This window comes from Erpetoichthys calabaricus, chromosome 5 (assembly GCF_900747795.2).
Source record: "Erpetoichthys calabaricus chromosome 5, fErpCal1.3, whole genome shotgun sequence".
NCBI classification, from domain to species: domain Eukaryota; kingdom Metazoa; phylum Chordata; class Cladistia; order Polypteriformes; family Polypteridae; genus Erpetoichthys; species Erpetoichthys calabaricus.
In genome coordinates, this window is record NC_041398.2 from 19,809,134 (window position 1) to 19,953,312 (window position 144,179).

A 144,179-nucleotide genomic window follows, 5' to 3' on the forward strand; every position below is an offset into this window, starting at 1 on the left:
TTCCTGGTCAAGAAATATAAGACCAGTCCGAAAACCAAACAGCTTTGCAGCAGCTAAAATGTCCCGAATTAAGAAAATGTTATTAAAAATGGACCTGCCAGCCACGCAGTAATTCTGATCAGGATGCACCAGTCTCCCTAAAACTTGGACCATCCTGTTGGCCAAGGCTTTAGAGAGAATTTTATAGTCTGCGCATAAGAGAGACACTGGCCGCCAGTTCTTAATGAGACACAAGTCTCCCTTCTTCGGCAGCAGCGTGATCACAGCTCTACGGCAGCTTTGAGGTAACAAACCAGTTTTGAAACTCCACCGAAACACTTCTAACAAGTCCAGACCAATGACATCCCAGAACTCTTTGTAAAATTCCACTGGAATGCCATCGATTCCCGGGACCTTCCCTGTGTTCAGCTGTCCCAGGGCTTTGGTGAGTTCTGCGAAGGTCACCTCACTATTTAAATCTGCCACGTCTGCATTGGGAAGTTGCGGTAAGTCCTGCAAAAAGGCCTGTTGATCTTCATTGCCACCGTCTCCATCTGCCGCAAACAAAAGTTCATAAAATGCACGGACCACCTGCCTTATCTCACTGGGCTCTTGTGTCTCTCTGCCATCAGGTGTTCTTATACAATGTAAGAGTTTACTCTGTGAGTTTTTTTTTCTCTAAACCAAAAAAGTACTGCGTTGGTGCATCCATCTCAGTCAACCGCTGAAAGCGGGCCCTCTCTAAAGCCCCCTGAGCCCTGGTCTCAAGCAGGTGGGCCAACCCCAGTTTAGCAGTAGTCAGGCTCGCCTGCAGCTGCTCATTAGGACCCTTCTCTATTTGTTGTTGAAACTCAGCTATTTGATTTTCCACAGCTGCCATTTCTGACCGCAATACTTGGGTGACATTTCTGGTATACTCCTGACACAAAGCCCTGATGTGACTCTTCCCAACCTCCCACCACTGTTGTAAGCTGGTGAACTCCTTCTTCATAGCCTTCCAACCTCCCCAGAAATGAACAAACAACTCTTTAAAATTCTGATCTTTAAGGAGGAGTGTGTTAAAATGCCAGTACGGACTACGGGGTTTGTACACATTAAAAAGAAGTGAACAACACACCAGACTGTGATCGGAGAAGCCAGTAGGCACAATAGAGCACACCTTAAATAACCCTAACAGGTGCTTAAAACTGTAAAAATGATCGAGTCTCGCCATTGAGATCGTGTTTCCACTCGTCCTCCCCCACGTGTATTGCCGACAAGTCTCATTTTTAGACCTCCATATATCTTCCAGCCCAAAGTCCTTAATTATTTTTCCCAGAGCTCGCGCTGAGCGAGGGTGCGGTTCCAGTCCATTGTTTCTATCCATCCTTGAGTCAAGTGTACAATTAAAATCCCCTCCTAACACCACCACTTCCTCAGGGTCACACTTAGATAAAAGATCTCTTAACTTGGTAAAGAAGTGGAGCCTCTCCTCACCCTCATTCGGGGTGTACACATTAATAAAAGTGACGACACTGCCTTGAAGTTTTACTGACACTTTCAAGAGTCTCCCTTTCACCAGCTCATCAGTCCTGCAGACTTCTACTTGCAGCCCACCAAGAAATAAAATGGCCACTCCAGCGCTAACATTTGTCCCATTGCTAAAGAAAATGTCCCCTTTCCAATCCCTGCTCCACTCCCACTGATTTTGCTCATCAATGTGGGTTTCTTGTAGAAAGGTGACATTCAAACCTTTTTGTCTTATAAAATCAAAAAGTGCGACCCTCTTATCTGCACTTCTCCCCCCATTAATATTTAGGGTTCCTATTTGTACACTTGTCATGATATCTGAATATAAAGATGAACACACAATGAAACACAGGGACCACCACAAATACTGTGGAGTGGATTTAACAGGGGGCTTAGCCATTAGGAGGTGTTTAAGTTGGACTGTTTCCTCAGTTTACTGGTTAAATTCTTGAGCCTCACGAGCTCTTTAACGTCAAACATCGCGGAGGCTGCTTTGTCCCGCCGCAACCCACGGACAGACGATATAAAGAGCTCAATGTCTGGGAAAAACTCAGCCACGTCCACCCCCTTTTTACCGGCGGTGTTCACCAAAAAATCTTTTACACTCTGAGCGCTGTAACCCCCCCTGGCTTTTAACTCTGGGGGCTCCGAGGCAGCAGACCCATCAGAGATATTACTGTCATCGGTCTCTTCCCCGACATTCCCTGCAATTGAACCGTCATCGGCCGTCTCCGAGAAGACGGGAACATCCTCCTGACAAGGACCATAGGCGGGATCCTCTCCAATGACCCCCGAGCCCTGACTTAAAACAAGTTTCTTACGTGCCCGCTCTTCTCTTTCACCTTGCCTCTTTTGAGCAGGACGTTTAAATTCACCTTTTTCTTCAGGCTGATTGCTGCCTCCCTCGTCCATGTCTATGTCACCCCACACACTTTCTGCTGCTGCTGCTGTCTGACCTACCGTCTCACTACCGCCTTCATTCAGCTCATCCCTGGGAGGCACCTGATCCTCTAGCCTCTCAGATCTTGAGGCATTTCCATTCTTAACACCCCGCGCCTCTACAAGCGCCTCTGCGCCATCAGCCACTACAGGACGATCTTTCACTTCCTGCCCTTCTGTTTCTGTAACTGCATGGTCAGTTTTTTTGTGCCCGTGTTGTCTCTCAGGACACTGTTTGATTAAATGGGCTTCACTCCCACACCCAAAACATTTCATTTCATTCGAAGTGACAAAAATTACATAATCAAACCCGTCCACTCTGAACTTCATTGCCACGTTTAAATCATCGTCCATTCTATTTAAAACCATATAAACTTGTCTCCTAAAAGATAAGACATGTTTTAAATCCGGCGATTTACAGCCTAAAGGGATATAACGAATTTTAGACACCAAATGTCCATGCCGCTCCAACTCTTTTGCTATGGTTTCATTCTTGAGAAAAGGCGGCGCATTCGAAATCGTCACTCTACGGGACGGGACGGCTAAAGGGGAAACCTGTACAAAGGAGCCATTTATAACAACCCCTTTCTCAACCACTATGGGAACTAAATCCTCAGAGCTCAGGAAAGCAACGATAGACCCGCTCATTCGTGAAGCCGACTTGATATTCTCACAGCCTACCACTTCACCTACCGCCAAAACCCCCGCCTCTAAAGGAACAAACTCCTCCGATAAAAGTTTAATCCCATGGCGGCGGCTCAGACGCTCAAGATTCGCAGCCATTGCGGCTGCCGTGGCCTAAGCCACTCAGTACAAAACAAGTTTTAGCTGTTTACACCAAAGAAACAAAGAAATAAGAAAGTAGAATATCAGAAGAAAAAAGAAAACCCAAACTCACCGCACCGCGTCCACCAAGAGGCACACTCGCACACACTCGAAACAACCATCCAGCATGCACAGCGACAGCGAAACAGGAAGGAGATAGATAGATAGATCTGTAAGGCTCTATATGATAGATAGATAGATAGATAGATAGATAGATAGATAGATAGATAGATAGATAGATAGATAGATAGATAGATAGATAGATAGATAGATAGATAGATAGATAGATAGATCTGTAAGGCACTATATGATAGATAGATAGATAGATAGATAGATAGATAGATAGATAGATAGATAGATCTGTAAGGCACTATATGATAGATAGATAGATAGATAGATAGATAGATAGATAGATAGATAGATAGATAGATAGATAGATAGATAGATAGATAGATAGATAGATAGATAGATAGATAGATAGATCTGTAAAACACAATAAGATAGATAGATAGATAGATAGATAGATAGATAGATAGATAGATAGATAGATAGATAGATAGATAGATAGATCTGTAAAACACAATAAGATAGATAGATAGATAGATAGATAGATAGATAGATAGATAGATAGATAGATAGATAGATAGATAGATCTGTAAAACACGATAAGATAGATAGATAGATAGATAGATAGATAGATAGATAGATAGATAGATAGATAGATCTGTAAGGCACTATATGATAGATAGATAGATAGATAGATAGATAGATAGATAGATAGATAGATAGATAGATAGATAGATAGATAGATAGATAGATCTGTAAGGCTCTATATGATAGATAGATAGATAGATAGATAGATAGATAGATAGATAGATAGATAGATAGATAGATAGATAGATAGATAGATAGATAGATAGATCTGTAAGGCTCTATATGATAGATAGATAGATAGATAGATAGATAGATAGATAGATAGATAGATAGATAGATAGATAGATAGATAGATAGATAGATAGATAGATAGATAGATCTGTAAGGCTCTATATGATAGATAGATAGATAGATAGATAGATAGATAGATAGATAGATAGATAGATAGATAGATAGATAGATAGATAGATAGATAGATAGATCTGTAAGGCACTATATGATAGATAGATAGATAGATAGATAGATAGATAGATAGATAGATAGATAGATAGATAGATAGATAGATAGATAGATAGATAGATAGATCTGTAAGGCACTATATGATAGATAGATAGATAGATAGATAGATAGATAGATAGATAGATAGATAGATAGATAGATAGATAGATAGATAGATAGATAGATAGATAGATAGATAGATAGATCTGTAAGGCTCTATATGATATAGATAGATAGATAGATAGATAGATAGATAGATAGATAGATAGATAGATAGATAGATAGATAGATAGATAGATAGATAGATAGATCTGTAAGGCTCTATATGATAGATAGATAGATAGATAGATAGATAGATAGATAGATAGATAGATAGATAGATAGATAGATAGATAGATAGATAGATAGATAGATCTGTAAAACACGATAAGATAGATAGATAGATAGATAGATAGATAGATAGATAGATAGATAGATAGATAGATCTGTAAAACACAATAAGATAGATAGATAGATAGATAGATAGATAGATAGATAGATAGATAGATAGATAGATAGATAGATAGATAGATAGATCTGTAAAACACGATAAGATAGATAGATAGATAGATAGATAGATAGATAGATAGATAGATAGATAGATAGATAGATAGATAGATAGATAGATAGATAGATCTGTAAGGCACTATATGATAGATAGATAGATAGATAGATAGATAGATAGATAGATAGATAGATAGATAGATAGATAGATAGATAGATAGATAGATCTGTAAGGCTCTATATGATAGATAGATAGATAGATAGATAGATAGATAGATAGATAGATAGATAGATAGATAGATCTGTAAGGCACTATATGATAGATAGATAGATAGATAGATAGATAGATAGATAGATAGATAGATAGATAGATAGATAGATAGATAGATAGATAGATAGATAGATAGATCTGTAAGGCTCTATATGATAGATAGATAGATAGATAGATAGATAGATAGATAGATAGATAGATAGATAGATAGATAGATAGATAGATAGATAGATAGATAGATAGATAGATCTGTAAGGCACTATATGATAGATAGATAGATAGATAGATAGATAGATAGATAGATAGATAGATAGATAGATAGATAGATAGATAGATAGATAGATAGATCTGTAAGGCACTATATGATAGATAGATAGATAGATAGATAGATAGATAGATAGATAGATAGATAGATAGATAGATAGATAGATAGATAGATCTGTAAGGCACTATATGATAGATAGATAGATAGATAGATAGATAGATAGATAGATAGATAGATAGATAGATAGATAGATAGATAGATAGATAGATAGATCTGTAAGGCACTATATGATAGATAGATAGATAGATAGATAGATAGATAGATAGATAGATAGATAGATAGATAGATAGATAGATAGATAGATAGATCTGTAAAACACGATAAGATAGATAGATAGATAGATAGATAGATAGATAGATAGATAGATAGATAGATAGATAGATAGATAGATCTGTAAGGCTCTATATGATAGATAGATAGATAGATAGATAGATAGATAGATAGATAGATAGATAGATAGATAGATAGATAGATAGATAGATAGATAGATCTGTAAGGCACTATATGATAGATAGATAGATAGATAGATAGATAGATAGATAGATAGATAGATAGATAGATAGATAGATAGATTGATAGATCTGTAAGGCTCTATATGATATAGATAGATAGATAGATAGATAGATAGATAGATAGATAGATAGATAGATAGATAGATAGATAGATAGATCTGTAAGGCTCTATATGATAGATAGATAGATAGATAGATAGATAGATAGATAGATAGATAGATAGATAGATAGATAGATAGATAGATAGATCTGTAAAACACGATAAGATAGATAGATAGATAGATAGATAGATAGATAGATAGATAGATAGATAGATAGATAGATAGATCTGTAAGGCTCTATATGATAGATAGATAGATAGATAGATAGATAGATAGATAGATAGATATATAGATAGATAGATAGATAGATCTGTAAGGCACTATATGATAGATAGATAGATAGATAGATAGATAGATAGATAGATAGATAGATAGATAGATAGATAGATAGATAGATAGATAGATAGATCTGTAAGGCTCTATATGATATAGATAGATAGATAGATAGATAGATAGATAGATAGATAGATAGATAGATAGATAGATAGATAGATAGATAGATAGATAGATAGATAGATAGATCTGTAAAACACGATAAGATAGATAGATAGATAGATAGATAGATAGATAGATAGATAGATAGATAGATAGATAGATAGATAGATAGATAGATAGATCTGTAAGGCTCTATATTATAGATAGATAGATAGATAGATAGATAGATAGATAGATAGATAGATAGATAGATAGATAGATCTGTAAGGCACTATATGATAGATAGATAGATAGATAGATAGATAGATAGATAGATAGATAGATAGATAGATAGATAGATAGATAGATCTGTAAGGCACTATATGATAGATAGATAGATAGATAGATAGATAGATAGATAGATAGATAGATAGATAGATAGATAGATAGATAGATAGATAGAACTTATTTTGCAAGCAGCAGACAGTGGGCAATGCAACGTCCCATCTAAAAAAGAATCCCGACTCCAAAATTGGGGGATAGTGTAATTTGTATAGTGGAGAAGAGGGTTCTAACAATTCTGCCTATAATCTTATTAAAGAAATTTCATTTGCAGGCAGCAGACAGAGCCACACTACCACAGCACAGGCTCGGTGGTGGAAATGAGTAACCCCTTCACTGTGAGTGGGCACTGACTGCCCTCACAATACGTAATCCACCGGCTAAAGCCGATTGCGGACTTCACGACGCGGTGACTGAGCGAAGAGCAGAGCGAGCGGCTGCGCGTGCCCGACGTGCACTTAAAAGAAGAGGACAGCAGCAATGACGGCTAAATGCCTGCGCTAATCACATGGATCTTAGCACGAAACTGTGTCGGAAAAGTCAAACAGCGACTGGAAGTGAGCAGTAATTGGCAGAAAACTCATGAAGCTGCGACCGCCTGCCTTCATCAGGTGCCAAAGTGCACCTCCTAATATCTGGGAGCCTCTCAGCGTGTCGTCCTGTCCTGATTCCTATCCGTAATCGGAAAGAAGTGTGAACACGCGTGTTCAGATGGAGCAGGAGAATAGCGTGCAAAGAAAGGGAAATGTCTGTGCAGTACGAAACTCGTGCGGTGAAGAAACAAAGATAAACAAATATACGTCATCATCATGCGACGAGGACTCCTGACTCCGCCTGCTCACCCGCAGAGGCGTCGTATTTGTCAGTAGCGACAGCGTTAGGAGTTCCCGCTATCGGAGTCAGACGACTTCGACTGCCATGCTAGGCAAGTGACTGTAAGAAGGTGAGAAATAAAGAACGAAGAGGAGGAGTGAGACGAATGTCGGTGAGTAACAGGAGAATCGGCCCGCATGAGATTACGAGAGATAAGTAATGGACAATGAACCATGGCGGGGTCTAGAATATCGATGAGATGGAAAGGTAACGGTCGCTTGAATCTGTAGGGAGGGTGGATAAAGAGTTGCGGCATTGTGCTGAAGTCCATCAGTTTTAGTGGTAAGCAGCACATCGTTTCACTTTTTCGTTTACTTTCTTGCCGGCCAAGGTCTCCAGGCTGCCGTGTGACGCCGCTCGTCCACCCAGTCCTCTGATTGTCATTTAGCCCGGGTTTAATGTGCGTAGGAATTCACTAAAATCGGAAACTCTAGGGTAGAAGTCTCACAAGAGTTTTCTCCTAAGTGGCATCCCAGTAGAAGACTGGAGGAAATCCAGTGCAGATACGAGCAGTGTTCTGAAGGACCGCAGTCCAGCCTCGTGGTATTGAATAGAATCTCGTGAAAACAACTCTGGACAAAGTGCCAGTCCATCACAGGACACACCCACACGTGCCACAGTCATGTCTGATTGAACCTCCAAAAGAGAAGTCGAACTACACAGACATCCCACCAGACTTTGGTGAAGGTGCCAGGGAAGAGAAGACGCGTGAGGAGTTCGTCTTCGAACCTGGCAGAAAAAATACGGAGGAGGTCAGTTGGTGGACAGAGTATCTATCTATCTATCTATCTATCTATCTATCTATCTATCTATCTATCTATCTATCTATCTATCTATCTATCTAATTCATAATTAAACTCGAGTAAAAGAAGAAGTACTCGATGGAATCGTTAGGTTAATTGTTATTTACTTATTGATTGGCTACATTATTTGTTCAGTGAGTCGGTACCTTTGCTTTTTGTGTTTCTGCTGCTCTATGCATCTGAACTTCCCCCAGGGATTAATTAAGTTCATCTAACCAAATGTTTGCTTTCATTGAAGCGGCAAATATTTTGAAAGTACCAAAAGTAAAAGTTCATTTTATAATAATGAGAAGGTGCAGGGCTTCGACGTCTAGAGCAGCGTGTCTCAATCCGTGGACGTCTAAGATTTAAGATTTAAGATTTAAGTCAGCTTAAATTAAAATAAATAAATCAGTCACCACTTTAATGTTTTAGGGGGCTACATATTGCAGATTTCATTTTTGCACTCAGTCAAAGGGACATTTTGCTCCTGAGTTGAAATGACTCGCGTAAGTCCAGTTCCAAGCAGGTGACCACCAGTTAAACACTTCATGCTTCATTGAGAAAGCCAATGGACATGGACGGGATTCTCAAATACCCCATAGAATTGTCGTCTCTAAGCTCCAAATTTGCATCAGTTTCACAAGATTAATTCCAAAAGCCTGAACCAAACAGGAATGTATATATAAATATATTTATATATATATATATATATATATATATATATATACTAGTCATTTAGCCCGTTACAATAACGGGTGTTAGAACAGTAGTGCATAAACATTAGTAGGAACAGTCTATATTAAATGGCAAGGGACCTTGACCTCATTCTTTTTGTTGGTTGTATTTTTCTTTGTCTTTCAGTCTTTCTTTTGTTGATATTTACTTGCTGAGCTGACTGTTCTTCGTGGGCTGCCGCCATATATTGTGTGTCTTTAATTTTCTGTGACAGTAATACTGTCTTGTACGTCCGCTGGCTTGTACGTCCATAATATACCCTTAATTTTCTCTGGCGGTAATACAGGCGTGCGCGTCGGTAATATGCCTTTAATTTTCTCTGACAGTAATGCTGGCTTGTATGTGGCTGTAATATGCGTCACTGTATTGTGTACCTTTAATTTCCTCTCGCAGTAATACTGGTTTGTATTTCCGTAAAATGCCTGTAACTTTCTCTGACAGTAATATCACGCATCGCACCGCGCATGCACACTTCACCAGAAGACACACACACACGGACACCTGGACGCACATAGGGATTTTATTAAAGAGGATATATACATACAGGGTGGTCTAGATCTAATTATGCAATTTTCATTATGCTATAACTTATTAAGTTTATTACATAGAGAATTCACAAAAAAATATTTTTGTTGCCGATAGATGGCAGCATCTGCCCTGCATTCGTTTATTGCAAGATATTTCGAACAATTCTTTTGTCTTGCATTGTTTTCCTGCATTGCATTAAAAGTTGCATAGTTAGATCTGGACCAATATATATGCACAACCCGGATTTTCTGAGGAATTAATTTATTTTACTGTGAAGGGTGGTGGGTAACCGCCATTGTGCGCTATCTGTGATGTGAAAGTTAAAGCGCATCTTTATATATAATACGCTACCGTGGCTTTCCGCTTGTCTGTCCAGGATTTTAAATCACGTGTAGCTCGCAAACCGTTTGAACTATTGACCTGAAATTTGCATCACATATGCTACGTGATGTCTACTATCCACTTTCAGGGTGATGATTGACTTCCAAGGTTATCCCTCTTTTTATTTTTATTTTATTTTATTTTAGAATCAACTATCGGCAGCGGGCCGTGTGCCACATGTGTAAGGGCGCCGTTCTCATTTCCTCCCACCTTCGCCGTCACTTCCCCTACCTCTTCATATCTTAAATCATTCTTGAGGCAGATTGAACACTTGATTGCCAGCTTAAGTGAAAAATTAAGAAAAACGAATTAAGTAATTGAAACATAAAAACGGACTTAATCAATTTTAACGTGAAAAGATGCAGATGAAAGAAGAATAGAGGCGGGCGCTCGGGTGGAGAAAAGAAGAGAAGCTCAGGAAGCAGTAAGCGCATCAACCTCTGAGCAAACGAATGCTAAACGTACAGAGAAAGAGCTCGAGTCAAGTGGATTCACTGCACGTTATCATGCACCGTGCACATCTAAGCCGGCTTGTCGGCTTAAATTAAAATAAATAAATCGGTCATCAGTTTAATGTTTTAGAGCAGTGGTTCCCACACTCGGTCCTGGGGACTCCCCATAGTTGCAGGTTTTTGTTCCAACCAGATTCACAATCGGTGATAATAATTGATCTCATTTAGTTAGCTGTTTTATTTTTTTTTATCTTTTCTTATTCTGTGTTCAGAAAAGCACAGCAGTATGATTTTTACATTATCCATCCATCTATTTTCCAACCCGCTGAATCCGAACACAGGGTCACGGGGGTCTGCTGGAGCCAATCCCAGCCAACACAGGGCACAAGGCAGGAACCAATCCTGGACAGGGTGCCAACCCACCGCAGTTTTTACATTATAAGACATTTATAAATATTTCTATTTTTTGCTGTTTTCCTGTTATTTTTCTTTTATTTTCCAATCCTGCTCCTTTCATTGTAACGTAATAGTGACAATTAAGAACATGCAAAGCAGACACCCGGGGAAACCACGCTTAATGATGAAAGGCTGCAACTGCTTCTAATTACTCAATAATGGAACGGTAGAATGGAAATCAGGATAAACCTAAATAAAAAGTAAAAAAAAATAAAATAAAATAATAACATTATCCACATTTAACTGCTTAATTTTTATCTCTTTTAGGGCGGATGTCGACTTTTGTCGACAGGAGGGGTTGAAGGCTAATGTTGACAAAAGTCGACATCCAGGGATAGGGGGCGACAATCAGCTGTTAATGGCGACAAATCTCACTGTCACGTCACAGGCATTCCCTCTGTGCTTGGAGGAATGCTAGACTCATTGACTCGGCAAATAAACCTTGCGTGTGCGTGAGTTGCAAAATGTAAACAAAAGCAAGATGGCACCGACATGTGAAAAGGGAGCGAAGCAAGTGCAGAAAAGAAAACACTCGGCAGACGATGTTTTGCGCATTATCGCGGAGTCGGACTCTTGATTTTTCAGAATCGGATTTTATTGGCAGTGATCAGGAGATCGAGCAAGAGAGTGAGAAGCCAGCATCAGCTGATCAGACACCAGCCAATGCCGCGCCAGCGGATCTGCTGCCAGTTGAGTGCCTTCGCGCAGCCAATGCATCTACGGCAAGGTTCGCATGGGATAAATACACAGACATTGATCCGTTGAGAGCCGATCTGGCTACCGGAGTTTACAAGACAGCATGGCTTGCTGTTGGACACGACAGATCACCAGCTGCTGTACTTCAGGCTGCTCTCTCCTGATGCTGCTTTTCAGCTACTGTCAGACGAGACAAACAGGTAGGCAAAGATTTTTTTTGAATCGCGGGCTGCGTTTGCATCGCATTCTCGTTTTTCAAAGTGGAAACCCACAACGAAAGACGAGATGAAGCGCGCTGTGGCATTACAAATAGAGATGGGACAGAACTGGTGATATAACTTCAGGGAGCATTGGTCCAAATGTGTTTTGTCCCCTGGTGGCTTAGGTACATGCTGCTGCAAAGTTTTATTAACTTCTGTAATAAACAGAAGCAAATCCCATGGGGTGAGCCAGGCTATAATGACGTACATAAAGTTTCAGAAGAGGAAAAGAGGTGACAATACGGTTTTCATTCAGGCAGAAAACTTGGTGGCAGTGGCATGGCACGATGGCAAATGGGTGACTTGTCTCTCTACAGTACACACTAACAATATATGTTAGAAAGTGCAGCAACAGACAATTGAAAAATAGGCACCAAAGCAACACGTAGTGTAAGGAGTGCAATGTGGCAATGACTGAAATTGGCTGCTTTGAGCGAGATCAGACTTTGCTGTGTAAAATGTATGTGATATGTATGTGAAATCATAGAGTATGCAGGCTCATACAACATGCAAGACAGTAACATTTGTCAAAAGGAAATATTTTTTGTTGATTTGATATGTTAAACAATTGCTTTGTGTTCTTTTTTAAAAAATGTTAGTTTTTGGAAAAATATTCAGCCCTGGGAGAAAAGAAACAAACAAAAAAATAGCCCTAAAAGAGTTAAAATGTAGTAACAGACTTACTTTTGGAATTTCTTTATTGAGCCATTGTTTTGCACTAGGAGGTGCTAGCTCCCTGGAAATACGTTCGTTTTGCAATTGTGGCATCTCAAGTAACCTGAACCTAAATAGATATATTATAAAGATGAGATACCCCTCCCTTAGTGACACAGTGGTAAGAAATCACAAAAGAGAAAATAACTTTGCTTTCTTTAATGACGGTTTACGTGGCATAACAGACGGGAAGCCATAACAAGACCTTGTGTAGAGTCTGCCATTTTTCGTCACTGCATTGGAAGGATTTTCCGGATCGGATGATGTTATCTCCTATCCATCCGTCGGCTTCAAAAGTGTGCCGGGCAATGTTCCAAGGCTTTATGCTCTTTCTCCATGTGCAGGCCCCCTACTTAGGTGAATCATGCCATTCCAAACAAGGCACAGAGAGGATTCAATTTCATACTGGCTCTAACACAGAGAAATAGTACACGTTGCCCATTTGCAGTTGTTCTTAGCTTGAGTGATTTCCAGGAGATGGAGTGACCAAGAAGGTGGCCGGCTCGCAGTGTGAAGTCAGGGAGGCTTGGGAGGGAGAGCCCCATTGTGAGCGCCCTGGCCGTTGGGGAACCCAAGTCTCGAGTTAGCTGTATGGAGCCAGGGGATGGAAGGCAACCAGACCTTTGGAAGGTCAGCTGCACCTGCTGATAGGGTGACTCCCCTGTTGCAGGGGCCCGTATTCGAGAAGCAGGGAAGTTGCCAGTTCAAAGGGAGAAGGCACCTGTTTATTTATTTATTTAATTTTTTTAAAAGGACAACTTCCTGCCATGGAACCTCCATCTTTTTCATTTTCCTCTTATGGATTATTAATTTAACTTTGTGCGCTGCACTGCGGACACTGTTTTTGGTTTTGTTTGAGTATTTTCAATAAAAGCACTGAACTCCTTTTTCACCATCCCCTTGCTGAGTGTGATCTGTCCTCATTGCACAGCTCATCCAGTCAGGTTCAAGAGGCTCCCAAATGGAAAGAAGGAAGCATGGAGCAGGACCCGCACTGTCATAAGATCTGATGAGATCACCGTCAAGAGTGACTGAGCAGGAGCTCATTGTCTTGAGTTGCACTTTAGCGCCAATTTGCAGGAGTTCCGTTTTGTTGCACTTTAATGTTAAAGAGTTCTGCTCCATCCGGGTTTTAATTTCGTTGAGGCAAGTTGTGAGCTGAGAAAGCCCTGATGAAGTTTCATTTTTAGCATTGAAATAGAGTTGAGTATCGTCTGCATAAAAATGGCAACCCTGTCCAGAGCTACAAATCATATGGCCAAGGGGAAACATAGACACACAGAAGAGCAGAGGGCCGAGGACGGAGCCCCGAGGAGCCCCTTGAAGGGCAATCAAACCATCTGCATGCCAGGAAAATTAATTGAGTGAAGAGGTAAAGTGGAGTGTGGGGGGCAAAGGGCAGGATTGACAGGGAGAAAGAGGATTGAGAGGAGTGCTTCAGGTAGTGGGCAGGTGGACGAGGATGAACAGCCCTTCAGGCAGACTCACAGAGGCTGTAGGCTGGCCTGTTAGTATTTGTAATGTGACTCCTATGCGTCTTTGTCCTCAATGTGTTGTCCTCGCTGTTATGTTTACTGCAGTAGAGGTATGGTACATCAATAGGTCACCGTTTGATTCTCTTTGAAATGGTGGTCTTAGTTTAGGACAAATCTGGCCTTTGGATCTTTCAGCATTGCATGCAGACCAGTTTTGATAAGGCTTGTGCTGCTAGTATTCTGAGGTTCAAAGTGTTCTTGACTTTGTCTTAAGTTGGAAAATGCCAAAAAAATAAGTGGTGATTTTTAAATTTACATTGACTTTTATTTCATTGCAGATAGTCTGAACCCAAGATATTTCATGTTTTGTCTGGTCAGCTTCATTTCATTTGTTAATTTACGTCCATCCCTACGTCTCAAGCAGGTTTGCATTCCAAATCTACTGGCAGCTCCTTATCATGGATGATTAATGTATTGCAGATCTCACAGTTGGTAGTTTTCTGTGTTTGCTTAAATAGCTTGAAGTTAATCCTGAAATGCACTTTGGTGACTTTATGAGGTAATTAACTAACTTTTTTTTTTCTCTTCAAAGTAATCTTCCCAGTTTACCTGCTCATGCAGCGAGGTGTCTGATGGCCACCAGACCAGGGCTACCCATGTGAGAAGGGCGTCTTAGAAGAGAAGAGCAGACACTTGAGCGGGAGAGAAGAGTTTCACACGGAGCAATGGCTTCAGTCAACGAGCAAGTCGTGGATGAAAAACTGGCACCTGTTAAACAAGAGGACTGTGAGTGGGGCACACCAGCGAATGTGTGTATCAAACAGGAGGGCTGTGAAGAAAGAATTCTGGTTGTTAAAGAGGAGGATTCTGAGGACAGGATTTTTGAGATTAAAATTGAGGAATCTGAAGATACCTCAGTTAGTTCTGAACTGCTAAACCCTGAAATGGGGGATTTGTTCCAGGAAGGTATTTGTGAAAAATCTCATTCCAGTGTACAGCTCTGGTCCGCTGATATGGGACAACTGGCAACCAAGCAGGATTCTCTAGAATTGAAGTCTGAGTTTTCCGAGTTTGAAAAGAAAATCACAGAAGGAAATGGAAGAGAACAAGAGCAACAGGCATCTAGAAGTGCTGGAATAAGTAAGTAATGTGAGATTATATATAAAAGATGAGATGACAACAGGCTGATTGGTTTTTGAGCCAAATTGTGCAAGAGAAAGGTGCCCAGTTGAGGAACCCTCAAATACTTTAATTGTGCAATTAATTTTGAATTTTCTCATTAATTGCTATCGTGATCACCTATTTTATGACCAGAAAGATCAGAGATGTAAATAATTACTGAAATGTTATACAACAGTTCGGGTAACTTGGTTCCTTGGGTGCAAAGCCTACTGACGCTCGTCCAAATTTTTAGTATTTAAATAGAAATAAATTCAAATCAAGAATATGAGTACTATTAAATAAATCCAAGAAAAGAAGAGAAAACCCAAAATCACTTCCCTAATGGCCATTCCTGTAGGTCATTCGCCCACCCAGACCCTTCCTGTTATTCCATAATGCATTGCGTTGGAGGTGATAAAGTCAACAGTCTTGGAGGAATAAGACAAAACGTTGGGGCTGAGTCCATCACTAAAGATGACGGATCCACTACAGGGTTCTGTTAAAGATCAGGAGGCTCAGCTGGATAGAAATGAGAGGAACAACAAGAAAACAAGGATTTGTGAAATTAACAAAGAATGGGGAGACATTAGAGACCACTGGACATGGAGGGGCTTGAAATGAAATTTGACTGAATGGCTCCTTTTGTCAGATCCCATTCTGATCCACCCATCCATTTTATTTAACCTGGAGTTGTCGTCAGCTTTGAAGTAAGGCAGATACCAACCCAAGAATAAATGCCAATCCACTGCCGGGCGCACTGGCACACACATCCACACTCAGCTACACCAAATGATGAATAACATAGCAGACACATCTTTAGCAAATTGGAGGAAGATGGGGAAATAGAACAGATACCTGGAAAACGTGCAGACCAGGAATGGATGCTCAGTGGGAGGCAGCAACATCAACCACTTTACTGCCCATCTTTTTTTTATATATATAATTTCTTTGTTAATAACATTTAACTAAACTCTTTTTGTTTTTACAGATTTCCAGGAGAATGGCAGCTTCTCCCCATCATCGCTTCCTCAAGCCTCTTTTCAAGGCAGACTACAAGATAACCAGGAAAAGGAGAAGATGAAGAAATCCACAAGAGGATCAGAGAATTTGACCTCCGCCTCTTTGCAGTGTATCTCCCTTAATACTGCCGAACTAACTCAGAGAGAGGCCGTCAGCACTGATCAACAACAAATATATAATGCGGATGAAGACGCCTTGCAGGCCTACAGAAAATGCAGAAAAATGTTCAACAGCACTTCTGACTGTGAAGATTATGAATTGAATTATCCGAGACAGAAGTCATATGGCTGTTCTGAATGTGGCAAATACAACAGTGGTCTTAATGGACACATGAGAATTCACACTGGAGAGAAATCGTATTGTTCTTCCGAATGTGGGAAAGGATTCTCAGAAATAAGCAGTTTTCAGAGGCACACTGGAATTGACTCTGGAGGGAAGCCATATTGCTGTTCTAAAAGTGGAAAAAGATTCTTTGACAATAGTGCTCTTCACCATCACACTGAAATTCATACTGTAGAGAAGCCATTTTGTTGTTCTGAATGTAGCAAACGGTTCTCAATACTCAGCCGTCTCCAGAGGCATGCAAGAATCCACACTGGAGAGAAACCTTTTGGCTGTTCGGAATGTGGCAAACTCTTCTCTGAACGCAGCACTCTAGAGGCACACACACGGATTCATACTGGAGAGAAACCTTATTCCTGTCCTGAATGTGGTGTATTGTACTCCAACCGCAGCAGTCTTTATGAACACAAAAGAATTCACACTGGAGAAAAACCTCACATTTGTTCTGAATGTGGCAAACATTTCTGTAACAGCAGTGGTCTTAAGAGACACATGAGAATTCACACTGGAGAGAAACCCCACTGCTGTTCAGAATGTGGAAAACGTTTCTCTCAAGTAAGCCATCTTCAGACCCACAGACGGATCCACACTGGGGAGAAACCTTATTGCTGTTCTGAATGTGGGAAAGGATTCTCGCAATTAAGCAGTCTTCAGAGGCACAGTCGAATCCACAGTGGAGAGTAACCAAACTGCTGTTCTGAATGCGACAAGTGATTCTGTGAATGCAGCACTCTTAAGGCGCACACACAAATCCATACTGGAGGGAAGCCATTTTGTTGTATTGAACATGACAAGTAATTCACCCTTTACAGAAGAGTTTATAAAACTCAAAGAAATTCACATGTAAGGGAAAGCTTAGTGCTGCTCTGAATGTGGGAAACAATTCTCACTAAAATGCAGTCTTCAGAGGCAGACAAGGATCCACACGGCAGCAATGGCAAAACAGATGCATGTTGATTCTGCCAGACGGAGAAGGAAACGGTCACTCATGTGGTTGCCGGTTGTGAGGTAGTGGTGGCAGAAGGCTTACACGTGCAAAGACACATTTGCCAGATTAATGTCCTGAAATATATACAAAATGTACAGCTTGCCAGTAGCATGGTGCAGAACAAATAACTCAAAATAAGCAGGTGTAAGTCACTTGGGACAGACCAGTAGTAAGGGGCAGTAAAGCTGATGTCATAGCTGTCAAAGAAATACAGTCTAATAGAGCATGAAACATTGAGGGTTCAGTCCCAAGTGATTACTTTGAATAAAAAGACAGAAAACAACCAAATATCAAGCAATGCAATCTGAGAAGAGCCAGATGTGGAGTTAAACAACTGAGATTGATCCAGATGTGTTGAGCTCAACAGACCTTACCAAAAACATATCCAGGTTTATCTAGACTCCCTACCGATTACCATTACTCTATATGAATTCCAGAAGGAGGCACTATTAGAGACAATGGCAGCAAACCTAAGAGAATAAAAACAGTAGCAGTGCAAAAATCACTCTTGAGTCCTGAAGTGCGGTTGTATTTCTAGTGTGAGGTTCACTCCTGTCATAAAAGTAAGCAAACTAAACCATTGTTGAGAATTTAATCCAAATTAACATATCTTTTATGTTCTGAATGAGGTACATAGTTTTCTGACAATAGTCCCCTTTGGCCTCACACACAATTTCATATGGGAAATTAAGAAGGCCTGCAGGTGTAAGTTAGAGGGGTAAAGAAGAAGAAAAACTCAAAAAGTCCCGATGAGCATCGTCCCATGGTTGGCTCTGTTGTTTGAGATCCATACAAAATCTGCTCAAGGAGAAACTTCTTCCTTTGTGTGAAACGTTTCAAAAATCATAAACAGGCGCCCATTGTGTTCCTCCGCACTAAGTAGGTGATGGTGGTAATGATAGTGCCACATCTTCAGATGAAGAGAAGATGAACTCCATTGGATACTGAGACTGAAGAGGACACAAAACTGCATCTTGTGCAAGAAATTAAGAGGGTCACAGTCCAGTGGTCAGCTAAACACAAAGAGGTGAGGTCAAGTACTGCTATGTTTATACAACAAATTCAGATTTTCCAACTGAAGGATATGCCAGTAGGGCTTGCACAAAATTGGAATCTGAGAAGTTAATATTGATCCTCAAACTGGATTACGATGACGGAGGTTAACTTAAGATCTGTAATTAGAATTATTAAAGAAAGGAAGCAAATAAGCTAAGAGAAATTAGAATATTTCCAGCAAAAGAAGAAATAATACAGGAAAAATAGGCAAACTGAATGAGAAAAGACCTGGGATGAAGAGAAGAGGAAGACCTCATATGATGTGGCATGTATGACAACATGAAAGGATCAACAGGCAACGCGAGTTAAAAACAATGGAGAAACTGACAAATTTAAAAATGAATACCCAAGTATGAACAGACACATTCAGAAAATGATTATCACCAAAAAGTGGAAAATCCGCAGAAGTAACCGATTTTCAAACAATGATTTGGAAATACTAGGGAGAGGATTTTGGTGGGGGGGGGATAAAGAATGGGAGAGATGGAGGCACAGCAGACTGAAAGTGACAACACGAGCCAATCTGGTGCACAAAGGCCACAAGAAAAGTTGACTTCAAATGTTCATGAAGCAGGTCAACCAGAAGTAGAAGAACATGTAAGAACATTGACAGATACCAGCCTAATTTTTTTAAAAAGCAGCTACAAAAATACCATAAAACAAGCAAAAAAACACACCTCATCAATAGTGGGCAAGGAAATCCAGGAAGAGCTCCTAGACCTTCTTGATATGGACAAAACACACAGAAATATAGAGAAGTTATGAAGAATATCATTAAGCACCATACACGGCATTAAAGCCAAGGTCATCAAGGCCATAACTGAAACAAAGCAAAGCAGACACATCTGCTGTGGTTGAACAGCCCAGTGAGGAAATGACACTCAATTTGTTGGAGCAGAACATGAGGAGAGCTTTCAAGAATATGAGCACCAGAAGGCCATTCATGTTTTGAAGATCCGTGCTGATCAGCTAGCACCAGACAATAAAATTTAATCTCTCCTTAACCCCCGTCTGACTTTCCAACATGCTGTTAAAGATCCATCATTGTCCCTGTATCTAAGATACCTGAATGACTATCGTCCCGTCACACTGGCACCCATAATGATGAAGTGTTTGAAGAGGCTAGTCAAGAATTACATATTCTCTTCAAAGCCAAAAGAACTGGATCTATTACAGCTTGCAAATAGCTCCAGTAGATACACAGAGGATGGCGTCACCTTGATCCTTCATACAATCCCTTGGACCACCTAGATAATGTGCAAATGATATTTATAGGCTATAGTTCTGAATTTAACACAAAATACCCTCTAAGCCAGAGTTTCTCAACCTTTGAGTATTTGCGACCTGAGTTTCCATAACAGTTTTAATTGCGCACCCCTAATGTTTTTTTGAAAGGAGCCCACTAATACCAATTTGTTCTTTTTTAATTAATAATATATCATAGATGTTGTGAAAGGCACTATATAGCGCCCGACCCTGCACAGACTGAGGCAGAGGCACGTACTTAAATAAAACAATCTTTTATTTTTCTTCAGCCGTGGGGCACGCCTTCCCCGTGTCCCACAGGCCCAACACAGTCCCAAAACACTCACAAATAACCACAACACTCTTCTTTTCCTTTACCACCACTCCTCCTCAGGCTTAGTCCTCCTCCTCCTCCTCCCGACTCTGGCTCTCTCGAGTGGTGGTGGCTGGCCTTTTTTATACCCCACCCGGAAGCATTCCAGGTGCTTGATCACCTGGTCGTAATTGCATTTCCGAGTGGGGCTGAAGATTTGACCAGCCGGGCTGTAGACTCCATGCAGCTCCCCCTGGCGGCAATCCGAGCCCCCAACCAGGCTGTGGAGGACTCCATCTCCCATGGAGCCATGCGCCAGGTTGGGGAATCATCGTCCACCAGGGAGGCTGCCACCAAGCGTCCCAGGGGAGGTATTGAGCTGTCCATGGTAGCTCCCCCGGAACAGATGCAGTAGGGGCGTCCCTGCCAGGCATGGGACCCGACTGTCCTTCACAATGTATATTTTATTGTACCTACTTAACTTTTATCGACATTTATCGAATTCTATATTTATTTTTCTAGTATCAGAATGTAGTTTAAGTTAATTTGCTTTGGTTTTAATAGATGTATTTGTCATATTTTCGATTCTTGTTTTCTTTTTTTCACATCTTCGCGCCCCCCTTAGGGGTGCCCGCCCCACAGTTTGAGAACCACTGCATTAAAGTACAGTGGTGTGAAAAACTATTTGCCCCCTTCCTGATTTCTTATTCTTTTGCATGTTTGTCACACAAAATGTTTCTGATCATCAAACACATTTAACCATTAGTCAAATATAACACAAGCAAACACAAAATGCAGTTTGTAAATGGTGGTTTTTATTATTTAGGGAGAAAAAAAATCCAAACCTACATGGCCCTGTGTGAAAAAGTAATTGCCCCCTTGTTAAAAAATAACCTAACTGTGGTGTATCACACCTGAGTTCAATTTCCGTAGCCGCCCCCAGGCCTGATTACTGCCACACCTGTTTCAATCAAGAAACCACTTAAATAGGAGCTGCCTGACACAGAGAAGTAGACCAAAAGCACCTCAAAAGCTAGACATCATGCCAAGATCCAAAGAAATTGAGGAACAAATGAGAACAGAAGTAATTGAGATCTATCAGTCTGGTAAAGGTTATAAAGCCATTTCTAAAGCTTTGGGACTCCAGCGAACCACAGTGAGAGCCATTATCCACAAATGGCAAAAACATGGAACAGTGATGAACCTTCCCAGGAGTGGCCGGCCAACCAAAATTACCCCAAGAGCGCAGAGACGACTCATCCGAGAGGTCACAAAAGACCCCAGGACAACGTCTAAAGAACTGCAGGCCTCACTTGCCTCAATTAAGGTCAGTGTTCACGACTCCACCATAAGAAAGAGACTGGGCAAAAACGACCTGCATGGCAGATTTCCAAGACGCAAACCACTGTTAAGCAAAAAGAACATTAGGGCTTGTCTCAATTTTGCTAAGAAACATCTCAATGATTGCCAAGACTTTTGGGAAAATACCTTGTGGACTGATGAGTCAAAAGTTGAACTTTTTGGAAGGCAAATGTCCCGTTACATCTGGCGTAAAAGGAACACAGCATTTCAGAAAAAGAACATCATACCAACAGTAAAATATGGTGGTGGTAGTGTGATGGTCTGGGGTTGTTTTGCTGCTTCAGGACCTGGAAGGCTTGCTGTGATAGATGGAACCATGAATTCTACTGTCTACCAAAAAATCCTGAAGGAGAATGTCCGGCCATCTGTTCGTCAACTCAAGCTGAAGCGATCTTGGGTGCTGCAACAGGACAATGACCCAAAACACACCAGCAAATCCACCTCTGAATGGCTGAAGAAAAACAAAATGAAGACTTTGGAGTGGCCTAGTCAAAGTCCTGACCTGAATCCAATTGAGATGCTATGGCATGACCTTAAAAAGGCGGTTCATGCTAGAAAACCCTCAAATAAAGCTGAATTACAACAATTTTGCAAAGATGAGTGGGCCAAAATTCCTCCAGAGCGCTGTAAAAGACTCATTGCAAGTTATCGCAAACGCTTGATTGCAGTTATTGCTGCTAAGGGTGGCCCAACCAGTTATTAGGTTCAGGGGGCAATTACTTTTTCACACAGGGCCATGTAGGTTTGGATTTTTTTTTCTCCCTAAATAATAAAAACCACCATTTACAAACTGCATTTTGTGTTTACTTGTGTTATATTTGACTAATGGTTAAATGTGTTTGATGATCAGAAACATTTTGTGTGACAAACATGCAAAAGAATAAGAAATCAGGAAGGGGGCAAATAGTTTTTCACACCACTGTATGTATGTTACATTTTACAGATGAATCGTTAATTTCATTTAAATAATAAATACTGTTAATAATTACACACATGGGGTGACACGGTGGTGGAGCGGTAGCACTGCTGTCTTGTAGGGAGTCACCTCGCTGATATTCCCTGCCTGGAGTTTGCATGTTTTCCTGCTGGGTTTCCTCAGTTATGATATGCAGATTTGTTGACACTAAAATGACGCCAGTGTAGTGCTTGTATTCACCTTGCAATGAGCTGATGCCCATCCAGGGATTGTTTCATCCTCGTGCCAAATGCTAGCTGGAATGGACACATCACTGGATTGATGGATTTAATCATTAAACATCCTTTTCAGATGGAATTGCGGTAAGGTGTCATCAGAATTTAATGGCTGTTCCAGGCAATTCATAACACAGCGAAGCCGAACCAGTTCTCACCGTGATAATATCTCGCACTGCCACCTGGTGGAATCCTCCAGATTTCCGTAAAGTACACACGCAAGTATAAACAGTACAATGCTTGCGTAGTAGGACTGTCCGGAGCATGCGTCCCGTCGCGTGAAGTATAAACCTGGCCTAAAATGTACACAGACTTTTCTGACCTTTTCCTGGTGACATGAGACTGAGACAGTGAGTTCCGCTTCACTTGCGCTACAGAGAGCTTGCCTTGACCTCAGTTAACCACCAGATGTCACTGTTCATACTGGGGCTGAGGCTTCAAATCTTTTCGGCACAAATAGAAAGAAAGCCTCAAAGCTTCATGAGGCTTCATTTTCCCATCACTAGTGCACAGGTGAGGAATCGTCCATGTCCGTAAATGATGCTGGGAGCTGCTAATCGCCACACCTGTGGCACGTCCCCACATATAAAATAAGAAGTGTGAGTGAGAGGGAGGAGAAAAATGGAGATGGAAAGGAATGGGTGACTGAAGAGCAGTCTTGGGAGGACGATCCGGCCACATAGAGGTGAAAGGCAGCACAAACATGGGGCCCAGTGAAGGAGCATAGGTTGTGGCGCTCTAGGGGCTGGTTTGCCCCACTGATCATTGGTGTGGAGTGGAGCAAGCATAGCGGATGACCTCACCAAGGGATCTGAGGTACGACTGTGGATGCATGAAGGATGATAGGAGTAGTGCCCACCTCGGATGGTCTGGCTGCACTGTGAGGAGGCAGCCAAGTCGGGGGTCAGGTGGATGAAGTCTGTGGGTGCTGAGTCTCCGCCGGCTGCTGCGTGAGTGATGGGTGAGCTGGGGAGACGAAGAAGGTGGTGGGCTGGGATCTGAAGGAGCCAGGGACTGCATTTTTAACCCCTGCTTTCAATGGATTAATTTATTGTATTTTTATCCCTCACTATTCACTCATTTTTATGGATTATTTATGTATGGACATTTTAGAACCACTGCACTGTCGACACTGTTTTTGGTTTGATTCTTTTTAATAAAAGCATGGAACACTTTTTACACCATCCACTTGCTCCTTGTGTGATTTGTCCCCATTAGTTAGCTCATTCGGTCATAATTATCGATGGTGTGGGGTTCCAGAGGCTTCCTGATGTGAAGAAGGAGCATGGAGTGGACCAGTACCTTCTCAAACTGCCGTGTTAATCTAAGAAGGGGGCGCTAAAACAGGTAAATAAAAACTTTATTTCTCCAATATTTTTCCCCAATGTCTGTGACAAGCCAAGTGTCTCTCTCTATATTTGCTTTATTTCAACAGCCACTGAACTTGGCTTATTACACAGCCATATGGCTTCCCTCCAGTGTATGTTCTTATGTAATACAGAAGGCTTTCCTTATGTAAAAGTCTTTTGCCTTTAGGCTTTTCTCAGGGTTCATTTCTTTAAATTTCTTGGTGTGCTTACTAACAAGACAGGAGTAAACCTCACTCTTCAGTCACAAGGGTTCTCTTGCACTACTTCATTTATTACTCCCTTAAGTTTGCACCCTTTATGAATTCTTAGGTGACGCTGAAGACTGCTGCTTCTAGAGAATTGTTTGTCACATTCAGAACAGCCATATGGCTTCTCTCCAGTATGAATGACTTTGTGCTTCTGAAGACTGCTACTTACAGTGAACCTTTTACCACATTCAGCACAGCCATAGGGTTTTTCTCCTGTATGGATTCTTGTATGTCTTTGGAGACTGGAACTGTCAGAAAATCTTTTGCTACATTCAGAGCAGCAGAAGGGCCTTTCTCCAGTATGAATTCGTGTGTGTGCCTGAAGATGGCTACTGTCAGTAAAGCGTTTACCACATTCAGTACAGCCATACAGCTTTTCTCCAGTGTGCATTCTTTTATGCCTTTGGAGACTGTAAATGTCAGAAAGTCGTTTCCCACATTCAGAACAGCAATATGGTTTCTCACCAGTATGAATTCTCGTGTGACCCTGAAGAAGGCAACTTTCGATGAATCTTTTGCCACATTCAACACAGCCATTTGGTTCTTCGCCAGTGTGGAATCTTGTATGTCTTTGGAGACCACGACTGTCAGGAAAGCTTTTGTCACATTCACAGCAGCAATATGGCTTCTCCCCAGTATGAATTCTTGTGTGGCTCTGAAGAAGGCTAATGATGGTGAATCGTTTGCCACATTCAGAGCAGCAGTATGGCTTCTCTCCAGTATGAAGTATTTTGTGCCTCTGAAGGGTGCTACTCTCTGTGAATCTTTTACCACATTCAGAACATCCATATGGCTTTTCTCCAGTGTGAATTCTTGTGTGGCTCTGAAGATGGCATCTTTTGTTGAATCTTTTTCCACACTCTGTACAGCCGTATGGCTTTTCTCCAGTGTGGATTCTGTTCTGTCTTTGGAGAGCAAGACTGTCACAAAGTCGTTTGCCACTTTCAGAGCAGCAATGCATATTTTTTCCAGTATGGATTCTCATGTGCCTCTGAAGATTGCAACTGATAGTGAATTGTTTTCCACACTTAGTGCAGCAATATGGCTTTGGTCTTTTTTGATTCAACTTGAGATCTTTACAGTCAGATTTGTTTTTAAAGGTTTGTCCAAATGCTCCGGCAGTGTACAAGGCCTCTTGGTCTGTGCTATGCCATTGTTGTTCTTCAGTATCGATGGTTTCTCTTGCAGGAAGAGAACTACACCGGAAGGAAGCTGATGTTAAAGTTTCTGATCCTCTTGTTGAATTCTTCTTCATTTTCTCGTTTTCCTGTGTGTGTTGCAGTGTGCACTGAAGAGACATCTCAGCAGATGAAGACGGGAAGAAGTTGCCACATTCTTGAAAATCTGCAATGATACAGTTTTGTTAAATGTTTTCAAATAAATAAAACCTTAACATGATATTTAAACTGCACCTGTCGTTTTGCAACAGCACAGTGACATGGAGCATCACAAACAGCAATAGTACTGCCCAGCACTGACTACAACCCAGTCACCACAGTCATTTCCAATTACTACAAACACCAAAGCAAACACAAATCTGTAAATGTTATCATTTTCACTTTCTTTTATGCTTCATTGTATTACTTACTCATTTTCACATTCCTAGATGGTTGCTGCTTCTTTCCTTCTTCTCTCCCATTTCCTTCATTGATTTTCTCTTCAAGCTCAGAGAACTCCGATTTCAGTTTCAAAGAATTTTGTTGGGTAGCCAGCTGTCCCATATTAGTAACCCAATGCCGTAAACTTGAATGAGATTCTTCACAAAACTCTTGTTTGAAGCACTCCTCCTGTTTAAAAACCGAGATTCTTCCTTCAGAGTCCTCCACCTTCGCATACAATTCCTCTGCTGTACCCCACTCACAGTCCTCCTGTTTAATGTGTGCCAGTCGTTCACTCCCGCCGTCATCTTTGGCCGAGGCCATGCTCTGTGCAAAACTCTTTTGTTCCCTTCTAAGACTCCATTCTCACAGGGACGGTTTTGGCCTGGAGGCCATTAGACACCTCTCTGCATGCCTATGTGACATGGGACGGCGGCTCCTTCTTACCTGTCAAAATAAAAGTGTTGGAATCATCTCATAGATTAAGCAAAAATAACTTGAACACATTCCACTGTTAACTTCCAGTTTTTAACAAACTCAGAAAACTCACAGCTAGGTTTATATATGAGACTTGAAATGTTGCAAACCTTTCCTGTTAGCCTAAGTTGATTTGAAGTGAAAACCTGCTTGATACCAAGACAATGTCCAGCTGATTGAGACAAAGCAAACAACAGGAAAAGGGGAGAAAGCTGAAGGCTGTTTCATTTGGAATTATTTCATACTGGCAGCACAGGTCTACTCAAGTCTAATCAAAATATCTGGATTTGACCTAAACTAAGACCACCATTTCAAAGAGACTCAGCCCGTCATGTATTGATGTGCCACACCGTAATTACAGTGAAACCAACAGGAAGAGACTTTGAAGAGGACATGTTAAGCACAAACACCTATCAAGTCACGTTTGATAACCATTAAATGTATAAAGAAGCCCACTGACAGCTTCAGTGGACCCATCTGAATGGTTCTTAATTCCCTGCCAGTTGGGACTGCGCCCACCCACTGCAAAAAACCACTCCTCCTCTCACTCCTCTTCTTTTCTCTCTGCTACTCTTGCCTATTTATATTCAGGGCACAGATACAGCTCTAATGCCCCTCAGGTGTCACTTCTAGCCCAGCACCAAAATGGTGTCTCTGGATCAGAGGCAGCTTGACGTTTGCTCCACAGACGCCTGGATTGAGCGCTCACTGTCTGCACCTGATGGCCTCACTCACACCCTGGAGTATTCACTTAAAATACATTTGATGATAATACGAATGTATTACAAGTACTTTGCCACCAGTTTATCCCACACGCACTTGATTGTCCTTGTGTCTGTAGAAGAGCATTAGAACACTCTAGATGAGAACAGGCCATTCAGCCCAACAAAGCTCACCAGTCCCATCCACTTATTTCTTCCAAAAAAACATCAAGAGGAGTTTTGAAAGTCCCTAAAGTTTCATTTTTAATTCTGTGCTGGTTGCCAGAGTTTTGAAGTTTTTCATTTGCTCCTCCAATCTTCTTCCTACTTCCCAAACACCCGTGTAGCCAGTTCACTGGCACCTGTAAGCTGACTGGTGATGGCTAGATTTGTTCTGTTATGTACTCCTGTCACCTTCAAGATTGATTCCTGACTTGCACCCCATCCTAGGTTGCCTGTGCCCACTGTAACAGCTGTGTGTTTACCAAAGTCGTGTTTGACAAAAGCAAGTTGCTGAACAGACCTGCTTATATCAGCCGACTCATCTCACTGTAGTGCGGACTTTTCAATCCACCAGACTCATTCAGTCATCTGACCTTTAATGTCATGTGTCAGCTCATCGATGTGTCTTCCAGTTGTATCACACAAAAGAGGATCTTTATTTCAAGCTGACAATCAAGCCTATCATCATGCAGGAATCTCCTCGCTGGAACGGCCGCCAGACAAACGAGGCTCTTGACAATGGTGCGGTTCTTTCTGCAGGTGGCAACGTATTAACCTCCTTAGCATTAGACCCGAGTGTCACTCGGGCTGCTAAAAACAGTGCTAAAAGCATTAGTCACGAGTGTCACTTGGGCAATGGTATAGATGTGTCTCATGTAACACCCGAGGTTTACTTGGGCTGTAAAAAGTGGCCAACAGAGTTAGTGCCGAGCGTTACACAGGGCAACAGTATGGGCGTGTCTTACGTAATTACACATCAGGCCCAAGCGTTGGTCTTCACCAAGCCTCATAATGGTGTCTCGTAAGAAACGCTTCTCATCAGTAGTGAGCAGATTTACCACTTAATTTGTTACTTTACTTAAGGACGTTTTTAAGCTATTTGTATTTTAGTTAAGTAAATTTTATTCAGGGCTACTTTTACTGTGATTCTGCTACATTTTAAGTGAACTAACACACTTTTTACTTCAAGACTTTTTCTAGCAAGTCCTTTTAAAAATACATAAAAGAGATCTACCTGGTGTGTTGTCAGCTTACATTATATTTAACTGTGGCTCAGAAACAGCTAAAAAAATGCTGCATATCATTCCAAAATAAAAAAGTTGGGAGTGGTGTCCCCACAACTTTCTCATATACACAGATATGGGGATGGGTATTTGAGGAGTAAATCGCAAGACAATGATTATATTTTTTATATTATGCACATTAAAGAACCATCAACAAGAAATCAAATTAATAATAATATTGAACAATGATTATAAAAGTAAAGTTGAATAAATCAGACTCTGCAACTGCAGAATAAAAAAAGTACCACATCCGGTTAGCAGAAATAGCCCAAAAGTTAATAGAAATCTATGATTTCTACCTAATACTTGTATGCAAACTTTGGTTGGCCGAAGTGAAAGCGTACTCAAGTTATCATGTTTACACACACATATTTCCAAAAAATGGTATTTTTGGACTCAGGGAGGTCTAAAACATCGAGATTCATCAAAATCTCAAAGTCGAATTTTTGGACGATTGCAATACTTTCCCCCTATGAGAAAGTAAATTGGACTCGAGGAGGTCTAAAACATTGAGATACATCAAAATCTCGAGATCGAATTTTTGGACGATTATAATAGTTTCCCTACAAGAAAGTAACTTGGACTATAGAAGGTCAAAAATGTCGAGATTCATCAAAATCTTCAGGTCGAATTTTTGGACGATTACAATACTTTCCCTACGAGAAAGTACATTGGACTCAGGGAGGTCTAAAACATCGAGATTCATCAAAATCTAGAAATTGAATTTTTGGATGATTACAATACTTTCCCTATGAGAAAATAACTTGGTCTCAGGGAGGTCTAAAACATTGAGATTCATCAAAATCACATTTTTGGACGATTACAATACTTTCGTCTACGAGAAAGTAAATTGGACTCAAGGAGGTCTTAAACGTCAAGAATTCATCAATATCTTGAAATCAAATTTTTGGACGATTACAATACTTTCACTACGAGAAAGTAAATTGGACTCAGGGAGGTCTAAAACATTGAGATTCATCAAAATCACATTTTTGGACGATTACAATACTTTCCTCTATGAGAAAGTAAATTGGACTGAAGGAGGTCTAAAAGGTCGAGATTCATCGAAATCTCAAGGCCGAATTTCTGGACGATTACATTACTTTCCCTATGAGAAAGTAACTTGGACTCTGGGAGGTCAAAAACGTTGAGGATTCATCAAAATCTCAAAGTCGCAATTTTGGACGATTACAATACTTTCCCTATACTTCGTATACGAGAAAGTAAAAAAAACAAAAGTGTCATAGCACCCCTTCTCCTGCTCATTTGGCTGCTCACGTCATGATTATCAAAGGGAGGACATGGAAACTGAACAAGCATATTTTCCCCATGGTTGTATTTGACCACTGTATTTAAATTAGTAAAATACAAAGGTGATGTATAGATTAGGCACAGAAGACACTGCATTAAGGAATCTCTGCTGCAAGAATTTGCCTTCAAATTTGAAGTCATGTTGAGGTAAGCGTTTTTCCCTCTACTAAAGCTATCTTGATATAGAGCCCCTGAAGTACCAAAAAATGGTGTCACAGGCACAAGCACATATCTTGGGACCACAAGTTATATATTGTACAAACAATATCTGTATACTGTAAGCAAAAGATTTTGCTGCGGACCCTTGTGAGCCCAATTACTGAAGCATTACAGTGAGCCCCGCTGTAAAAGTTGACGGTTGACTGGAGAAGGCAGAGTCGGGGTTCAAAAAGAGATCGCGTCACCTGCGAGGGGGTAAGAGGAGCGCCCCTGTGCCTTGAGGGACAAACAAGAGGACATTAAAGCTTTGTTGTCCCTTGTTACCAGAGTGCTAATAAAAGTGACGTCCGCTTTTCCACAAACAGAGATCAGCCAGTATTTTGGTTGTTACCTTATGGAATTTGAGCTCAGGGAAAGCTAACAGACGTCTGGCCAGCCGACCAGGAATCGACTTTAGAGCCACAATGACGAAGCTAAGTGCAGATGACTTATGAAGTGAATATTCTAGCTTTGTACACAAGTGTGAACTCTAAGCAGCAAAATATTCGGTTGTGCTAACTTACTGGAGAACTGCTGGCCATCTGTTATTCTATCCTCCATTGAACTCTCTCTATCTCTGAGCTGTCCTCATTGTGCAGTTCAGGAAAGAGCATTTAAATTAACAGAATGGACCCGCGTCGACAGCACTGACTCTCAAGATTTGTAAATGCCATTTTATTATGTTGTATTGAAGTTGAATTATTGTGGTGAAATATTAATGAATCCCTGCGTGGAGTTTGCATGTTCTCCCCGTGTCTGCGTGGGTTTCCTCCCACAGTCCAAAGACATGCTGGTTAGGTGGATTGGCGATTCTAAATTGGCCCTAGTGTGTGCTTGGTGTGTGTCCTGTGGTGGGTTGGCACCCTGCCCAGGATTGGTTCCTGCCTTGTGCCCTGTGTTGGCTGGGATTGGCTCCAGCAGACCCCCGTGACCCTCAGTGGGTTGGAAAATGGATGGATGAATATTAATGAAAGTTGGTTTCATGCTTATACGAGGGGGGCCATAAAAATAATGAGAATTAAAAGATTTCTCAGAACATTTCCAAAATTGAATCACCCTCACAATGCTCTCCCCGAGACCCATTACATTCGTCCCATCACTTTTTCCATTGTTCAAAACTGTTCTGAAAATCTTGCAAAGTGACAGCCTTCAGTACCTCTCCTCTACATCCTGAAAACGCTTTCCTTTAAGGTCCCTCTTCATTCTTGGAAGTAAGAAAACAATCGCAGGGTGCAAGGTCCAGGGAGTGTGGTGGTGTTGGGAAACCACTGTCCTCCCGTTTATTTCGTGATCAACTGCCGCACACTCAATGCTGTGTTGTCGTGATGCAGGAGCCACTCACTCGCCCGATTGCCACAATTCGGTTCGTTTTTCTCCGCACCGCATCAGGCAATCGCTTCAGCACTTCTGGGATGCCGCTTGGCCAAACGATGCAGAGGGCAGTCTTGTACACGCACCTATTGGCAAACGGCGGAATTTAATGCCCCTCCAGACTCCAGAGAAAAAAATACTCGTTATTTTTGGGTTCCCACCTCATATGTGTGGAAATTTAAAATGCCTATTGGAGTGCATTGGAAATGGGAGTACGCATTATGAGACAACGGATATACTGTATATGTCGGAGAGTTAAAAATAAGCCTTGAGTTTAAATGTACTTAATTTCATCATTTATATGAATGCTCGAGATGGTACTTTAAGGATAAATTAAAGGAAAAGTAAATCGTAGCTTACTTAAGAGAGTTCCTGTTAAACATAAACGACGACTCTGAAATGGCTCCATTACCATTAAATGTAATAACCTGCCATTCTAAAATCTGTCTTTACTTCAGTGAAATATAATAAACTCAATCTGTGTTGATTTTCACTCATTGTTCATATTGTGTGTCTATTCAAGTGATAAGGATGAGAATTGTTTGCTTCTTTCTTTTTCTTTTTATATTTTATTTTCAATATTCTTCTCTCTGGAGTAGGGGTTGGAATGGAATCTGAACCCGTGGCTTTGTGGGGACTCAACACGGTATGAAGGTGCGATGAAATGGAGTTACAGCTGCACACTCTGTAGGCTTGGTTTGCTCAACCTTTACTCTCCTGGTTTATGAATTGCTTCAAAGTTTTTAAATATTTGCTTTTATGTAAGACTAGCTGTGTAAGCCCGGGCTCCAAGACACTATTGAAATCGTCAGAAAAAAAATTGAAATGCAGAGTCGGCGGTTTTGTTTTGTCGATTGTGCTCGCCTTGCTTGTACAGTGGGTACGGAAAGTATTCAGACCCCCTTCAATTTTTCACTCTTTGTCATATTGCAGCCATTTGCTAAAATCATTTAAATTAATTTTTTCCCTCATTAATGTACACACAGCACCCCATATTGACAGACAAAAAAAAGAATTTTTGAAATTGTTGCAGATTTATTAAAAAAGACAAACTGAAATATCACATGGTCCTAAGTATTCAGACCCTTTGCTCAGTATTTAGTAGAAGCCCCCTTTTGAGCTAATACAGCCAGGAGTCTTCTTGGGAAAGATGCAACAAGTTTTTCACGCCTGGATTTGGGGATCCTCTGCCATTCCTCCTTGCAGATCCTCTCCAGTTCTGTCAGGTTGGATGGTAAACGTTGGTGGACAGCCATTTTTAGGTCTCTCCAGAGATGCTCAATTGGGTTTAAGTCAGGGCTCTGGCTGGGCCATTCAAGAACAGTCACAGAGTTGTTGTGAAGCCACTCCTTCGTTATTTTAGCTGTGTGCTTAGGGTCATTGTCTTGTTGGAAGGTAAACCTTCGGCCCAGTCTGAGGTCCTTAGCACTCTGGAGAAGGTTTTTGTCCAGGATATCCCTGTACTTGGCTGCATTCATCTTTCCCTCAATTGCAACCAGTCGTCCTGTCCCTGCCGCTGAAAAACACCCCCACAGCATGATGCTGCCACCGCCATGCTTCACTGTGGGGACTGTATTGGACAAGTGATGAGCAGTGCCTGGTTGTCTCCACACATACCGCTTAGAATTAAGGCCAAAAAGTTCTATCTTGGTCTCATCAGACCAGAGAATCTTATTTCTCACCATCTCAGAGTCCTTCAGGTGTCTTTTAGCAAACTCCATGCGGGCTGTCATGTGTCTTGCACTGAGGAGAGGCTTCCGACAGGCCACTCTGCCATAAAGCCCTGACTGGTGGAGGGCTGCAGTGATGGTTGACTTTCTACAACGTTCTCCCATCTCCTGACTGCATCTCTGGAGCTCAGCCAAAGTGATCTTTGGGTTCTTCTTTACCTCTCTCACCAAGGCTCTTCTCCCCCGGTAGCTCAGCTTGGCCAGACGGCCAGCTTTAGGAAGGGTTCTGGTCATCCCAAACGTCTTCCATTTAAGGATTATGGAGGCCACTGTGCTCTTGGGAACCTTAAGTGCAGCAGAAATTTTTTTGTAACCTTGGCCAGATCTGTGCCTTGCCACAATTCTGTCTCTGAGCTCTTCAGGCAGTTCCTTGGACCTCATGATTCTCATTTGCTCTGACATGCATTGTGAGCTGTAAGGTCTTCTATAGACAGGTGTGTGGCTTTCCTAATCAAGTCCAATCAGTATCATCAAACACAGCTGGACTCAAATGAAGGAGATCTCAAGGATGATCAGAAGAAATGGAAAGCACCGGAGTTAAATATATGAGTGTCACAGCAAAGGGTCTGAATACTTAGGACCATGTAATATTTCAGTTTTTCTTTTTTAATAAATCTGCAACAATTTCAAAAATTCTTTTTTTTGTCTGTCAATATGGGGTGCTGTGTGTACATTAATGAGGGAAAAAATTAATTTAAATGATTTTAGCAAATGGCTGCAATATGACAAAGAGTGAAAAATTGAAGGGGGTCTGAATACTTTCCGTACCCACTGTATATTAGTGGCTAAGCGTGTTTGTCTTTCCTCGACGGTTTCATGCTGTAGCCTCGCACTTCCGAGCCGGAAAGACAGACACACTTCCACGCGTAGACGTTTATATATAAGACTAGCCGTGTAAGCCCCTGCTGTAAAAAGCCCGGGGTCCTGGAAACTATTGAAATTGTCAGAAAAGAAATTGAAATGCAAAGTCGGCCGTTTCGTTTTGTCGATTGTGCTCGCCTCGCTTGTGTATCAGCGGCTAAGCGAGTTTGTCTCTCTTTGGCGGTTTCACTTTGGCAACGGAGTTGGTTTTCTTTCAGCTTCATGCTGTAGCCTCATCCTTCCATCTTCTTACAACTTGTTAACTCGGGGCCAGCTCGTTGAGATTGATGCTGTAGCCTCGCACTTCTGGGCCGGACAGGCAAGACAGACGCACTTCCACGTGTAGACGTTTATATAAACTGCTCAAAAAAATATTAGAAAAACTTTTGCATGAGAGTATAGCATCAAGTCAATGAAACTTATAGGCTATTGATCTGCTCAGTTAAGTAGCAGAGGGGCTCGTTCATCAGTTTCAGCTGCTTTGGTGCACTAGAGGGGCAACAATGAGACGAACCCCAAAACAGGAATGAATGGTTTCACAGGTGGAGGGAGGCCACAGACATTTTTCCCTCCTCATCTGTCATTTTGCATTTGGTTCCAGTCAGTGTCACTACTGGTAGCATGAGGCCACCATACCCGGACCCTACAGAGTTTGGTGGCACAGGTAGTCCAACGTCTCCAGGATGGCAGGCACATCAATACATGCCTCCCATTGCCAGAAGGTTTGCTGCATCTCCCAGCACAGTCTCAAGGGCATGGAGGAGATTCCAGCAGACAAGTCAGTTACTCTAGGAGAGCTGGACAGGGCCCCTCATAGAAGGTCCTTAACCCATCAGCAGGACCCACCACTGTCTGCTCCTTTGGGCAAAGAGGAACAGGATGAGCACTGCTAGAGCCTACAAAATGACCTCCAGCAGGCAGGCAGGCAGAACACTGGTGTGAATGTCTCTGACCAAACTATCAGAAACAGACATCATGAGGGTGGCCTGAGGGCCCGATGTCCTCTAGTGGGCACCGTGCAGCTCGATTGGCATTTGCCATAGAATACCAGAACTGGCAGGTCCACCACTGGTGCCCTGTGCTATCACAGATGACAGAGCAGGTTCACCCTGAGCACATGTGACAGACGTGAAAGGGTCTGGAGTAGCCGTGGAGAACGTTATGCTGCCTGTGACATCATTCAGTATGACCCGTTTGGTGGTGGGTCAGCGATGGTATATCTGAGGAGGCATATCCATGGAGGGACACACAGACCTCTCCAGGCTAGACAACGACACACTGTAAAAAGCAATTCAAGGGACCTCTACCCATCACTTAATCAAATGCATGCTATTAGGTTAAAAATTCAAGTTCAATGATTTTATTAAACATTTTAATTTGAAAACATTATTTAATGTGTTGACGTGATGTCAACACATTAGTACCTACTTTAGCTTAGACTTGCAAGTAATCTAAACTCAAATTCCTTTTTTCATTTATTGAAAAACAAAATTTAAGTTCGTCTAACCTAATCTAACGCTATGGCTGCTTAATTTCTCTGCTTCATGAGGTGAAACTCCTCCAACTTAACATGCTGTGACAAGATCGTCACACCATATTGCAAGTGAAAAAAACAACTACGGTGAGCGATAGAACGGATATTTTAGTGATAGAGGAGCAATTTCAAGCTAATATTTACATTGCTCTAATATAATAAATATCCATCCATCCATCCATTTTCCAACCCGCTGAATCCAAACACAGGGTCACGGGGGGTCTGCTGGAGCCAATCCCAGCCAACACAGGGCACAAGGCAGGAACCAATCCCGGGCAGGGTGCCAACCCACTGGAGGACACACACAAACACACCCACTAGGGCCAATTTAGAATCACCAATCCACCTAACCTGCATGTCTTCGGGCGCTCCGGTTTCCTCCCACAGTCCAGAGGAAACCCACGCAGACATGGGGAGAACATGCAAACTCCACGCAGGGAGGACCCGGGAAGTGAACCCAGGTCCCCAGGTCTCCCAACTGCGTGGCAGCAGCGCTACCCACTGCGCCACCGTGCCGCCCATAGTAAATATCATTTACTTATTTTGCATAACAGGTTGAATAGCTCTAGTGAAAGTGAGTGCCATTCATCTTACCATATTTTCTCAACAGTACTTTTTTGTTCCAGCCGCTAATGATTTCTCACGTGCGTCTGTATGTTGCCTGATGGCGTATTGAGAAGATACTTCATTAATTGTAATAATCTTTCTTTGACTTTAATTACCCCTCCTCGAACCGCCACCTTACCATGGTGGAAGGGTTTGCGTGTCCCAATGATCCTAGGAGCTCTGTTGTCTGGGGCTTTATGCCCCTGGTAGGGCCACCCAAGGCAAACTGGTCCTAGGTGAGGGATGAGACAAAAGCGGTTATACAAACCTCCTATGACGAATAAAAAATTTGGACGGCGGAGGGGGTGCTAAAGGGCATACCTTCTGGGGACTCCCTCGTTCTGCTGGGAGACTTCAATGCTCACGTGGGCAATGACAGTGAGACCTGGAAGGGCGTGATTGGGAGGAATGGCCCCCCCGATCTGAACCCGAGCGGTGTTTTATTATTGGACTTCTGTGCTCGTCACGGATTGTCCATAACGAACACCATGTTCAAGCATAGGGGTGTTCATATGTGCACTTGGCACCAGGACACCCTAGGCCTCAGTTCGATGATCAACTTTGTGGTCGTGTCGTCGGACTTGCGGCCACATGTCTTGGACACTCGGGTGAAGAGAGGGGCGGAGCTCTCAACTGATCACCACCTGGTGGTGAGTTGGCTTCGATGGTGGGGGAGGATGCCGGTCAGGCGTGGTAGGCCCAAACGTGTTGTGAGGGTCTGCTGGGAACGTCTGGCAGAGCCCCCTGTAAGAAGTAGCTTCAACTCCCACCTCCGGCAGAACTTTGACCATGTCCCGAGGGAGGTGGGGGACATTGAGTCCGAATGGGCCACGTTCCGTGCCTCTATTGTTGAGGCGGCTGACCGGAGCTGTGGCCGTAAGGTGGTTGGTGCCTGTCGTGGCGGCAATCCCTGAACCAGCTGGTGGACACCGGCGGTGAGGGATGTCGTCAAGCTGAAGAAGGAGTCCTACCGGTCCTTTTTGTCCTGTGGGACTCTGGAGGCAGCTGATAGGTACCGGCAGGCCAAGCGGAATGCAGCTTCGGTGGTTGCTGAGGCAAAAACTCGGGCGTGGGAGGAGTTTGGGGAGGCCATGGAGAACGACTTTCGGACGGCTTCGAGGAGATTCTGGTCCACCATCCGGCATCTCAGGAGGGGGAAGCAGTGCAGTGTCAACACTGTATATGGTGCTGACCTCGACTCGGGACGTTGTGGGTCGGTGGGGGGAGTACTTTGAAGACCTCCTCAATCCCACTAACATGCCTTCCAATGAGGAAGCAGAGCCTGGGGACTCAGAGGTGGGCTCCCCCATTTCTGGGACTGAGGTCACCGAGATGGTCAAAACACTCCTTGGTGGCAGGGCCCCGGGGGTGGATGAGATACGCCCGGAGTTCCTCAAGGCTCTGGATGTTGTAGGACTGTCTTGGCTGACACGCCTCTGCAACATCGCATGGACATCAGGGACAGTGCCTCTGGATTGGCAGACCGGGGTGGTGGTCCCCCTCTTTAAGAAAGGGGATCGGAGGGTGTGTTCCAACTACAGAGGGATCACACTCCTCAGCCTCCCTGGAAAAGTCTATTCGGGGGTTCTGGAGAGGAGGGTCCGTCGGATAGTCGAGCCTCGGATTCAGGAGGAACAGTATGGTTTTCGTCCTGGTTGCGGAACAGTGGACCAGCTCTACATCCTTAGCAGGGTCCTGGAGGGTGCATGGGAGTTCGGCCAACCAGTCTACATGTGTTTTGTGGACTTGGAAAAGGCGTTCGGCCGTGTCCCTCAGGGAATCCTGTGGGGGGTACTCCGAGAGTATGGGGTACCGGACCCCCTGATAAGAGCTGTTCGGTCCCTGTACGATCGGTGCCAGAGCTTGGTGCGCATTGCCGGCAGTAAGTCGAACCCGTTTCCAGTGAGAGTTGGACTCCGCCAGGGCTGCCCATTGTCACCGATTCTGTTCATAACTTTTATGGACAGAATTTCTAGGCGCAGCCAAGGTGTTGAGGGGGTCCAGTTTGGTGGGCTCAGAATTGGGTCACTGCTTTTTGCAGATGATGTTGTCCTGTTTGCTTCATCAGGCCGTGATCTTCAGCTCTCTCTGGATCGGTTCGCAGCTGAGTGTGAAGCAGCTGGGATGGGAATCAGCACCTCCAAATCCGAGACCATGGTCCTCAGCCGGAAAAGGGTGGAGTGCCCTCTCAGGGTTGGGAGCGAGATCCTGCCTCAAGTGGAGGAGTTCAAGTATCTCAGGGTCTTGTTCATGAGTGAGGGAAGAATGGAGCGTGAGATCGACAGGCGGATCGGTGCGGCATCCGCAGTAATGCGGGCGCTGCATCGGTCTGTCGTGGTGAAAAAGGAGCTGAGCCATAAGGCAAAGCTCTCAATTTACCGGTCGATCTATGTTCCTACCCTCACCTATGGTCATGAGCTATGGGTAGTGACCAAAAGAATGAGATCGCGAATACAAGCGGCTGAAATGAGTTTCCTCCGCAGGGTGTCTGGGCTTTCCCTTAAAGATAGGAGGAGAAGCTCAGTCATCCAGGAGGGGCTCAGAGTAGAGCCGCTGCTCCTCCACATCGAGAGGAGTCAGATGAGGTGGCTCGGGCATCTGATCAGGATGCCTCCTGGACGCCTCCCTGGTGAGGTATTCCGGGCATGTCCAACTGGGAGGAGGCCCAGGGGAAGACCCAGGACACGCTGGAGGGACTATGTCTCTCGACTGGCCTGGGAACGCCTCGGGATTCTCCCGGAAGAGCTAGAAGAAGTGGCTGGGGAGAGGGAAGTCTGGGCATCTCTGCTCAAGCTGCTGCCCCGGTGACCCGACCTCGGATAAGCGGAAGAGGATGGATGGATGGATGGATGGATGGATGGATGGATGGATGACTTTAATTATTTTCCAGTTGTAAGGTTTAGAGTACACTCCGAAGCTGTAATATAAAATGTTTTTGCATCTTGCAATAGGTCAGGTTTGACACATTTGGCAATTGAATATTGCAGTACATTGAGGCCTATATTTCTGCTGCTGTAGTACGGCTATTTGTTAGACAAAGTTTTTGAAAGATGTTGAAAAATGTAAGCAAATTTTGCAACACTTTCATTCTTTAAGTGGCTGCAGTTTTAATAATTTAAATTATTATTCTAAGATTGATGACATCTTGCCTAAAGAAGGGGCCTGAGTTGCCTCGAAAGCTTGCATATTGTAATCTTTTTAGTTAGCCAATAAAAGGAGTCATTTTGCTTGGCTTTTCTCTACAGTCATAATGGCTAACACAGTACAACACCCTAGTACTAATAATTTAATAAGTAATTCCATCCATCCATTTTCCAACCCGCTGAATCCGAACACAGGGTCACGGGGGTCTGCTGGAGCCAATCCCAGCCAACACAGGGCACAAGGCAGGGAACCAATCCTGGGCAGGGTGCCAACCCACCGCAGTTAATAACTTGATAAAGCTTAAAATTATAGGCAGAAAACACTAATTACCCCAACTTCATTTTTTACATTATCACAGCTTTAAAATAGATTAATAATTAAGTATTTAGAACTTAAAAGTGTCTTTAAAAATGTAACAAATTAGTTGGGACAACTTAATTTTTATGTGCAGTGAATTTAAAAAGTTGTGTGTATCCTATATTTTTTTAAGTAGATGGTACTTAAAAGTAATTTAAAATCTGAAGGAAAAACCTTTTCCAGTTACTCAATGTTGTGGGTTGGTTCTACGTAATTTTAACCAGTAGTTGTAGTAACTCAAAAAGCTTGATGCAGAGCGTTGTGTTAATTTTTTTTTGTTGGCCCAAAACAATTGTTTTTAGAGTGCATCTTGACTGCCATTAGGTATCGGGATGAAATCCTTAGACCCCCTTGTCAGACCCGATGCTGGTGCAGTGGCTCCTGGGTTCCTCCTGGTGCACCACAATGCCCGGCCTCATGTGTTTGTGAGAGGGTGAAGGAATTGATCCCATTGACTGGCCACCCCACCCGCTCACTCGCCTGACCTCAATCCAATAGAACACCTCTGGGTGGGACAGTGATGGCCCTGGTCCAGATCTGGGAGGAGATCCCCCAGGACACCATCTGTCATCTCATTAGGAGCATGCCCTGACGTTGGGGGACCATACAAACTACTGGGTACAATTTGGAGTTGATGCAATGAAATTTTCCGTCGTCAGGCATGAATACAAGCACATGGGAGGGTACCACCGAGAACAATTTGGAGTCGCTGCAATGAAATTTCGACAAAATGGACTCGTTTTTTCCCTTTGATTTTCGGGGTGTCTTTGAATTCAGCCCTCCCTCTGTCAGTTCATCATTTTCATTTTCATCCTTTCATTCCTAACACATCACCATATCAGTCCATAGCAGTAGAGACAGCCAGCAGGATTTTTTTTCTTTCCCATTGAGATCTGATTTGTTTTCAAAGGGTTCCTTTAATTTTTCTGAGCAGTTTATAAGAATACTGTTGCAAATCTGCTTTGCTATAATGAATGTGCTTTTTTGTCCCTAAACTTTGATAGCAGTAAGTAAGGGACACTATAATAAAAGTATTCTGCAGCATTGTTAAAGTGGAAACAAGCAAGGCTTTGGAATTATGAGAAAAACCAGCAAGCCCCCGATTCTCGAAAGAATCGCAAATCCAAGAATGGCAAGAACTTTCAGTTCCATCTGATACCTGGAGGGATGACATATCATGGAGGGTGGGTGCGTCCTGGGACAGTTCATTCAATTAAATAAACATATTTGTACTAAAGCGGTTTCTTTTTGGAGCTGTGACTCAGTTGTAGGCGCCTTCGTTTATTGTTTTCAGCCATGCAGTCGCGCGTTTGTTTTTCTATGGCTGTGCCGTCAGCGAGAAGTCGTTTGCTGACGGCAGTGGTTCCGGGCATAGAGGGCTACATTACTAAACGAACGTGGTATATGCGGTGGTGTGAGCGGTCGCGCTCGGGCGGCTGTACACTCTGGCGTGCATGCTGTACCTCAGGTTTAGTGAACAGGTTGTAGCCATGGTTAAGGTTTCATTTAGTTAAATAGACATACAGTGGTGTGAAAAACTATTTGCCCCCTTCCTGATTTCTTATTCTTTTGCATGTTTGTCACACAAAATGTTTCTGATCATCAAACACATTTAACCATTAGTCAAATATAACACAAGTAAACACAAAATGCAGTTTGTAAATGGTGGTTTTTATTATTTAGGGAGAAAAAAAAATCCAAACCTACATGGCCCTGTGTGAAAAAGTAATTGCCCCCTGAACCTAATAACTGGTTGGGCCACCCTTAGCAGCAATAACTGCAATCAAGCGTTTGCGATAACTTGCAATGAGTCTTTTACAGCGCTCTGGAGGAATTTTGGCCCACTCATCTTTGCAAAATTGTTGTAATTCAGCTTTATTTGAGGGTTTTCTAGCATGAACCGCCTTTTTAAGGTCATGCCATAGCATCTCAATTGGATTCAGGTCAGGACTTTGACTCGGCCACTCCAAAGTCTTCATTTTGTTTTTCTTCAGCCATTCAGAGGTGGATTTGCTGGTGTGTTTTGGGTCATTGTCCTGTTGCAGCACCCAAGATCGCTTCAGCTTCAGTTGACGAACAGATGGCCGGACATTCTCCTTCAGGATTTTTTGGTAGACAGTAGAATTCATGGTTCCATCTATCACAGCAAGCCTTCCAGGTCCTGAAGCAGCAAAACAACCCCAGACCATCACACTACCACCACCATATTTTACTGTTGGTATGATGTTCTTTTTCTGAAATGCTGTGTTCCTTTTACGCCAGATGTAACGGGACATTTGCCTTCCAAAAAGTTCAACTTTTGACTCATCAGTCCACAAGGTATTTTCCCAAAAGTCTTGGCAATCATTGAGATGTTTCTTAGCAAAATTGAGACGAGCCCTAATGTTCTTTTTGCTTAACAGTGGTTTGCGTCTTGGAAATCTGCCATGCAGGCCGTTTTTGCCCAGTCTCTTTCTTATGGTGGAGTCGTGAACACTGACCTTAATTGAGGCAAGTGAGGCCTGCAGTTCTTTAGACGTTGTCCTGGGGTCTTTTGTGACCTCTCGGATGAGTCGTCTCTGCGCTCTTGGGGTAATTTTGTTCGGCCGGCCACTCCTGGGAAGGTTCACCACTGTTCCATGTTTTTGCCATTTGTGGATAATGGCTCTCACTGTGGTTCGCTGGAGTCCCAAAGCTTTAGAAATGGCTTTATAACCTTTACCAGACTGATAGATCTCAATTACTTCTGTTCTCATTTGTTCCTGAATTTCTTTGGATCTTGGCATGATGTCTAGCTTTTGAGGTGCTTTTGGTCTACTTCTCTGTGTCAGGCAGCTCCTATTTAAGTGATTTCTTGATTGAAACAGGTGTGGCAGTAATCAGGCCTGGGGGTGGCTACGGAAAGTGAACTCAGGTGTGATACACCACAGTTAGGTTATTTTTTAACAAGGGGGCAATTACTTTTTCACACAGGGCCATGTAGGTTTGGATTTTTTTTCTCCCTAAATAATAAACACCATCATTTACAAACTGCATTTTGTGTTTACTTGTGTTATATTTGACTAATGGTTAAATGTGTTTGATGATCAGAAACATTTTGTGTGACAAACATGCAAAAGAATAAGAAATCAGGAAGGGGGCAAATAGTTTTTCACACCACTGTATTTGTACTACAGTGGTTTCTTTGTGTGGGCACCCTTGTTCATTCATTTTATCCATACGGGCTCGTTTACAGGTCATAGCCATACGGGCTTGTGTTTGTATTTAGTTGAGCGCTTTCATTGTGGATTCCGTACTGTAATACTGTAATGTAATTCAAATATGCGCTGAATCATTTCGGTCTTGTTTTCTCTGTGGCTGTGTCGTTAGCTATGGGCTCGGATTTGTACGGCCTAAGCAAACGGCCGAGTCTGGTACATGTTGCCTTCGCTGACACCGACTGCTTGAACAGGTTGTGTTGTTTGGGGGCCACCTACTGACTCTGGGAAGCCGCTGCATCTGACTGTGGGGCGAGCGCCACTGCGCAATATGCACCTCGGTGGGAAGCCACTGCGTGAAGACATATCATGGAAGGTGTATGCGGTGGTGTGGGCGGTCGCATCCAGGCGGCTGTACAACCTGGCGTGCACGCTTTACCCCAAGTGTGGTTCACAGGTCGTAGTCTCGTTTCTGTGTTTTCTTTGGTTTGAGCCGTGACTCCTTTCGCAAGCGCGTTGTAGGCGCACGCGTTGTCACAGCATGGACCTGTGCGGATTCTGTCCGTACTGTAATACAACCTTCGAATCCTCTCGTTTCTTTTTTTGCTCTGTGGCGGGCGGCAGTGCGCATGCGCCTCGATGTGCCCAGCGCCCAGATCCGGTTTACAACCTTCGGTTAGTAAGATGGATAAGGACAAGGGTGTAGCAGTGCTACTTTATAAGAACTGCATCTCCCAGCAGTCCTTGCAGGGGCCGCTGGGGTCAAAGGAGGTTTAAAAGAGGGCAGAGGGCAAAAGGAAAAAAGTTTGTTTTGTTTGGTGCATTGTGTGTTGCTGTTATTGGAACTCTAATTAATCTTTGTGTCCTGGACTGTATTCGTTTGTTGGGGTCTGGATTGTCTGTCTACCTGTGCACTGAGGACTGTGTTGGATTCATTGGTTTTCCGGAAGAGTGGAGCGCTCCTGAACCATCCATCTGATTTCATCCTTTCAGTAACTACCGGTTGGACTGTGTTTTTCCTTCACCCTTTCAACCTACAGATCGCTGGGCTTAATTTCGTCACTTCCCATTTTTCATCCGGATTGGTTTTCATGGACTTTGCTGTGTGGTGTTTGTGTGTGTTTATATGTTAAATGTAATATCACCGAAGGGGTCAGGAGTGGTATTACTGTTTTCATTTAGTTAATTGTGTTTCATTATACTCTTAATTGTTTGCCTTTCCCAGTGTGCTTTATTGGTCTCTGTTGTGAGTGTGTGTGGGTCGATCCAAGGCTGGGGACGTTCCTGGGATCTCTTATATTAAAATAAATGAATCACCGTCAGCCTGGACGGTGTGAATCTTAGCGGTATTGTTTCAAATTGTAGTTTGCCTTGTGGTGTGCAGCTGTTGTGAGGTCCGTGTTTCCAGCTGACAACCTCTGCAATGATTGCACAGGAATTCTGTACCATGGGCTCTCTGAGTTAAGCTGCAGAATCTCAGAAGAAAAAATAACCAGCGTTAAACACCCGGACAATGACATTGGACGCATGGTTTGTTTATAGCACACGCGTGGGTCAGTTGTGATGTGGGATTGTTAAGAATATTTCCAATCTGACATATCCTGTTAGCAACAATATGTAGCCAACAGTAAACTTACTTTATGTGTGAAGTTGTTTTTATATTTAATTTTTGGAATGATTATGCCATCATTAAGTGTATAAAAAGGACCGGACAGCCCATTTTTGGGTGTAACAAACTTGACTTACTGCGTTAGGGTTTCTGTGTTTTGTGTTATCTCTTGCAAGATTTAGAATTAAAGAACTGCTGTTTAAACCTCCTCCTACCTGTTCTTCTGAATCACGTCCATCGCTTGGCAAGGGGAGGGGGCACTTCAACGTCCACAGGGTGCCTGATCTACTGCTGTTGGGTATTCCAGTAGGGGAGGCACACTGTGAGTCGTATCCACACTCACCAGTGCCACACTTCAGGTCACCACCGTGACACTGACTGCAGTTATTTGCTGATCAAGGGCAGAATTGAATTAGTATAAATAAAATAAATGTACTATATTCTCTACACCACGGGTGTTGAACTCCGGTCCTGGAGGGCCGCAGTGGCTCCAGGTTTTCATTCTAACAATCTTCTTCATTGGTGACCAGTTTTTGCTGCTAATTACCTTCTTTTGCCTTAGTTATAATAAACTTGTCTCAGACCCCTTAAAGTTGTTTCTTTTTCTTTAATTAGCAGCCAAACAATAATGAGACACAAAACAAGCCGCCACATGACCAGTTCACCTGCGCCGATAACACAATATGTGAAAATAAAGAGAGGCGAAGGTCTCTGTAAGGTTGGTCTCTCAGCTCACTAAAACATCTTGACGGTATTGTTAGAAAAAACAGAAAATCAACAGTTTTGTAAATGTCTGCTGTGGCAGAGTGAGAGCAGCAACAAGCTATGGGATTAAATAACGAGTTTAATTAACACAGAGAATTGACTTCTCATTAAGAAACTGGTTGGAATGAAGTTGGTTGGAGTTTGAAATCCCAGTTTTGCTCATCATCTGTTGGCTCATTTCACATCTCATTTCTGCTTGGCTGCCATTTAATGAAGAAACGAATCAATTCAGAGGAACAAATCCTTAAAAACAGGGCTATTAAAATGAAGGGAAAAGGAGTTAATTAGCAGTGGAAACTGGTCACTGATTAGGAAAAGGGTCAGAATGAAAACCTGCAGCCACTGCGGCCCTCCAGGACTGGAGTTCGACACCCCTGCTCTACACCAATGTTTCCCAAAGTGGTTCCTACGGACCCCTGGGGGTCCTTGGAACCGCTGAGGGGGTCCGTGGCAAATTAAAATTAATTTGGGGGTGTGTAGACAACGTCAGGGGGTCTGTGAAAGGTTTAATAAAAAATTAAATAATTGTGACCCATTTTCATTATTATGAAAGTTAAAAATAAATTGGTAGTCATCTTTTCATCCTGAGTAAAATATAAGTATAGATAGGTACATAAAATACAAGTAATGACAAGCATCGCACGGTGGGAGCCGGGCCGACCGCGGCCGCCTATGTATCTACACGGGTTTGAACAGGAACGGAATCTTGCCGCTACAGGACAATTTTCTTTCATGTAATAACTTGTCTAAAATATGGCACTATAAAAGAGTTGTGCGTCTGATCAAACAATTTAATTCTGTTTTGTGCGTGATGTGAAGTGCATGCAACAAAGTTTCTTAGTTTTGAGCAACACTTTTTAGCAATCTCACACACTGTCACTGAAAATTGTGCATCTCCATCGATCATTAGTGGGAGTGGGGAGCAGGACTATATTCAAAAATGTCTGGAGCCTGTCATGAGCTGTCATGGAGGAGTGCCCCCTAAAGTGGTTGTCCACACTTGCTCTGGTATACAAGGAGCTAGCTTGCCTTGCTTGCAAGTACTTGGCAACACCTGCCACATCTGTGCCTTGAGAGAGGTTCTTTTCACTCTCTGGGCATATTGTGCAGAAAAAGCAAGCTGCCTTGTCCTCTGGAAATGTGACCAAGCTTGTATGTTTAAGCAACTGGCTTGATTTAATAAAACAGAAATAGTGTATTATTCATAATAATCCAAAAGGCCAACCTGCTGTTTCTGCTGAGAAATTAACTTGGCTAACTACATTAACAATTTTGAATTGTATTCTGTTTATAAAATCCTGTTTCTGGAGTTTTTGTATGGCTTTTAAAGTGAGATTTATCAAGCATTATTGAGAAATACAGTGTCTTAAATATGTCATCTGTTTTACAATATACGGCCAATTGTTTGTTTTCTATGTTCAGCATCGCACAGCCCTAGAGTATGAGTGAATAAAACCTCCTCACAGTTGAAGTTTTGTCTTTATTTCCTCTTGTTCCAGTTACCCAAATACATGAAGCATGCCATTATATTGTATCCATTGTTCTTAACCTATTTATGCCTCGTGTTCCATTATTGGAACGACAGTCACGTTGGAGTAACATATGTATAATGTAAGAAGTGGATTTGCCTAGTGTTCCAATTTTGGAACGCCACATAACTCAACAATTGAATGTAATACATATTTTTCTACGCAACATATGTGAATTTCATTAACAAACTCAAAAATTTCAACCTTCGGCATAAATGGGTTAATATGATCTGATTACGCTTAAAAATGTTTGTGGTAAAATTTGAACATAAAAAAAAATAAATTTGAGATTAATCACGATTATTTACATAAAGTCATGCAATTAATTGCGATTAAACTTTTTAATTGCTTGACAGCACTAGTTTTTGTATTTTAAAACAAAAGTTATAATTTCAATAAATATCAAAATGTTTTATTTATGTTTTATTTTCACATCACCATTCAAGACATCAAAATTTAAATTTGTAATTTTGCTATTATGTAGTTGTGTAGAGTTATTTCACTTGGGGGTTCATGGTCAGGTTTTTGCTATGAGAAGGGGTCCGTGGACATAAGAAGTTTGGGAGGCTCTGCTCTACACAAAGCCTTGCACCTTCTCATTAATATGAAATATACTTTTACTTTTGGTACTTGGGTACTTTCAAAAGGAGATACCTTTTTACTTTTACGCAGGTTTTGCAAAACAGGAATACTTCTTGCTTCAGTGAAGGTTAACTCACGTACAATTACTGGATAATTTTGACACCTCTGCTTAGACATCTAATCTTATTTATTACATGTAACGTTTTTCTTGATTATCCAGTATATAAAATAATTGTTGCGAAAATGAGCGAGGGCGCATATGTGAAGAAAGTAATTGCTATAATGAACGCAACACTGCTGTGTGTACAAAATGGCAGAATAAAGCCGTTCAAGTGACAGGCGCTACTGAAGACCTGCATGCCGTCACCGCCGCCACTCCATGCGCTTTTACAGACGAGTCGAGCGCTTCAGTCACCGCCATATTGAGACCCAAAGAGTCAGGTTACAAATTCAAGTCCTGTTTATTGTTTCTTTTAAAAGAATACGCTACGATATAGATATATAAATAGCATGCAATTTCAAAGACATGCAGGTTAGCTCCATTGGCGAGCCTAAATTGGCCCTAGTGTGTGATTGGAGAGGGTGTGCAGGGGGGGGGGGGGTGTTTGCCCTGCCCTGGGTTTGTTCCTATCTAAGTTAGCTGGGATGGGCTTCTGCAGACCCCCGCGACACTGTTCAGGGCAAAGCGGGTTAGAAAATGACTGACTGACTGTTTTATGGCTCAGTCACACGCCCCTCCATTCTCTTACGCCCCTGGGTTTAAGCCCTCGTGCACTAACCCGGCCCTGTCCGCACGTCCACGTGGCATTCGTATTGTGAACGCTATTTTAGGAAAAGGTTGCTGCGAAACTTGAGAGTGTCGGTTTTTGTTGTGGCTCACGTAGCTCAGACTGAATGTCGAGCATAGGATCAGACGAACGAGCGGCTCATGCGGCAGCCTGGAGACTCGACCAGCGTCAGTATAAACAGGGAACTGGAAGTGTACCTCGACTCTCTCTCTTTCTAATTTTGCTGCTTCTTTCTTCTTTTTTTATTATACTCTATTTGGATTCATTGCCCACACGCTGTCTTTGGTTGTCTGTGACCCCAACATTCCTGCCTACGTCCTGCTCCACTTTAAATTTAATTTCCTCTTCACTCCCAGCTCGATGCTCTCTTTGCTTACCGACACTCCTTCTCTTCAACGCTCTTCCTCTTCTTGTCTCTCTTTCTTTTCATTTTCTTATTCTGACTACGTCCCTTCTCTGCTGTTTAGACACGAGTCTCGTATGGTGCAAAACACTCCCACTGTGATCCACCACGGCTTCGTTCCGTTGACGAACCAATCAAAATGCACAGTTCCGTGGAGCTACGTATGACGTCACAGGGGAAAAAACAAATGCTGTCAGAATAAAAGTCATCAATTGACACCAACGTCACCTCAATGAAATAAAATTTGCTTCCAAGTAGCTGTCAAAATAAAAGACCACTAAAACGACCCAAACGCAGCTCCTCGCGTCACCACAGGTTAACACCAGCAGTTTCACGGTTAAATGATAGGTGTTTTTAGACTAAACACGTTAATACAATATGCAGAGTAGATAGATAGATAGATAGATAGATAGATAGATAGATAGATAGATAGATAGATAGATAGATAGATGTGAAAGGCACTACATAACATAGATAGATAGATAGATAGATAGATAGATAGATAGATAGATAGATAGATAGATAGATGTGGAAGGCACTATATCACAGATAGATAGATAGATAGATAGATAGATAGATAGATAGATAGATAGATAGATAGATAGATAGATAGATGTGAAAGGCACTATATAACAGATAGATAGATAGATAGATAGATAGATAGATAGATAGATAGATAGATAGATAGATAGATAGATAGATAGATAGATAGATAGATAGATAGATAGATAGATGTGAAAGGCACTATATAACAGATAGATAGATAGATAGATAGATAGATAGATAGATAGATAGATAGATAGATAGATAGATAGATAGATAGATAGATAGATAGATAGATAGATAGATAGATAAAGACATTTTTCCATAAGAATCAAATGAATATTGGAGTGGCCTGGGAATTCTCCTGATCTCAACCCACTTTGTGGTCTCTTTGTAAGTGATGACTTCATGGAGCGGACTGCACAACTATGGATTAGATGATTCATGACCCTAAGTCAAGTTTGGTACAGAGACCCCAAAATCCTTCAAGACTGACATGTATTTGGACTCTTTATGAACAAATGCAGTGATACTTTTGCTTGAAATGTTAGGTTAGGGATCAGTATGTCGTAGGGCCTCAGGGGTCTACAGAGAGTGGTGTGGTCAGCTGAGAGCACCATTGGGGGTGTACTCGATAACTTTGAGAACATCTACAGCCAGTGATGTTGGACGAGGGTAAAGACTATTACCAGTGACTACAGCCATCAACTCCCCCCCATACCCCCCCCCCCAATCATACCTGTGCTAAGGTCATTAAAATGGAATGGCTGCCTGAAGACCAGTGCAGAGAGACTGGGGAGGACCTTCTGTCCACAGTCCATACACATCTTGACTGAGGAAAGTGTCTACAACTACATGATTGTTAACTCTCTTACATTAAGTTTTTAATTTAGTTATTAATTATTATATATAACATCTTTATATATAATTCACTAAGCCGGGAGACAAGTAGCCACCCATGGAAAGCACGCTGGAAGGGGCGTGGATTCACTAAACCACTGACAAGTAAGACGCCAATGATGCACGCAGGAAGGAGCCACGCCCACCAACTCTTAGACCATTGGATACGACGAAAAAATCACAGAGCCACGCCCACCAACTTGGACACGATGCCTCGGAAAACATGCTGTCATTTCTGTTTGTCTGTGCCACAGTCCACTTGCAGCTCTGAGCCACGTTGACTTTTCATTAGTCAACCTCAGTGGAACCTTGGTTCACACAGAGGCAGCACCAGAGAGACAGAGGGGCGCACACACACACACACACACACACGCACACACACACACACACACACACAGAGGCAACGCCAGAGAGAGACAGAGGCACATACAGGCAGCACAAGAGAGAGCCGCGCAATCCTTTAAAACTGAAGTTAAAACACAATGAAGGAAGCAGTCTTTAACCCTTTAACCGCCAACTCCCTAAATATTCCCCAAGCCAGGCGAAATCTGAACAATTTTTGTTTTTTTACTTTTTTACATTTTTTTTACATTTTTTACATTTATTCAAGCAGTATTGACCACTAAATGTTGTGCAAGTTGCCAGTGTATACACGAAATCTATAAATGTAACCTGAATTCTCAGCTAAGCAAAACATCTTGATACCAAACCGTGCCCTTTTCAATGGTAGATACTGTCGAAACTGTAAGCGGCCCTTCCACAACAATAAACTTTCATCAACTGCAACTGACGGTCCTGGCATGTAGGGCAACTGAAATGCTTCAAATAAATGATCAATCAAAGGACGTAGCTTGAACAAGTGGTCGCGGTTTGGATCTTTCTTATCTGGCTCGTTTCTGTTGTCATTCAAATGAAAGAATTTCAGCAGCAAAGAGAATCGGTTACGTGTCATGACAGCTGCAAAAATAGGTGTTGCATACATAGGATCTGTAGACCAGTACATCTCAATATCTGGTTTTCTGATTATTCCCATCAACATCAAAATCCCAATGAATTTTTTCATTTCGTTTTCATCAGTGTCAAACCAAGCACGAACACGGGAATGTGGAGGTAAATTGGGATTTTTCTCAATAAACTGTGCTGCATACAGATTTGTCTGATGAACAAAATGTCTAATCAAATCAGGTGACACAAACAGCTCATAAAACTGCTCAGCAGTGTAATTGTTTACATCAACAATAAAGCCACACGTTCCCTCAAACGAATGCAGAAAAGGTAGTTCACCACGGGCAGCAGCCCAGCTGAGATGCTTTGGATACACCCACTCAGCGCCGTCATCCGATACGTCTTCATTCACAATATCATGCAGCGCACGTTGCTGCTCATCACTGTCACTAAAATCTTCTTCAGAACTGCTACAATCATGATCAGAACTGTCCAAAATCGCCTGCAAAGCCTCACTTGAAGTCAGTTTACGTTTCGCCATATTCACAGCTGTTACATGCGAATCACGTCACATGACCGGCCAAAACAACCACAGACTTGTCGAAATACAACGTAGTAATAATACCCACGCCAAACCGTCAGTTATACTACTTGCCAGGCATTCATATAACCACAGGCAAATGTGCCGGATAATTCCGGCAGTATGGCGTTAGCATTAAAACAGCGGTGCCGGATATATCCGGCAGAGGGCGGTGAAGGGGTTAAAAACCAATAAGCCCTGTGCCTCTTTTTCATTAGCGTCTCACCTGCTTCAGGCCCTGCAACAGTCGAGACGCTCTCTGCAGCTGACCTTCTCTGTGCCTGACTCCACTACTGTCAGTCGCCTGATTAAAAATGGCCTTTTGAAGGGGAGCTATGCACCCGCTATACCACAGGAACACATTGCCTTCGAGCCTGCTCTCGCTCACTGTAACGTACTGGCTTTCTCTCTCTCTCCTCACTCGCTCACACACTGCACAGGGGAAAAATGCCCGCAGCACAAGTCTACCCGGAAACCATTTCAGCCACACTTCCATGCCCCTTGCTACACTGTGAGTGTGATGATTATTTATTTAAAAATGGTCTTTTGAAGGTGAGCTGTGGACCCGCTATACCACAGGATCACCTGTGACATTGCCTTCACATTGTTTTCCTTTTATTTCTGATCCCGTCGAGCAGATCAGACACCCAGGCAAACAACACTGAATAATCAATAGCTGCAACCACTTTGCCCACCCCAACTCCTCACCTGAGTTGGTTCTGTCTGTGTTCAGCAGTGTTTCCCAAATTCGGTCCTGGTGAACCCCTGTGGCTGCAGGGTTTTGTTCCAACCAGATTCCTAATCATTATTGCCGGTGAAACTCATCCGGGATAAGTCGGTTTTTCAAACGCAGACGTGTAGAACATTAGTCTAGCATACTAGCTGGATGTAAAAATGTCATTGACGAAACTGTTGCTCTCAAACTTCGCAAGAAGGCTGTTGGCTTTGTTTGCCAACATTGGGATAATATTGGCGACATGGTCACAAACTGCAACAACTCACCACACAAGGACGCATTGTCTCTCAAGGCATTCACACTGCCGGAAGACAACCATGGGATACGCAGAAAATAGCCATGTCAGTCAACGCAGATCAGACACCCAGGCAAACAACACTGAATAATTAATAGCTGCAACTACTTTGTCCGCCCCCACTCCTCACCTGAGTCGGTTTCGTCTGTGCTCAGCAGTGTTTGCCAAACTCGGTCCTGGTGAACCCCTGTGGCTGCAGGGTTTTGTTCCAACCAGATTCCTAATCATTAATGCTGGTGAAACTCATCCATGATAAGTCGGTTTTTCAAATGCAGCCATGTAGCAGATTAGTCTAGCAGGATGTAATAATCCGAGATGAATGCGCGCCCCCACGCTGAGTGAAAAGACAATGTATATTGAGTCTACAAAACATGATCAGCAAGTCTTTGATAGGCTGCAACAAAATGATGAAAGAACGGATGCATTTTTTTCACACAAGCTGGGTGGGTGGGTTTTAGTTAATTAGTTACTCGAAGGATTTCAAGATTTAACATACACAAGCGGTAACACTATAAAAGCGGCCCAAACCAGAAAAGACGGCTGGCAAAAAGTGGCTGACAAATTAAACGCATGTGCATTGTACTTACTGAAAGCAGCGTTATGGATTTTGCAAATGTTCATTTTTTTCCCTCTGCTTAAAAAAACATTAAAAAAGTGGCGTGATTATGCAGCATATACTACGCCACGGGATAGTATGCAGCGTGTAAAACAGTTTGTCGTGGATAATTTGCCTTTTACTTTAAGACGAAGACAATTTCCTGTTAGACTTGCCTTTGCGATGACAATTAATAAGGCACAGGGCCAAACTTTCAAAAACATGGCTAGCGGCTCATACGCTCGCACTGATTATGTCCCTGCCCTTTATACCCACCCCCCCGGTACTACCATGGTCGGATGACTTGGTGGATTATATATAGAAAAGCAGCCAAAACCGCAAACAACAATGAAAAGTCTATGTGACTCACACGTGCATATGGACTGTGCAAAGAGGAAAATGACTCAGGTGACGAGTTGGGGATGGACACATGAAATGTTACTTTTTTTGGTGATTTATTACATTTCAGATTTTTCAAATGTTAATTTTCTCCCTGTGCTTAAAAATCATTAAAAAAGCGGCCTGATTATGCGGCATATGGTACGCCGCGGGTTGGCTAGTATTTTATAATTCTATTATAACACATATTGTATTTTGTTCATAATGCACTATAGATTATAGAGGGACAGTCTGGTGGAACAGCTTTGCTTCCATAGATATGCATGTCTGGTGGACTGGTGATTCCAGTTTGCCCCGGCTGTATATGAGGTAGTGAACTCTATGATGGACCACCATCCCATTCAGTGTTAGTTAATTACTTAATTCCTAGATAAAGTGAGAACCCTGTGCAAATACTCATCCACCATCTCCCTGTTGCCAGGCTGTGGCAGATATACCAGCAGAACTTCACTGCACTGTAGACATCTGACAGGAAACATCGCTGAGAGTCATGTAGATAACCAGACACTTCTCACAACAGAACAAAGAAATGCTTGAATTCTTCTGCCCTGCATAGAACCATTGACCTGATCTTCAAGTTGAACCTAACCATCAATTCAATTCAATCACCATCAAACCCACCTAATCCATAAGGGAATTGGGGGCTGGTGAGGATCTCTTCTTGTAGCACTGGCAGAAGTTACTTTTTTTTTAACTTAATCATAATCATCATTTTCAGTCCTGAAACATCCAAATCAAGATCACAGGAGACTGCAGCCAGTCCTGGCAGCATAGGGTGCAAGGCTGGAACCATTGTTGAGCAGGATGCCAGTCATTCATGGATTCTAATTATAAAGTTGCATTGCTGTATTCGAACTACAGTAGACGAGTTTTAAGAACAGAGAAATCCGAAAAATTGTAAAGCAATCTTCCTCCAGCCAGTAGATGGCAGTGTTGGTCCGATTGGTAAAACTTTTCTAACGAGTCGCTCGTTGATGACGTAATTTGTTTCTCTTTGTTTGATTCCGTGTGCGCATTAAAGAAAGAAAAGCAAATAGAAGGAAAGAAGAGAGTAATAGAAACGAAGAGATAAAAAGCTGCGAAGAGGAGAAGTGTCGGTAAGCAACGAGCGAGCGAGAGAGAATAACGGGTGTGTAAAGAGATGCAGGACGTGGGCAGAAATGCCGGGGACTGAGCATGGATGTAGAACAGAAACACAGAACAGCGAGGGGTTTGGCAATGAATACTGGAAGAGGGACTTAACAAGGAGGGAAGAGAGGAGCAGAGAGTGAAATAAAAAGACGTAGCAATCTGCGGACGTGCATCCGTGTTGGTGCTGAATCGCCGCCCACTTCCAACCTCCAGTTTACGTTCACGCTAGCCGAGTCTCAGGGCTGCCGTGTAAGACGCTCTCTCGTTCTGCTGGTGCTCGTCATTCAGTCCGAATTTACCGTGCGGACGAATTAATGCAAAAATCTTGAAAGTTTTACAAGAACTCTCACCCAAGTAGCGTTTACAATACGAATGGAGCGCCGGAGAAAATGTCACGTGACACGCGGACAGGGCCGGATTCGTGTACAACTTTAAACCGAGGGGGCTAAAACAGTGGAGGGGCAAACGGGCGTGACATAAAAAAGGACGCCTGTTTATTATTTTTTTTTAAAGAATTTTCAAGTGCTTAAACTAGTACTACCAATAAAAAGAAATCGAGATGTTTTAACTTTAAAGAAACAATAAAGGTGCATTGACGTTGTACTCTGACTCGGCGGATCGCAAAGTGGCGGCGTCTGAAGCGGCTCGACTCGTCTGTAAAAGCGGATGGAGTGGCGGCTGCAACGACAGGCAGGGATTTCAGTAGCGCCTGTCACTTCAACGGCTTTATTCTACCATTTGGCACACACATGGCGGCGTCACCTTCATTGCAAAACATTCATATTTTCACAGTCGCACAAAAATCTTCCGTATATATAAAAGCAAATTCACTCATCACGAAATCTCCCGAACTATGAGGACTGGGGACTTGAAATTTGGAGTGTAGGTTGCCCTTGGCCCATGGGTGCTCGCTAAGAAACGGTTTGAAAAATTTCGTGGTCCAAGCGCGTTCTGTCTCAATGTCTGTCCGCTTTTTTCGAGAGAATTACTTAACGGATTTAGATCTGGTTGTTTTCTATAATTTGGTTGATTTTGCGACTTCTCTTATCGTGCTAAGTACATGTACCAGAGTTCGCTTGCAGTACCGATGTATTTATGCAAATCCAAGAGAGTGGCTGAGAGCAGGGGGGCGGGGCCTTCCTCCTTCACTCGCCAGCCTCTGTCTGAGTCGCTCTACGTCTCACCACGTGTTGGAGTGCACCTCACCTCCGCTTAGCTAGCTATAACTGTTTGTTCAACAGACATTATCGTCTGCAGATTGTTAAGGAGTAACGTTTAAAGTTTATGAGAGAGAGAGATCAGAGCTCCGTGTGTTTTAGAGGGTAGCTGCTGATTGCCAGAGATATCACGGCCATGTGCTTTACTCCCCACGCGGGGAACGCTCTTCCATCAGAGGAGAACACGATCAGATACAGTGGCAACATCTATTGATTTTTAAAGTTTGTCCTGTTTCATTACTATGTGGGCGCAGTCATGAGGTACAGCTAGTCCTTTTATATGCTAAGCAATCAAGATGGAAAAGCGGCTCGTGTTAAACAAACAAAAGAAAAAAAAATCAACAGAACTGTTGAATGTTAAGTGACAAATTGAATTTATTGATTGGAATGGATTGCACAAAGTCATAATAAACATATGGCGAAGGGCAAGTGGATAGCGCTTTGAGTACTGAGAAAAGCGCTGTATAAATGTAATGAATTATTATTATTATTAAGTACTTATCTGAAAAGTATGAATGTCAAGCAGATTTCCTGCTGTGTTTCTGTTTAGAATTCCTCACCGGTGGCCGTCGAAAACCCTTCGGAAGTTATGAACTACGGGTTGTAGCAGTTGAGGCCCCTATCGACCTCTTGAACCCTCAGGTACCACTCCAAACACCGGGTAAAAGTACAATTATTATTTATTTTATAATAATGTGCACAAAGCACCTTCCACTCTACACTACTCCATCCATCCATTTTCCATCCCGCTGAATCCGAACACAGGGTCACGGGGGTCTGCTGGAGCCAATCCCAGCCAACACAGGGCACAAGGCTACACTACTCATATAATACAATAATCAATAATCAATCACCAATCCTCCTCTCCCAGACACGTTGCCACACTTCCACCCAGCTCAGCTCACTCGTCTGGGGTTTCCCAGAGTCCTTTGTAGTCCCTGACCAGGAGTGGTTCCAGCCCTGCAATCCATAAGTCCTCATCACTTCCGGGTCAGATTAAAAGTCCTTTTCTTCAACCCGGAAGCACGTCGTTCCTTCCGGTCATGTGATCAGGACGCACTTCCGGGTTACAGGGCACGTAGCACTCTGCAAGCCTCCCTACAGCGGCTCCTGGTGGTCCCCATGGTATCCAGCAGGGTTGTTTATAAAAACTACATTGTCCATAATGCCCTGCTGGAATTCGGGGAACTTCCATGCTGCTGGGAGGGCTCCATCTGGCGGCCTGGAGGTGTGGACCGGAATATTTGGCCGGCCATCCCTCACAGGGGTAACCCTTAATCTTGTTGCTACGGGATACTGTTCTGTACGTGTGAGATGTTTTCATCCATCCATTCATTATCCAACCCGCTATATCCTAACTACATGGTCACGGGGGTCTGCTGGAGCCAATCCTAGCCAACGCAGGGCACAAGGCAGGAAACAAACCCTGGGCAGGGCGCCAGTCCACCGCAGGACACACACACACACAAAAGGGACAATTTAGAATCGCCAATCCACCTAACCTGCATGTCTTTGGACTGTGGGAGGAAACCCACGCAGACACGGGGAGAACATGCAAACTCCACGCAGGGAGGACTCAGGAAGCGAACCCAGGTCCCCTTACTGTGAGGCTGCAGTGCGAGATGTTTTCACGTATGAGATAAAGTCAAATATATATAAAAAAGTAAATACAAAAGTGTGTTTCGGGTATCTCATATGTATGTTAAAGCATCATACAAGTATCCCACACTTACGATATATTTTCACGTACGTACAGGATAGGGGTTATCCTATAAATTTTTTTCTCATTGTGCAGTTCAGAGCTTCCGTAAAAACCGGTGAAACTTAAGAAATGTTTAAATTTAAATCATCACATGTGCTTAATATGACCGCGTTTCTCGGGATATTATGTGTGTGGTGGGGTTGGGGGTTTGTTCCTAGTAGAGTATGGAGGATCTGGCATATTTGGTCCCAGTATAATCACAGTGAGAGCTGTGTCTGCATACTTGGACAAACATCAACACTGTTTCCAGTGGGTGTGGGACTCCGCCAGGGCTCTGTTTTGTGATTTTCATGGACAGGCTATCAAGGCTCAGTCGAGGGTCTACTTTAGTGGCCTTAGAAATACGTCACTGCTTTCTGCCCATGACTTGGGCCTATTGGCTTCATCGGGTGTTTGAAACTCCAGCACACGTTTGGATGGTTTGTGTGAAGCAGCAGATATGAGGATCAGCGACTCCAAGTCTGAGTTCATGGTCCTCCTTTTTCGGGGGCTAAGCTGGCCTGTCCTGTCTGAGTAGAAAGTGAGTTACTGCCTCAGGTGAAGGATGTCACAAGCCGTCTATTAAAGCAGATGGCCTGCTAGTAGTTTGGGACCGACCAGGACTGAGGGGGTAATAGGAGAGGCACGAGAGAGGCAGATGTTCAAAAAAAAAAAAAAAAAGGTCATTTTATTATTCTACGATAGAGTAGAGAGAAAAAAAATAATGTATAAATAATCCTGTGACAAAATAAACCTAATTATGACAAATAAAAGGAAAGATGAAAAACAGAAATTGTATAACACAGTGGCTTTTACCCTAATAATATATACAGTACATTCTAGTCTATGTAAGGGCACCAGCAGCCTTAAAATAAAACAAAAGTGGACTCTGTTTCAGTGCAGGTCAAAAGTACAACTCCTCAAAAAACAATCTCAGGAGCCATTTTTGGTCAAGCCGTTCCTTAACAACAACCAACAGCTCAGCCGCCAGGCACCTCTTAGTCTGACGTGCCTCGCACTACCTCACCCTTCTTCTCAAATCTCTCTGAATGATCCCTAGGCTGCCACAACTGTACTTATAAAGACTTCTCCATTCCCAGGGTCCTCTCGCCTAAACATAGGGAGATACCATTTCGGGTCAGTCGGGGAAATCATACACTTCAAGTAAAAATCAAAATATCTGAAAACAAAATACACATGATAAAACGCTAAACATCAAAAACATTTGTACCTAACCTCCAGGTTACTAAGATACAAACGGAAACACTACTAATCCAAAATGGACTCCCCCTATAGCTGTCTTTCGACCTTCCCAGGCACCCGTGACTGCGTTTAGCTTCGGATCCACCTTTAAAACACCGGTTGGTAAAAGTGGAATGTTTTGCGTGAGGCTTGCTCCCGAAGCAAACGGCAGAACATCCAAAAAAAAAAAACGAAAGAAATGACCTGACGGTAAGTCCAACAACCTTGTTAAAGTAATTTTTGTTTTTCCCCCCGTTGTAAAGTCGCTGGCATATTGCTCATTGAGGTTCATACCTAAAACGTATTGAGAATCTTGCCCCAGTATCTATCTGTACTGTACTGTATTAGTGTCACAGAGGAGGTTAAGTATCTGAGGGTCTTCTTCACGAGTGAGGGGACATGGGATGGTGAGATCGACGGACAGATTGGGGTGGCGAGTGGAGTTTTGCAGTCGTTATATACAGGTGCTGGTCATCAAATTAGAATATCATGACAAAGTTGATGTATTTCAGTAATTCCTTTCAAAAAGTGAAACTTGTATATTAGATTCATTCATTACACACAGGCTGATGTATTTCAAATGTTTATTTCTTTTAATGTTGATGATTATAACTGACAACTAATGAAAGTCCCAAATTCAGTATCTCGGAAAATTAGAATATTGTGAAAAGGTTCAATATTGAAGACACCTGGTGCCACACTCTAATCAGCTAATTAACTCCAAACACCTGCAAAAGCCTTTAAATGGTCTCTCAGTCGAGTTCTGTAGGCTACACAATCATGGGGAAGACTGCTGACTTGACAGTTGTCCAAAAGACGACCATTGACACCTTGCACAAGGAGGAGGGCAAGACACAAAAGGTCATTGCTAAAGAGGCTGGCTGTTCACAGAGCTCTGTGTCCAAGCACATTAATAGAGAGGCGAAGGAAAGGACAAGATGTGGTAGAAAAAAGTGGACAAGCAATAGGGATAACCGCACCCTGGAGAGGATTGTGAAACAAAACCCATTGAAAAATGTGGGGGAGATTCACAAAGAGTGGACTGCAGCTGGAGTCAGTGCTTCAAGAACCACCACACACAGACGTATGCAAGACATGGGTTTCAGCTGTCGCATTCCTTGTGTCAAGCCACTCTTGAACAAGAGACAGCATCAGAAGCGTCTCGCCTTTGGACTGCTGCTGAGTGGTCCAAAGTGATGTTCTCTGATGAAAGTAAATTTAGCATTTCCTTTGGAAATCAAGGTCCCAGAGTCTGGAGGAAGAGAGGAGAGGCACAGAATCCACGTTGCGTGAGGTCCAGTGTAAAGTTTCCACAGTAAGTGATGGTTTGGGGTGCCATGTCATCTGCTGGTGTTGGTCCATTGTGTTTTCTGAGGTTCAAGGTCAACGCAGCCATTTACCAGGAAGTTTTAGAGCACTTCATGCTTCCTGCTGCTGACAAACTTTATGGAGATGCAGATTTCATTTTCCAACAGGACTTGGCACCTGCACACAGTGCCAAAGCTACCAGTACCTGGTTTAAGGACCATGGTATCCCTGTTCTTGATTGGCCAGCAAACTCGCCTGACCTTAACCCCACAGAAAATCTATGGGGTATTGTGAAGAGGAAGATGCAATACGCCAGACCCAACAATTCAGAAGAGCTGAAGGCCACTATCAGAGCAACATGGGCTCTCCTAACACCTGAGCAGTGCCACAGACTGATCGACTCCATGCCACGCCGCATTGCTGCAGTAATCCAGGCCAAAGGAGCCCCAACTAAATATTGAGTGCTGTACATGCTCATACTTTTCATATTCATACCTTTCAGTTGGCCAACATTTCTAAAAATCCTTTTTTTGCATTGGTCTTAATTGATATTCTAATTTTCCGAGATACTGAATTTGGGACTTTCATTAGTTGTCAGTTATAATCATCAACATTAAAAGAAATAAACATTTGAAATACATCAGTCTGTGTGTAATGAATGAGTCTAATATACAAGTTTCACTTTTTGAATGGAATTACTGAAATAAATCAACTTTGTCATGATATTCTAATTTTATGACCAGCACCTGTATATATAGAGAGAGAGAGTAGATTAGAATCAAACAACAATCCGTACAAGCAAGTCAAGTTTACCAAAACTAGCTTTGAAATGAATTGACCCCCCAACAATGACAAAGAGAGCCAGACCAGCAGAGCAAAACTTTAACAATAGTAAAAATATATATTGTGGGATACGGCCCTGACACGGATAGGTGGGCACTGTATGTTCCAGCACACGTTTATTCATATTTACAGTGAGACACAGCACACAACCCACTTTCACCCCCAAAGTCCAGGCCACTCTTTCCAATGCCTTTCTCTCTGGTCTGCCTCCACTCCACTCCACTCCACTGCCACTCCACTGTCTTTCTTCCTCCTGACTCCAGCCATTGAATAGAGGGAGGCGGCCCCTTTAATCCTCACCCGGATGTTCTCCAGGTGCCTCCCAACAAGCTCCTGCCGGCACTTCCTGGTGTGGTGGAAGTACTCTGGGTGCCCCTGGTCTTCGTCCCCCCCCAGCACTTCCGGGTGTGGCGGAAGTGCCGAGGGCCAGAGCTCTTCAGGCATCGGGGTGCCCCCTGGCAGTGACCACGGGCCTCTATAGGGTTGAGCTTCCATGCTCCTTTCCCGTAGTCCCCATAGCCACCAGGGCGGTCGCCCCTTCGTGGTCTGGAGGAGGCGTAATCCCTCCTCCAGTCCTTCTGGGCATCCCGGCTGGGCACCGCTCCCAGCCACTCGCCACAGTATAAATAAATAAATAAATAAATGAATCAGAATGAAAAAAGAGGGGAGAAGAATCCACTTCCTCGATTTAAAAGCTTATTCTAAAATGCTCTTCATCAGGTTCTGCCAGGTTTTAGAAAAAGTTTTGCACAGATCCTCTAAGTGCGAATTTAATTTTTTTTTTCCAGTTTCAAATCGTATATAACATCCGTGTGACTCCCCCTTCAAATATGGAAGCCTCTCGAACCCAACACTGTTGATAGTTAGGACCAAGCTGAGCTGACAAATGAGGACAAATCTCACACGTGTCCACGGTGCAGTGTTCCAAATGTCCATAAATAAATCCATAAAAACCAAGTGAAAAGCGGGGGGAGTTAATAAAAAATAAAATTCACACGTGACTACATCTGTACTGTTCAATCAGTGAATTCCAAAAAAACTCTTCCTCTTAATGCTTCAAAGCTGTTTTTCTAGCTGCATAAATTTCAAATAATGTTTTATCAGAGAATCCCCCCTCTCAGTTTTGTAACATTTGCTATTGTAAGATTGGGAATTTCATCATTAAGTCGCTAAAACGCTCCCTAAAGAATCCTATTTGATGGCTTAGTCAAATCAGTTCAGATTTCAAATGACACAAACTCCTGGTGCTTTAATTGTCCAAATCTGCCCCTCCTTGTTTGACATTTGTCTAAACTTTAACGCTTCTGGTGTCAAACCCATTTGGTCAGTTTTAGGCCGGGCTTGTACTTCACGTGACGCGACGTGTGCGCCTGTGGATGCTTCTGCTACACAAGCGGTGTGTGTACTTTCTGCAAATCTGGAAGAATCCACCGGGTGGCAGTGTGAGATATCATCACGGTGAGATTCAGGATCGGCTTCGCTGTGTTGGGAATTGCCTGAAACATCCAATAAATTCTGAGGCCACCTTGCCACAATATCTCTGAAAAGATTGGATGTTTAATGATTACATCCGTCAATTCAGGGATGTGCCCATTCCATCAGGCGTAAGGCACAAACGATCCCTGCACGGGACATCAGCTCATCGCAAAGGTGAGTACAAGCACACACACATACACTAGTGACATTTTAGTGTCACCAAATCCCCCAACCTGCATGTCTTTGGAAGAAAACCGGAGCCCACTCTGGAAACCCACTGGGAAAACATGTAAACTCCAGGCAGGGACCACCAGGGATGTGACTCCTAGTGAGGCAGCAGTGCAACTGCTCCGCCGCTGTGCCACCCCCATTTGTGTAATTATTAACAGTATCCATCCATCCATTCTCCAACCCGCTATATCCTAACTATAGGGTCACGAGGGTCTGCTGGAGCCAATCCCAGCCAACACCGGGCGCAAGGCAGGAAACAAACCCCGGGCAGGGCGCCAGCCCACCACAGTTATTAACAGTATTCATTATTTAAATGAAGTGAACGATTTATCTTTAAAATGTCACATACATACTTTAACGCACGGGTGTCAAACTCCAGGCCTGGAGGGCCGCAGTGGCTGCAGGTTTTCATTCTCACCCTTTTCCTAATCAGTGACCAGTTTTCACTGCTAATTCACCTTTTCCTCCTTTATTTTAATAACCATGTTAGAAGGATTCAGTCCTCTAAATTGATTCGTTTCCTCATTAACTGACAGCCAAACAGAAATGAGATGTGAAACGAGCCAACAGGTGACCAGCTTAAACTGGGGCTTCAAACTCCAACCAGTTTCTTAATGAGAAGCCGATGCTTGCTGTTAATTAAACCCGTTATTTAATTCCACGGCTTGTTGCTGCTCTCGTTCTGCAACAGCAGACATTTCCAAAACTGTTGATGTTCTGTTTTTCATAAGAACATCGTCAAAGTGTTTTGGTGAGTTGAGAGATCAACCTTACTAAGACCATCACCTTTCTTTATTTTCAGATATTGTGTGATGTGGTGGCTTGTTTTGTGTCTCATTATTGTTTGGCTGCTTATTAAGGAAAAAGAAACAACTAAAGGGACAGAGTCAAGTTAATTAAAAGAAGTTAATTAGCAGCAAAAACTGGTCACTAATTAAGAAGATGGTTAGAATGAAAACCTGCAGCCACTGCGGCCCTCCAGGACTGGAGTTTGACACCCCTGCTTTAACGCATTTCATCATGAAAGTGATATCAAGTATAAATCTAAGGATTCTAAATGCTCAGAGAGCTGGAATATCATAAATGTAATGTGTTCTGTGTGGCAATCGCTGCTGTCAGGTCAGGAGGATGCCCCCAGAAGCAGGTAATGATTAACAACCGGGTCGCTTTTAAGATGAAGTTTGCGACGGTCTACTTTAATGGTGAAGTAAACTACGAGATTAGAGTCAAAATGTCGAGATTAAATCTGAAATTTTCACTTTAATCACAAAACAGACCTTTTCACTGTGTCTGTATTTTTTTTCCTTTCTTTAGCTGCAATACGCTGCCTTACATTCTGATACTGTCGGAAGCTGCAAACAAAAAAATGACGGCACAAAAGATGGTATCTGAGGCTTTTAAAATGTATCGTGTCATTACGTTGGGGAGTATGCGACGCTCGAATATATTACGAATGCATTTGTATGTCGACATTTTTCTTCACCACATGGAACCATTCATCAAACATCGCAGCACCGCACTTCGATCCTGATCCGCATAGCGGCTTTCTGCCACGTGGTGATAGTAAACAGAGACTCTGACGTCACGCTCCGACTTGCTCGCGCTGCGCCCTTCCCCTGACTTTTTGCTGACACTGCAACTCGCGCATGTGTCGTATTCATTTCTGAGGACCCGTCAAATGAACGGTGGGAGAGCGTGGCAGCCACGACGCGTATGCGCTCTGAGCGTGAGGTATAAACCGGCCCTTACGTGACTCCATGATTTCAGAGTGCTTGTTAAAAACAGTTTTTTGCAGCGCTGTTTTCAGAATTCCACATGCGAGTCATAATAATAGCTCTTTGCATTTATATAGAGCTTTTCTCACTACTCAAAGCGCTCAGCAATTGCAGGTTAAGGGTGTTGCTCAAGGGCCCAACAGAGCAGAGTCCCTTATGGCATTCGAACCGGCAACCTTCCGATTGCCAGTGCAGATCCCTAACCTCAGGGCCACCACAAGTCATCAGACTGTACGTAGCCTGTGTACAAACCCAGAATAAGAAGATGAGCTGAACTTGACGTTAAGTCAATTCATCTTAACAATTCAAATAAATAACGTATGCATTTCGACTACATTCATCGCATTTTTTAGTGTTTATTCTCGAGAACATTCTCTTTGTCTTCAGAATCAAACGAATGACACAAATATAGCCTTTGCGGATTCCTATTCAGCTATGAAGTTTGTCGTTTTACGGTCTCTGTGGTTATGCGTCTGCTAAAGCAGCATGTGTCGTATTAATAGGACCACATTGAAACACTGAGTGAGTTTTATTTTAGTATTAACTGTTTCAGGGCTGATGTTGACTTTTGTCCAAAGGAGGAGTTGATGATGGTAATCAACTGTAAACTGTGAACCCACCGTTACGTTTTAGTTGGACTCTCGTTGCTAGAAAGAAAGTTAGATTCAATGGTTTGACCGAGATTCCCTGCACTCTCGTGAGTAGCAAGGCGCACACAACGGCAAAAATGGCACTGACATTTGGTGAGAGATTAAAGCGAATGTGTAAAGCAAAATACTCTGTGGACGACATTGTTGCCTATTATCTCTGAACTGGACTATGACTTGTCGGACTCAAATTTTTGATACAAGCCATTGAAGATGAATGTGAGGTTCCAGCTGATCGGTTTTCAGCTAGTCGTGGTACTGAGAATGTCCGCCAGGGAGAACTTATCACTGAACAATGATAGATAAGAGGTAGAAATCAGATTGTAATGCACTGCGGCCATGTCCCAGCCATGCAAAGACAGCCTGGCAGCAAGCAAGCCGCACATTCTTGGCAATCTGACAGTCACAGCATGCAGCAACAGATGTTTTATGTTGACTTCTGAGTAAAACCATTGCTTTTGGGGAAAAAATATTCAGCCCTCAAAGACTTAACAGCTGGAGAGGCTCATTTCATCGCCACTTCGATTGAAATTGCGTCGAGTTTTACTGCTACGACTGCTTTCTAGCATCGTCGTTTGTGTGTTTTGACACATCCGCATTTCTGTTGGTGCCGTTTGTGTGACCTGCGCCTGCACTCACTTACAAAAAATAAGTCGTCTTGTATTGTAAGCACAACCGGTGTGCCGTTTCCTCCCACAGTCCTCTATGTGTAATTGTGGATGGGTGTGACCCTGAGCTGTATACATTTGTCAGAAAATGAGTAGATTCTTGAATGGATACCTGTGCTTATTGCAATGAAAGTGAAGCCTCCATTCCTTTATCGGGACTGTGCAGGACACGATATTCAAAAGCGGTGGATCTCGCCGTCGTTTCATGCTGTCTTACAGATGCGTGGCACAACAAGCTAAAGCATTACAACTGGCATCTGATTGCTCACATTGATTTCGGAACCAACTTCTTAATGAAATAAAAGTGGCAATCGTGAAAGCTAATTTGTGTACTTGACTTTTGAAATAGTTAAACACCGTTCCCTCACTCTCATGTTGAAATCCTCCTGCCGCAAACATTCTGCTGCTGTTCTTATCGGCGTGTGTCGATGCCGTGAGGTTTCGTCTCCTCTGTGAGCCATTTTCAAACATAGCTTTTCCACGCGTGTGCCGTACATTTCTGAAACTAATCCACTCCCTTCTTACAGTTTCAGAGGGCTAAAAAATCAGATGCGGATTAGAATCGGGGTGGCACTGCTGCCTTGCAGTAAAGAGACCTGAGTTCGCTTCGCTTCGTGGAGTTTGCATGTTGTCCTTGTGTCTACGTGGGTTTCCTCTCACAGTCCAAAGACATGCAGGTTAGGTGCATTGGCGATTCTAAATTAGCCCTAGTGTGTTTTTGGTGTGTGTGTGTGTGTGCGTCCTGCGGTGGATTGGCGCCCTGCCCGGGATTGGTTCCTGCCTTGCTCCCTGTGTTAGCTGGGATTGTTTGGATTCAGCGGGTTGGAAAATGGATAGAATCGCAGGTGGATTGGATTCGCGGTCGAGAGTTGTACGTGCCGTAACAATAATATATTTGCGCTATTAGCTATTACACCTCTTGGGCAGTGGCATAGCCCCACACATTTTGGAGGCGGCATTATTGGCCAAAAGGCTCAGTACCATTCCTGTGTAAGCAGCAGGGTTCGGAAAAATATCACTAATGAATGAAAAAAGTAAAATTCTCTAATTTTAACCCCCAAATGCTTCAAAAGTAATTTTCAGACTGTTTTTCTGTGACGGCATCATACACAGCAGTTAAAATTTATGAGGCAATAACAAAAATAAACATTACACCGATAATAATTTCTAGGAAGATAAACAACTAATTTACAATTTTGAATTTTGTTTCGTTATCAATCCGAATGCGTTCTTGCTCTGCGCAGAAAACATCCCCACCCATTACTGGTACACTACACTGGTTCTGGTGTTCGCAACGTAATTATATTAAACTAATAATCAGAACACGGCTTATCAGTGCGTCTACACCAGGGGTCTCCAACCTTTTTTCCCCTGAGAGCTACTTTTACAAAATGAAAACGGCCGAGAGCTCCTCATGTTTTCTAACATTCATTCTCGTCGCTTATTTCAACCCGAACAAACTGAATACGCTTGTTTTGCCTGAACGGTTACAAAATGTTGGTGTCCACAACTCACCTTTTGCATTAAAACATCAGAAAAAAATATTTAGTTCACCTGCAAGTTCATATCTCACACTATTGAGTTAAAACATGAATGCTGTCAAAACAAATCAATGCAATTCGAAATACAGAGATCTGACTTATTCATTTGTCACTTTGTCACATGTCACTGTGTCACTTTATTCACATGTCCAGTTGCAGGTGTGACGTGTGTTACGTTTAGTCAGGTGACTCAACAAGAGAGGCAGGTGTGTGGTGGAGCGGAGTTCACTCTTCTGGAGTCATTTCAGTGTTCGTCTCTCAGTCGTGTTCTGAACTTTGATTTCATGACATTCCTGTCCGACTCACAGAGGTGTGGAGACCCAAACAAAGCAGACATTTGCAGAGCTGCTTGGTGAAGATTCTTATAGTTATCTCGCTCTACTACGCTCCAGATATGCTGAGAATGCTGTTGAGACTTTTAACTGCACATTATTTTGAAGGGTTACTAATATATCTTCTTCTATAATACGCTATCGTGGCTGTTCATTTGTCTGTCCTGGATTTTAAATCACCTGTAGCTCGCAAACCATTTCACCTATTGACTTGAAATTTGGTACACATATACTACGTGACGTCTACTATCCGCTTTTGGGGTGATGATTTTTATTACTCTCTTCATTTTAATTTTATTTTATTGTAGAATCAAATCTCAGCAGCGTGCAGCAGGGCGGCGCATGCGTACACGCATTGTTCTCATTCCCTACCACCTTCGCTAATCATTCTTGAGGCAGATTGAAGACTTAAGTTGCAGCTTAAGTGAAAACTTAAAGGAAACATACTAAGTAACCGCAACATAAAAACTAACTTAATCAGTTTTAACGTGAAAAGATGTCAACGAAAGAAGACAAGCAGCGGGCCGCTAGGGTGGAGAAAAGGAGAGCTGCTCAGGAAGCAGCAAGTGCATCAACCTCTGAGCAAACGAATGATAAACGTACAGAGAAAAAATGAGGATGAAAACTATAAGTCAAGGGTATTCACTGCACATTATCGTGCAGTACGCCGTTATTGGTAATATATAAAATCCAATGTCTGTATGTCTGTCCGCTTTTCACAATAGAACTACTTAATGGATTTAGATCGGGTTTTTTTTGTATAATTTATTTGAACATTCCGTTGATTTTGCGACTTCTTTCATCGCGCTAAGTGTCGTAGTTCGCTTGCGGTACCGATTTATTAGCGCAAATCTGAGATCCACGCGTCGTGCTGAGGGGAGGGGGCAGGGCCTTCCTCACTCACTCACTAGCTTCGGGGCGTGTTCCCCTAACTCCGCTTAGCTAGCAAATGAGAGAACAGTTGAATTCCACTTTGTTTGATATTTCAAATAAAGTGTTACTTAGGTCTTGATGAGTTTGAGTCCGGATATTCTCTTATCACTAGAATTACCAGAGCCTACGAAAAAACTCATAGATCCGGCCCACCTTAAATCGCTTCTTAAATCCGTTCACACCTCTCCGCCAGCGTCTTTTGTCCTCTAAATTTGCTGATAAAGACAAGCTTCAAGCAGCCGGCTATTCCATCCCCCCCCACCGACTTAGAACGTGAGCGAACTTCTCCCAGCTTATGCCTTGATTGATTATCTGGGAGTGACTGAAGTGCTGGAGTTTTAGAGTGGAAATAATAGATCGTTATTTGGAACACACACATTTCAAGTGTGTTCCGTTTCTACAGTAATCTGTGTAAACACATTGTTAAAACAGAAACTTTCTCATATTTTAGTAATAAATGTTACAAAATGTAGTAGGCATAAACTATAGAATCTGTGAAGCCTGAAGTCCAAACATCAAATAAACACTTTCACAAAAGCTTCAAGGATTATACAGCAGTTTCCGTGGCATAGCGCGCTAAGATTTGCTTCTTAGAGCGCAGCAGCTTTGCTGTGCCTCACAGACCTGAGTTCGATTCCCCGCTGGGGATAAAGTGTTGCTTTTTTTTTTTTTTCTTTTTAACCTCAAACGGACATAAAATTTATAAATTGGTATGCACTGTCAGTTAATGAGATTGTTATATTTTCATGTGGGATGCTCCTTTTAAAATATTTTTTTAACAATTGAGACTGCAATTAACATGAACAACTGTCCCTATAACTGTTACTTTCAAGATCCATAACACACAGACAGACAGAGCACTGCGTAATAGAGGGACATACAGGCAGAGATATATAAATAAACAGGGAAGGCACATGTACTGAAAGAAAAAAAAAAGATCAACATGTGCGTTGTTCCTGCTGCACTGAATAAGCTCAGGCGCTCTAACATCACCCCTCCCCCGATCTGACTCTCTAAGTAACAGCACAAGTACAGACGCAAACCAAGTGTATGTGTGTACTGTATAATATTAACAAAAAGAGCAGCTTACTACTGAAAACGGCAAATATAGGAGTGAGTGGGGATCAAACCAGGGACTCTTGATCACACTTGGTTTGCGTCCGTTTTATGTCCTTTGAGGTTAAAAAGAAAAAAAAAAGCAACACTTTATCCCCAGCGGGGAATTGAACTCAGGTCTGTGAGGTACGACAAAGTTGCTGCGCTCTAAGAAGCAAATCTTAGTGCGCTACACCACGGAAACTGTTGTATTATTCTTGAAGCTTTTGTGAAAGTGTTTATTTGATCTTTGGAACTCAGGCTTTACACATTCTATAGTTTATGCCTACTACATTTTGTAACATTTATTACTAAAATATGAAAAAGTTTCTGTTTTAACAATGTGTTTACACAGATTACTGTAGAAACGGAACACACATGAAATGCGTGTGTTCCAAATAACGATCTATCATTTCCACTCCAAAACTCCACTTCACTCCCAGATAATCAACCAAGGCATAAGCTGGGAAAAGTTTGCGCACGTTCTAAGTCGGTGGGGGGGCTGGAATAGCCGGCTGCTGGCAGCTTGTCTTTTATCAGCACATTTAGAGGACAAAAGACGCTGGCGGAGAGGTGTGAATGGATTTAAGAAGCGATTTAAGGTGGGCCGGATCTACGAGTTTTTTCGTAGGCTCTGGTAATTCTAGTTTTAAGTGTATGCCACATTGAAAAGAGAGATTGCAATTCAGATTGTGGATCGTGATTTTGTGTTGAAAGGATCATGATATGATTTTTTTTGGAAAGATCGCCCACCCCTAATTTGACTAATCAAGTTTTCAAATTTATGTGGGATTCATTAATCCTTTGGCGAGCTGCTTGGAAAGGGGCTGTGAGCTACCGGTAGCTTGTGAGCGACGTGTTGGAGACCCCTGGTCTATACTCTATTCTTTTCTAGCTGATGCTTATAAATAATTACAGTTAGGTCCATAAATATTTGGGCAGAGACAACTTTTTTCTCATTTTGGTTCTGTCCATGACCACAATGAATTTTAAATGAAACAACTCAGATGCAGTTGAAGTGCAGACTTTCAGCTTCAATTCAGTGGGGTGAACAAAACGATTGCATAAAAATGTGAGGCAACTAAAGCATTTTTTGAACACAATCCCTTCATTTCAGGGGCTCAAAAGTAATTGGACAATTGACTCAAAGGCTATTTCATGGGCAGGTGTGTTCAAGTCCGTCGTTATGTCCTTATCAATGAAGCAGATAAAATGCCTGGAGTTGATTTGAGGTCTGGTGCTTGCATGTGGAAGATTTTGCTGTGAACAGACAACATGCGGTCAAAGGAGCTCTCCATGCAGGTGAAAGAAGCCATCCTTAAGCTGCAAAAACAGAAAAAACCCATCCAAGAAATTGCTCCAATATTACGAGTGGCAAAATCTACAGTTTAGTACATCCTGAGAAAGAAAGCAAGCACTGGTGAACTCAGCAACGCAAAAAGACCTGGACGTCCACGGAAGACAACAGTGGTGGATGATCGCAGAATCATTTCCATGGTGAAGAGAAACCCCTTCACAACAGCCAACCAAGTGAACAACACTCTCCAGGGGGTCGGCGTATCGATATCCAAGTCTACCATAAAGAGAAGACTGCATGAAAGTAAATACAGAGGGTGCACTGCAAGGTGCAAGACACTCATAAGCCTCAAGAATAGAAAGGCTAGATTGGACTTTGCTAAAGAACATCTAAAAAAGCCAGCACTGTTCTGTAAAAACATTCTTTGGACTGATGAAACCAAGATCAACCTCTACCAGAATGATGGCAAGAAAAAAGTATGGCGAAGGCGTGGAACAGCTCATTATCCATCATCTGTAAAACACGGTGGAGGAGGCAGTGTGATGGCTTGGGTGTGCATGGCTGCCAGTGGCACTGGGACACTCGTGTTTATTGATGATGTGACACAGGACAGAAGCAGCTGAATGAATTCTGAGGTGTTCAGAGACATGCTGTCTGCTCAAATCCAGCTAAATGCAGCAGTCACATTGATTCTTGATACAGATGGACAATGACCCAAAACATACAGCCAAAGCAACCCAGGAGTTCATTAAAGCAAAGAAGTGGAACATTCTTGAATGGCCAAGTCAGTCACCTGATCTTAACCCAACTGAGCAGGCATTTCACTTGTTGAAGACTAAACTTCAGACAGAAAGGCCCACAAACAAACAGCAACTGAAAGGCCTGGCAGAGCATTAAAAAGGAGGAAACCCAGCATCTGGTGATGTCCAGGAGTTCAAGACTTCAGGCTGTCATTGCCAGCAAAGGGTTTTCAACCAAGTATTAGAAATGAACATCTGATTTCCAGTTATTTCATTTGTCCAATTACTTTTGAGCCCCTGAAATGAAGGGATTGTGTTCAAAAAATGCTTTAGTTGCCTCACATTTTAATGCAATCGTTTTGTTCACCCCACTGAGTTAAAGCTGAAAGTCTGCACTTCAACTGCATCGGAGTTGTTTCATTTCAGATTCATTGTGGTGATGTACAGAACCAAAATGAGAAAAAAGTTGTCTCTGCCCAAATATTTATGGACCTAGCTGTATATGTGAAAAATTATTATCTGTTTCTCTATATATGAATAAATCTATGCAAAATGTATCTTAATTTTTCTCTATACATCATTTTAATTTTCTATTTAAATAGGTTAGCATATTCAGATATGTTGGAAGGCGGCAAATTGAAGAGCCACCCCCGCCCCACCCCGAGTGGCACGAACTCGAGCTACGCCACTGCTCTTGGGGTAGGTCTTTCGGCTGAAAGGAAAGGAATTTAAAATAAAAGAAAAGGGAAAGAGCATCATTTGTTATTATTCATCAGACTCGCTGTCATCACTCATAACTGAATCGTTATCCGTGCTCTCCTACCAGTCACTATCATTTCTATCGTCACCATCGTTCTCCCGTAGAATGTCATCTTCGGATCCGTCCAGAGCATTGCTTATGCAGCATTTCTTGAAGGATCTGACGATAATGCTCTCCAGGGTGGCTTTCCACACAGCCGACGCCCACCGCGTTACTTCTGAAAGAACTGAATGTTTGATTTTTCAAACTGGCAAAGGGCCGCTAAGGGAAAGGTGCGGATTAGAAACGCAAACTTACCATTTAATAAATCGCCCAAAACTGAACGTGGATTGGATTCGAAAATACATGGAATTATTGTGCCTTTGAAGTCATTTGTCTGCCTGCAGTCCCACATGAGTGCAGTACTGACTTTCAGGCGGTTCCGCTGATGCTGTAAAAAAGCGAGTACCGTTATGTTTGCATTATTTAGGAATTGGCTTGATAACAAAGTGTTGGCTCTTGTGACCTTCCTCCCTGAATGTGTCACCACTGCGTTGAAGTCATCATCATGCCAGAAAGGTAAAGAGGCAACTGAGAGAGAAAGAAATGAAGAGGAGTGAGAGGAGGAGTGCATTAGAGTGTGGAACAGTGGGCTGCTGGATGAATCGCCCTCTCCGTATCGACGGGGGATCAACAGCCGTTCAGGCAGGACCACTGAAGTGGTCAGTTGGCTTTTGTCATGGCTCGATTGGTGCCTGTGCCAGATCTGTTCTCTTCCATGTCTTCTTTCTGTTGATTTCACTGTAACTGAGGTGTGGCATAGCGATTCATCACCACTCTTTATAATGGTGGTCTTCGTTTAGGGCAGATCCAGACTTGGGACCGCCCTCTGTTCCATTTTGATTAAACGTGTGTAGGCCTGTGTTGTCATTATGAAATGATTAAAAATGAAAAAGCCTGATTTTTTAATTTTTATTAAATCATTCTCTACTCTCCCTGTTCTTGGCTCTTGCCTCAGTCAGCCAAACTTTGTCACAGCGCCAAGTAGGTTGTCACTCCAAATTTTGCTGAGATCATCTTATAGGATAACATGGGGGGGCTTACAGCATTTCAAATCACACATTAAAAACTTAACTTTTACATTTCTGTGTTTGTTAAAAACTGGAAGTTAACCCAGAAATGCACTCAAGTTATTTTTAGTGACTCTATGAAGTAAAATTCTTTTACTTTTACCTCCCTTCAGGTTCACATGGCCGTGCAGTGAGGTGTTCAGTGGCCTCCAGGACGGAGCTGTCTGCGTGAGAAGAGAATCTTAGAAGAGCAGACACTCGAGGGGAGGGAAGAGTTTTACACAGAGAATGGCCTTAGCCAATGACAAAGACACCATTGAGAGACTGGCACGCATTAAACAAGAGGACTGTGAAGGGGCTGCACCAGAGGCTGTGTGGGTGAAGGCGGAGGACTGCGAAGGAGGAGGATTTTCAGTTCTTAAAGAGGAGGAAGAGTGCAAGGTGGAAATTGTCGAAGTCAAAGTGGAGGATTTGGAAGATTTCTCACTTAATCCCGAACTGGAAATGCTGGAAACTGGGAACGTTTTCAAGCCAGAAATCTTTGAAGAGCCTCATTCCAGTTTGCAGCATTGGATCGCTAACACGGGACAACTGGTTACCCAGCAGAAATCTGTGGAACTGAAATGGGAGTTCCCCGACTATGAGGAGAACGTCAATGGAGGAAATGGGAGAGACGAGCAGCAGTCATCAAGGAGTGTCAGAATGAGTAAGTAATGGGACTGATTGGTTAAAGCAAGTGAAACTGGTAACTGTTATAGATCCTGCTTGTTGCTCTTTTGGTGTTTTAGTAGGTCAAAATGAGAGGGAGATCCACAAATAGGGGCAAGCAGCTCGGGTACGTAACGACTTAACAAATAATAAACTGTAAAGGTTTGTGCAAACACAAAAAAACTGAAGGTGTCCAGCACATGGTTTTATCTTTATCAGTATTAAACATCATCAGTAAAATGTTTAAAGAAATTAAATAGTCACCTTGTCTCATAACTGTGTTTTCTATCAAGTGTGCTCCAAGTCAAGGACATGTGGGCACAAATCAACTCCTAAACTCATTCCATCCGTTCAGCGTGATTTTGGTCAGACGTCTTCTGTCCTTTCCTGTCGATGTGCCCAGTGGCATTAAGATGGAGTGTTTTGTTTGTGCTGACCATGTCCACGGACTCGCATCCTCACATAGAGAGACATGTACTGTAGAAGTGGATTTGTAAAACACAGAGCTGAACTTACACTGACGATATAATAATAATACAGTATAGGTGGGGAAAGTTCCACGATTCATTGTGCACTTACGACTAAAATATATGTGACATCCCATAATATTCTCAAACACTGTTATTTCATATTGTCACACACCGAGCAGGAGCAGCAACATCAGATGGCACGCCTGTAAGGGGGTCCTTCACCGCCCACTAACACCCACGCTGCTCCAGTTTAGAGTCCCCAGTCCACCTGACCTGCATATTTGCTGAGAGTGTGAAAGCAGAAACGGGGTCTGCTGGGGATGACTTGACCAGACATAAAGAGATTTGGACACCATCTGGGTGAACCCACAAGGCTTCAGACAAACCAAGCTGAACTGCCAGATTCCAGTTGTTGTTGGTCAGCTGCCCCCCAAGCTCCTCAGTGGTTACTTCCACCAAGAACTGGGGTGGAACCATGAGCATCTGTGCTACCCACTGCACCATTGTGCTTTACTAATAGTAAAGAAGTTTCAGATAGTCTTATTGTTTAACTTGAACTAGATTTTTAAAGCATCAAATAAAACAAAACCAACAACGAGCACTCAAATTCACGTCCCAGATTGCCACTTCTGTTGGTCAAATGTCCTGTCTGGTACTCCATTCTGGTGGAGGTGAATGTTAACCGAATTAGACAAAGCTCAGTGGTTGAGTCCACTGCTGAAGATGACACGTCCACAGCAGGGCCCGGTTAAAAGAAAAAAAAGAATTAGTAAGAGTTGTGAAAATAGCAAAGAGTGAGGGGACAACAGTGAGCACTAGACATGGAAAGGGCTTGAACTTGAGTTTGGTTGAATTCACATGATAGACACACTTCATCAGCTCAACCTGTCAGGATGACATTGCCCACTCCTGCACTAAATGCTGTTCTGTAGTCTTCCCAAACATCACTGGCACAAGAGACCACACTGACGTGTGAATAACGGCACCGGCTGGCTCATTAGAGATTGACTGTGTAAGACACAAATCATTAATAGCATCAGAGCACATCTCAGTCCTTTAAAGTGACACTGACGTGTGTGGACAGTCGTGTTATGCAGTCAGCCATTCTGATGAGGGCGCAGTAATCAGCAGGAGTGACAGTGGGGCACCACGCCTGTGGATGAAGTTGTAGCTTTCTTTTTAGTTGTGTAACCAGACATGTATTCATTAATCATTTCATTCATTTATTTAATTAATTAATTTCATTCATTTATTTAATTGATTGATTAAATATTAATTAAATGAATGAATGTAATTAATTTCATTCATTCAATTAATTGATTGATTGATTAAAGATGTTCTGTTTAAATGTAGTTATTTTTTCATGGCACCATCTTTGTTTTGCTTCCAGTGCTTCCACTTCGTGACTTCTTTGCTAACCGCAATGTGAGGTTTCAAGTGGCATGGCACCATGCCTGTGAATGAAGCTGTAGTTCTCTTTTTGTTTTTGTCATGATTTCCAAATGCTAATTAACTAAATAAAACTGTTTTATTTAAATGTGGATTTTTTTTTTATTTAATGTGATGCTATTTGTGTTTTGGTTCCAAGTGCTAATGTTTTGTTGCTAATTGCAATATCAGATTTCTTGGGGCATAGCTCCAGTAGTCACAATTGCTGTTGTTATTCCCATAGCGGTGTAAATAATCAACATATTTATTTATTTTAAATTTTACTGGATTTATTAAAAGAAAATAACATTCCATAGATATATTTAATAATTTATTTTCCAACTTTGTGGATGCCTAAAATAATTATAGAGTGTGTTACTTTCCTGGTTTTGATCCTTGCTACCCTTTCTCTCTGTTATTTTCGTTTTGATCCTTGCTACCCTTTCTCTTCCTCTCTTTCATTTTGGATTTGATCTTTGCTACTCTTTCTCTCTATTATTTTCGTTTTGATCCTTGCTACCCTCTCTCTCTATTATTTTCGTTTTGATCCTTGCTACCCTTTCTCTCTGTTATTTTCGTTTTGATCCTTTCTACCCCTTTCTCTCAATTACTTTCATTTTGATCCTTGCTACCCTTTCTCTCTCTATCATTTTGGCTTTGATCTTTGCTACCCTTTTTCTGTATTATTTTCGTTTTGATCCTTGCTACCCTTTCTCTCTGTTATTTTGGTTTTGATCCTTGCTACCCTTTCTCTTTGTTATTTTCGTTTTGATCCTTGCTACCCCTTTCTCTCTATTATTTTCGTTTTGATCCTTGCTACCCTTTCTCTCTATTATTTTGACGTTGATCCTGCTACCCTTTCTCTCTATCATTTTGGATTTGATCTTTGCTACCCTTTCTCTTTCTATCATTTTGGCTTTGATCCTTGCTACCCTTTCTGTCTATTATTTTGGCTTTGATCCTTGCTACCCTTTCTCTTTTCTCTATTATTTTGACTCTTCCTTGGGTTTTCTTTGCAGTTGCTTTTCCTGCACTTCCTTGCGTCTTTTCAATGCTCTTATTTGAATCTCCTGCTTCAGCTCATCTCACTCCTACACCTTATCGATGTCATAGCAGGTTACCAAATGCACTTGTAGATGTCTGCACATCCATGAACATTCTGGTCACTCTGAAGCATGTTCTTGTGTACAGTTTTCACTTGTCACAGTCACATAATTCCACATACTTAATCATTATAAGTATTTGCAGTCTGACATTCTGACTTGCTGTGTATATAACCAAACTATACAATTCAAAGGACAGTTTCATAACGTTTATTTAAACATCATTACGTTAATTTAATTCAAATCTGCAATGTACTCAGACACTGGACTACTATAAAACGCCATGCATCCTCTCGCTTTCTTAATAGCAGACACATTTCATTTATGTTTTTATTTATCAAGTGACAATAGCAGTCCCTTGTACATATTCATCTGTCCCATAATGCACCATGCATCCCATCAGCTTCACATTTAAAGTCACAGGTACGCAACCTCCTACTGATACCGCACTCTTCTAAATGTCTATTTGAGCTCTCATAGTTATTCTTAACAAGCAGATGTCAGGACTGCTTAAATGTCACGAGTACACACACAATCATGGAATGCCTCAGCCATCTTAATTTCTTGGTAAACACTTTGTATTTGTGGAACGGACTGAGCTTTGATTGAAAACAAGGCTTGTTCAAGGCAGACTTATTTAACAGAGTTTCCATTTCATATGCGCTCTCCTTGAAATAATCTAGGAATAGAACTGAAGGGTGATGCAGGAACACCAACCCTGTGCCACCTATCTTGTATTAAGATTTTATTTATTTTACAATTTTTAACTCAACTCTTCGTATCATTGCAGATTTTCATGAGAATGTCAACTTCCCCCCATCTTTAACTGTACAGCCCTCTCTTGAGTGCAAACTGGAACAGAAACAGGACAAGAAGAAGAGGAAGAAATCAACAAGAGGATCAGAGAATATGACAGCAGGCACTTTCCAGTGTAGTTTTCTTCCTGTGGGAGAAACCATCAGAACTGACCAACAACAAGGGCATAACACAGAGCAAGAGGATTTGGGTGATGGACAAGAGTGTGGACAAACTTTTAAAAACAAGTCTGATTGTAAAGATCACAAAGCCGTTCATAAAAGACCAGAGTCGTATTGCTGTTCTGAGTGTGGCAAACGATTCGTTCATAAGAGCTGGCTTCAGGCACATGTAAGAATTCATACTGGAGAAAAGCCATATTGTTGCTGTGAATGTGGTAAACGATTCATTCAAAGCAGCCATCTTCAGAGACACGCAATAATTCATACTGGGGAAAAGCCATATTGCTGTTCTGAATGTGGACAGAGATTTACCGCAAGCAGCAGCCTTCGTGTGCACACTCAGATTCATACTGGAGATAAGCCATATAGCTGTGCTGAATGTGGAAAAAGATTCATTAAAAGTAGTGATCTCCTGAGGCACACACGAATTCATACCGGAGAGAAGCCATATTGCTGTCCCGAATGTGGCAAAAGATTCATTAAAAGTAGCAATCTTCAGAGACACGCAATAATTCACACTGGAGAAAAGCCATATTGCTGCCCTGAATGTGGCAAGCAATTTTCTAACAGTTCCAGTCTCCAAACACATAAAAGAATCCACACTGGAGAAAAGCCGTACGGCTGTGTTGAGTGTGGAAAATGTTTTGCCCACAGTAGCAATCTTGTAGGGCACATGCGAGTTCATGCTCGGGAGAAGCCATATTGCTGTTCTGAATGTGGGAATAGATTCTTGCACAAGCACAGTTTTCAGAATCACCTACAAATGCACACTATTCTTGATTTGTGAACGTGGCAGATGATGTTCCTGAAGAAAAAACGTATTGCTGCTCTAAATGTTGCAAAGGATTCTCACTTTTAAACTATGGACACTTAAGAATCTACAGTGTATTATTGTTATAGGGAATGTAGTAAACGATTCTCAAACTGCTGTAGACTTCATAGCCATTAAAGAATTCACACTGGTAAAACGTTTCAAGGCTGTTCCGAATGTGTCAAGTGTTTCACAGACAGCAGGAGTCGTAAAGGCCATATGACATTTCACATTTGGGAAGCCCTAAAGGACTGAGCTGCACAGGGAATCGATGCCCAGGTTACTTATGAGAAGTGTTCCCATTTATTACAAAGATGTAGCCTGATGCTGTCGGTGTAACGTTGTGCATCGTGTGCTCCAGCCATCCGGCAACATCTGAGGAAGAGTTTAAGCACATGCATAGTATGTAATCAAGTAAAAAAAAAAGTAAAAAAGTTATATGTATACATTTATTCCAGCATGGGCTGAGGGGTAAATTTAGAGTCGCACAGAGCCAGTGATTATCACAGCAGCATGGGGTGTAAGACAAGAAGCAAAATTCTGTGCCATTCCAGGGCTCAATCATGCACCGAAACAGAAAATAGTGTGCTGCATGCAGTCCAGTAACAGTAAAGTATAAATGAAGTGCCTGTTTAGTTTTAATCCAGCTGTTTTCCGTAGATATTTTGAAACTGTGTGATTGGGTGGTGTAGTGGCCACTTCTCATACCACATATCTTTGGGGTCTCATCGTGGAAAAAGGTGAATGGATGTTCTTTACTTCACAGCACACGAAGGGATAAATACATTTATAAAACACCAAAACATGAAATTTATTTCATGAAAGGACATACCATATATGGGCCTAGAATTTAATTAAAAACGGTCACTGCAATGTGCAGTTTTTCATACAAAATAAGAAAAAGTAATGCACTGTAATACATAAGATTTTATAATAGGTCACTAAATATGTTGTATAGTTACTTTTCTTCGTAAGAAATAAGTAATGTAACGAAGTAGCACTTGCTGTTGATGAGAATCTTCGTGTGGTGGACTTTGTTGTACAAGACCAATAAGATAACTCATCAAGGTTAAAATGACGTATGAATAGAAGCCCTGAAAAGTCCTTCATACTGGCTGCATATCTCCATGGATAAAAAGGTGCACATTGCCTGCCTCAACACTATGGTAAGTGACAGTGTGACATCTCCATGTATGACACAGCGCGTAGAATTCACACCTAAACATGGCATGTGTGAATGCATAAAAAATGTAGATACACAAAACTGTAGATAAGCCAATGGTTCTCAAACTGTGGGGTGGGCTTCCCTAGGGGGGCACGAAGATGTGAAAAAAAGAAAACAAGAATTGAAAATATGAAAAATACATCTATTGGAACCAAAACAAATGAACTTAAACTACATTCTGAGACTAGAAAAATAAATATAGAGTTAGTTAAATGTCGATAAAAGTTAAGTAGGTATAATAAAATATGCATCTATGATATATCATTAATTAAAAAAGAACAAATTGGTATTAGTGGGCTCCTTTCAAAAAAAATGTTAGGGGGGTGCGATTAGAACTGTTATGAAAACTCGGGTCACAAATACTTGAGTTTGGTTTTAGAAACCTCCAGGGGTCTGATAAGTTGTGGTCAGTTACAAACTGTATAATTAATAATAATAATATAATAATACATTTTATTTATATAGCGCCTTTCCCATGCTCAAGGCACTTCACAGAGTTTAAGAAAGAACAGCAGCGTATACAGTACATAGCATTGTACTAAACCAGATAAATAAATAAGAAGAGTAAGACAGTAAATTCAGAGAAAAGCCTAACAGACAACATCATTGATGGTCTCACACACACACACACACAGGTTACATGAGCATCTTGACAGAGAGGGGTAATAAAGTCAAGTAGAGCTAAAAGCCTTCCTGAACAGATGAGTGTTGAGTTGTTTTTTAAAAGAATTCATGGAGTCCGCTGACCGAAGTCATTTCGGTCGGTCATTCCAGAGTCTGGGCGCTATACAGCTGAAGGCCCTGCTGTCACCCATGGAGTGTAGATTAGTGAGGGGCACAACAAGATTACCAGAATCAGAGGACCTTAGTGGGCGGGCAGGCACATACTGATGGAGAAGGTCACTGATGTAGTTTGACTCGAGGTTATTTAAGGCTTTGTAGGTTATTAGTAGGATTTGATATTCGATTCTGTAAGACACAGGGAGCTAGTGGAGACGGAGCAGGATGGGTGTGATGTGCTCGCTGCTGCTGGTCCGTGTCAGGACTCTTACAGCTGAGTTTTGAATCAGCTGGAGCTGTGATATAAGATTAGAAGGGGCACCTGCCAGCAGCGAGTTACAATAATCGATGTGGGATGTGATAAAAGCAGGGACAAGTTTCTCAGCGTTAGAAAAGGAGAGGAAGGAGCGAACACGAGATACGTTACAGAGGTGAAAGTAAGAAAGTTTCTTAATGTGATTTATGTGGGCGGAATAAGAGAGGGAGGAATCAAAAATGACACCAAGATTTTTTACAGTAGAGGCAGGTCTGATGAGATCACCGCCAAGATGGACTGGTGAAGGAGCTCATTTTATTAAGCTGCACTTTAGTCCCAATTTGCTGGAGATCAGTTTTGTTGCAATTTAATTTTAAAGAGTTCTGCTCCATCCAGGTTTTAATTTCACTGAGGCAGGTTGTGAGCTGAGAAAGCTCTGATGAAGTTGCACTTTTAACATTGAAGTAGAGTTGAGTATCATCTGCATAAAAATGATAATCCAGTCCATAGCTATGAATAATATGGCCAAGGGAGGCATATAAATACAGAAGAGAAGAGGGCCGAGGACAGAGCTCTGAGGGACTCCTTGTGTGACTGGCGCTGAGCTGGACCTGCTGTTGCCAAGACTAACAAACTCTTGCCTATCAGTCAGATAGGACTTGAACCACTGGAGGACAGTGCCAGAGATACCCAGCATGTTCTCCATTCTGGACAGTAGGATGTCATGTCTGACCGGAGTGTCAAATGCTGCACTGAGGTCTAACAGAATTAATATGCTGGTTTGTCCAGAGTCCGCTGCCATAAGCAAATCATTGGTTACCCGTAGCAGAGCAGTTTCACAGCTGTGCCACACCCTGACACCTGACTGAAAGGATCCATCAAGTTATTAGAAGTTAAGTAATTGGGGAGTCGGGAGGCTACAACACGCTCAAGAACTTTTGACAGAAAAGGTAAGTGGGAGATAGGCCGGAAATTGTTAAGATTGTCAGCATCAAGACCTGACTTTTTTAACATTGGGATTACAGAACCAATTTTAAAAGTGAGCGGCACAGAGCCAGTGTCAAGGGATGAGTTTATTATTGTTGTAACAGTCGTGATTGTGGCATGAAGGCAGGATTTAAGTAGTGTGGTGGGGATGGGGTCCAGTACACAAGTAGTCGGCCTCATCTTACAAAGCAGGTCATTAACAAACACAGATGTGACTGGTGAGAACTTAGAGAAGGAGCTGGATGGAGTGGGAGAACAGGGAGAGATCTAAACAGATGATGGATTTATGTTAGTTGAATTATTTAGATCTTTAACTTTGTTATGGAAAAAGTGGAGGAAATTCTCACAGACTTCAGTAGAAGAGGTAGTTGGACCAGATGCAGGTTCGAGTAGTTTATTAACTACAGAGAACAAAACCCTTGGGTTATTGTGGCCACTTTCTATTATTCTACCATAATGGGTGTTCTTGGCAGCAGTTAGTGCTTCTCTGTAAGCTCTTTGGTGGTCAGATGGGCACGGTGAGGCCAGACTTACGTGACATTCTCTCAAGGTGTCGACCAGCTGCTTTCATAGATCACAATTCTGAATTATACCAAGGAGCTGAACGTTTAAAGGAAACCTCCTTATGGTTTAAAGGAGCTGTTTTATCTAATGCTGAGTGAAGGGCTGAGTTATAGTGGTCAACAAGACTATCTAGTGATCATGGAATAGGTGCAGACAGAAAAAGATCAGAATTGGATCCATAAAGGAGAGAGGGATGGATGTTTTTAAGGTTTCTGTAAGAAATTTGTCGTTTACAGGTAAGAGGAGGGAGAGATAATGAGACAGTGAAAAATATTGCTTTATGGTCAGAGAGTCCCAAATCAGTGCTGTAAATGTTGGCAACAGATAGTCCAGAAGTGCAGATCAGGTCCAGTATATGACCACCAGAGTGGGTGGGAAAATCAACATGTTGTGTCAAGTCAAAGCAGTCCAGTAAGGATAGGAAGTCATTTCTCAGTTTAAATGTCTTTGCAGTGTTAGATGTCGTCCCCCCTGTGACAGGAGTTCTATCTAAGAGTGGATTTAAAACACAATTAAAGTCCCCAGCCATTATAATTTTATGAGTGTTCACATTGGGAATGGATGCAAATACATTTTGGATGAAGTCCCTATCATCCACATTGGGTGCATAAACATTTATCAAAATCACTTTACAGTTAAATAAATGACCCATGACAATCACATATCTCCCTTCAGGATCAGATATTAAATCCGATGCTACAAATGAGACTGTTCTATGGATAAGAATTCCCACCCCTCTAGTTTTCTTTGTAAAGCTGGAATGGAACATTTGGCCAGTCCAGTCTTTATGCACCCAGAACTGATCCTTGCTTAGAAAGTGGGTCTCCTGTAAAAATACTATTTTAGCGTTTAAACCTGTTAGGTGAGAGAATACTTTCTTTCTCTTTAATTCGTGATTCAGGCCTTTAACATTCCAGCTCACAAAGTTAAGTGTCCCATCATGGAGACTTTGATTTTGAGGTTTTTGATGTCATTTTGTAGTCTTAACTGGAAGTGAGACAGCTTTGAACAAAATTTCCAATTTTCCCAGAAGTTATTGCCATGCAGCATATTGTTATTTTGGCACTTATCATTAAGGATTGAAAGGACAGATTAGAGATAGCTTGCTCTCTCTCTCTCTACCCCCCAGTCCCACCACCCCCCATTTTGCCTCCCCACGTGAGGCTGGACCCCATTTCACAAAGTCCCGGTCCTCTGACATACCTACAGACAGAGCACGTCCAAAACAAAACAAGCCGCCAAGCAGCAGCATATGAGGATTAAAAATTGAGATATCTATTGCCAATACAGTCCAAATACTATAAGGATAAAATGTAGAAATATAGAAAAACACTATTTGTTGGCTGAAGCAGTGGTATAAACAACAATAATACAGAGTGGCAGAGACACTGGAAAGTTCAAGTTTGGAAAGTCGCACGGTGCCCGAAATAAAAGAGAAATGGTCAAATATCAAATTTTGCCATTAAAGGGCGAGTCGCAGTCCACCATCATACATCATATGGAAGGATATTAGAGAAAAGGAAAAAAAAAATAGGGGCACGGCGAAGAAAAAAAGGTTGAAATGTCGACTTTAATCTCCAAATTTCCACTTTAATCTCATAGTTTATTTTGTCATTAAAGTAGAATATTGTAAAATCTGTCTTAAAATCAATGTTTAATTTACTTGAGTTCCTCAAATCCCATAATAACCTTAATCACTACGTGCTTCTTAAACTGCCTTTCTCTTTCGTAGACAGGAGTGTGCAGGCACCGATTGCCACGCAGAATACATTGCATTCACGATATTACAGCTCTCTGAACATTTTCGAATAGTAAAATGTATACTTGATATCCTTTTCATGATGAAACGCCTTAAAGTGTGTATTAAACATGAGGGGGCACGGTGGCACAGTGGTAGCAATGAGCTGGCACCCCATTCAGGGACCGTTCCTACCGCCCGCAGGATGCTTGCTGTGGCACACGTGCGACCCTGAATGGAATCATTTAAAGCAGCAGTACTCTCTCTGTCAAACGTAGCAAACCCCCAATTCCTGTCCTTCCGTTTTCTTTCTCCACATAACCAATCGCCACACAATAAGCTCTGTAATAAATGTAAACCAGTTTAGAACGCCGAGTCTTAAAATCTTTTATGGAACATTGAAAAGTTTTCATTTTACATTTTTAATTGTTCCATCCATCCAGGGTTGCAACAGTCCCAGCAAGCATCAAGTGCCAGGCAGGAACCAGTTCAAATAGACTGCGGTATGCCTGCATGGAACCCCTGTAGATGCTGGTGGCTTTCTTTAGACAGTGTGTGCTATAAATGTCCTCCAGGGATGGAAGCTGTATCCCGATAATCCTCTGCGCTTCTGACACAACCCACTGCAGAGCTTTCTGATCAACTGCTGTGCAGCAGTGATACCATAAACAGATACAGTGGGTTAAAATACTCTGAGTGGTGCACTGAGAGTAACAACAGCAAAGCAGCTGTGGTATTTGGAATAGTTTGGCCATTCTGTGCACCGTTATATATTGTTATACATAGATAGATAGATAGATAGATAGATAGATAGATAGATAGATAGATAGATAGATAGATAGATAGATAGATAGATAGATAGATAGATAGATAGATAGATAGATAGATACTTTATTAATCCCAAGGGGAAATTCACATACTCCAGCAGCAGCATACTGATAAAGTAAATTAAAGAGTGATAACAATGCAGGTAAAAGCAGACACTAACTTTATATAATGTTAATGTTTACCCCTCCGGGTGGAATTGAAGAGTCTCATAGTGTGATGGAGGAACGATCTCCTCAGTCTGTCAGTGGAGCAGGACGGTGACAGCAGTCTGTCTCTGAAGCTTCTCCTCTGTCTGGAGATGATCTAATTGATAGGAGTCTGCTCAGCGCCCGTCACTCTGCCACAGATGTCAAACTGTCCAGCTCCGTGCCAACAATAGAGCCTGCCTTCCTCACCAGTTTGTCCAGGTGTGAGGCGTCCCTCTTCTTTATGCTGCCTCCCCACCACACCACTGTTATAGAATGATTACAATCAAGTCAATTAAATTTATAATTTGTAGTTAATTTTGATATATATGATAAACCCACATCAGTGATGCAAATCTGAAAAAAGGGAGACCACACAGAAACATGTAGCCCTGCTTTGACACCTGGGTGCCACCAGTTTGCAAAACCGAGCTGAAATGTCCGTATGCAATGGGGTGAGGCTGCCGTGAAAATGTGCGTGGCTTTTGGGCAAGTTTAGTTTTTATACATTGCAATGTGAGCATGGAAATGGGTGTACGCAACATTCTTGTGCATACACACCATTTATATATGAAGAGTGAAGAGCAGAAGACCTCCAGTGTGGGACAGAGAAGAGCACAAAAGTGCAACTTGAGTAAGAAATTGAGAGGATGGGACACAACACAACACAGCGGTTAACTGAAGACCAGGAGGAGGTCAAGTATGCCTACTGTTAGGAATGAAATCCAGAATTTACCACTAATGGATATATGCAAGGAGAGCTCACAGAAAAAATCATTCCTGGCCTTCACATTCTTTAAGATAACTGTGGAAAACCTAAGATTAGAACATTTGCAAAATATAGACGAGAACAGGCCAGTCAACCTAACAAAGCTCACCATTCCAATTCACTTTATTCCGTCAAAATAACATCAAGTTGGGGTTCTCAAAGTCCAAATGTTTACCACACTACTTGGTCACTTTTCTAATGTTTATGCAAAATGTACCCTTAAGATGTGTCCCCGTGTTCTTGATGAGCTCATTTTAAAGTCACCGTCTTGATCCACTGGACTAATTCCCTTCATAATTCTAAACACTTCAGTCAGGTCTCCTCTTAATCTCCTTAAGACTCAGCTCTTTCTGTCATTCCTCTTTGTTCATCCCCTGTAGCCCTGAATCAGCCTACTCGCTCTTCTCTGGACCTTTTCTAGTGCTGCTATGTCCTTTTTGCACCCAGGACTCCAGATGAGGCCTCACCAGTGTGTTATAAAGCTTGAGAAGAACCTCCTGTGACTTGTACTCCACTCATCGAGGCGCTATATAACCTGACATTCTGTGAGCCTTCTTAATGGCTTCTGAACAACACTGTCTGGCAGTTGATAGCTTAGGGTCCACCGCGATTCCTAAATCCTTCTCAAAAAGCCAGTCAGTCATTTTGTAACCTTCTTAGTCCTGAACAGGGTCCTGGGGGGTGCTACAGTCTATCCCAGCTATCATAGGGCACAAGGCAGGAACAAATCCTGGACAGGGTGCTAGTGCATCACATGGCAAACACACACACACAACGCCAACCACATACTTGTGCAAGTTAATAATAATAATAATACATTTTTATATAGCGCCTTTCCCATGCTCAAGTTAAGCATCACCAACCCACCTAACTTGCATGCCTTTGGACTGTGGGAGGAAACTGTGAGCACCCAGAGGAAACCCACGTAGACATGGTAGGAGAGAACATGCAAATTCCATGCTAGGAGGAATGGGATGCAAACCCTGATCTCTTTACTATGAGGCAGCAGCACTACTGCTACACCCCTGTGCCGCCCACTTCTTATAAGGTGCACTTTCCATTTTCAGACCTCCCACTGTGTATCTAAACCTCCACATTGTTACTTCCTATGTGTAATACTTTACATTTTCTGACCTTAAATTTAATCTGTACCAGCAAAAAGTCGAGTGTGCTAAAGTTGGAAAGTGACGTCAGAGACTGTTTACTATCTACTCGTGACAGAGAGCCGCTTTGCAGATCGATGTGCGGTGCTGTGATGTTTGATGAATGGTTCGATGTGGTGAAGGAAAATGCCGACATACAGATGCATTCGTGGTGCTTTTAGATTCAAGCGTTGCATATTCCCGATCGTAATGACACGACACGTTTTAAGTCTCACGTGTACCATCTTTTGTGCTGTCTTTTTTTTTTTTTTTGCAACTTCACAGCAGCAACATAATGTACAGCGCTGTATTTGAGCCACTGAGAAACAAAATTAAGGACACGGTGAAAACGTGTATTTTGTGATTAAAGTGGAAATTTCAGCTAAAGTGGAAATGTCCACTTTAACCTCGTAGTTTACTTTATCATTAAAGCGGACCGTCGTAAACGTCATCTAAGTTTTTGATCGCTACAGCAATCAGCAATAGATCATCACACAGAACACATTAGATGTATGATATTCCAACTCTCTGCAAATTTATGTTACATTTTACCGATAAATCGTTAATTTCATTGAAATAATGAATACTGTTAATAATTAGATAGATAGATAGATAGATAGATAGATAGATAGATAGATAGATAGATAGATAGATAGATAGATAGATACTTTATTAATCCCATGGGGAAATTCACATTCTTCAGCAGCAGCATACTGATACAATAAATAATATTAAATTAAAGATTGATAATAATGCAGGTGAAAAACAGACAATAACTATGTATAATGTTAAATGTTAACGTTTACCCCCCCAAGGTGGAATTGAAGAGTCGCATAGTTTGGGGGAGGAACGATCTCCTCAGTCTGTCAGTGGAGCAGGACGGTGACAGCAGTCTGTTGCTGAAGCTGCTCCTCTGTCTGGAGATGATACTATTAAGTGGATGCAGTGGATTCTCCATAATTGACAGGAGTCTGCTCAGTGCCCGTCGCTCTGCCATGCATGTCAAACTGTCCAGCTCCATGCCAACAATAGAGCCTGCCTTCCTCACCAGTTTGTCCAGACGTGAGGCGTCTTTCCTCTTAATGCTGCCTCCCCAGCACACCACCGCGTAGAAGAGGGCACTCACCACAACCGTCTGATAGAACATCTGCAGCATCTTATTGCAGATGTTGAAGGACGCCAGCCTTCTAAGGTAGTATAACCGGCTCTGTCCTTTCTTACACAGAGCATCAGTATTGGCAGTCCAGTCTAATTTATCATCCAGCTGCACTCCCAGATATTTATAGGTCTGCACCCTCTGCACACAGTCACCTCTGATGATCACTGGGTCTATGAGGGGTCTGGGCCTCCTAAAAGCCACCACCAGCTCCTTGGTTTTGCTGGTGTTCAGGTGTAGGTGGTTTGAGTCGCACCATTTAACGAAGTCATTGATTACACACATGGGGTGACACAGTGGTGTAGCGTTAGCACTGCTGTCTCGCAGGGAGTCACGTCGCTGATATTCCCTGCCTGGAGTTTACATGTTTTCCTGCTGGGTTTCCACCCTGTGCTCCGCTTTCCTTCCAAAGCTATGCAGAATTGGTGACACTAAAATGACGCTTGTGTGTATGTGAGTGCTTGTATTTGTTACCGACCTCAGGCCAGGTACAAGTCACTGTTGCTACAGGGTGTAGCCACAGCAATATGGTGTAAAGCCTAAAAGAAACAGACAGCAGTCCCAAGTCTCAGACCATACTTCTCTGTTCTCTTCTACTTTTATTCTCCTTTTCCCAGAAATATATATATGCTTCAATTTTTGCATAGATGAACATGGTAATGAGTAAAAACAATGGTGCAAGCCAATTTTCTCTGTATAACAAATAGTGTAAACACATTTACTTTGAGTACTTGATTAAAATCCAATGTCCCCAGAACTCGTTCATTTTCCAAGGAAGCAGACAGTTCTGTATCCCCACGTTGTGTGTAGATGAGATACTAAATCAAAGCAGTCGGACTGTTCAACGCAGGTGACTCTTTAGCAAGACAGGTAAATATTTATGTCCTGTAGATAGCCATCAGCACTAACCTGTAGCAGAATTTTCCAGAAATTCTGCCTTTTCTTTAAAACACTGGTTTATAGCCCATTACACTAAACAACACACCGAAATGTCATTTTCTTTAGAAAACTGAATTATAACCCATTACATATTCACCTTGTGATGAGCTGACGCCCTGTCCAGGGACTGTTTCTGCCTCGTGCCCAATGCTTACTGGAATGGGCACATCCCTGGACTGATGGATTTAATCATTAAACATCCTTTTCAGAGATACAGTGATCCCTCGCTATATCACGCTTCGACTTTCGCGGCTTCACTCTTTTGCGATTTTTTCTCATACACGCTTACATCACTACGCATGCGCTTTCTGAGAACTTTTATCTAAGCCCCACGATGGCTCCTAAACGTGCTGCTTTTTCTAAGCCTTCTGACAATGAAACTAAGCGCCAGAAGAAGATGCTTACCATCCAGGAGAAGGTGAAACTCTTGGATATGAGCCTTGAATATCTTCAACCTGAGCCTGGAACAGGGGAGAATCCCGAGGCTTTGGAAAACATCTTGCATCACCCCAGTCCTAAAGGTATCACGTCCTAGTGAGCTGAATGACTCACAGCCTGTCGCTCTGACGTCACATGTGATGAAGACCATGGAGTGGCTGCTGCTTCACCACCTGAGGCCACAGGTCCGTCATGCCCTCGACCCTCTGCAGTTCACATACCAGGAGAAGGTGGGAGTGGAGGATGCCATCATCTACATGCTACACAGATCCCTCTCCTACTTGGACAGAGGCAGTGGTGCTGTAAGAATTATGTTTCTGGACTTCTCTAGTGCCTTCAACACCATCCAACCTCTGCTCCTTAGGGACAAGCTGACAGAGATGGGAGTAGACTCATACCTGGTGGCATGGATCATGGACTATCTTACAGACAGACCTCAGTATGTGTGTCTTGGGAACTGCAGGTCTAACCTTGTGGTCAGCAGCACAGGAGTGCCACAGGGGACTGTACTTTCTCCGGTCCTGTTCAGCCTATATACATCGGACTTCCAATACAACTCGGAGTCCTGCCATGTATAAAAGTTCACTGACGACACTGCTATCATGGTCTGCATCAGGAGTGGGCAGGAGGAGGAGTATAGGAACCTCATCAAGGACTTTGTTAAATGGTGCGACTCAAACCTCCTACACCTGAACACCAGTAAAACCAAGGAGCTGATGGTGGATTTTAGGAGGACCAGACCCCTCATGGACCCCGTGATCATCAGAGGTGACTGTGTGCAGAGGGTGCAGACCTATAAATACCTGGGAGTGCAGCTGGATGATAAACTGGACTGGACTGTCAATACTGATGATCTGTGCAAGAGAGGACAGAGCCGACTATACTTCCTTAGAAGGCTGGCGTCCTTCAACATCTGCAATAAGATTCTACAGATGTTCTATCAGACAGTTGTGGCGAGTGCCCTCTTCTATACGGTGGTGTGCAACATAAAGAAGAGGGCCGCCTCACGCCTGGACAAACTGGTGAGGAAGGCAGGCTCTATTGTTGGCATGGGGCTGGACAGTTTGACATCTGTGGCAGAGCAAAGGGCGCTGAGCAGACTCCTATCAATCATGGAGAATCAACTGCATCTACTGAACAGGATCATCTCCAGACAGAGGAGCAGCTTCAGAGACACACTGCTGTCACCGTCCTGCTCCACTGACAGACTGAGAAGATTGTTCCTCCCCCAAACTATGCGACTCTTCAATTCCATCCGGAGGGGTAAACGTTAACATTATATAAAGTTAGTGTCTGCTTTTACCTGCATTGTTATCACTTTTTAATTTAATATTGTTTCTTTATCAGTATGCTGCTGCTGGAGTATATGAATTTCCCCATGAGATTAATAAAGTATCTATCTATCTATCTATCTATCTATCTATCTATCTATCTATCTATCTTCCTTCTCACTCCATCATTGATGTGTGTGCGTTAATTAGAATCACACAATCATTGATTACAGCATACCGTATTATGTAATTGCATCGGTTTGGACAGATTATTGTATTGTCATCAATACTGAGCACATATGCAAAATGTGAAGAAATTCGCTTTGTCAAAAATCAGTTGCAAGATTTGACCCAAACAAACAAACAGGCAGAGGAGTCAAGTTAAATAAAATTGTTTAATAATAAGAAGAAGAACATCTTGATCCCCACTGTAGTCACCGTTGCATTACGGTTTACATCGGAGCCCATGACAGAGAGGTTTTGGACGCAACTGTTTAAAAAACATTTTAATAAAGGAAGGAAGATTTTACAACAGTGACAAATCACCAGCTGCACCAAACAAAACTTCAAAACACAGTCACATTCTGCTACTCCTATTATTCATGGCGTTATTTGGAAAAAACGCTTACTCCTTTAAAAATATAGATTTAGAAAATAAGTGAGTGTTAAGAGAAGCGCAGCCACCTCGTATCAGTGTCGATCCCCGATCTCGAAGAAAGCAAGTTAACCATTGGAGCGCCACCATAGTGGAAAGAAGAACAGATGATTTTGTAATACGTTTCTGCAGTACACACGTTAGCAAGTCTGAGACTATCGGGGTCCATCGGTTGCGATTCTCCTAGATGGATCCAGTTGCTTGTTTTTATTTTTTAAAGGAAAACCAGTCGGCCCATATCAGATTGCCGGGTTCCACGCAGGGCATTTCTTTGTGTCACAAGGCTTGTTTCAAGACGACTGGCACAGAGTCATTCGTGTGACTGAGCTGTTATTGGAACGCGTTTTGAGCCGCACTTCTTAATTAACAGCTCAACTCTAAAGTGCACGACTATGGATGGAGAAAGTGCTTCTTTCGGTAACATCACAAGACCAAACTGGATTTATTACAGGCTGACACATAGCTTCCAATCTTCAATGCCTGTTTAATGTAAAATATTCACCTGCAAAGACAAACACCCCAGAGATGATATCATTTTTGGATGCTGAAAAAGCATTTGACATGATTGAATGGAACTACCTTTTCACTACATTGGAGAAATTTGGGTTTGGCCCGAACATTTGTGCAAGGATCAAACTACTGTAAACCAATCCAGAAGCTTCCCTTTGTATTAACAACATTAATTCAGACTACTTTAAACTAGAATGTGGTACTATGGACAAGGCTGCCCCTCATCACCACTGCTTTTTGCAATTGCCATTGAACCACTAGCAGCTCACTGTTGAAATGCTTATGAGATAAAGGAGAGAAGGATTGGAACAGAAAGTTTCTCTATATGCAGATGATATGGTACTGTATATATCAGACACATAAAACACTGTGCCTGCAGTCCTAACAGCACTAACACAATTTCAAAAGATTGCTGGTTTCAGAATTAATTTCTGCAATATATAAAACTATTTTACAGTCCATCCCTTTCAAAGATCCAAGAGGACGGTGGGAAAAGGATCTGTCACTCAACATCTCCGGAAAGGTAGCAATGCACAGAATTCACTTGTGCTCCATATGCACAAAGCATACAATTATTCATCTATCGAGCACATCTGTCTCGTTTCAAATTGTCCAAGACGTTTCCAGGGTGAGATCCAACCTGCGAACGCTGCAATCAAGTCCCAGCCCCACTGCATCACGTTTTGGGCAGCGAGCACCAAATTAACCTCATTCTGGACCAAAATTTTTAAGTGCCTTTCATAGAGCCTTGGAGTCCCAATCCCTCCCAACCCACTAACAGCTGTGTTTGGTGGGCTTAAAGTGGATATTGGACAAACAATAAGAATAGAATAAAAGGTTTTGTCTCGTCCTCGCCACCATTCGTTGTCAAACACTGCACGCCGAGGGAGACTACAGTCACTACTGCAAGTTGGAGACCAATGTGAAGCCTGCGGTTCGATCCAAGTGGCGGGGACTGCTGTCTCAAGGGGTCGTTTTGCTTCAAGACAATGGCCGCCCACCCACACACTGCTAAGAACACTAAGGGACTTGTCTGGAGAAACTGAAGTTTGAGGTGTTGCCACATCCTCCTTATTCTCCAGATTTGGCACCGTGTGATTTCCACCTTTTTTGGACCACTAAAAAAAAACATCTGGGTGGTCATCGATTCAAGACAGATGACGACTGTGAAGAAAGTGGTGCACAAGTGGTTGGGTGGAGAAGACAAAACCTTTTATTCTCCTGGCACTGCCAGGCAGGTGGCGCAAGTGCATTGAGAAGGGTGGAGACTCCACTGAGAAATGACAGCATCGGTTTTGTTAAGGTTCATACCATTTTCTAACTTTAGCTTTGACCCTTCGTGTTTTCAAAAACTGGGTGTCAAGTTGGCAGGGATTCTTTTTCCGGTTTCTTAAAATTCACCGAATGTGGCTTCAACCAGCGTTCCATTTCATAAGCCTGCTTTTCGTGCAGAGCTGCACACCAATTAAATGAAACGGCTTAAATAAGCCTCGGATGCTAGGATTGGCATCACCCATCCAAACAAACGGAGACTTTGCACTGCGTTGGAACTGAAAGTAGCTTCCAAAAATCGTAACCACGGCACGAGGCAATGCTGTGGAAAATGAACTACAAGAGTTTACAGTCAGTCAGTCTATCCTAACACAGGGTCACGGGGGTCTGCTGGAGCCAGTCCCAGCCAACACAGGGCGCAAGGCAGGAAACAAACCCCGGGCAGGGTGCCAGCCCACTGCAACCAAGAGTTTACAAGTTTGTAAAATTACTTCAGCATTAATGAGAAAATGTACAAATATTATATTTTTTTTGTCCTCAAAGTAACAAAAACACAAATCACCCCATCTGAGAAAAACTTAAATCCATGAATATTTAACTAAATATTATCCTTTACATCACTGCGACACATAAAAGCGTAGCTCCAGCCACGTGGGGTTCACATGTTGCCATTGTGACATTTTGTACTTTTTAATTTCTCCTTTTCCAATTCCATGTATTAGGAATATGTTCATTTCCGCATACCCTTTGGGGTCCGAGCCACTGTACAGTGCTCCTGGAGCAATCACAGGTTTAAGGGCCTTCACTCAAGGTCCCAACAGAGTAGGGTCCCCTTTAGACAGTAACGGGGTTTCAAACCGGCGACCTTCCGGATACTAGCGTGGATCCTCAGAGCCACCACTGCGCCCCTTAATCGCGTCCAACTACACATTTTGATCATTTTCACGGCTTTTGGATTCTTCTCGTTTCTAATTAACGTAATTAACGGCGGTCTCGTTCATGTCATATTTACAGCTCACAGAGATGAAAGGATGTCCGATTTTTGTCAAATCCACAAATGGCGCTTTTGTCTTTTTTTTATCTGCAGGTTCACTAAGCACTACAACTTTGAGCAGGTCTGTGAGAGCAGCACCGCAGACATCGGTCAGTTTGATTTAGCAGTAGGTGGGGAAACTTAGAAATGCACTGCAGGTACATCTAGTGATCAGTAAATTGTACACCGGCCTCATATTCTGAGCAAAAACCATCCAGTGCCAATGAACCGGCACATCATTAACTCATCTCTCTCTCTATATATAAAATCCAACTTGTCTGTTCACTTTTCACGAGAGAACTACTTAACAGATTTAAATCGGGTTTTTTTCTATAATTTGCTGGAACATTCTGGTTGATTTTGCGACTTTCTCATTGTGGCTAAGTATCATAGTTTGCTTACGGGACCGATTTATTAGTGCTAATCCGAGAGAGACTCATCGGGCTGCAGGGCCCTCCTCACTCATGCGTCAGCCTCAGGGCGTACCTTGCATCCGCTTAGCTAGCGAATGAGAGAACTACTTAACGGATTTAGATTGGGTTTTTTTAATCTAGAATTTGCTAGAATATTCCGGTTGCTTTTGTGACTTTCTCATTGTGCTAAGTATCACAGATTGCTTGCGGGACTGATTTATTAGCACTAATCCGAGAGAGACTCATCGGGCTGCAGGATACTCCTCACTCACACACCAGCCTCAGCGTGTATCTCACATGTGCTTAGCTAGCGAATGAGAGAACCACTTAACGGATTTAGATCGCGTTTTTTTAATCTAGAATTTGCTTGAACATTCCGGTTGATTTTGCAAAGTCGTGCTAAAACTCATAGTTTGCTTGCAGAAGTGATACATTCATGCTAATCCAAGACAGAGGCTGCGGGCGAGGCCCTCCTCACTCACGCTCCAGCCTTGGGGCGTATCTTACATCATCTGCTTACTTAGCGAACGAGAGAACTACTTAACGGCTTAGATTGGGTTTTTTTCTATAATTTGCTTGAATATTCTGGTTGATTTTGCAACTTCTCTCATTGCACTAAGAATCAGAGTTTGCTTGCAGGAGCGATATATTCACGCTAATCCGAGAGACAGGCTGCGGGCCGAGGAGAGGGGGGAAGCGTGACGTCAGGAATGGGGAGCTAAGCAGGGCCCTCCTCACCGTCCTGTTTCACTAATACGCGGGCAGAGCCACGGGGCACGGCTAGTTATAGATTTTAATTTATTTAGATTGCAAGTGTTATACCATTTTTCCTACAGGTAGGTTTCTTAAGTGTTTCCCACTCAGGAAACTAACACAAGCATTCAGACAAAGTGTAAAACATAAGTTTTCTATAAAGTATACAAACTCAATATAGTCAAAATGAGCCCTTCAAAAAGTTTTCCAAAACAGCAAGTGACCCCCCCAACCCCCACCCCCACCCCCCCAGTAGTAGCTGTACAAAATATGAACATAAGAGATGTGACAAACGAGAGGAGACAATTCAGGCCATCGAGCTTGTTTGTTTAGCTAAGCGCTAAAATGTCCCAATGTCTTATCCATAAACTTCTTAACAGAATCTGTAACTGTCCTACTAAAAGGATTTAAACACATACCGTGTGAGATTACATTAAACACAAGGAAATGATCCATCACGGGCGCCACCTTCTGGTCATTTTTGTCATCCAAGCTCATTATGTGGTGGCTCGTGAGTGAAACACCCTGACAGCGGTCATCCCACACCTTTTCCTTGCCTGGTACTGTAGCCGTTCTGAACGCAGTTTCTGTCCAAAGTGTATTGCCACGTGTTGTTGAGCCGAACCTTTTTGTAAGAATCTTTTTTTTGCTCCCCATATTCAGAACATCAATAACAGTTCTCTCAGGTTGAATTCCTCCCATTGGGTTTTGGGCACTATCAGTCATGATTTAGGCAGGCCATTTCTGTCGAAGTACCATTAAGTGCTGTTATGGCGACTGAAGGATTAAAAATCACTAAAAACAAAAATCCTGTACATTTGCAGCAAGGGCTTCATGTAGCACCTCAAATCGTCCCTATTGACGTCTCTTCTTGCAGTTCATACAGAGTGATAGTAGATGTCAGGAAGCGTTTCTTTTGATGAGACCCGCTGACCTTAGCACCCTAGCACGGTTTCAGTTGTTTGGTTTTTTTCCCCACCGCTAGCTCAGCTCTGATTTTCTTCTCACCAGTATGAATTTGTGCATGCCGCTGAAGAGAGCTACTGTCAGAGAATCGTTTGCTACATACAGAACAGACATACGGCTTCTCTCCTGTATGAATTTTTGCATGACGCCGGAGACTGTTAAGGTAAATGAACTGTTTGCCACATTCAGAACATGAATATGGCCTTTCTCCACTGTGAACTTGCATGTGTCCTTGAAGACCACTGTGATTAGAGAATCGTTTGCCACATTCTGAACAGCAGTATGGCTTCTCCCCTGTATGAATGCGTGCATGCTCCAGAAGATTGCCATTTTGAAAGAATCGTTTGCCGCACTCAGAACAGGAATATGGCTTTTCTCCAGTGTGAAATCGCGTGTGCCTCTGAAGATGGCTACTGTTTGAGAATTGCTTGCCACATTCTGAACATCTATATGGTTTTTCTCCAGTGTGGATTCTTATGTGGGTCTGAAGACTGCTTATTTGGGAGAACTGTTTGCCACATTCAGAACAACAGTGAGGCTTCTCTCTTGTGTGAGTTCTGATGTGATTCTGTAAGCTGCTTCTTTGTATGAACCGTTTGCCACATTCACTACAACAATAAGGCCTTTCTCCACTGTGAATTCTTAAGTGGCTATAAAAATTACCTACAAGTGAGAATCTTTTCCCACATTCAGAGCAGCAGTAAGGTCTCTCTCCAGTGTGTATTTTTTTATGATCTCGAAAACTGCCATTATGAGAAAATCTTTTGCCACATTCGGCACAGCTGTATGGCTTCTCTCCAGTATGAACGCGTGTGTGCCGCTGCAGAGCACTTTCGCTAGGGAATCGTTTGCCACACTCTGCACAACAGTGGGGTTTTTCTCTAGTGTGAATTCTTTTATGTCTGTATAGGCTAGTTTGGTGTGGAAATAGTTTGCCACAATCAGAACAGGCATATGAGTTATGAAATGAATGAATCAAGTTATCTTTACAGTTAGATTTGTTTTTAAAAAAATTTCCACCCACTCGGCTGGTGTGTAAATCCTTTAGTTCTGTAGTATGCGCTTCATGTTGGTCAGTGTTGGTGGCTTCTGGCTGTGATAGTTTAACAGGGGTCAGGTCCAAATTCTCTGAGCCGCTTGTTGAGTTCTTTGTCTTCTCCTTGTCCTGATCATGCTGAAGTCCACACTGAAGAGACACCTGAGCAAATGAAGGTGCGGAGGCGCTGCCTTTCCCAAGGAAATCTGCAATATACAAACAGTTTCAATTATTATTTTTTTTTTTTTATAAATTATTATAAAATACTAGCTGTGTAAGCCCGTGCTGCAAAAAGCCCAGGGTACTAGAAACTATTGAAATCGTCAGAAAAAAAATTGAAATGTAGAGATGTCAGGTAATTTAAAGGAACTACTCTGGGTGTCTCTCTCCTAGAAGGTTTCATTTTGCCGATGTGCTTGCATCGCTTGTGTATCAGAGGTGGGAGGAAAACTAAAAGGGATACCTCTGTTTCCGTTCGGTAATAGCGGATAAGCAAGTGACTCTCTCTTCGGATGTTTCATTTTGCCGACGTGCTGGACTTGCTTGTACATCCTCTGAGGTGGAGCCTTTAGTCCGACTCCACCTCTCACTTCCGGGTCGGACAGACACACACACTTCCACGCGTAGACGTTTATATATAAGACGTATTTGTCACACTGGTTGGTGTTGCTGCTTCACACCTCAGTTCCATTCCTGCTCTGTCCATTGTGCGTGTGTGTGAGTGGACTTTGAAATTCTCCTGCTCTTTATTCACTTTTTCTCATATCCTCTCCAATTCCAAAGGTCCGTCTGCTGTGTTATTCACCATCTGGTGTGACTAAATCTGGATGTGTGTGCCTGAGTACCCTGGAGTCCACTCTCAAGCTAGTCCACTTCAAAAGCTGCCTGCGACTGAGGTGAAGTGAACGGATGAATGACACTTGATAAGTGTAGCTGAAGAAGTGCGTCTTTCTTGAAGATTTAGCCCAACTCAAACGTAAGCCCTTCCATGTCCAGTGGTCACTTCTGCTCCCTCACTCTTTAGTTGTTTTCATTGCTCTTGCTAATCCTCATTTTCCCGATGTTCCTTCACCTCTCAACCCTGCAGTGAACGTGTCATCTTCAATAATGGACTCAGCCCCAGAGTTTTGTCTTATTATTAGACCATCACACCTTACTTTATTCTTTGTTATTTAGTATTGTCTAATCTTACTTTTACATTTCTAATGTTTATAAACTTTTCTTTCTTCATCTTGTAAAGCACATTGGCCTCCATCATTTGTGTGAAAATGTGCTATACAAATAAATGTTGTTGTTGTTGACATGCATCTCCACCACGATGCACTGTAGAGTAACAGAGAGGGGCTGGGTGAGCAGATGACCTACAGCAATGGTAATCAGGGACATGAATTTGGGCATTCGATTCTGTCTTGTGATTTCTCTGATCAATTTTAGATGATTTAAAAACCAAAGAGAACTTAAAAAGAAAGTCGATCTAATATGTTCTCTTACACTTCTAAAGCCCAGAGGTGCAGTAGTTAGCACGGCTGCAGCTTAGTGCTTTGGTGAGTAACCATTAAGGGTCAGGGGGGTGTATGGGGCAGCTGAGCAACATCAACTGGAATCTGGCCGAACAGTTTGGTCTTTCTGCTGCCTCATTGTTCCAGTATCCTGTGGTCACATGCTCTTTGTATGTCTCAAGGTTTCCTTAGTAGACTCCAGTTGTTCTTTCACATTTTCATAAAATGTGCATAACAGGTGGACTTGGGATTCTAAACTGGTCCAATGTGGGCGAAGGGGCCCGAGATGGACTGGACTGGCACTCCTGCTGTCTGATGTTGCTGCCTCAACTCCGTGTGCGACTCTGAATTGAATTCACAGTTCTTAAGAATATTATGGGATGCTACCCATATATGTTTAGTCCTAACTGGACCCTGAATCACTGAACTTTCCCCACATATTCTGCAGATGTGCGTTACATAATAATCAGTATAAAATGTCAGAGCTGTGTTTTACAAACCCACTTTCTGTGTCTATGGACACCCTGGAATGCTCGGTCCAGCATTAAAAAATGACAGAAGTCTCAGGACCAAAATCACTCCAGTAGGTGGAAGGATTTTAGGATATTTTTTTAGTTGTGCACATCCCATAATTATAGCACAGAACTTGTAATAGAATAATTTCATTAAACGTAGTACTGGTAACGTTTTACTGCTAAAACGACAAGCTTTATATGGAAAATGTCATGCATTGGACACTTTCACCTTCTTGAGTTTGCACAAACCTTTACAGTTCGTTACTTGTCAGGTCAGCTTTTGTTAAGTTGCTACGCACCCGAGCAGCTCGTCTCTATTTGTGAATCTCACTCTCATGTCCATCTACTAAAAACACCAAAACAAACACAAGCAGAACTTGCAAAATGTGACCAGTTACCCTTTCGTTTACAATTAATCGCATTACTTACTTGTTCCAACACTGCCAGGTGAACGATGCCCTTCTCCTTCTCTCCAGTTTCCTTTACTGAGTTTCTCCTCAAACTCCGAGGACTCAGATTTCAGCTCCACAGAATTCTGCTGGGCAGACGCTTGTCCCATATTAGCGTCCCAATGCCGCAAAGTGGACTGGGATTCTCCAAGGATCTCCTGTTTGAAGTCATTCCCACTTTCAAGGTTTTGCAGATCAGGACTAACTGGGAAGTCCTCCAGGTCTTCCACTTTAACTTCAACGAGCTCCTCCTTACACTCCACCTCTTTAAAAACGAAAGGGTTTTCTTCGCAGAGCTCCGTCTTCACGTGCAAATCCTTGGGGGCGCCCTCCTTGCAATCCTCTTGATTAATGTGTGCCATTGCTCAGTGTGTAGAACTGCCTGCTCTTCTCCTCTGAAATTCTCTTCTCAAATGGACAGCCCCGGCCGAAAGGTAATCAGACACCTCTTTGTATGGGAGGGGGGCTCTGCTTTGCCTGTCCAAATAAAAGTAACAATTAAATTAATTAAGTCACCAAAAAATAACTTGAGCACATTTCAGTCTTATCTTTCAGTTGAGAACAGACAAGAGAAAACTAGCGGGTAAATTGCCAGCAGAGATTTGAAACGATGGGAACCATCCACATTAATCTAAGGAGATCTCAGACATAAATTTATCTCTACCATAATGCACCGTGGAGTAACTGAGAGGGGCTGGGTCAGCAGATGACCTACAGCAATGGTAATCAGGGACATGAATTTGGGTATTCATTTCTGTTTTGCGATTTATCTGATCAAATTTAGATGATTTTAAAAAAAAAGTGGATCTCCAGAAAGGGGGGCATGGTGGCGCAGTGGGTACTGCTGCTTCCTCGCAGTTAGGAGACCCAGGTTCGCTTCCCAAGTCCTCCCTGCGTGGAGTTTGCATGTTCTCCCCATGTCTACATGGGTTTCCTCCCACAGTTTAAAGACATGCAGGTTAGGTGCATTGGCGATCCTAAATTATCCCTAGTGTGTGCTTGGTTTGTGGGTGGGTATGGGTGTCTGCGGTGGGCTGGCGCCCTGCCTGGGGTTTGTTTCCTGCCTTGCGCCCTGTGTTGGCTGGGATTGGCTCCAGCAGACCCCCGTGACCCTGTAGTTAGGATATAGCGGGTTGGATAATGGTATGGTATGGATCTCCAGAAACTTTGGAAAGCCGTTCAACTGGCTAAGAAAAAGCAAAGATCGGGGCAAAAGTTTAAAAACTCGGGCTTTATCATTTTGAATTATGTCATACTGGCAGCATCTGTCTACTCAGGCCTAATCAAAATGTCACCGAGGAAAATCCAAAAGCTCTGTATCTGGCCTAAACTAAAACCACCCACTTCCAACAGACTGGGTCCTGTGATGTATCAATTTGCAACAGTGAAACCAACAGAAAGAGACACCGAAGAGAATACAGTGAGAATTGAGTCACCTTTGACAGCCATTATAAACATTAAGAAGCCGACGGAGAGCTTCAGTGGACCTGCCCCAATGTCTGGTGATCTTCCCTCTGTTAGGCGGCTCTTCCACCTACCTGCCCACTGTGCAATACTGTAAAGCACTCCTTCTATCAGTCCTCTTGCTTTCTCTCTCCTACCTGTTGATGTGTCAGCCATAGGGACGGCAGTTTGAATGCCCAACCCAGATGGATCAGAAGCAGACCTGCTTTTGCTACACAGACTCCTGGATGGAACTCCCACTGGGATGCACCTAATGACCCCACACCCCCCCGGAGTTTTCCCACAGGTTTATCCTATGCACAACTTCATTGTCCCCACATGTCCTCAAAGGTGGCGCAGTGGTAGTGCTGCTGCTTTGCAGTAAGAAGACTGTGGAAGATTGTGGGTTTGCTTCCCGGTTCCTCCCTGTATGGATAGCGCTTTGAGTACTGAGAAAAGTGCTATATACAGTGGTGTGAAAAACTATTTGCCCCCTTCCTGATTTCTTATTCTTTTGCATGTTTGTCACACAAAATGTTTCTGATCATCAAACACATTTAACCATTAGTCAAATATAACACAAGTAAACACAAAATGCAGTTTTTAAATGATGGTTTTTATTATTTAGGGAGAAAAAAAATCCAAACCTACATGGCCCTGTGTGAAAAAGTAATTGCCCCCTTGTTAAAAAATAACCTAACTGTGGTGTATCACACCTGAGTTCAATTTCCGTAGCCACCCCCAGGCCTGATTACTGCCACACCTGTTTCAATCAAGAAATCACTTAAATAGGAGCTGCCTGACACAGAGAAGTAGACCAAAAGCACCTCAAAAGCTAGACATCATGCCAAGATCCAAAGAAATTCAGGAACAAATGAGAACAGAAGTAATTGAGATCTATCAGTCTGGTAAAGGTTATAAAGCCATTTCTAAAGCTTTGGGACTCCAGCGAACCACACTGAGAGCCATTATCCACAAATGGCAAAAACATAGAACAGTGGTGAACCTTCCCAGGAGTGGCCGGCCGACCAAAATTACCCCAAGAGCGCAGAGACGACTCATCCGAGAGGTCACAAAAGACCCCAGGACAACGTCTAAAGAACTGCAGGCCTCACTTGCCTCAATTAAGGTCAGTGTTCACGACTCCACCATAAGAAAGAGACTGGGCAAAAACGGCCTGCATGGCAGATTTCCAAGACGCAAACCACTGTTAAGCAAAAAGAACATTAGGGCTCGTCTCAATTTTGCTAAGAAACATCTCAATGATTGCCAAGACTTTTGGGAAAATACCTTGTGGACTGATGAGACAAAAGTTGAACTTTTTGGAAGGCAAATGTCCCGTTACATCTGGCGTAAAAGGAACACAGCATTTCAGAAAAAGAACATCATACCAACAGTAAAATATGGTGGTGGTAGTGTGATGGTCTGGGGTTGTTTTGCTGCTTCAGGACCTGGAAGGCTTGCTGTGATAGATGGAACCATGAATTCTACTGTCTACCAAAAAATCCTGAAGGAGAATGTCCGGCCATCTGTTCGTCAACTCAAGCTGAAGCGATCTTGGGTGCTGCAACAGGACAATGACCCAAAACACACCAGCAAATCCACCTCTGAATGGCTGAAGAAAAACAAAATGAAGACTTTGGAGTGGCCTAGTCAAAGTCCTGACCTGAATCCAATCGAGATGCTATGGCATGACCTTAAAAAGGCGGTTCATGCTAGAAAACCCTCAAATAAAGCTGAATTACAACAATTTTGCAAAGATGAGTGGGCCAAAATTCCTCCAGAGCGCTGTAAAAGACTCATGGCAAGTTATCGCAAATGCTTGATTGCAGTTATTGCTGCTAAGGGTGGCCCAACCAGTTATTAGGTTCAGGGGGCAATTACTTTTTCACACAGGGCCATGTAGGTTTGGATTTTTTTTTCTCCCTAAATAATAAAAACCACCATTTACAAACTGCATTTTGTGTTTACTTGTGTTATATTTGACTAATGGTTAAATGTGTTTGATGATCAGAAACATTTTGTGTGACAAACATGCAAAAGAATAAGAAATCAGGAAAGGGGCAAATAGTTTTTCACACCACTGTAAATGTAATGAATTATTATTATCTTCAGAAGGTCCGTTTCCAATTCTGTGCTGGCCAACCGGCATTTTGAGTTTTGTCTTTGGCTCCTTCACCTTCCCAACTCACGTGTGTCCAACTTCACTGGCGGTTCTAAACCAACCGGTGACCCTGGAGCATATTCTGTGATGGACTGGTGACCCCTCCAGGGCTCATTTTATTCACGGTATTTGGATGATGCATGTTCATCTGGTGAGGACTTACATCAGCTGTTCTCTGCTAACACCAGAATGTGTGTTATGCTGGGTTGTGGTAAACACACCTTTGACCCACAGAAACCGTATAAAAGGCTCTGACAAGCCCCTTGAACCACATGGATGGACGACATTACTGCTGCCCGCTGCTCACAATGCCCTTTCTCCACTGCAGGATTCGATGATGACCATCTTCATTTGGGCTTCCCCTCCAGGACCGGGCGTTGTCAAGAGCTTCATCCCAGTTATGATTTGTAGTGTAAGCTGACATTAAACCAAGCTTAACTTATTTCTCCTATGTGATTTCTTACCACCATATTCCTAGAGAGGACTATCATCATTTACAAAATATGAATATTTCAAAATATTCCCTTTTTTTTTTTGCTTTACAGCCTTAAATGAAAACACACAAACTAATATTTTTTCCAGCTTTACTTACTCAATGCAATCTACAACATCCAAGTGAAAGATATCACAGCTACAGTTCAGAAGAATAAAAAAAAAAAAATCAAAAACAAGAAATCCTGAGATGAATAAAGGACCCCCCCCCCCCCCCCCCCCCCCCAAACTCAATCAGGTGTCAGTGCCCCCCATTCCCATTGCACACCCTGGTTACTGGCTGTGATCAGTTGTAATGAGTGGGATTAGTGAAGCTGTTCCTGGTCCATTCATCCCCTTCCTTGGTAGTGCAACTGACATCAAACACCTGACTAGGGGTGGCCAGCCACTTTCAAAAGATCTCAGGGACAGAGTTGTGGACAGACATAAGGCAGGAGATGAAGATAAAAACATCTCAAGGGCTTCATCAATCCCAAGGAGCCCAGTAAAGTCCATCATAAACATGTGTTTGGTACTACTGGATGGAAGAGCAAGGAGAACACTGGTAAGAGAGGCTACCGAGAGGCCAATGGCCACTGTGAAGGAGTTACAGGATTTGATGACACAGAGTGGTCATTAATGGTGTTCATGTGACAACAATTTCACAAGTGCTCCACCATTGTGGCTTGTTCAGGAGGGTCGCACTTCTCAAGAAAGGCCACATGAAGGCTCGTTTGAGCTTTGCCAGAATGTACCTTGAAGATTCTGATGCCAAGTGGAAAAAGATCTTATGGTGAGAGGAGACCAAAATCAAACTATTTGGTCCTCAATACCAAACAGTGCACCAATGCAGCTCACCATCCACAACACACCACACCTACAGTAAAGCATGGAGGGGGCAGCATCCTGTTGTGGGGGGCCTGGAGCTCTCGTTAGGGTAGAAGGAAAAATGGATGGGGCAAAATACCGAAGAATTCTGGAGGAAAACCTGCTACCCTCTACCAGAAAGTTGAAGACGGGCAGAATGTTCACCTTTCAACACGACAACAACCCGAAGCACACGGCAAAATGGACCACACGGTGGCTGAAGGAGCACAAAAGTGAATGTGCTGGTGTGGCCAATCAGAGCCCAGACCTCAATCACACTGAAAATCTGTGGAAAGATCTGAAGATAGCAGACCACCAACATCACCACCCAATGTGACCAAACTTGAACAGTTCAACTGTAAAGAAGAGTGGGGGGCAAATATTACACAATCTAGGCATGCAAAGCTGATAGAAAAGAATCTCAACAGACTCAAGGGTGTCATTAAAGAAAAAGGGGGGGGGGGGGTGTCAAGAAAATGACATTGACATTGGGGGGGCTGATCCTTTATTCATCTCAGTAGGTCCTGATTTTGATTTTTTATAATTCTTCTGAACTGTAGCTGTGATATCTTTCACTTGGATGTTATGGATGGCACTGAGTAAGTAAAGCTGGGAAGAAATATTACAGTCGACCCTCGATATACGACCGACCTGACATGTGAACAACTTGATTTATGACCAAAATTTTTGTTTTGATTTACGACCAACATCTTGCGTTACGACCTGAATGCGGTCACGTGTATCCACTTGCGCGATTGTAAACAAACAGCCGAGAGCGTTTGTAAGCGTCAGTCGGAGCCCAGATATGTGCGTTTGTGGACGTAATTTCGGTCAGTTTTCGATCATTGCTAAGGAAGGAAGAGAAGGTAAAGAAAGCGATCACAATCGAAACAAAGAAGGAAATTGTGTGGAAATATGAGAGTGGTGTTCGTGTGACCGATCTCACTAATATGTACAACATGTCGAAATCCACCATCTCGACAATTTTACAAAGAAAAGATTTGTTTAAGGAGGCTCCTTCCAAACAATAACCACCTTCTGTTTCATTCTCCTCCTCCTCCCTTCCTGCAGCCTAAAGATGTCAAATTGAATGGTGAGTACAGTATGAAATTGTTGTTTCTGGTAGGCTAGGCACTTTTTATATCTTTTTTTTAGGTTAGTACATTAGAAAAATTATTGGTGTTTTGGTAAATTCTGCACATTATACAACCCTTTTTTTATTATGAAAAGGTTAAGCAAGTGTTGCTGTGGGAGGTTCCGGAACACATTAAGGGCATTTCCATTATTTCTTATGGGAAAAATAGTCTTGACTTACAACCAACTTGAGTTACAACCAGCCCTCACGAACGAATTGAGTTCGTATGTCAAGGGTCCACTGTAGTTTGTGTGTTTTCATTTAAGGCTGTAAAGCAAAAAAAATGGGAATATTTCAAAGGGGGGGGGATTCTTTTCTATATCCTCTGTGCTTGAGGGTGCAAATTGCTGTTCTTCTGATGACAGAATTCAATTGTTTTTTTTAAACCCTGTTTCTAAAGTTTAGCGCGTTTTAAGCTATGAAGGATTCTGAGCACAAAACGCTCCGCGGATAAGGGCTGACCTTCACGAAGTGAACGCGTGAAAGGAAACCTCAGAGAATCAGTCCGACGTTCGCACTTTTCACTTTTGGTCTTGCAACTGCTTGTCCTTTTGCCTTACGCTTGTTACCATCTACATGTGCAAACCAGTCAGCCATTTTCCAACCCGCCATATCCTAACACAGGGTCATGGGTGTCTGCTGGAGCCAATCCCAGCCAGCACAGGGCACAAGGCAGGAACAAATCTCGGGCATGGTGCCAGCCCACCGCAGATGTGCAAACCAAACCAGTCTTTTAGATTTGTCACTTAAAATGACATGTTATAATAATAAGAATAATTCTTTACACTTACATAGTGTTTTTCTCACTACTCAAAGTGCTTTGCAAACTCCACGGAGGGAGGACGTGGGGCACAAACCAATGTTCTCCTTACTGCGAGGCAGCAGCACCACCCCTGTGGACTTATCTTTGTCCCGATTTGATTTTTTGTTTTCTTTTTCTCCACAACCAATAGCATTGGGAAGGATAGGCCACCCTGACTGGCCATAAGCCCAGCCAATCAGTTTACTGTATATAAAATTTTCCATTATAATCGAGTAGGTATTTGCTATTTTATCTTTCCTTCTGTTTTGAAGCAGTATGTCAAATCCCATTGGTTTTATGAATTTTCAATAAATAAATAAACAGGGCGGTGTTACTGTGCATGTGTAATCTGACTGGGAGTAGTCATTAGACAGTTAACCCCTTAACCGCCCTCTGCCGGATATATCCGGCATCGTAGCTTTAATGCTGACGCTTAACTGCCGGAATTATCCGGCACATTTGCCTATGGTTATATGAATGCCTGGCGCGTAGTATAACTGACGGTTTGGCGTGGGTATTATTACTACGTTGTATTTCGACAACTCTGTGGTTGTTTTGGCCGGTTATGTGACGTGATTCACATGTAACAGCTGTGAATATGGCGAAACGTAAACTGACTTCAAGTGAGGCTTTGCAGGCGATTTTGGACAGTTCTGATCATGATTGTAGCAGTTCTGAAGAAGATTTTAGCGACAATGATGAGCAGCAATGTGCGCTGCATGATACTGTGAATGAAGACGCATCGGATGACGGCGATGAGTGGGTGTATCCCCAGCATCTCAACTGGACTGCTGCCCGAGGTGAACTACATTTTCTGCATCCGTTTGAGGCAACGTGTGGCTTTACTGTTGATGTAAACAATTACACTGCTGAGCAGTTTTATGAGCTGTTTGTGTCACCTGATTTGATCAGACATTTTGTTCATCAGACAAATCTGTATGCAGCACAGTTTATTGAGAAAAATCCCAATTTACCTCCACATTCCCGTGTTCGTGCTTGGGTAGACACTGATGAAAACGAAATGAAAAAATTCATTGGGATTTTGATGTTGATGGGAATAATCAGAAAACCAGATATTGAGATGTACTGGTCTACAGATCCTATGTATGCAACACCTATTTTTGCAGCTGTCATGACACGTAACCGATTCTCTTTGCTGCTGAAATTCTTTCATTTGAATGACAACAGAAATGAGCCAGATAAGAAAGATCCAAACCGCGACCGCTTGTTCAAGCTACGTCCTTTGATTGATCATTTATTTGAAGCATATCAGTTGCCCTACATGCCAGGACCGTCAGTTACAGTTGATGAAAGTTTATTGTTGTGGAAGCCTGAGAAAAGGTACATTTTGTGTTTTATTATGTGTTTGCCCATTTCTAGAACTTGCACAACATTTAGTGGTCAATACTGCTTGAATAAATGTAAAAAATGTAAAAAAAAATGTAAAAAAGTAAAAAAACGAAAATTGTTCAGATTTCGCCTGGCATGGGGAATATTTAGGGAGTTGGTGGTTAAAGGGTTAACAGAACCTTAAGTTGCTTAATTGAGTATTTTGGATGAACACCAAGAGATTTTGAGGGAGTATTCCTTACATGGCAAAACAAACAAAAAATATTATGGTTTTTCCAAAAGGCCTCATTTAGATGAAAAGGAACAAATAAGTCACACAATATGCAGCAGCATGCAGATGAACAAAATAACAGGAGCAAACATTTCAATTGCGTCTTTGTCTGAGGAGACTCGGACTTTAGCAGCCCCAAAAGACAAGTATGTTGTGGCAGAACCGCCATTGACCCAATTTCAGAGGCGTAGCTGGGGTTTTCAGTGCCCGGGGGACAACTGAAGATTTCGTGCCCCCTCCTGTTTGCCAAAATGCAATGGGGAACATCAATTCGGCGCCCCCTGGATGCTGCGCCCGGGGACAGATGTCCCCCCCTTGCCTTTTTTAGGCCTTCTCTGCTGGCCTAAAAATATATCTGAATCACAAACTGATGTTAATTATATTTTGTCCATGAATACTTATTAAATAATTCCAAATAGTCTGTCCGCTTCCTTTCATAGCTTTTCCGATGGCTGTGCTGCTTCCAGACATGTATTTTCGTATTAAAGCAATTAACCAATCACATTTCAGCCATCATTTGTTGCCAGGCAGGGTCACAGTCAAAGAAGTCTGCCAGGAGGCCTTCACAATCCGTTCTGCAGGCCCTCCAACACAAAATAAATGTCGATTAAACCGTTGCTTCAACCAATCAGATTTTGAGTTGGTTTCACTAGGGCCCTCTAGCACCGTATTCAGACCCGTTGATTGGATAGGATGGTGTAATATAAAAATCTGAATGAGAGCATCATGGGGCAGCTGTACACATTGGTATGTTTGGCGGTGAGCATTCTTGAGTCCACTGCTTCTGTCGAGCGGACATTTTCAGCCCTAAAGCGAATTAAAACTTATGCCAGAAATATGACAGGGAAGGTTTGACTTTCAGCATTAGTTTCGATGGAGATAGAAAGGGACTTTGTGATGGAACTGAAGCACACGGATAATCTGTACCACAGAGTAATTGAACTGTTTTTGAGGAAAGAGAGAAGGATGGATTTTGTTTACAAATAATCCGAATTTTTGGTGAGTAAAATGTTGCGATTTTCCTAAATAAGATTGCAAGTTTATAAGTTATTATTGATGTTTTTTGTGTGTGTCGCGGGCTGTAGCTGCAGTAGAAAGGAACTTGTTCACCCCTGGTTTGTCTATTCAGTAAAGGCATTTATTGTAGCTACAGGAGTTATCTATCTGCGATGCAACAGCTCTTTATACTGTATTTCTGCATATTAAGATGGTTTTTATAACTATAAATTAGTTTTTGAGGGGCGGGTTGATTCAGATGGAGCACTACTGAAGGCCTAGGTGTGAAATGCACAGTCCGCCACTGGAAAGACTCGATGTTTCTCTGCAAAATGGTACAAACAATTCAAGACAGGTAGGGACTGACTTGTGTGCGTGTGTCCGCCGTGGCACAACAACGTTTGAATGCCATGATACATTTTTGCTCAATTTTTGCATAGTCCTAATAATTCAGTTAAGTGAATGTACTACAGTACAAATAGATTTTTTTTTTTTTTCTTTTTGAATCTATTCGTGGCTACGTGCTTCTCTCAACATGAGGCGCGTCTCCAGCTTTATTACCTGGTATATGTAAATGAGTGAGGGTGTGGATGTGAAGAACGTCTATGGTGAACATAACACCGCTACCCACACAAAAAAAAGGTCAGAAAAAGCTGTTAAAAGTGACGGGCGCTGCTGAAGCCCTGCCTGCCTGCCTGCCTGCCTGACAAGTCGAGCCGCTTCTATGAAAACCTCCCAGTCAGACTACAATTCAAGGCGAGTTTATTTTTATATTTATTTTTTAACATGAAAGTGATACAAGATCAATATACATTTTAAGCATATATTTATATATAACATAGCCCCCAAACACGCACACACGCACACACACACACACACAAACACCACCATTCCAGACACTAAACCCGTGCATTAACCCGGCCCTGTCCGCATGTTTCCGTGTCATTTCCTCGGATGCTTTATTCGTATTGTAAACGCCATTTGCAAGAAAGTTCCTGTGAAACTGTCGAGTCTTCGGATTTTTTGTGAATTCTTCCGCGCGCTAAACTCAGGCACGGACGGGACGAGCGAGCGAGCGACTGACACGGCACGGCACCCAGGAGACTCGGCCGGCCTGAGCGTCAACGGAAGAGCGGAAGTCGGACTGAATTTCACCACTAAAGGGGACTACGGAAGACCGTCGCGGCTTTCTCACTCTCCTTTTCTTTCTTTCTTTCACTCTCTTTTCTTTTTATCGCAATCTCTCCGCATTCGTCACCCACACGCCGTTCTCCTTTTTCTGTCCATCCCCGACATTGCCGCCCACGTTCCTGCTCACCTTTCTTTTCCTCTCCTCTCCCACCCGGTATTCCCTCCCCTGTCCGATGCGCTCATTGCTTACCGACTCTTCTCCTCGTCATTGCTCTTCTTCCTCCTCTTTCTTCTGTTCGCTTTGTCACTTCAATACAGACACGAGCAGTTCGCCAGCGGAATCGAACAAAGAGAAAAAAAAACACATCATCAAAGAGTGGCTTCTCCACGAGTTCGGACAACACTGCCATCTACTGTATGGAGGGAGAGTTCTTAATCAGCATTTAGTTTTTCCGTCGTTTCTTTAGTAAAGAGGAAGGCCTAAGAGAAGGTTTATGGATGTGGTGAGAGAGGACATGCAGGTGATGGGTGTAACAGAACAAGATGTAGAGGACAGAAAGATATGGAAGAAGATGAGCCGCTGTGGCAACGTGAGCAGGAAGAAGAAGAAGTCATTTCTTTAGTACTAGGTGTGTACTGTGCTAGCCATTATGAATGTAGTGAGAAGTCAGGATATACAGGAGGCACAAAGACAATTGTCCAATACTATGCATTATTACAAACTACAAGAAGACCCCACGGATCTCTACAAGAAGGAACTAAAAAAGATAGTAAGCAGCTTTCCTCTTGACATCAGGGATCATGTAAACAGTTTAATTCCTGAGAACCCCAAAATGGGTTACTTCTACATGCTTCCTAAAATCCACAAATAAGGAAACCCAGGAAGGCCTACAATCTCAGGAATTGACTCCCTTACAGAAAATGTTTCAGGTTGGGTGGAGCAGATCCTTAAACCCCTCACCCGTAATACAACCAGCTACATCTAGGACACCACTGACTTCTTAAAAAAAAAAAGCCCCCTTACCTGAGGGAACCTTACTGGCCACAATGGATGTTGAGGCACTTTACACAAACATCCCCCATGATGATGACATATTGCAGCGTTTCTCAGCCTTTAAGTATTTGCGACCCGAGTTTTCATAACAGTTTTAATCGCGCCCCCCTAACATTTTTTTGAAAGGAGCCCACTAATACCAATGTGTTCTTTTTTAATTAATGATATATCATATATGCATATTTTATTATACCTACTTAACTTTTATTGACATTTATCTAACTCTATATTCATTTTTCTAGTATCAGAATGTAGTTTAAGTTAATTTGTTTTGGTTTCAATAGATGTATCTTTCATATTTTTGATTCTTGTTTTCTTTTTTTCACATCTTCGCGACCCCCTTTTTGTTACTTCGTGCCTCCCTAGGTGGGCCCGCCCCACAGATTGAGAACCACTGTCATACTGGCATGTGAAACGTACCTCAAATAACATGACTTACCCACAGAGTCAGTTATACAAATGATAAAATTCACTCTGACACATAATCTATTCTCTTTTGGACAAGATTTCTACTTGTAACAAATGGGGACTGCAATGGACTGTCGGTTTGCACCTCACTATGCAAACCTATTTATGGGAAAATTGGAGGAAGATTTCATGTCAATGTGAGTCTAAAAACCAATGTTGTATCTCCGTTCCATAGATGACATCTTCATAATCTGGACTGCCAGTGAGAAGGAGCTCCTCCATTTTCATAATGAATTTAATTCTTTTCACCCCAACATAAAGCTGAAGCTTGAATTACTCAAAAACAGAAGTCAGCTTCCTTGACACCACCATTCAAGTGAAAGACAACACCCTTGTAACTTCTGTTTTTCACAAACCGACAGACAGACGGACCTACCTGAGAAGTGACAGCTTCCACCCCAATCGTTTTCAGCCAAGGAATACGGTACAGTCGTATTTGCTCTGACCCGACAGACCGGAATAAACAACTGCAGGAGCTCAGACAAGATTTCATCAGGCAAGGTTATACCCCCAAAACAACAGACACTCAAATAAGAGGAGCTACTGCCATACCTAGAGACAACCTTCTGGAATATAAAGACAAAGACAACAAGAACCACATCTTGAAGCACTTTGAAAAATTATAAAAGAACTTCAGCCAATGCTAAACAATGACCAAACACTGACAATGTATTTTCTGAATCTCCCCTCCTGGCATACAGACAACCACCAGACCTGCAGCAACTAATTGTCCGAAGCTCCCTAAGTCAGTGGTTCTCAATCTGTGGGGCGGGCGCGAAGTAACAAAAAGGGGGGCTCAAAGATGTGAAAAAAAGAAAACAAGAATCGAAAATATGAAAAATACATCTATTGAAACCAAAACAAATGAACTTAAACTACATTCTGATACTAGAAAAATAAATATAGAGTTCGATAAATGTCGATAAAAGTTAAGTAGGTATAATAAAATATGCATCTATGATATACCATTAATTAAAAAAGAACAAATTGGTATTTGTGGGCTCCTTTCAAAAAACCTTAGAGGGGTGCGACTAAAAACTGATATGAAAACTCGGGTCGCAAATACTTAAAGGTGGAGAAATGCTGAGTTAGCCAATAAAATGGTCATTTCTTTCAAATATTCTATATATATATAAAATCCAAATACCACTGACTCACTCATCATGAAATCTCCCGAACGATGAGGACTTGGGACTTGAAATTTGGAATGTAGGGTACCCTTGGCCCATAGGTGTTCACTAAGAAACGGTTTTAAAAATTTCATGGTCCAAGCACGAAACTTCTTATAGTTTTTTAGACCCGTTTGTCAGTCTGTCCGCTTTTCATGAGAGAACTACTTAATGGATTTAGATCTGGTGTTTTGTCTATAATTTGCTGGAACATTCTGGTTGATTTTGCAACTTTCTCATTGCGCTAAGTATCATAGTTTGCTTGCGGTACTGATTTATTAGCACAAATCCGAGAGAGACTCATTGGGCAGTGGGGCCCTCCTCACTCACGCGTCTGCCTCGGGGTGTAACCTTAACTCCGCTTAGTTAGCGAACGAGAGAACTACTTAATGGATTTAGATCTCATTTTATTTCTATAATTTGCTTGAACATTCCGGTTGATTTTGCAACTTCTCTCATAGTTTGCTGGCAGGAGCGATATATTCACGCTAAACCGAGACAGAGGCTGCGGGCCGAGGAGAGGGGGAAGCGTGACATCAGGAGTAGAGAGCTGGGCTGGGCCCTCCTCACTGTCCTGTTTCACTAATATGCAGGCAAAGCCATGGGGAATGGCTAGTATATGAATACAGTGGTGTGAAAAACTATTTGCCCCCTTCCTGATTTCTTATTCTTTTGCATGTTTGTCACACAAAATGTTTCTGATCATCAAACACATTTAACCATTAGTCAAATATAACACAAGTAAACACAAAATGCAGTTTGTCAATGGTGGTTTTTATTATTTAGGGAGAAAAAAAAATCCAAACCTACATGGCCCTGTGTGAAAAAGTAATTGCCCCCTGAACCTAATAACTGGTTGGGCCACCCTTAGCAGCAATAACTGCAATCAAGCGTTTGCGATAACTTGCAATGAGTCTTTTACAGCGCTCTGGAGGAATTTTGGCCCACTCATCTGCAAAATTGTTGTAATTCAGCTTTATTTGAGGGTTTTCTAGCATGAACCACCTTTTTAAGGTCATGCCATAGCATCTCAATTGGATTCAGGTCAGGACTTTGACTAGGCCACTCCAAAGTCTTCATTTTGTTTTTCTTCAGCCATTCAGAGGTGGATTTGCTGGTGTGTTTTGGGTCATTGTCCTGTTGCAGCACCCAAGATCGCTTCAGCTTGAGTTGACGAACAGATGGCCGGACATTCTCCTTCAGGATTTTTTGGTAGACAGTAGAATTCATGGTTCCATCTATCACAGCAAGCCTTCCAGGTCCTGAAGCAGCAAAACAACCCCAGACCATCACACTACCACCACCATATTTTACTGTTGGTATGATGTTCTTTTTCTGAAATGCTGTGTTCCTTTTACGCCAGATGTAACGGGACATTTGCCTTCCAAAAAGTTCAACTTTTGTCTCATCAGTCCACAAGCTATTTTTCCCAAAAGTCTTGGCAATCATTGAGATGTTTCTTAGCAAAATTGAGACGAGCCCTAATGTTCTTTTTGCTTAACAGTGGTTTGCGTCTTGGAAATCTGCCATGCAGGCCATTTTTGCACAGTCTCTTTCTTATGGTGGAGTCATGAACACTGACCTTAATTGAGGCAAGTGAGGCCTGCAGTTCTTTAGACGTTGTCCTGGGGTCTTTTGTGACCTCTCGGATGAGTCGTCTCTGCGCTCTTGGGGTAATTTTGGTCGGCCGGCCACTCCTGGGAAGGTTCACCACTGTTCCATGTTTTTGCCATTTGTGGATAATGGCTCTCACTGTGGTTCGCTGGAGTCCCAAAGCTTTAGAAGTGGCTTTATAACCTTTACCAGACTGATAGATCTCAATTACTTCTGTTCTCATTTGTTCCTGAATTTCTTTGGATCTTGGCATGATGTCTAGCTTTTGAGGTGCTTTTGGTCTACTTCTCTGTGTCAGGCAGCTCCTATTTAAGTGATTTCTTGATTGAAACAGGTGTGGCAGTAATCAGGCCTGGGGGTGGCTACGGAAATTGAACTCAGGTGTGATACACCACAGTTAGGTTATTTTTTAACAAGGGGGCAATTACTTTTTCACACAGGGCCATGTAGGTTTGGATTTTTTTTCTCCCTAAATAATAAAAACCATCATTTAAAAACTGCATTTTGTGTTTACTTGTGTTATATTTGACTAATGGTTAAATGTGTTTGATGATCAGAAACATTTTGTGTGACAAACATGCAAAAGAATAAGAAATCAGGAAGGGGGCAAATAGTTTTTCACACCACTGTAAATCTAATCCCAAAGAGAAGCAGCAGGCCAAGGAGCTGGGGGCGGGACCCTCCTCACTCACACATCAGCCTAGGGGTGCGTATCTTACATCTGCTTAGTGAGCAAACGAGAGAACTACTTAACGGATTTAGATCGGGTTCTTTTCTATCATCTGCTTGAACATTCCGGTTGATTTTGCGACTTCTCTCATTGCGCTAAGAATCACAGTTCGCTTGCAGGAGTGATATATTCGCGCTAATCCGAGACAGAGGCTGCAGGGCGAGGGGTAGCGGAAGAGTGACGTCAGGAGTACAGAGCTGGGCCGGGCCCTCCTCACTGTCCTGTTTCACTAATATGTGGGGCGAAGCCACTGGGGATGGCTAGTAAATGAATAAAACTCAATAATTAGGACACGCAAAGGACAGGCATACCAGCCTTGCACCCGATTGCTGCCAGGATAATCCCTGTGATCCCAAATTGGATTAAGCAGGTTTGAGTGCGACAATGATGTGTAATATGAAATTAATAACTAACGACATGAGCTCTGGTTCATGACTGCCCTTTATGGATTAGGTGTCAGCTTCACGATGAAGTTCAAGGTAATGTTTCTAGTTTATAGGGGACAAGTGCTCCTTACTTGGGGGTCTTTGGGGACAGCTGCCCATTGTTTAGACCCCTGCTAGCCATTCTGATATGATCCCCAGACAAACTCACATGCTGTGGGTTAGGAGTAGCTGACACTTGAATGTCCACAGAAACCACAAAAACATCATCTCCTCTGTAGATCGCTTTGCACTATAGGTAAACTGATGGTGGTCCACCTCTGCATGGATGATGGATTAGATGTGTGAGAGCACCAGTCTCTCAAAGTACTTCATAATTACTGGTGCGATAGCAACCGGTTGATAGTCATTTAAACATTTCACTACCGACTTCTTTTGGCACTTGGAATGGTGGTGGAGGATTTAAGGCACATTAGAACAGCAGATTGTTGTAATGAGAGGATAAATATGATAGTAAACTCCGCTGCTAGATGACCAACACATACAGTGCATCTGGAAAGTATTCACAGTGCATCATCACTTTTTCCACATTTTGTTATGTTACAGCCTTATTCCAAAATGGATTAAATTCATTTTTTTCCTCAGAATTCTACACACAACACCCCATAATGACAATGTCAAAAAAGTTTACTTGAGATATTTGCAAATTTATTAAAAATACAAAAACTGAGAAATCACACGTACATAAGTATTCACAGCCTTTGCCATGAAGCTCAAAATTGAGCTCAGGGGAATCCTGTTTCCCCTGATCATCCTTGAGATGTTTCTGCAGCTTCATTGGAGTCCACCTGTGGTAAATTCAGTTGACTGGACGTGATTTGGAAAGGCACACACCTGTCTATATAAGGTCCCACAGTTGACAGTTCACGTCAGCGCACAAACCAAGCATGAAGTCAAAGGAATTGTCTGTAGACCTCCGAGACAGGATTGTCTCAAGGCACAAATCTGGGGAAGGTTACAGAAAAATGTCTGCTGCTTTGAAGGTCCCAATGAGCACAGAGACCTCCATCATCTGTAAATGGAAGAAGTTCGAAACCACCAGGACTCTTCCTAGAGCTGGCTGTCCATCTAAACTGAGCGATCGGGGGAGAAGGGCTTAGTCAGGGAAGTGACCAAGAACCCAATGGTCACTCTGTCAGAGCTCCAGAGGTCCTCTGTGGAGAGAGGAGAACCTTCCAGAAGGACAACCATCTCTGCAGCAATCCACCAATCAGGCCTGTATGGTAGAGTGGCCAGACGGAAGCCCCTCCTTAGTAAAAGGCACATGGCAGCCTGCCTGGAGTTTGCCAAAAGGCACCTGAAGGACTCTCAGACCATGAGAAAGAAAATTCTCTGGTCTGATGAGACAAAGATTGAACTCTTTGGTGTGAATGCCAGGCATCACATTTGGGGAAAACCTGGCACTGCTCATCACCAGGCCAATACCATCCCTACAGTGAAGCATGGTGGTGGCAGCATCATGCTGTGGGGATGTTTTTCAGCAGCAGGGACTGGGAGACTAGTCAGGATAAAGGGAAAGATGACTGCAGCAATGTAGAGAGACATCCTGGATGAAAACTTGCTCCAGAGTGCTCTTGACCTCAGACTGGGGCGACGGTTCATCTTTCAGCAGGACAACGACCCTAAGCACACAGCCAAGATATCAAAGGAGTGGCTTCAGGACAACTCTGTGAATGTCCTTGAGTGGCCCAGACTTGAATCCGATTGAACATCTCTGGAGAGATCTTAAAATGGCTGTGCACCAAAGCTTCCCATCCAACCTGATGGAGCTTGAGAGGTGCTGCAAAGAGGAATGGGCCAAACTGGCCAAGGATAGGTGTGCCAAGCTTGTGGCATCATATTCAACAAGACTTGAGGCTGGAATTGCTGCCAAAGGTGCATCAACAAAGTTTTGAGCAAAGGCTGTGAATACTTATGGACATGGGATTTCTCAGTTTTTTTATTTTTAATAAATTTGCAAAAATCTCAAGTAAACTTTTTTCACGTTGTCATTATGGGGTGTTGTGTGTAGAATTCTGAGGGAAAAAAATGAATTTAATCCATTTTGGAATAAGGCTGTAACATAACAAAATGTGGAAAAAGTGATGAGCTGGGAATACTTTCTGGATGCACTGTACCTTTAATGTCCATCCGGGCACTCCATCTGGACCTTCTGGCACCAGTTTCCTTGGTGGTAGTGTCTTCTCTACTACAGATGGTACAAAGTAAGGAGCAGATTTCCTGTTTAGAGTGTCAAAATGGGCAACAAAAAAAAAGTGGTTCAGGGTGTCAGGTAGGTGGGCATCATCACTAGACAGCAGAGTGATGACCTTGTAAACCGTCAATGCTTTAAATCCATTCCACGTACTATAGGGTTGACTGTTCTCAAAGCGTTCCTCAGTGCACTGCTTATATTTGTATTTAGCATCCTTGATGCCTCTCTTAGATTATTAGATTAGATTAAATAAACTTTATTAATCCCAAGGGGGAGTTCAAATGCATCCAGCAACAGAAACATGAAAAAACAAGGATGCAGACTCACAGAACAGATAATACAGCCAACCAACCAACCAGCCAATAAATCAATACCTACAAATAAACTTTGAAATTACATTGGATGGAAGCTTTGAATTTCCTGATAGAAGTGTGCAGAAAAGACCCCCAGATGCACTTCTTAGCACACCATGGTGGAATGAGCCCAGTGGCTAAAAGCGCTCCAAGAGAAAGCACCTCCTGAAGGGGATGGAGGGGATTTTTCATGATGGTATCCAATTTTGCCCCCCATCCTCTTTTTCCACAACATCTTCCACTGTGTCCAGGGCTGGCCCTGTGCTGGAGTAGGCTTTTCTGCTAAGCTGGTTCAGGCGTTGTGCTTCTTTGGTGTTCAGGTTGCTTCTCCAGGAGACTACAGCGTAGAATAGCACCTTGGCTACTATGGACTGGTACATCATTTCCAGCAGTTTGCTGCACACATTAAAAGACCTGCGTTTCTCCTTAGGGAGTCCAGTCTGCTCTGGCCCTTCTGTTGCCAGACCAGTCCAGTTTGTTATTCATGTGAACCAGCAGATACTCTGGGGGTTTGCTCTGCACCACTTCCTTGTCCTCTACGTGAATGATGGCTGCTCTCAGCGGCTTCTTGACACATCAGAAGTCCACCACCAGCTCTTATGCCTTGCTGATATGGAGCTGAAGGTTGTTGTCCTCATGACTTTCCTGTACTCTGACTTGTCTCTATTAATGCAGCCTATGATGGAGGAGTCATCTAAGAATTTCTGAATGTGGGAAGCGTTGCTATTGTGCTGGAAATCTGTTGTGTTGAGGGTGAGCAGGAAGGGAGACAGAACAATTCAACCTGAGGTGCTCCAGTATTACACACCACCATTTCTGACACACACAGTCCCTCAGCCTCATAAATTGAAAATCTTTTGAACAGGTGGTCCATAATCCAGGAGATTGTGGGATCACCAAGTTTCAAAGCCTTCAGGGTGATCACAGAGACAAGACAGTTCTCTGAGGTGCTCCAGTATTACACACCACCATTTCTGAAACCCACAGTCCCTCAGCCTCATAAACTGAATATCTTTTGAGCAGGTGGTCCATAATCCAGAAGACTGTGGGATCACCAAGTTTCAAAGCCTTAAGGGTGATCACGGAGACAAGACAGTTCTCTGTGGTTCTCCAGTATTACACACCACCATTTCTGACACACACAGTTCCTCAGCCTCACAAACTGCTGTCGGTTTGTTCAGGTACTCCATAATCCAGGAGACTGTGGAAGTATCAAGATTGAAAGTCTTGAGCTTATTCTCCAGTCGATGATGCAGAATGGTGTTGAAAGCACTGGAAAAGTCAAAGAATATGAGCCTGACTGTGGTGTCAGCTTGGTCCAAGTGGTAGTAGACTCTGTGGAGCATGGAGATGAGAGCCCCCTCCACACCTACTGTATATGTGTCTGATAGGTAAACTGCAGAGGAGCCAGATGTTCCTTCATGCATCTCTGTAAGCCTTTTTGTTTCCCAACCTAAAAGTCACGTCTCTTTCTTTAAACAGTGCCCACACATTATTGTTAATTCACTGTGTTTGTTTGGGAAACATTCTTATCACCTGTTATGGTGTATAAAATCTACAAATTATTCTCTATATTTTTATTATTTTATTTTGCTCAATCCCAACAAGATGAATTCAGATTTAGGAGGCATTATAATAAAAAGGTCTATCCTCTTCCCTTACACTTCACTTTTATAACAGTTGTTCACAGCATAGTGCTAAAATGGCTTTACAGCCTGGGAAAGGAAGACTAAGCCATGCCTCAGGCTATTGATTACTTTATGGATGGACATCTGGGACAACAATTTGGTTTGCAGTCTGGGAATAGATAGATTAAAGAGTTTGAGCAAAATTCATCCATCATATTAAAAGCCAGCCAATCAGGGGCATGCAACATTCATGTGTTGTAAAACCACGGCATGAAACTTTATAATAAACTAGCCAACCCGCAGCGTATGTGCCGCATGATTATGTATTGATGGGTGAACACTTCCTGAAAGACACAGTTGTCCAAATAGGGTTGGTTTTGAGGATACGACTGTAGGTGAATGAAAAGATGGAACTCTGGAGAGGGCAACATACAATACAGCGTTTTAAACGCTGCATACAGCGATTCACATCGAAGCATAGACACTGCTAAGACCATGGGATACCCCTCGCAAACTGTTTTACACGTTGCATACAGCGATTCACATCCACAACAAATATGATTCTTCTTAGATGGTCCTGTCGAGTCCACCCTCGCTCTTGAAGCATACACACTGCCTGGTTATGTGCCCGCTCACAAGAGCAACTAACAGAGACCCGCCCACCAACCGTAAGACCATGGGATACCCCTCGCAAACTGTTTTACACGCTGCATACAGCGATTCACATCTGCAACAGACATGCTTCTTCTTATGGGGTCGGTTTGAGGATACAACTGTAAAGGAACTCTGGAGAGAGCAACATACAATTGTCCGTGACTGAAAACTGGAGGACCGCCGCCGCGCCCCCACCTCCCAGAGCGAGGGACGGGGCTGGATGGCGGTCGCGCACGGAGGGCGGAATGGGGTGTCAGGGGAAGGATGCCCAGTAAGGACGATGTATTGATGGGTGAACAGTCATCTCTTAGTCAACGTTCAGTACGCACTGCCTGCTCATGTGCCTGCCCCCAACTCCTCACCTGAATTGCTTTCATCTGTGTACAGTCCACATGCACCTGTGAGTCACGTTGACTATTCATTTTCCAAACACCGCCTCAGTCGGTCTTGGATCTGCTACAGTCCACATGCACCTCTGAGCCACGTTGACTTTTCATTGTTCTGTTTGTCTGGGCCGGGTTAGGTTTTCTGTGTTGAGTCTAATTAAGCCAAAGGCTCCACACCTGGTGGTGCCCTTCCGTCAATTCCTTTAAGTTTCAGCTTTACAACTATACTCCCACCGGAACCCAAAGACTTTGGTTGCCCGGCGGATCATGGGAATAATGCCGCCGGATCGCCAGTCGGCATCGTTTATGGTCGGAACTACGACGGTATGTGATCGTCTTTGAACCTCCGAGTTTCGTTCTTGATTAATGAAAACATTCTTGGCAAATGCTTTTGCTCTCGCGCAAATTGTTGGTGGGTGGGACTCTGACGTGCGTGTGCCATGGTCAGCTGCTTAGTGAATTGTTGGTGTGCAGGACTCTGTGATTTGGCGCGCGTGGCTCCGTCGTGCGTATCACACGGTCTGTTTTGCGTGCTGCTTCTTGCGTGCCCTGGTCGACAAGCAAACTGTTTTACACGCTGCATACAGCGATTCACATCCGCGACAAGCATGCGTGTGTGGTCGGAATTACGACAGTACGTGATCGTCTTCGAACCTCCGACTTTCATTCTTGATTAATGAAAACATTCTTGGCAAATGCTTTCGCCCTCGCGCAAATTGTTGCTGGATGGGGCTCTGTCGTGCGTGTGCCATGGAGACGAAAGCGACTTTAGCTGTGTTTGTTGCCTGGAGAGCGAGGGTGGACTCGGGCCGGGGAATAAGGAGTATTGTGTAGACAAACATTTTCCATGTTCCTGCAGGACCATCTAAGAAGAAGCATGTTTGTCGCGGATGCGAATCGCTGTTTGTAGCGTGTAAAACAGTTTGCGATGGTGGATGCGGTCGTGCGTCGTAACCGAAAAGTCAATGTGGCTCAGAGGTGCATGTGGACTGTAGCAGAGACGAATGCGAATGACGCCGTGTTTTGTGAGTCGTCGCGTCCGAGTTGGTGGGTGTGGCTCTGTGAGTTGTCGTCCTATCCCACTTGGTGGCTCTGTCTTGCGTGCTCCATGGGTGTCTTGCTCGCTGGCGGCTTAGTGAATTATATATATACTGTAGATATGCCTCATTTGAAAGCAACGTCAGAAGAAGAGAAACAGTGACAATGAAAGAGCAACGTCAGAAAAGAAAACAAAGACACGTGTGACTAGTTTTCATCCGATTGTCAGTTAACAGCATTTTCATGAACATCGATTGCTAAATCAAATGCCGCCCTGGGACATTCATCCTTGTCATCTGTAACTTTTTCGTAAGCTTTTTCTAAAGACGTACAGTAAAGTATTCTTGGCTGATAAATGGCCTATAGTCAAAGGACTGAGCCTTTGTATGTTTAACCCCTTAACCGCCCTCTGCCGGATATATCCGGCACCGTTGTTTTATTGCTAACGCCATACTGCCGGAATTATCCGGCACATTTGCCTATGGTTATATGAATGCCTGGCAAGTAGTATAACTGACGGTTTGGCGTGGGTATTATTACTACGTTGTATTTCGACAAGTCTGTGGTTGTTTTGGCTGGTCATGTGACGTGATTCGCATGTAACAGCTGTGAATATGGCGAAACATAAACTGACTTCAAGTGAGGCTTTACAGGCGATTTTGGACAGTTCTGATCATGATTGTAGCAGTTCTGAAGAAGATTTTAGTGACAGTGATGAGCAGCAACGTGTGCTGCATGATACTGTGAATGAAGACGCATCGGATGACGGCGCTGAGTGGGTGTATCCCCAGCATCTCAACTGGACTGCTGCCCGAGGTGAACTACCTTTTCTGCATCCGTTTGAGGGAACGTGTGGCTTTATTGTTGATGTAAACAATTACACTGCTGAGCAGTTTTATGAGCTGTTTGCGTCACCTGATTTGATCAGACATTTTGTTCATCAGACAAATCTGTATGCAGCACAGTTTATTGAGAAAAATCCCAATTTACCTCCACATTCCCGTGTTCGTGCTTGGTTTGACACTGATGAAAACGAAATGAAAAAATTCATTGGGATTTTGATGTTGATGGGAATAATCAGAAAACCAGATATTGAGATGTACTGGTCTACAGATCCTATGTATGCAACACCTATTTTTGCAGCTGTCATGACACGTAACCGATTCTCTTTGCTGCTGAAATTCTTTCATTTGAATGACAACAGAAATGAGCCAGATAAGAAAGATCCAAACCGCGACCACTTGTTCAAGCTACGTCCTTTGATTGATCATTTATTTGAAGCATTTCAGTTGCCCTACATGCCAGGACCGTCAGTTGCAGTTGATGAAAGTTTATTGTTGTGGAAGGGGCCGCTTACAGTTTCGACAGTATCTACCATTGAAAAGGGCACGGTTTGGTATCAAGATGTTTTGCTTAGCTGAGAATTCAGGTTACATTTATAGATTTCGTGTATACACTGGCAACTTGCACAACATTTAGTGGTCAATACTGCTTGAATAAATGTAAAAAATGTAAAAAAAAAATGTAAAAAAGTAAAAAAACGAAAATTGTTCAGATTTCGCCTGGCATGGGGAATATTTAGGGAGTTGGCGGTTAAAGGGTTAAAGCATTGTATGTTGTTCGTGCCGATAATAAGTAAGTCTCTTGAAGTGCTGAGTGACAGGCTGTGTTATTCCTAAATCACTTGTGTGATTTAAAGTGCTAAAGGTTAATCAGTGTGTGTGTGTGTGTCATTCATGGGGCACTGTTGTGGTGACGGTCTGTGTGTATGCGTACAGCTATGTATGTGTGTGTTCATCTTAATGATATCTCAGACCTAAATGTTACTTTTGGTCTACAAGAATACATTTAAAGTGCAACAGTAGACCAACCCGATAACGAACTTGACGAGTACACTTTGAGGAAACAGGCAAAGGGCAAGTAGAGGGAAATACTACGATAATACATCACATATTGTGTGAGAACATTTGACCGTGCAAAAGTTGTTTTTTTTTTAGCATTTTATTAAAATCAAATAACATTCCATGTAAGCAAGTCAAGTCAAACAAAACCAGGTTCGAAACACATCAAACCCTACTCATGAGAAAGAGAGCTAGCAGAGTAAAACTTTAAACTAGTACAAATAACAAAATAGATAAATTAATAAATGAACAGATATAAATAGAATAAAAAAAGAATGGAGAGAATCCGCTTCCTCAATTTGAAAGCTTATTCTAAAATGCTATTCATCAGATCCTGCCAGGTTTTGAAAACATTTTGTACAGATCCTCTAGATGAGAATTAGATTTTTTCCAATTTCAAATTGTATATAACATCAGTTACCCACTGACTTAAAATAGGAGAGTTAGGATTCTTCCAGTTGAACAAGAGAAGTCTACGTGCTGTCACACATGAGTGTTTAGGAGGCAGCCAACAAGCCCTGAGGTGAGTGATATTACAAGGGATAGAGAGTTAATTGAACGTACTAATGCCTCTGTCGCTCTATCAACAGGATTAAAGAAGATAAACAATAACTCACCATCCATACATCTGGTCATTCAAAATGGCTTCCATTCCATAATCCGGTCTCCGTATTTCAGCGATGATGTCACTTCCAACTCTCCCGAGATGACGTCACTTCCGGCCCACCATAGCAGCATCACTTCCAGCTCTGTCATGATGATGTCACTTCTGGTTCCCTCCACAATGACATCACTTCCGGCTCACCATAACGATGTCATTTCCAGTCCTCGATGATGACTTTGTATTCTGTCCCTCTGCTTGTGATGTCATTCCTGTCTACCTCATTTCCTGCCACCATTTTCTATAAAAATCCATTGTATTCAAGCCTCTGTTGTCAAATGTTATTATTTTGATCAATTTCTGCCATTATTTCAGCATTTTTTGTCCAGGACATTACAGTAATCCCTCGCTATATCACGCTTCGCCTTTCGCGGCTTCACTCCATCGCGGATTTTATATGTAAGCATATTTAAATATATATCGCGGATTTTTTGCTGGTTCGCGGATTTCTGCGGACAATGCGTCTTTTAATTTCTGGTACATGCTTCCTCAGTTGGTTTGCCCAGTTGATTTCATACAAGGGACGCTATTGGCAGATGGCTGAGAAGCTACCCAACTTACTTTTCTTTCTCTCTCTCTTGCGCTGACTTTCTCTGATCCTGACGTAGGGGGTGTGAGCAGGGGGGCTGTTCGCACACCTAGACGATACGGACGCTCGTCTAAAAATGCTGAAAGATTATCTTCACGTTGCTACCTTCTGTGCAGCTGCTTCCTGAAACGACATGCTGCACAGTGCTTCGCATACTTAAAAGCTTGAAGGGCACGTATTGATTTTTGATTGAAAAACAAACTCTGTCTCTCTCTCTCTCTCTCTCTCTCTCTCTCTGCTCCTGACGGAGGGGGTGTGAGCTGCCACCTTCAACAGCTTTGTGCCGCGGTGCTTCGCATACTTAAAAGCCAAACAGCCCTATTGATTTGTTTGCTTTTCTCTCTCTCTCTGACAGTCACTGCTCCTGATGCGCACTCCTTTGAAGAGGAAGATATGTTTGCATTCTTTTAATTGTGAGACAGAACTGTCATCTCTGTCTTGTCATGGAGCACAGTTTAAACTTTTGAAAAAGAGACAAATGTTTGTTTGCAGTGTTTGAATAACGTTCCTGTCTCTCTACAACCTCCTGTGTTTCTGCGCAAATCTGTGACCCAAGCATGACAATATAAAAATAACCATATAAACATATGGTTTCTACTTCGCGGATTTTCTTATTTCGCGGGTGGCTCTGGAACGCAACCCCCGCGATGGAGGAGGGATTACTGTATACGGGGTCATTCCCCAAGTCTTTACGAGATTTTTGGAGTCATTATTTGTATCACAGTGCCAATAGCGAAGCAAAGGTGATTTACTGTTTGTTTGGCCATCTCCACTGTAAGCCCATCTGGAAGCCCACCAGATAGAACTGTTAGTGGATTAGGAGGGATTGGGACACTAAGGCTTTTTTGCATTTAAAGATTATGGTCTAGAATGATGTTAAAAACATGTGACCCAGTGAAGCTGGAACTTGATTGCAGCGTTCACAGGTCGAATCTCACCCTGGAAACATTGTGGAGAACTTTAAACGAGACAGATGCGCTCAATAGATGATTTTAAGTTGTATAATTGTATGCTTTGCACATATGGAACCCGAGTGAATTCTGTGCATTGCTGCCTTCCACTCCTTTTCTGATATGTTGAGTGAGAGATCCTTTTCCCACTGACTCTTGGATCTTTGAAAGGGAGGGACTGTAAAATGTTTTTATATATTACGGAGATGCTGTCCTCAAGAAGACTGATCAATATTTTTTCCGGCATAGATGTAAGTGGGAGACGAGGATAACTGGGAAGGTTTTGTTTAACAAAGTTTCTAATTTGAAGGTAGTGAAAGAAATGTGCTGCTGGAATGCTTAAATTTAGAGTGTAACTGTTCATAGGATGCAAAGACAGTACTTCTGTAATAAAGCATTTCATCGAAGGTCGCGCATGGCGCAGCAAGCATCTTGCGTAAGACATGAACAATCACTGCGCCACTGTGTTCCCATGTTTAATAACATGCTTTAACTCCTATCATCATGAAAATGATATCACGTACACTTCTTAGTATTTTAATTATTCAGAGAGCTGTAATATTATGAATGTAATGGATTCTGTGTCCTGTTGGAGGAAGAGCACATATAAGATCAAATACACAACAAAGCATTTAACGTGCTACTTTAGTTATGATGGGATTTCAGAAACTAGTAACTTAAATGATCTTAAGATGAAGTTTATGATGTTCTACTTTAATGACAAAATAAACTACGTGATTATAGTGGAAATTTCGAGATTAAAGTTGACATTTCGTGCTTTTTTCTCTGTGTCCCTATTTTTTTTCTAATAAGCTTTCATATGACACTCAGACGGTGGGCTATGACTCCCCTTTTCTTGCCATCTTTGATATCTGACAACTTCTTTTTTATTTCGGGCACTGTGCGACTTTGTGAACTTGAGCTTTCGAGTTTCTCCGACACGCTTTGTCACTCGATCAACTTCCTTCTGTTGTTTATATAACTGTTTAAACCAACAAATAGTGCATTTGTGGATTTCTAGCTACCAATATATGATTAATTGGATGGTTACCTGTCAGGTAATACATGTGGTTGGTGGGCAAACATCCGCCACGTCCTCTCAGTTGCGAGAAGCGGCTCATAGATATGTGATGCAGTACCTGCCAAATAATACAAAGATTACACAACAAGTGTTTCACCCTACCTTAGGGCTTGTCAAATGTACGTACTTTTGCGCCCGAGACTAAGCCTCTGACGCTGCGCCATGGCTGCTAGTTCGCTTATCTGGTAGGGTGAAGATCGGAGTTTTAAATTCTTTTTCTTTTTTTTTTTTTTAAGTCTGAATCGCAATCTGATGATTGGGTGGTTACCTACCAGGTAACGCTTGTGGTTGGTCGGCCAGTCAGCAAACATCCGCCATGTCCTCTCGGTTGCGAGAAGCAGCTCATAGAAATGTGTTACAGTACCTGCTGACTGGCCAACCAACCACAAGTGTTATCTGATTGGTAACCATCCAATTAACATATACTATATATATATCTATATTGTGACAGATTATGGATCCCCGTGACCCCTTGAACCCTCAGACCAGACGTCAGACACCAGATAAAAGTCCAAAATGAATTTATTATAATAATAAATGTGCACAAAGCACCCTCCACTCCACAATACTCCAATAAATCAATAATCACTAATCAATAATCACAATCACAATCCTCCACTCCCAGACGTGTTGCCACCCTTCCACCCATCTCAGCTCATCTGTCTGGGATCTCCCACAGTCCTTTATAGTCCTCGACCCAGAAGTGCTTCTGAGCCCTCAGTCCATGTGATTATCCAGCACTTCCGGGTCAGGTAAAAACTTCTCTTTTTCTTCAGCCCGGAAGTATATCATTTCTTCCGTTCCCGTGAGTTGGAAATACTTCCGGGCTATATGGAAAATATAAATCCCTGGGCCTCCCTGCAGCGATTGCTGGCAGCCCCCATGGTATCCAGCAGGGCTGTGCATTATAACTCCACTGTCCATGAGGCCCTGCTGGCATTCGGGGCACCTCCATGCTGCAAGGAGGGCTCCATCTGGCAGCCTGGGTGTATTGGCCGGGATGAATGGCCGGCCATATCTCACAATATATATATATATATATATATATATATATATATATATATATATATATATATATCTTATATATATTTCTCTTCTGGTTCGTCCTGCTTCCACTTCAAAACCGGTCCCGCCCACACACAGCCGACATGGCATTTCTCGATTCCTATTCGTCGTCTTCCATGTCATGCACTATACTGGCCTGCTGAGCGTAATACATCCAACAAATACTCGAGTTGCTGCCCCAACAGTAAAGTAGCTTTACCACCCTTGTGGGAGCCACCTGTGTCTTTATAACAGCTTCTTACACAGCAAACATTTGAAGCTAAAAATAATCGTGAACACATTCGAGAATACAACCCTTCTCTAGCATTTGCTTCCATGGGTGTACAGATAACTCAACCGCCAAGAACCGCCAAGCGAATCAGACTTGCTCAATGCCAATTTTATGCATACAGATTAGCAATGAGGAATACATTTAGTATTTTGCACTCCAGCGGCAAACTATTCCAACAGTACGTCATAGATGCGTACGTTAAAGCAGAGGGTGCGCGTCTCAGCTATCTCAGATTACATCAACAAGATCTGCATGTCAAACTATCAGATGCACTGCAAGCAAACGCTGAAAATAATGTTCGTGTAGGCAAAATGATCACATTAGATAACATCCGGCGCCGCTGCGAGTGGCAACCTTTTCAGCAGCTCCGTGTATGACTGTATGTGTATGTGTACTTTTCTACTTTTATTTTTCTATTTTTATTTATTGATCACTTGTGAATTTCCCATTGGGATTAATAAAGTATCTATCTATCTATCTATCTATCTATCTATCTATCTATCTATCTATCTATCTATCTATCTATCTATCTATCTATCTATTACCGTCCACATTTCCAGGAAGTCCAAGATACATGCAACAAAACTATCATGATGCCATAGCCATAGTACGTAAATTCGGAAAGCCTGATTTATTTATCACTTTCACATGTAATCCTGCTTGGCCGGAAATTCTACATGCGTCTTTCAAGAAGTATTTATTTCTGCTTGATTTCTGAATTCCTTTCTCACTGTTTTCCGTTCCTATTCTTACACCGGCATATGCTATGGTGGGCGTCGGCTAGTATATATATATATATATATATATATATATATATATATATATATATATATATAGGTGGCACGGTGGCGCAGTAGGTAGCTGCTGCCTTGCAGTTAGGAGACCTGAGTTCACTTCCCAGGTCCTCCCTGTGTGGAGTTTGCATGTTCTCCCCGTGTCTGCGTGGGTTTCCTCCGGGCGCTCCGGTTTCCTCCCACAGTCCAAAGACATGCAGGTTAGGTGGATTGGCGATTCTAAATTGGCCCTAGTGTGTGCTTGGTGTGTGTGTGCCCTGCCAGGGTTTGTTTCCTGCCTTGCACCCTGTGTTGGCTGGGATTGGCTCCAGCAGACCCCCCGTGAACCTGTAGTTAGGATATAGTGGGTTGGATAATGGATGGAGATATATATATATATATATATATATATATATGTATATATATATATATATATATATATATATATATATATCCATCCATCCATCCATTTTCCAACCCGCTGAATCCGAACACAGGGTGACGGGGGTCTGCTGGAGCCAATCCCAGCCAACACAGGGCACAGGGCAGGAACCAATCATGGGCAGGGTGCCAACCCACCGCAGATATATATATATATACAGTATACACGAGGGAATGTTAGAAAGTGGAACGAACTGATCATTGATCAGCTGATTGAACATTTCTCAATGCACTTGCTCCACCTGCCTGGAAGTGCTCGGATTCCAGCAGAATAAAAGGCTTTGTCTCATCCTCGCAACCACTCATGCACCCGAGTTATTGTCGAACACTACATGCCGAGGAGTACTACGGTCACTAGTGCAACTTACTGGGATTTGCTGAAGGCCAGTGTGAAGCCTGCTATTCGATCCAACCGGCGGGGACTGCTGTCTCAAGGGGTCTGCTCAGAACACCGAGGCTTGTCTGGAGAAACCAAAGGTTGAGGGATTGCCACATTATTCTTATTCATCAGATTTGGCACCGTGTGATTTCCACCTTTTTTTTGGACTGCTAAAAAAACATCTGAGTGGTCGTCGATTCAAGACAAGTTGATGAAGTGAAGAAAGCGGTGCACGAGTGTTCTCCAACAAGTCACAGTAAGTTGCACTAGTGGCAGTCACTGTGGATTCTCGGTTAGAACACTGGAACTAATCCAACCATTGCAGGAACATCGCTGTAATGGTGAAATACCGGAAAGACACCTGAGGTGGAACACGCAGGGAGGTTTATATATGCCGTGTATGGTTCTAACAGGGAAAACAACAAAAATAGAATATATATATGAGGGGGAGTCAAGCTAAAGCTAGAAAATGGGATTTATTACAAAATGGAATGAATGTTGAAAAATTAAAGGCAGAGCAGGACGGGAGCCGAGAAAGAGAAGAACCTGAAGAAACTGACAAGGACCTCTGAACATCAATCTGAAGCAACTCTACCCCGAGACTCATCTTCCATCGCCTGAACTTTCTGCATAAGTATTTTCAACAAGACTCTTTTTCATATACATTTTGTAACCTTTTAATTCTCTTTTCAAATACATAACATACTTTTGCTACCACTTGGTTTTATTGTGTTGTTATTAATGGTGCTTTCTAATAATATTAATTTTATTTTGACTGATTGGGTCCAGGTATATTGTTAAGAGCACCCGGTGTGGGTGACTGCCATATTCCTACAGGGCTTAGCAGCTGAGAAGAGACGTCTTCAACACAAAGCAGCGTGGTGAGCGGGCACCTGCTTTGGTGATGGGCACGGGTGTCTCTCAGGACTGAAGATAACCGTTTGATCTGCTTGTGCACAGCTAGGGAGGCTGCTGTCCCCATGCTGGTAATGCTGTCCACATGGGGGCGCTATAAAGCAGATACCTCACACTCTATAAGCAATACAATGAACAGGAATTGTAGCGTAGGTGGGCGGCACGGTGGCGCAGTGGGTAGCGCTGCTACCTCGCAGTTGGGACACCTGGGGACCTGGGTTCGATTCCCGGGTCCTCCCTGCGTGGAGTTTGCATGTTCTCCCCGTGTCTGCGTGGGTTTCCTCCCACAGTCCAAAGACATGCAGGTTAGGTGGATTGGCGATTCTAAATTGGCCCTAGTGTGTGCTTGGTGTGTGGGTGTGTTTGTGTGTGTCCTGCGGTGGGTTGGCACCCTGCCCGGGATTGGTTCCCTGCCTTGTGCCCAGTGTTGGCTGGGATTGGCTCCAGCAGACCCCCCGTGACCCTGTGTTCGGATTCAGCGGGTTGGAAAATGGATGGATGGATGTAGCGTAGGTGACCTATGAAGATTACTTGTGTTCTGTCCTGCAAATTGTATTGTATTGACCCCCTTTTTTGACACCCACTGCATGCCCAACCCACCTAGAACGGGGCCTCTCTTTGAACTGCCTTTCCCGAGGTTTCTTCCATTTGTTCCCCCTACAAGGGTTTTTTTTTGGGGGGGGGGTCCTTGTCTCCTTAGAGATTCAAGGCTGGGGGGCCATCAAACGGCAGGGCCTGTTAAAGCCCATTGTGTGATTTTGGGTTATATAAAAATAAATGGTATTGTTTTATATTGTTAAATAACAATACCGGGCAATCTTAATAACAATGTATTCAAGGTATAATGATAAGATCACCTGGTGTGGGTGACTGCCATATTCCTACAGGGGTTAGCAACTCTGACACCCCCAATAATAAAAGCAGTGCAGCTGGGTGGGCACCTGCTTTGGTGTTGGACACGGGTGTTGCTTAACCCCTTAGTCTGCTTACACTAAGCTAGTAAGTCTATCCATCCATCCATTTTCCAACCCGCTAGAACCAAACACAGGGTCACGGGGGTCTGCTGGAGCCAATTCCAGCCAACACAGGGCGCAAGGCAGGAAGCTATTAAGTCTCTCTGCTTAAAGCAGCTGTCCATGTTCAGATAAGGCTGTACACGTGGTGAGCTTTAAAGGAGCTACATTAAGGCAGAAGTCCATGATTTTGCTTATGGCATCATGGACTCCATGAAATACCAGGAGCTTTTTAAATTTAAATCTGGCTGCCTCTGCCAAAAAACTAAAACTGGTTCATCGCTGGATCTTCCAGCAGGACAATGATGGCTTTCTCAATCCCTGGACCTAAATCTGATTATAAACATGTGGGATGAGCTGAAGAGGAGTGGGCACAAGAAATGACATTGGCCCCTGGATGATCTGTAAAGAGGAATGGTCTCCGATTCCCGGCGTGATTTTCTCTAATCTCACAGGAAAAGAGGTGGGGTAAGACATTCAATGCATGGGTGCCATTAATCATGTGGTTTTGTTAAACAGATTTATTTCTTGATGAGGATTTTTTTTTTCTCACAATAAACTTACTTCAGTTAAGGTTTCCATCCATCCATCCATTTTCCAACCCGCTGAATCCGAACACAGGGTCACGGGGGTCTGCTGGAGCCAATCCCAGCCAACACAGGGCACAAGGCAGGAAACAATCCTGGGCAGGGTGCCAACCCACCGCAGGACACACACAAACACACCCACACACCAAGCACACACTAGGGCCAATTTAGAATCACCAATCCACCTAACCTGCATGTCTTTGGACTGTGGGAGGAAACCGGAACACCCAGAGGAAACCCACGCAGACACGGGGAGAACATGCAAACTCCACGCAGGGAGGACGCGGGAATCGAACCCAGGTCCCCAGATCTCCCAACTGCGAGGCAGCAGCGCTACCCACTGCGCCACCGTGCCGCCACAGTTAAGGTTTGAATTTTTCAATTTTTTTTTACGCATTTTTACCAGGGGTGCCTATAACAGTGGAGAGGACTATATATTTACAGTGGTGTGAAAAACTATTTGCCCCCTTCCTGATTTCTTATTCTTTTGCATGTTTGTCACACAAAATGTTTCTGATCATCAAACACATTTAACCATTAGTCAAATATAACACAAGTAAACACAAAATGCAGTTTGTAAATGGTGGTTTTGATTATTTAGGGAGAAAAAAAAATCCAAACCTACATGGTCCTGTGTGAAAAAGTAATTGTCCCCTGAACCTAATAACTGGTTGGGCCACCCTTAGCAGCAATAACTGCAATCAAGCGTTTGCGATAACTTGCAATGAGTCTTTTACAGCGCTCTGGAGGAATTCTGGCCCACTCATCTTTGCAAAATTGTTGTAATTCAGCTTTATTTGAGGGTTTTCTAGCATGAACCGCCTTTTTAAGGTCATGCCATAGCATCTCAATTGGATTCAGGTCAGGACTTTGACTAGGCCACTCCAAAGTCTTCATTTTGTTTTTCTTCAGCCATTCAGAGGTGGATTTGCTGGTGTGTTTTGGGTCATTGTCCTGTTGCAGCACCCAAGATCGCTTCAGCTTGAGTTGACGAACAGATGGCCGGACATTCTCCTTCAGGATTTTTTGGTAGACAGTAGAATTCATGGTTCCATCCATCACAGCAAGCCTTCCAGGTCCTGAAGCAGCAAAACAACCCCAGACCATCACACTACCACCACCATATTTTACTGTTGGTATGATGTTCTTTTTCTGAAATGCTGTGTTCCTTTTACACCAGATGTAACGGGACATTTGCCTTCCAAAAAGTTTAACTTTTGACTCATCAGTCCACAAGGGATTTTCCCAAAAGTCTTGGCAATCATTGAGATGTTTCTTAGCAAAATTGAGACGAGCCCTAATGTTCTTTTTGCTTAACAGTGGTTTGCGTCTTGGAAATCTGCCATGCAGGCCGTTTTTGCCCAGTCTCTTTCTTATGGTGGAGTCGTGAACACTGACCTTAATTGAGGCAAGTGAGGCCTGCAGTTCTTTAGACGTTGTCCTGGGGTCTTTTGTGACCTCTCGGATGAGTCGTCTCTGCGCTCTTGGGGTAATTTTGGTCGGCCGGCCACTCCTGGGAAGGTTCACCACTGTTCCATGTTTTTGCCATTTGTGGATAATGGCTCTCACTGTGGTTCGCTGGAGTCCCAAAGCTTTAGAAATGGCTTTATAACCTTTACCAGACTGATAGATCTCAATTACTTCTGTTCTCATTTGTTCCTGAATTTCTTTGGATCTTGGCATGATGTCTAGCTTTTGAGGTGCTTTTGCTCTACTTCTCTGTGTCAGGCAGCTGCTATTTAAGTGATTTCTTGATTGAAACAGGTGTGGCAGTAATCAGGCCTGGGGGTGGCTACGGAAATTGAACTCAGGTGTGATACACCACAGTTAGGTTATTTTTTAACAAGGGGGCAATTACTTTTTCACACAGGGCCATGTAGGTTTGGATTTTTTTTCTCCCTAAATAATAAAAACCATCATTTAAAAACTGCATTTTGTGTTTACTTGTGTTATATTTGACTAATGGTTAAATGTGTTTGATGATCAGAAACATTTTGTGTGACAAACATGCAAAAGAATAAGAAATCAGGAAGGGGGCAAATAGTTTTTCACACCACTGTATATATACAATACAATACAATTAATTTTTTGTATAGCCCAAAATCACACAAGAAGTGCCGCAATGGGCTTTAACAGGCCCTGCCTCTTGACAGCCCCCCAGCCTTGACTCTCTAAGAAGACAAGAAAAAACTCCCAAAAAACCCTTGTAGGGTTTATATCTTGAACCTGACATCATCAAACCCCCTAATCCAGTTCAGTGCTGCAGTTTGCCTGCGCTTATCCCATAGCACATGCAGAAGTTCACTGTGAAGTTCATCAAATTCATCATCATCACACTCAGACCGGCTTAATCCAATCCAGGGTCACAAGAAACCGGAGCCTATCCTATCAGCGGCACACCCAAGTCTGGTATGAGTGCTGGGCAGCTTGCCAGTCCTTAAATGGTCTTATTTATTAAAATTAAAATCTTTTTTTTTCTTTTTTGCAAAAAAATAAATCTAATTAAATACTTTGCACATTCAAAAATGTATAACATGGAAATTATAAACATTTTTAAGCACAGAATTAAAAAATAAGGAATTAACCAATACGATAAAATATCTAATTAAATACTTTGCACATTCAAAAAAGTATAACATGGAGATTATAAAATTTTTAAGCACAGAATAAACAAGACAAGGAATTAACCAATACGATAAAATATTTAAATTAAAGTTGAGAAGCCTTAACAAAGCAGTTTGATTTTGTCGCGATCAGAAACAGGAGGAAACCTAAACGTGTTTAAATAATCCTTCCTCCATCCAGCAGATGGCGGTATTTACCAGACGATTCACACCTTCTTTCCGTCGAGACGCTCATTGATGCCTCGTTTTGTTTGATTCCTGTGGTGGACTGCGCGGGTCTATACTTAAAGGTTGCAGAAGAAGAGAAAAGAAATAATGAAAGAGCAGAGAGGATGTGGAGACGTGTAGGTGAGTAACGGGAGCATCGATCGGGATGGGGGGTACCGGGAGGGAGAGAGAGAGGAAAAAAAACAACAAATAATAAACAAGGACGGTGTGTGGGTTGATGGATCCCGAGAGAAGAGGAGGATAGATGAAGAGTTACTGAAAATGATAATAAGAGGGATACAGAGAGAGAGAGTCTCGGCGGTCTGCCGTGGCGCTTCCGTGTTGATGTTAACGGCACTCCGCCCCTTTTCGCTTTCCCGCCGCGCACTCCCACTCTCTCGTTTACTTTGACGCAGGCTGCCGTGTATAAACCGGCCCAAAGCCTCTCGCTCGTCCCATCCAGTGATGCGTAGAAATTTGAAACAAAACAAAATCGAGATGCTAGGTTGGGAGTTTCACAACTTTCTCCGAAATTGCTTTTGTAATGCTCATGGAGTAGTCGCAGGAAATGACATGGGGAGGTTCGTGAGAGCCCATAGAGCTGCATCAGGTGCAAGACAGGAACCAACCCCGGATATGGTGCCAGTCCATACTCACACTCACCCAGTGATGCTGGGTTGGTTCAGGGTGACAGGGTTAGAGGACTGGCATACCTAGAAAAAGATAAACTACAGATGGGAAGAACGTGCAAAGTCAGTGCAGACAGCAACTAGAAGTGTGTCTATAAAGGCAAGTTATACAGGGGCCGTAAAAGAATACATTTGGAGTTTTTCAACTTGAAGTTATTTCTTTCAAATCACATACATATCAGAGGGTCCTCGGGTTACAACGTCTCGACATACAACGTTTCGAGTTTACAACGGTCACTCCCATAAAAACTTAAAAAATATTTGAGATGTGAGAAGAAATAAAGGTAAGGATTTTTTTTTTACACTCATTTTATCTGTTACTACAGTACAGCGTACAGTACAGTATATGTCCTTTTTCTTTTTCTGTGGCTTAGTTGTGTTTTTATGTTCTAGGTTATGATTTTGCAGATGTGTTAGGATAGGTAAGTGACTTAGGCTAGGGTGTGTTTCGACTTGCTCCAAAATTCGGGTCACATCACTGTTGTAGGAACGGAACTCTGTCGTAACCCGAGGACCCCCCGTACAGTGCATTAAGAAAGTGTTCCTCCCCGTTGGTGTTTGTCGTGTTTTGTCGCATTACAACCTGGAATTAAAACGGAGAGGAGTTGTACAACACGTGATTACCACTCTGGAAGTGCAAGATACTTTTTTGTTTATGACAATAATTAAGACAAAAAAAAAACAGAAATGTTGAGTGTGCATAGGTATTCACCCCTCTTTCCCCCAACCAACAAGTCAAGTTCAATTCACCTTGTGCAGGTTATAAGTGCCTCTTTTGGACTATGCCCTTTTTTTATAGGCAAACATTTGACATAACCTATAGCAAACACTTCTAGCCACTTGACATAACCTAAATAACTAGCAAATGGCTCTTACAATATTATTAATTTGATTTGTTACCATACCATACCATACCATTTTTATTCGTTAAGAGCTTAAAAACACAGCATTACAACTGACCGAAGCGCTGTACAGTTAAAACAAGCAAGACTAAAAGCAAAATATTCAAAACAAACATTAAGAGAGAATTAAAACAGAGACACTAAAAACAGGTCAGGGGACCAAATAAAACAGAGAAATAGCAAAAAGCAAGTGGAAATAAGACAGGTTAAGAATTAAAAGCCAATGTGAAGAAGTGCGTTTTTAGGTGTGATTTGAATGTGGCGACTGAAGCGGCTTGCCTAACCACTAAAGGTAAGGAGTTCCAGAGCTTGGGTGCACAGACGGAAAAAGCCCTTTCACCACGAGCTTTAAAACGTGCCTTGGGAACGGTTAGGAGCAGCTGATCTGCGGATCTAAGAACACGAGGGGGATTGTGACGATGGAGCAAGACACTCAAGTAGGCAGGGGCTAGACCATTTAGTGCCTTATAGGTTAAGAGGAGTATCTTAAAATCAATTCTGAAGCTAACCGGCAGCCAGTGTAGGGTTTTTAAAATCGGTGTAATGTGTTGGCTTCTGCTGCTTCCAGTTAAAAGCCTTGCAGCCACATTTTGAACCAATTGCAGTCTAGAAAGAGTGGCTTTACTAATACCATATAGGCTGCAGAGATGGGAGTAGATTCATACCTGGTGGCATGGATCGTGGACTATCTTACAGACAGACCTCAGTATGTGCGTCTTGGGAATTGCAGATCTGACATTGTGGTCAGCAGCACAGGAGCGCCACAGGGGACTGTACTTTCTCCGGTCCTGTTCAGCCTATATACATCGGCCTTCCAACACAACTCTGAGTCCTGCCACGTGCAAAAGTTCACTGACGACACTGCTATCGTGGGCTGCATCAGGAGTGGGCAGGAGGAGGAGTACAGGAACCTAATCAATGACTTTGTTAAATGGTGCGACTCAAACCACCTACACCTGAACACCAGCAAAACCAAGGAGCTGATGGTGGATTTTAGGAGGACCAGGCCCCTCATGGACCCCGTGATCATCAGAGGTGACTGTGTGCAGAGGGTACAGACCTATAAATACCTGGGAGTGCAGCTGGACGATAAATTGGACTGGACTGCCAATACTGATGTGCTGTGTAAGAAAGGACAGAGCCGACTATACTTCCTTAGAAGACTGGCATCCTTCAACATCTGCAGTAAGATGCTGCAGATGTTCTATCAGACGGTTGTGGCGAGCGCCCTCTTCTACGCAGTGGTGTGCTGGGGAGGCAGCATTAAGAAGAAGGATGCCTCACGCCTGGACAAACTGGTGAGGAAGGCAGGCTCTATTGTTGGCATAGAGCTGGACGGTTTGACATCCGTGGCAGAGCAACGGGCACTCAGCAGGCTCCTATCAATTATGGAGAATCCACTACATCCATTAAACAGTGTCATCTCCAGACAGAGGAGCAGCTTCAGCGACAGACTGCTGTCACCGTCCTGCTCCACTGACAGACTGAGAAGATCATTCCTCCCCCAAACTATGCGACTCTTCAGTTCCACCAGAGGGGGTAAACGTTGAACATTATTCAAGTTATTGTCTGTTTTTTACCTGCATTTTTTATTACTCTTTAATTTAATATTTTTTGCTGCTGGAGTAGGTGAATTTCACCCTGGGATTAATAATCTATCTATCTATCTATCTATCTATCTATCTATCTATCTATCTATCTATCTATGCAGGAATTAGAATAGTCGAGCCGGGACGTAATGAATGCATGGATTCCAGGAGGTGGTAAGGCAGAATTGGTTTGAGTTTGGCAATTCGCCTGAGATGGAAAAAGCAGGATTTTACTGTGCTGTTGACTTGAGCATCCATTTTCAGGACCATATCCATTTTGATTCCAAGATTGGAAACAGACGAAGTTACTGGAATGGGAAGAAAGTCGAGGCCAAGGGGTAGGGTCTGTTTGCGGTCGGGACTAAAAACAATGACCTCGGTTTTTGAATCGTTCAGGTGAAGGAAGTTTACAGCCAGCTAGTCCTTAATGTCAGATAAGCAGTCGAGAAGAGGTTTAGTGAAGTCAGTTGACTTGAGGGAGAAATAAATTTGGCAGTCATCAGCATATAGGTGATAGGAGATTGCATGTTTTCTAAAAATTGCACCTAAAGGCAGGATGTAAATTGAAAAAAGTAGTGGCCCCAAAATGGAACCCTGGGGGACACCACATGGGAGTGGGACTGATTCAGATGAAAAATCGTCTAGCATGACTCTAAGAGTCCTGTTGCAGAAATATGACCTGAACCAGTCGAGGGCTAAGCCAGATACACCAGCCCAGGATTCGAGTCGGGAGATCATGATGTCGTGGTCGATTGTGTCGAAGACAGCAGATAAATTGAGAAGAACCATAATCACGTAGAGTCCTGAGTCCAATGCCAAGAGGACATCATTTAGGACACATAAATGCGCGGTTTCTGTGCTGTGTTGGGGTCTAAAGCCTGACTGAAAAAGGTCCATTACCTGATGGTCATGTAGGTGATGAATTAATTGCTCATAAACTACTTTTTCGAGTAATTTTGACAGGAAAGGTAGTTTGGAAATTGGACGAAGATTGAAGAAGACGGCAGGGTCAAGATCAGGTTTTTTCACGATTGGATGTACAACTGCGTGTTTGAAAGCACAAGGAACTGTAGCCGAAGATAGACTACTAGTTATAATCTTTAAGACATCATATGGAATCACAGGAAAGACATCTTTCAGCAGTCTGGACGGCACTACATCGTCCGGAGAGCCCGAAGGCTTCATTGAGGCGACGATTTTTTTACAGATGGGGGAGCGAAATGGGTTCAAAGCTGGTGAGGGAGCCGTGTACAGGAACGGCTAAATCAACGGAGCCAGAAGAAGAAATGGAGATCTGGGATCTAATGTTCATGACCTTATCCAGAAAAAACGTAAGGATCTGATTACAAAGAGCATTGGAGGGAGAAGAGAAAACAGTTGCAGCTGGAGAGAGGACAGCATTCAGTGTTTTGTATAAGACACGTTGATTGCCAGAAGTGTTGAGATGATGTCAGTAAAAAAACGGTTCCTTGCACCTCTGACTGCTCTCTGGTATTGAGACCACATGTCTCTCATGCAGTCAAAGGTAACAGTGAGACCATCTTTCCTCCATTTACGTTCTAGCCGCCTACAGTTTTGCCTGATGGAGCGAGTTTGTTCATTTAGCCATGGGTCATGCTTGACTTTGGATTGTCTCCGTTTGAGTGGGGCTACAACATCCATCACAGAACATCAGGAAGTATAGAAGGTTTGCAATAAAACATCAGCATCCGTGGATTCACATGATGTGGAGATTGATGAAAAAGCAGCTGCAAAATCTTCAGCAGCAGAAGGGGAAATGACACGGAAGGGACGGGTAGTGGTGGATTTACCATGCTCAGCAGAGACTAAATCCAAATTAAACAGAACAGGCGAGTGATCAGAAAAACTGGGAGGCAGAATGTCCAAGTCACTGATTCTGAGACCGCAAGAAAGAACCAGGTCCAGCGTGTGAACCTGTCCATGTGTTGGTCCATTCACTAGTTGAGAAAGACCAAAGGAGTCAATAATGTCCAGAAAGTCTTTTGCTAGAGGTTTAACGGGACAGCAAACATGGATATTAAAATCACCCAAACAAAGGAAGCGATCATACCTGCAGGTAATATCAGCCAAAAAAGCTGCAAATTCGTCTAAAAAGTCCTTATTATATTTTGGGGGGCGATAGATGAGTGTGCACAGCAGCGGTGGAGAACAGACAAGTTCAAACATACTGAGCTCAAAAGTTGAAGGGGAAAATGAAAGCGGAAGGGAAGGGCGTTTGCAGATAAAATCAAATTTAAATAAGGTCAATAAGCCCCCGCCGCGGCGCTGCGCTCTCGGCGTGTTGATAAAGGAACATCCCGGGGGCAAAACTTCAGTGAGTGAGAGCGTCTCGCCTGGTAAAATCCAAGTTTCAGCAGTACATAAAAAATCCAGGTCATTGGAAAGAAAAAAGTCTTTCAGGATGAAAGTTTTGTTCACGACCGATCTGGCATTTATCAGCACAAAACGAACCGGCTGGGACGATGTTAACAAAGACGCACCAGCCGTGGCGGCTGACATTGTCGTGATGCGGTGTAGGTTGTTAAAGTTCACCCCCCGGCGGCGGTGACGGAGCGAGGCATGTAGGTGTACCGGAGCATCCGAGGGCAAGAAGCATTCCGGGAGCATTGACTCATGTTGGGAGCCAGGAGAGTTGTTCCTAGAGAGGATCCGAGAGGCTCGGAGCCGAGCCCTGGTGCCTCCACGCTTCCCACGGCGGCGGCGTTTCCATCAGCGACTGGCCAAGCCGTGGACAGTGATGAGGAAGGCTGGAACTTCCTCAAACAGTCGGCCAAAGGTTTGACTGAACTCCGGAGTCAAATGTCGAGAAACCCCCGCACTCGTTCGAAGAGCCAGAAGGGTGAAGCGATCATAACGAATCATCGAGTCAGGAAGAGCATCACAGGAGCAAGTAAGCCAAGAAAAAAGCAGGAGTAACGAGAAACACAAAAGCCAGAGTGGCTGACGGCGTGCCTCAACAGTCGGCGCCATCTTGTTGTTGATGGTTCTTTAATGTATCTTAAAAAAGTGAGTACACCCCTGACATTTTTATAAATATTTTATTCTATTGTTTCATGTGACAACACTGAAGATATGATACTTTGCTCCAATGTACAGTAGTCCGTGTTCAGCTTGTATCACAGTGTAATTTTACTTTCCCATCATAATAACTCAACAAACAGCCATTAATGTCTAAACCTCTGGCAACAAAAGTGAGTGCTCCCCTAAGTGAAAAATGTCCAAATTGTGCCCAGTTAGCCATTTTCCCTCCCCGGTGTCATGTGACTCATTGGTGTTACCAGGTCCCAGGTGTGTTACATTTGCTGTTATCGCTCTCACACTCTCATACTGGTCACTGGAAGTTAAACATGGCACCTCATGGCAAAGAACTTGCTGAGGATCTGAAAACAAGAATTGTTGCTCTACATAAAGATGGCCGAGGCGATAAGAAGATTTGCAACACCCTGAAACTGAGCTGCAGCACGGTGGCCAAGACCATACAGCGACAGGTTTAACAGGACAGGCTCCACTCAGAACAGGCCTCGTCACAGTCGACCAAAGAAGCTGAGTGCCCGTACTCAGCGTCATATCCAGAGGTGGTCTTTTGAAAACAGACGTATGAGTGCTGCCAGCATTGCCGCAGCCTGTCAGTGCTCAGACCATACGCCCGCCGCACACGGCATCACATTGGTCTGCATGGCTGTCGTCCCAGAAGGAAGCCTCTTCTAAAGATGATGCACAAGAAAGACAAGCAGACTAAGGACATGGATTACTGGAACTGATGAGACCAAGATAAACTTCTTTGGTTCAGATGGTGTCAAGCGTGTGTGGTGGCAACCAGGTGAGGAGTACAAAGACAAGTGTGTCTTACCTATAGTCCAGCATGGTGGTGGGAGTGTCCTGGTTTGGGGCTGCATGAGTGCATTGGGGAGCTAGAGTTCATTGAGGGCACCATGAATGCCAACATGTCCTGTGACCTACTGAAGCAGAGCATGATCCCCTCCCTTCGTAATCATGATAACGACCCCAAACACCCCTCAGAGACCACCACTGCCTTGATAAAGAAACTGAGGGGAAAGGTGCTGGACTGGCCAAGCATGTCTGCAGACCTAAACCCTATTGAGCATCTGTGGGGCCTCCTCAAATGGAAGGTTGAGCAACACAAGGTCTCTAACATCCACCAGCTCCGTGATGTCGTCATGGAGGAGTGGAAGAGGATTCCAGTGGCAACCTGTGACGCTCATGTGAACTCCATGCCCAAGAGAGTTACGGAAAATAATGGTGGCCACACAAAATATGGACACTTTGGGCACAATTTGGACATTTTTCACTTAGGGGTGTACTCACTTTTATTGACATTAATGGCTGTGTGTTGAGTTATTTTGAGGAGACAGCAACTTTCCACTGTTATACAAGCTGTACACGGACTTCTGTACATTGGATCAGAGTGTCATATCTTCAGTGTTGTCCCATGAAAAGACTGAATAAAATATTTACAAAAATGTGAGGGGTGTACTGACTTTTGTGAGATACTGTAAGTGGTACTTTATCTTTTATTTTTATCTGCAGAGTCCAATTTATTCAACTTTTATAATAATTGTTCAATATGTTATTAATTTGATTTGTTGTCGATTGTTCTTTAATGTATATCATATAAAAATTGAATCATTGTCTTGCGGTTTACTCCTCAAATATCC

The 144,179-nt window shown here is 42.8% G+C and overlaps 5 protein-coding genes across 5 annotated transcripts in view; 3 read left to right on the plus strand and 2 right to left on the minus strand.

The window, feature by feature from the left end:
* Nucleotides 1-7,849: 7,849 nt before the first annotated feature.
* LOC114641658 (gastrula zinc finger protein XlCGF26.1-like) lies at nucleotides 7,850-17,495 on the plus strand. The gene is made up of 3 exons (XM_051927550.1): nucleotides 7,850-7,897; nucleotides 14,860-15,407; nucleotides 16,417-17,495. Exons 2-3 carry the CDS (start codon nucleotides 14,993-14,995, stop codon nucleotides 17,472-17,474), a joined length of 1,473 nt encoding a protein of 490 aa, XP_051783510.1. The 5' UTR covers nucleotides 7,850-7,897; nucleotides 14,860-14,992; the 3' UTR covers nucleotides 17,475-17,495.
* A 6,649-nt stretch (nucleotides 17,496-24,144) lies between these two features.
* LOC114641681 (gastrula zinc finger protein XlCGF26.1-like) lies at nucleotides 24,145-48,728 on the minus strand. The gene is made up of 3 exons (XM_028790705.2): nucleotides 48,564-48,728; nucleotides 26,152-26,608; nucleotides 24,145-25,907 (listed from the first exon to the last, which is right to left on the minus strand). The coding sequence occupies exons 2-3, from the start codon at nucleotides 26,483-26,485 to the stop codon at nucleotides 24,553-24,555; spliced, it is 1,689 nt and encodes a 562-aa protein (XP_028646538.2). The 5' UTR covers nucleotides 26,486-26,608; nucleotides 48,564-48,728; the 3' UTR covers nucleotides 24,145-24,552.
* A 5,830-nt stretch (nucleotides 48,729-54,558) lies between these two features.
* LOC114641694 (zinc finger protein 664-like) lies at nucleotides 54,559-79,391 on the plus strand. The gene is made up of 3 exons (XM_028790721.2): nucleotides 54,559-54,679; nucleotides 73,782-74,314; nucleotides 78,108-79,391. The coding sequence occupies exons 2-3, from the start codon at nucleotides 73,897-73,899 to the stop codon at nucleotides 79,079-79,081; spliced, it is 1,392 nt and encodes a 463-aa protein (XP_028646554.1). The 5' UTR covers nucleotides 54,559-54,679; nucleotides 73,782-73,896; the 3' UTR covers nucleotides 79,082-79,391.
* Nucleotides 79,392-96,277: 16,886 nt separating this feature from the next.
* Nucleotides 96,278-111,503, minus strand: LOC114641682 (gastrula zinc finger protein XlCGF57.1-like). The gene is made up of 3 exons (XM_028790706.2): nucleotides 111,365-111,503; nucleotides 100,465-100,961; nucleotides 96,278-98,227 (listed from the first exon to the last, which is right to left on the minus strand). The coding sequence occupies exons 2-3, from the start codon at nucleotides 100,844-100,846 to the stop codon at nucleotides 96,963-96,965; spliced, it is 1,647 nt and encodes a 548-aa protein (XP_028646539.1). The 5' UTR covers nucleotides 100,847-100,961; nucleotides 111,365-111,503; the 3' UTR covers nucleotides 96,278-96,962.
* Nucleotides 111,504-136,355: 24,852 nt separating this feature from the next.
* The window catches only part of LOC127527752 (zinc finger protein 665-like), a 12,530-nt gene continuing 4,706 nt past the window's right edge, over nucleotides 136,356-144,179 (plus strand). Inside the window, exon 1 of the mRNA XM_051927562.1 lies at nucleotides 136,356-136,443. The gene's annotated coding sequence lies outside the window, so the exon portion shown is untranslated. The remainder of the gene's footprint in view (nucleotides 136,444-144,179) is intronic.

What these genes read in the sequence shown, in the direction of transcription:
- LOC114641682 (XM_028790706.2), bottom strand. Translation starts at nt 100,846, where the DNA reads ATGGCACACATTAATCAAGAGGATTGCAAGGAGGGCGCCCCCAAGGAT. An exon ending in ACCTGGCAGTGTTGGAACAA is followed by an intron (nt 98,228 to 100,464) that starts GTAAGTAATGCG and finishes TGTATATTGCAG; the next exon opens with ATTTCCTTGGGAAAGGCAGC.
- LOC114641694 (XM_028790721.2), top strand. Translation starts at nt 73,897, where the DNA reads ATGGCCTTAGCCAATGACAAAGACACCATTGAGAGACTGGCACGCATT. An exon ending in ATCAAGGAGTGTCAGAATGA is followed by an intron (nt 74,315 to 78,107) that starts GTAAGTAATGGG and finishes GTATCATTGCAG; the next exon opens with ATTTTCATGAGAATGTCAAC.
- LOC114641681 (XM_028790705.2), bottom strand. Translation starts at nt 26,485, where the DNA reads ATGGCCTCGGCCAAAGATGACGGCGGGAGTGAACGACTGGCACACATT. An exon ending in ATCTAGGAATGTGAAAATGA is followed by an intron (nt 25,908 to 26,151) that starts GTAAGTAATACA and finishes GTATCATTGCAG; the next exon opens with ATTTTCAAGAATGTGGCAAC.
- LOC114641658 (XM_051927550.1), top strand. Translation starts at nt 14,993, where the DNA reads ATGGCTTCAGTCAACGAGCAAGTCGTGGATGAAAAACTGGCACCTGTT. An exon ending in ATCTAGAAGTGCTGGAATAA is followed by an intron (nt 15,408 to 16,416) that starts GTAAGTAATGTG and finishes TTGTTTTTACAG; the next exon opens with ATTTCCAGGAGAATGGCAGC.